General features: G+C 32.9%; 6 protein-coding genes and 1 long non-coding RNA gene across 9 annotated transcripts; 4 read left to right on the forward strand and 3 right to left on the reverse strand.

The window, feature by feature from the left end:
* Nucleotides 1-4,038: 4,038 nt before the first annotated feature.
* Nucleotides 4,039-19,534, forward strand: LOC134277649 (paired box protein Pax-8-like). Of its 2 annotated transcripts, none has more exons than XM_062759974.1 (5): nt 4,039-4,731; nt 5,032-5,070; nt 13,024-13,244; nt 13,458-13,845; nt 18,824-19,534. In XM_062759974.1, exons 2-5 carry the CDS (start codon nt 5,058-5,060, stop codon nt 19,363-19,365), a joined length of 1,164 nt encoding a protein of 387 aa, XP_062615958.1. In that variant the 5' UTR covers nt 4,039-4,731; nt 5,032-5,057; the 3' UTR covers nt 19,366-19,534. The 2 variants fall into 2 exon arrangements, with proteins under 2 accessions (XP_062615958.1, XP_062615959.1); XM_062759975.1 differs by having other exon boundaries at nt 4,039-4,700.
* Nucleotides 19,535-23,214: 3,680 nt separating this feature from the next.
* On the reverse strand, nt 23,215-53,579 carry LOC134277665 (tyramine beta-hydroxylase-like). Its single transcript, XM_062759987.1, has 9 exons — nt 53,421-53,579; nt 45,947-46,154; nt 39,043-39,175; nt 29,819-29,929; nt 29,120-29,299; nt 28,357-28,514; nt 27,746-27,989; nt 25,484-25,580; nt 23,215-25,274 (listed from the first exon to the last, which is right to left on the reverse strand). The coding sequence occupies exons 1-9, from the start codon at nt 53,432-53,434 to the stop codon at nt 24,689-24,691; spliced, it is 1,731 nt and encodes a 576-aa protein (XP_062615971.1). The 5' UTR covers nt 53,435-53,579; the 3' UTR covers nt 23,215-24,688.
* Nucleotides 53,580-54,695: 1,116 nt separating this feature from the next.
* LOC134277666 (3-hydroxyacyl-CoA dehydrogenase type-2-like) lies at nt 54,696-62,921 on the reverse strand. Its single transcript, XM_062759988.1, has 5 exons — nt 62,831-62,921; nt 62,140-62,301; nt 60,150-60,314; nt 59,537-59,774; nt 54,696-55,228 (listed from the first exon to the last, which is right to left on the reverse strand). The coding sequence occupies exons 1-5, from the start codon at nt 62,852-62,854 to the stop codon at nt 55,041-55,043; spliced, it is 777 nt and encodes a 258-aa protein (XP_062615972.1). The 5' UTR covers nt 62,855-62,921; the 3' UTR covers nt 54,696-55,040.
* A 3,718-nt stretch (nt 62,922-66,639) lies between these two features.
* On the forward strand, nt 66,640-70,373 carry LOC134277667 (E3 ubiquitin-protein ligase TRIM71-like). 2 transcript variants are annotated; one of them, XM_062759990.1, is made up of 2 exons: nt 66,640-66,727; nt 68,600-70,373. In XM_062759990.1, the coding sequence occupies exon 2, from the start codon at nt 68,605-68,607 to the stop codon at nt 70,273-70,275; it is 1,671 nt and encodes a 556-aa protein (XP_062615974.1). In that variant the 5' UTR covers nt 66,640-66,727; nt 68,600-68,604; the 3' UTR covers nt 70,276-70,373. The 2 variants fall into 2 exon arrangements, with proteins under 2 accessions (XP_062615974.1, XP_062615975.1); XM_062759991.1 differs by having other exon boundaries at nt 66,655-66,686.
* Nucleotides 70,374-75,384: 5,011 nt separating this feature from the next.
* On the forward strand, nt 75,385-77,076 carry LOC134277662 (uncharacterized). Its single transcript, XM_062759985.1, has one exon. The coding sequence runs from the start codon at nt 75,385-75,387 to the stop codon at nt 77,074-77,076; it is 1,692 nt and encodes a 563-aa protein (XP_062615969.1).
* A 1,239-nt stretch (nt 77,077-78,315) lies between these two features.
* Nucleotides 78,316-79,171, reverse strand: LOC134277650 (uncharacterized). Its single transcript, XR_009994305.1, has 2 exons — nt 78,814-79,171; nt 78,316-78,693 (listed from the first exon to the last, which is right to left on the reverse strand). It is a non-coding gene; the product is annotated as an uncharacterized LOC134277650 (long non-coding RNA).
* A 23,609-nt stretch (nt 79,172-102,780) lies between these two features.
* On the forward strand, nt 102,781-105,822 carry LOC134277651 (uncharacterized). Its single transcript, XM_062759976.1, has 2 exons — nt 102,781-103,852; nt 104,949-105,822. Exon 1 carries the CDS (start codon nt 103,027-103,029, stop codon nt 103,846-103,848), a length of 822 nt encoding a protein of 273 aa, XP_062615960.1. The 5' UTR covers nt 102,781-103,026; the 3' UTR covers nt 103,849-103,852; nt 104,949-105,822.
* Nucleotides 105,823-115,694: the final 9,872 nt, after the last annotated feature.

The following is a 115,694-nucleotide window of genomic DNA, read 5'->3' on the forward strand; positions in this document are numbered from 1 at the left end:
ATTCAAGATATATTTGACCTATTTGCTTAAAATCAGAAAAAGTTTAAGACTTTATAATAATTTCCTTGCTTATTAAATTTTCAATGCCAGAAAAAAAACTTTTTATTAGTGCAGAAAGGTCAAATACCGGTAATTAATTATGCGAAGCAATTTGAAACTTTTTCTTAGTCACAATTTTTAAGTGTCTTTTTTTAAAACAAACTTAGAGTTCATTTTGTTTCATGCTCTAAATGGATAAAAATATTGGAGTGAAAATGACAAAAATTTAATTTTTAATTAAGACACAAATTTCAGTGCAAAAAGGTCATATTAAATGTACTGTAGCGCCAAAAGAAGCGTATGGACCCACATTTTTTTTATTTGGATTTTGATTAAGCTATGTATGTAGAAACTAAAATTATACTTGGCAAAAAAAGTTTAAGACTTTAAATATCAGGATCGAACGTCGTTAACGACACTCGCACTCCTAAAACCTCGGTTTGATTTTTGTCCAGATCGAGAGGGCAATGTCGTTTCCTTTAAATCACATTCATTCAGACTTTCAGACAATGAACACTTTCCATGTGACAACACAGTAGAATATAAACATGATAAAATTATAATGAAAAAAAAATACTTTTTTTCATATTCTTTTATGAACTCAACATTGAAAAAAAAAATCTTTTTAATGAAGTAGATGTGAACTTCACAGGATTTAAATAAGTGTAATTTGTGTGTTAATATATCAAAAATTAAATGAAACATCTCATCATACCCATACCATATATATTTTCTAAGATACCTCCATTTTCTTTGCATATCTCTCTCAAATCATTATTACCTGGCACCTATACATATACATTTTTTAGTTTATGTATAGTTATGCATGTTTCATTTATATTTTGAGAGAAAAAACCAAAGTTTGAGTAACGATAAACAAGAGTAGTATAAACCGTCTAGATAGCCCGGAATTGACGTCATAACCGGAAGTGGTTTAACCGGAAGTGCCCTAGGTGGAAGTGGGCTAGCGGAAGCGGAAGTGGTCTAGCTGGACCCTAAGTGGTCTAGCGGAAGCGGAAGTGGGCCCTAGCTGAAGCGGAAGTGGCCTAGCCAGAAGTGTCCCAGCCTGAAGCAGGCGAGGTCAATATCTAGGACATTATGCAAATGAGGTCAAAAAATGGTGGATTTTGATTGGTTGGGAGGATAAGGGGGTCAAGGGAGTGCATCCCCTGGGGGATAGGGGGGTCAACTCAGTACAGTCCTTGGGGAATAGGTGGATCAGTACATAGATCCCCTAAATACGGGGTGTTTACACTGTGTTTACATTAAACTATACGCTGCTACTACGATTTTGGCAGCGACTCAAGAATGTCATTATGACGTCACGCATTCATTCACAGTCTAGACGGCCTAGCCTAACCAGTTCAAACTGGATTTTTTTTACTGAAAACAAGAACACTAACACACAATACTAGAACAAGAACACAGATTTTATTCAAGTAAAAAAATACAACAATTTACTTTTTCTTCTTCTGTCCCTTATCACTCATCAGGGGTAGTTTCCTCTTGCTTTCCCTCTCCTTTTTCTTGAGATTGTTCTTCTTCAGGCGATAGAGGGATGCGACAATGTACATACAGGAACTCTTCTCCCCACGATAAGGTCCACTCTTTTTTTCCATCCAGAATTTTTATAAACGCAACAGAAATTATTTAAAATGGCCACCGAATTTAAAGTACAAAAAATTTTGGTTGGAAAATAGAATTGGATCCTGAAGATTTTGAGACCAATTATGACACCAGAGAGGAAAAATACTGTCTGAAGGAGAGAAAAAATGGTTATTACGGTTATCAAAAATACCAATTGGAGATCAAGAGTGGACCTTATCGTGGGGAGAAGAGTTCCTGGAAAATTTCACTTGTGGATTGTTTTCATCAATTGGAAGAAAAGAGGATTAGCGAAGAAAAGAAGCTTATAGGAATTTTTACAGATAGGTCTATTTATAAAGTGTATGTACATTGTCGCATCCCTCTATCGTCTGAAGGAGAACAATCTCAAGAAAAAGGAGAGGGAAAGCAAGAGGAAACTACCCCTGATGAGTGATAAGGGACAGAAGAAAAAGAAAATGTAATTGGATGTATTTTTTCATTCTGAATAAAATCTGTGTTCTTGTTCTAGTATTGTGTGTTAGTGTTCTTGTTTTCAGTAAAAAAAATCCAGTTTGAACTGGTTATGACCCAGATGTGAACTTGAATGGATTTCATAATGACATTTTGTGTGCCAATATATTAAAAATTAAATGTAAACACAGTGTAAACACCCCATTAGGGGAGTATGTGCTGATCCACCTATTCCCCAAGGACTGTACTGAGTTGACCCCCCTATCCCCAAATCATTATTATCCTCCCAACCAATCAAAATACATTTTTTGACCTCATTTGCATAATGTCATTTATATCCGAGAGAAAAAAAATTAGACCCTTTATACTACTAACAAGCACTGAGAGATTTGTAAAGCCCATTATCAACAAGTCTAATATGATTTTCCTTAAAAGATATAAAAGCAGCAATTCCAATTTCAACCTCACCAAAAATCAACTCAATATCTGCAATCGTGTACGCAAAAGTGCGGGAAAACAAGTTGGAGAGCTAAAGACATATATTTACTGACATAAAGAAAAAGAAGGACCTACAAGTAGTCAGAGGGACTCACAGACAGACAGACAGACCAAGGGACTAACAGAACAAGGGGCGCACGTGCAGGCGGGCAGGTGATTAAAAAAATTTATTAGAGTCCCCTCCGGTTTCATCGGTATCGGACTAAGAAACAGTGATTCGGCAGAGAAACGGTAATCGAACTGAGAGATTTAGAACCATTTCAATACAATTTTCATTTGGATGAGTCACTCTTAAACAATCACCCTATATAACCCCTCAAAACACAACAGGGGGATCAACTGCTCAAAATAAAACCGTCACTGGTTCCACTTTGGTGTAATACTGCAGGACTTCTATATATTCCGACCACCAGGGGGCGACGACAGCCGGGTATCACTGATCACCCGAAATAACCCCAAAACACCAACGAAGAGTTGTAAAAATCCGAGAGGCGTTATAAAATATGTCCGTTTGCGGTCATTAAGGTATAAATGCTATTAAATGCCCGTTAAAATCAGTAATTGTGCGTCGTTTTCAAATACATACTTTTATCAAGATGTATAAAATTGCACAAATTGTAAACCACATTTTACAGAAATCGGCGCATGATACGGGGGTTATTATCAAGTGATAAATACACAGTATGTACAGTATTCTCCATTATAAAAGGTGTCTAAGTGCGCTTTATAAGTCCTCAAAGTTTTCTAAATTTTAAGGTGTTTGCCTGGAGTAAAAAAGAAAATAGAAAGTACATTACTTTATCAAGTCATTGAAAAATAAATTGATTTAAACAATATTTATTCAGAATACCGAATAGGTTGAGCAACAAGCAAACTACCAATAAATGCCCTCTCTATACAAAGTCAGAGGGTAACAAATACGATATTTACATTGATGTTAAGACTCTGCATGAATTTTTTTGATAAAACACCATATATATATTGCTCATACTGGACAGTCAAAAACTCAAACAGAATTCGTGTCCTTGAAAACTGAAGTCGAATGGTTAATTTGTTTTTATCGTGTCTTTGATAATTATCAGAACTTCCAATTCCCTCTGCATGACAATCTCCTTAAACTATCACTGCCAGGGGTCCGATGGTACTAGATTTGACCATTATAAGAGTTCCAAAGTATACAAAACTAGAACCCAAAGGAACTTCCGGAATGACTTTCTGTAACGAGATTTTGAAACAGAAATCTTTTACCGAGACAAGTTTCGCATCCGGGGATTTATAATCGTAAACATCTTTTTTCACTCTGTGCTACATAATTTCCAAACTGAGATTAACAGCGATTAAAGTTAAGCCCAAACTTACACACTTATAAAAGGACTGTATTTTAATGTCCCATAAAGTGTAGAAAAATATCAAAAGAAAAATTTTATTAAAGCAATTTGAAGATAAATGAATTGTACAGTGTGCGTTCAGTATGCGTGACGACTGCTCGGTACGTATTGATGGGCGATCAGTAGATTCGGGTAATTTAACACTGAGGCTGCTAAAATTGAGATATCATGTCCGCCTTTGATTAACGCCGCTAGTTACATCTTATTTCCGAAAAGGAAACGAATGGTTAGAAGAAAACGAGGTGAGCTGTCTCCTTCATGGGCTTGATCTCGGTGGAGTAGACGCTTATTTCACCCAGCACCGCAATAATAGCTGTACACTGTAGCCGGACTGAAGAAAAACATCTGCCCCTCCATGATAAATCATTAATTTAACTGTCTTGATTCGATTTTCCGACGAATTTCTGCAAAAGACGTCGTTAATTATTTATACAAAACGGTTTGGAGATATAAGTGTTTAATCTAAGTCGAGGATGTACCAATTAAGGCCGTAATGATTGCTGCGTTTTGATTGGTTGTGAGGCGCAAAGCAGGTGACGTGAACATGACGGCACGCGCGCTGTTACGGTAGCTTGGATTCCGGTATACCACGTGACCGAAGCATAAGATCGGCAAAGGTCTGATATACCGTGACCACAAACAGAAAACGGACCAAAAGGAACCGAAGCTCGCAGCAGTAGCTCCTCTCAGAGTTGGCGGAGATTGCACTTGGAAAAGGTGAACAAGAAAAATTGAAAAACCTTTACTGGTAACTTTTTATTAATTACATGAGATAAAAATAAGCATAAATAATACTTTACTTTTCTTAAGGTATTGAATACTTTATTTAAAAAAAAATATTGATATTTTTTTCCCCAAAATTGTACTTGTGTTAGCGGATTTTTTAGGAGTTAAATTTAAACTTCTTTTATGCACCTTTGAGAGCGCACAAGTTGTGACGGATATTTTATGAAATTTATGAATCTTGTATTTAACCGAAATATTTTGAAGACATTATTTTAAAAAACCATGATAACTTTAATCTAATGAAATTCTATTCTTTTTCCAGAAATTCGGGCTGCCGTCAAAGAAACCATGCCACATACTGGTGAGTGACTTTTTTTGTCTTAAAACATTAATTCAAATAATCAGCTGTTCATTACCAAAGAAATATTTTTGCATAAATTCTATATTATTTTGCTTGCATGGATCGCGAAATATTAACAAAAATGTATTTTATAAATTCATCAAAATTCCTATTTTATTGAATAACTTTAAAAATTATATATATTATTGGCCATTAAGGAAAAGTATTACAAATTTCTCCTACCAAATTGATTTATAGCTGAAAAAATTCAACTACCAATAAAATAAAATTGATTTATAACTTAAAGTTTTGACAAACTTGATTATATTTAATCAACAAAAAGAGCTATCAAATACAGTATCAATTGTAAATGGCCTTTTTAAAAAAAAAAATTAAAGCAATCAATTTTATTAATTGTATATGGTCTTTTCGACCGTTAAAGTTTCTTTTCTTAACCACTAGTTCTTATTATATATAAATCATTGATTATCATACTATTAGTCATTGAAAAAAGTGCTACAAAATGATTGTGTTGAAAGGGGATTTATAGCTAAAAAATCTACTAACTGAAACAAAATAAATATCTGTAAAACATAAGAATCGTAACAAAATAAATATATGATTATTAAATATTATCAAAGGTTGGACAAAAATAGTTTATTAAATACTCAATCAACTTACAAAGCTATTCGGTACACTATCAATTATGTATTGCCTTTTTGATGTTTAAAATCAATGTCCAATGAACATCTTTTTTATTGTTAATGCTCTTTTCCGTTGTTAAAGTTTTTTTTTTTCTTGTTCACCAATTCGTATAATGTATTAAAGTCAGAAATTGTTTTTTAATATAAAAAACAAATTTTATTTCTTATTAATTTCGTAATTTTAACATAAATAAATTCTGTTCGAAATTTTTTTTCAAATTACATGTACTTCTAAAGCAATTACCGGTATGTTTAATAAAATGACCAAAAAAAACACATAGTTTTAGACAACATTTGCTCATCATGATTATTCATGAATAAAAATACTAATTATATTTGATACAATGAAAGAAAACAAAAAGCTACGAAATGTACGTCAACGTTAACTAACATCTAAATGGCTTACAGTTTATAAAACGAACGACGGAATTTTTTCGCTAAATTTCAAAAGGGAGTTTAATTAATGCAATGGATAAATCGTTGGAACTTTTAACTTAAAAAAATCTATTGAAATGGAAATTTAATAAATTCATATTTCTTATTAATTTTTTTTAATATAAACACACTAAAACAATACATGTATATACATTTCCGATAATCAATAACTAAAGGATATATTAAATTAATACACCTTTTCAATTGTTCTTATTGTTACTGTTGGCTGCCTAGGGTAGCTCTGCTTGTATAGTCTCCGTTTCTTTCTCGATCTCTATATTTATTAAAGCTTAGATACAAAAAAGTATTAAATTTTAAAAGTATCAAATTCTCCCTCTTATACTTTTGGTCGATTAGAAAAATATATCAAATATATATATAAATACGCTTATCAAAAATATGTAAAGGAAAATTATAATTTTCAAAGCAGAAAAAATAAAGCATAGAACAATTAAAAATTATATTGTTTTGAAAAAGAAAATTATTTGAGACAATATAAATTCCGTTAGCCTTTTAAATTTCCATATGAAATGAAGAGTTGGAAATTAAAATTTACATTTGATAAAATTATCTTTTACACCCCTAACAGACGGGTTACCTTGGGCAGCTTGAACCTCAATAAATTAATTATTAAAAGGAAAACAGACATGCATTGCTGAATGTCTTGAAAAAAAAAAAGATACCGATAAAAAATAAAATGTAAGGAAAATGGTTGCTCTGATCGCGGTTTAGCAATGAATGAATAATAATTTTAAAATCGTACAGAGAGGACCCGACAGATATATATATATATATATATATATATATATATATATATATATATATATATATATATATATATATATATATATATATATATATATATATATATTTACATTATTATTTTCTAAACATTTCCTAAGATTCCTTGTAAAATTGTTCAACCGCTGATGAAGTAGCATGGATAAGCATGAAAATCTCTTATAGTACCTACTGTTTTGCTTTGAAAATGCTAGCTGAATGCCATAAATATACACTGTACATGTATATCATATCAATCGTTCACCTAAGAAATGCATTAAATATTTGAAAATTTACGAGGAACATGAACTTAACGCTTCCGTTTTTTATAATAAAAATACGTAAATTGTTATAGGTCATGAGATCTTGTCCTCATGAATTTTAAAAATAAGATTCATTTCTGAAGTAAACGACATAAATGATAATTAAAACATATTTGAGACTTGAATGAAGAGTGGATTATTTTGAATCTCATCAGATGGTTTTTTTGTAAATTCAATAATAAAATCATGAAAATATAAATTTCTGATTTCAAATCGAAAATGATTATTAAAGAAAATTTCTATCTACTCACTAAACGTAGACATTAAGTTACGCCCAGCAATAAAAAGTGAGAGTTAATCAATAAATCCGATGTTTATGCGGGGATAGTGATTATCAGTGATAATATATGGGGATTTATTTAATTAGCTAAATCAAGAAACACGGTTTTGTAGCAGTTTGACTAGAATGCAATCACTTTATGATACATTTCTTTAAAACATGAATCATATGTTTCTTATAATGAAGTAAAAATAATATATTTTTCACGACAAAAAGAGAAATAGGAATTAGTTAGATTTTAAGATTAATCTTACTTTTGTGACGTTTTGACAATAAAAAAATTAAAAAATCACGAAATAATTTACATTACGCAGAAAAACGCTTTTGATGAATATTCAGAATAATGTTTCACATCCACTTTTTATTAAGACAATAGATTATACCCCGGTATATGTTTCTGGTTACTCCTATCTCTGTCAGTTTAGCTTTATATCTCTCCGAGTTAAACAAATCCTCTCAGTAACGATATCACATGATATGATCTATTTATTTTTTGAATGAGAAGAATTTAAAAATAGAGAAAGATTACGGAAAACAAGTAGATCTGAACAATTTATAAAACGAGGTAAATTATTTACAGGCAAACTGCTGAAAAAATATCAGCAGTATCGTTTTAAGTCTTTATTTCGTAAGGTCTATGGTCAATACAATGACTGTTTTTGACAGCAAATACAATTATCATTAAGTCGAATTCTGACTGATGGTTTTAAACTAATTGTTAGTCCATTATTTACACACTAAATTGACGACGGATTTCTCCGTTATGTCCCGATCATGACAAGGAGCACACGGCGGGTGTGACCCGGCAACAGGGGATGCTCACTCCTCCAGGGCACCTAATAACACCTCATGACGATGTTTAGGAGGTCCGTCTTTGCTATGCTCCAATTTTGAATTGTTTAATGGATCTTTGAGCTTGAAAACAGTTCTTTAACTCAATATATTTCATTCAAAACTTTCACCATTTGCTTAAGTCATTTTTCTGCATATGAAATATAAGGAAACTTGTGTACAAATATTCGTCATCTTCTATTGTGATTTATAATTGAAATAAAACAAGTCTTTTATGATTTTTTATGATCTTGCTTATTGTGTTCTGGTAAGAATTAGAAGCCATTTAGACATAATTTAATGGAGCATAAAAATATATTGACTTTTCTTTATCCTTAAGCCATTTCTATTAATGGTTATTTATCAATTCATGCTTTCCCCATTTGATGATCATTTCTTAATTCTGGATCTTTAAGAATTCCCAAAGCTATTTATTATACGAAATCATAGTCGACCATTTGTCTCGGGCCATATATGGAACACTGATTTGAACTATATGTAATTGAAGAAGATCAAAGTTTTCTATGTAAATAAGTATATATATATAGGTTTATTTACATACGTGAACACTTTGACCGGCTGTTTATCATATATATATGTATACTTCATATAAGGTAATGATTTTACTTATACCCAAACATTAGGTTGTGGTGTTTAAAGCAACGATTGTAGAGAAAAAATATTTCTCGTCGTTTTAGGAAAATATTCTAGTTATTGGGATTGATGAAAGTTACATATCCACTCTAGCAGATAAAGTAACTCAGTAAATTTTTTCTCATATACGTAAACTTCATGGACTCGATTTTTTTGGCCATATGTCAACGTCAAAATTTCAATCTTCTCCAAATACATAAAATTTAAACTGACATTCACGTTTTGATAATGTACATTGAAATTTGAACCAATACGTATAGTTTAAAATTTCAATAAATGAATTGTGATAATAATGAACAGTGCTCATTCTCTTACAAAACTTTTTTTGTTTTACAAAGTTCACACACTTCAATAAGATAATTTTTGTGTTTAAAATTATATTTGAATTGTTTTTATTTTATTTGATCATTTTATTATTTTTTTTTTTTGCTACATGTCAATGTCAACATTACAATCTTCTCCAAATACATAAAATTTAAGAGAGAGACTTACATTTTCAAAAGATGTAACAGCTGTGAAATTTGATACCCAGTAAAAATATATATGGTGTGTTAGTTTAAAATTTCAATAAATGAATTACAAAATGGCAGAATAATGAACAAAACATGCTGCATTCTGCCTAAGACCTCGACCGGTCAAAATGTGCTATGTTTCACAAAGTTCTGTACTTCCCTGTCAAAAAGATAATTTTATGCAAATTATGCATTTAAAATTATATTACTGAATGTCAAATTTTTTTTCTGACAAGAATCAAATAGAACTTATAAAAGACTTTAAATTGCAAAAAATTTGTCAACAACTTTTTTAAAAATTGTGCATGCATGTGTTAATATCTAGTTATTTCTCAAAAAAAAAGAACAGAAATGAGATATAAAACTCTAGTATAATTTTCTATAAATAAAAAAAGATAAACCACGTGTAAAGGATCATATTATGTAAATTTTTTAATTAACAATTCTGTCTGTTTCATGCTTTTTAGATACGTTTTTAATAACAATGACAGTCATTATGGTGTGTTATGTTGGTCAAATGAATGTGAATAGTAGCATTAAAGTTTTGAAGAGTTGGTTTGAAACTTGAAAAGTTTTCCTTTGGGTTTTAATGTCTTTTCAGACTTAAACTAAGGCCAAATTAGGTGAGTCAGTGAGACGCTGGGTGCTTAGTTATTTTGTAATTGTCCGACTTCAAATAAGAAAAAAGGCAAAGTTGAAAGAGTTTCTTATCAACACAAGCCGAAAATAACACCTCTAGTTCACTTTGATCATAAACCAAGGAAAACGATTCATATACCAGGGCTATCAAAACAAAATATTAATGACAATAATAATATATATTTTTTTAATTTTTCAATTTAAGAGATATGGTAAAATCGAAGGTGACGCATGAGCCAATGAATTCAATTGAATACATTAAATGGAACTACTGGTTTCCGAATATCACATGGCAATTACATGTAGTTATTCAAAATATGCTTTAATAAAGGCATAAAAACGATTGTGATTCTGTGACGGTGTAATGACTGTAAAGGTATCGAGTACACCTCAAAAGAAACAAGATGGCTCTTAAGGGTGCGTTCGTGCGCCTGCCGCCAGTATAGGACGATTGATCACGGAGATTGCACTGTAACCATTGAGAGAAATGTCTCCATCTTGATAAAGAAGCGATAAAAACACGTGCTACGTAAATTTATAGAAATCTTTACCATTCATCGATTACAATAATGATCGAAAAATTGTATAAATTTTTCTTTGTTATTAGTTAATGGGTGACAAAATGAATTCCACTGTGTGATATATTTTAATGATAATGTTACAAACACATGCTATTTTAATTCAGTTATGTGGCGACTGGGGGTAACCACTAATTATTACTTTTCATTATCTCATCATCAAAAATGTGTCAAAAACTTTACAGAGTATATTAAGAAAACCTTTCCTTATCAAATAAAAATAAAATGAATAGCGAATTTATCTTGAAATATCAAATTAAGAAGAAAGAAAACTGATAATTTGAACTTTCAGACTACTGTGTTATTTATAGTAACCTAACAACACGTTATGATAAACATGATGTAACATATGGAGATAACGAACGGTATTCAAAAGTCCATAAAACAATACAAAATGGAAGCAGAGCAAACATGTGAGGTGGGATAAGGTGCCATGGACGAGTGAGCATCCCCGATTGCCAACTTTCCTGTCTCAACTAGGAATGTCAATAGCCATCAAGTTGATGAAACTAAAATAAAAATTTTAATTCTTATAAATATATTTTTATGTTTTATGGATGAAAAATTACAATGAAATTTGTTAGCAAATACAATCTATAGTGAAATGGGGGCACTGTCAAGATATGGACCATTTGTCGTGTTTTTATACACAATTACATACTAAAACGCTTCAATAAACAAAGAAATTTACAAATTAAAAAAAATACATGATGAAATTCTTTGTTTTTCACATATATCATGCAATTTTCATTCTTCTTATAAAAAGGAAAAGAAAATTGGAGGTAGCGTTTATTGCAGTGAAAAGGGGGCATGCCAAAACACAAATTTTGAATTTATTCTATCCAACTACGTATTTTATAGGTCGCAATGGGTTTACATAACACCAACAAACGACTGCAATACTTTATTCGTTTCTAAAAAAATAAATAATTCTTACATTATGAAATAATTTTCTCGCCATGCTTTATTTTTCTTTTAACAATGTTCTACATGGAAAAAGGGGTAGAGGGAGGAGGGGGGGGGGGGTTAAAGGCGACAAAATTGCGATTTTTACTAATATCATGTAATATATAGAAAAATAAAATATTTGGGGGTTGCATTTAAATGATTCAGAGACTTATTTTATTTTTTAAAACTGAAGATAATCCATGCATATTTAAGTCCACAATAAAAAGAGTGTGTATAAACACTTCAACATGTTCAAAGAGAAAGACTAAAGTCATTTACTTTTGGTTGCAGTGTTTCATTTGTTGACTCACAAATTGAAATAAAACAAGATAAACTTAATGAATCTGTACCAGAAAATTGATTCCTCAAAAGTAATTAGGTTCCAAAGTTGTTTATTAATTTAAATATTTAAAGAAAAAATAATAGAAATGCCAGCTTTCAATGCATAGTTTATAGAGCTACCAGGTAAGCAAGATCAGCGAAACATTTTAGCGCAATTTGACGTCAGTTTAATTGTGACGTTATTGTGTTCAATTGTGACGGCAGTCAAGGGTATTGTGACGTGCCTGAGTCGACGCTGCGTTAAAACGTATGCGCAGATCAAGTAGATTGGGCCTCGTTAAGTTTCAGCATACTCTTATCAGCTACATACGGGTTTGACCGATCAGGTGATTCATTACACATGCTCTATGAAAACTAGGCATGCTAATAGCCACCAAGTTGATGAAACAATAAAAATAGTCTTATAAAAATTAAAATAACAAGTTTTATGGACGTTACAATGATATTGTCAGCAGATACAATCTATAGCTATCGTTGAGTCAAATGCTGACTGACAATTCACATATTACAGGTAATTGTTAGGTCATAATTACATGTAACACCCTTAAGTTTCTACGGATTTTTTTTATCTGTAACCTTGTTATGACAAGAAGTATAAAGTGAATAAGACCGGTCGACAAGGGATGCTTACTCCTCAATGACATCTGGTCCCGCCTGTTGTATTTGTGATATCCATGTTTGCTTTGCTCTCGATTTGTATTGTTTGAATGAGAGTTGAGCTTAAACACTGTCTGTTTTTATATATTTTATTGAGATCCACATCTTGAATCAAATTATTTATAGACGCCTCGTGTAGTAGATGATTGTTTACCAATAAAGAGTCTGAAGTGTTCTATTTCCTAGGGTGATTCTGAACAGCTGTCGACAATGTTGTAGACAATGAAAAGAAATTATATTTGTCTCGAGGTTTTTTTTCTCAGTGTTTCATTTGTTGATGGATATTTGAAGGTCAAACTGGGGTCAATCAGCTTGGAGGGGTCTTTGTCAATGGACGGCCGCTTCCGGAGCATGTCAGACGCCGAATCGTGGAGCTTGCTCACATGGGAGTTAGACCATGTGACATTTCCCGCCAACTTTTAGTATCACATGGTTGCGTCAGCAAGATTCTCACGAGATATTACGAGACCGGATCCATTAAACCAGGGTCTATTGGCGGAAGCAAACCGAAGGTAAATCTGATATGAAAAGTAAAAGTGAACTGATATCACAGCTGTTTACATTTGCTGATCTGATTCATATCACATGTAGATATAACATTTTTGTATATTAAATTAACACAGAATAATTTTCTGTCTCCTCATTAATTTATACAAAAAAATGTGATAACCGATGGATTAGTCAGCCTCCTTAATAATTTTCTGACATATTGTTTTTAATTTTAGCAAGTTGCCACGCCTTACATTATCAAACGTATACTGGACTTCAAACGACAACATCCGGGCAGTTTTGCTTGGGAAATCCGAGATCAACTCCTGACTCTCGGAATCTGTGACGAGCAGACTATCCCGAGTGTCAGTTCTATAAATAGAATCCTCAGAAATTCTGGTACATTTTCCTTCGGATACAATGCAGAGGAACTCATGGGATATCAGTCTATCTATGGTCGCTATCAAGGAATTCCGGGCATGTTGGGGTCAGCCTGTCCAGAAACAAATGGCTTCTCATTGGGTGTTCCTGGCCTGTCGTACCCAAGACTCGTGGAACAGATTAATGATACCAAAGGGGATCCGAAGGAAGATGGGGATGGTGAAGAGACCATGGAACAAAAAGGTATCTTTGTTTTATTTTAATTATTTATTGCATACAAATGTTTAGACACTGTCAGTGGAATACATACCTCGGCTCCAGGGCCATAAATCCTAGACGAGTGAAGGATATGGAGATAACGAACAGTATTCAATATCAAAGTCCATAAAACATATGAAACAGGAGCAGAGCAAACACGGACCTCCAAAACATCAGAGGTGGGATCAGGTGCCATGGAGCTCACTTTTGATCTCAGTATCACTTTTCCACTAGTTATTCATTTGGTAAAAGTGGGGAAGAGATCAGAATGGAGCTTGTCTAAGTTTTATGTCCCCGGTTAGTCATATAGACCATGATTAGTCATATTTATATTAAACTTAATATCATGGCATGCCGTATTCACAAAAATGAGCTAAACATAGTTTCACAGTTGATAAACTAGGTTTATCGACTGTAAACTATAGTTCACAAACCATGCACTATAGTTTTCATCTGTTAAACTATATTTAACTATCAACTTTAGTTTACTAATGATAATCTAAGTTTATCTGTATGTAATAAAACGTTGACAAAAGATTTTGTTGATAAACATAGATTTTGGAGTAAACTATAATTTAAATATATATTTTTCTGACATGGTTAATTATAGTTTCACAAACCTAAAATCTTTTTAAATTTTATATTATTAAGTGTTGTAAATCATAGTTTACAAATTCGTGAAACTGTATTTATCAGATAATCTATGTTATTAAAGTGCAAATGATTGTTTTCAGTTTAATATAGTTTACGGTTTGAAACTATAATTAGTTTTTTTTTAACTATAGTTACATATGTAAAATATAGATTAAAGTTGTTACATTAAGTATATATCAGAAAACTTTAGTTTACAAGATATTAGTTTATCAACTGTGAAACTATCATAGCCATTTTTTGTTAATATATATATAAACATATAGCTTTCAGGCGCGGTCACACTTGCTCATTTGGTTTATCGCTCGCTCCCTGATCGAAAGTAAAGAATGGGTAGCAACTGTTCCTTTGCCAGGCGCTCGTTATTTTGAAATGAAAGTTGAAAATCTTTCTGGGTTGGTGGAGTTAAGGGTTTTTTTTGATAAAGCGTAAACTGTCCTAATCCAGTTGCACAGGATTCTGGGTAGTTAAGAGGTTCATTTACTTATTATTTTAGGCCTTATGATAATAATTTGTTGTGAGAAGGAAATTACAAACATACTCGTACAACTACAGTCAGTCTTGTAAACCCATTTACTGTTTTCTGTCTAATTTGCTACTTAATGAAACTTATAAGAAACATAAATTCTGAAGTTGATTTTTCTTTGAGAAATTACAAATAATAGTTGACCTTGGCCTTCAACAGGAAAAAATCCACATTTTGAGTTGTTACTTTATAAAGTTGATTTGGCCTTGAACATGAAAGGGGAACCATTACGAACACATTTATTTGCTCAATATTTCATTGATTTAAAATTCCTTTGCATCATTTAAAATCATTCATTTTGTAGGACACATCTGCTACAAAATCATAATTTTAAACTTTTTTCAAAAAGAAAAAGCAATTTTAAGAGAGAATACCGGCCGGCAGGCTTTCCTATAAATCCTCAAATTACTTTGTTTAATCGTGGTTATGTGTTTGTGCGCCCATAAATAGTGAAATATAGTCGGACATGTCAATCTCGCCAAAGGCGAATCATTAAGGTGCAAAAAATATCATAACTGCTCCTTTAAAGTTATAGAAAGAAACATCAAGAAAGAATCTTTTTTACTCAGATCGTTAGAAATTCGTCACGCTACGATTATTAAGCATATCGGAGAAATACGGGGCCGCTTAACTCCTGTCAAATCTATCAGAATCACCTTTGATGTATTCACATCACACGGTGCACATTGCGCCGTCATAAAATAAGCCCCCTTACATCACATCAAATAAGATTTGGGTCCGGGAGTCAAATCAAAGAACTTCGATGGCCAATTTTCCCGTTTTGCCCCATTAAACCCTCCAAGTCACGGTGATTAAATGTTTATCATACAGGGATGAGAAGATGCGTAATTACCCAGCAAGCTTTGTCAAATTATTACATCAATTACCCAGCATGCTTTGTCAAATTATTACATCAAAAGACGATTCAGTTTTTAACTTTAAATGTTTTGCATGATTATGATTTTTACTTCTTTTTTTTTTTTTTGCTTATTAAAATCGGTTTTTGGTGTTTTGAATACCAAAAGCGGACTTGTAGATCGACGGACAAATTAAACTGTTTACCGACAAAACATTCAGATAATTATATTTTTAAATACGCGATAAATAACTTGGTGTAGTTACTGGGTACATCATTCACAATCATACAACATAACGCCTCTCATGTACCGATTTACCCGACGCAGTTCAAATTAATTGAACATTGAATTGGGAACTTCATTTAAGGTATTTTGGTTTATTGGGTGAGAAATATTATCATTTTGAAATCAACTCAAATACAATTTAAAAAAAAACATCGAAAATATATGAAAAATCAGTATATTAGAAGTTGGCATGTGAATTTCGCCTAAAACACACTTGTTTGATAATGTTCATGCAGTTGATATTTTTCATATGTCGTTATATTTAGATAGATCATTTCAAACTAGTTAAAAATACAGTGATACGTACAGAACAATAAAGGTGACATGAAACAAATTCGCCTGACTGATAACATGTAAGACGCCGGTCAGTTTCACATTAATATTTTTTGAACAGTTATCTGCACTTGACCCCCCCCCCCCCCGAAAAAAAAATTCAATTTGTGATAACAGTTACTATCTGTAGTAAATAATGAATGTTATAACATAGCTTAACAAAGACAGAGTCTAAACATAAAGATTGGTATGAAATTTAAATTATTTTATTACACTATTATAATGATAACACATGCGCTGTCTATGGACTTCAATGTAAAATTCAAGATGCAGTTAAATTTTATATGTGTCTTTGATGGAGATTATTATTTGAAAACACCTCAAAATGCTGTCAGGATAAAAATATCGGACCATGCATTCATTTAATAGGTACAAAATATGGTCGTTATACACTGAATACCTAAAAAACGGCTACAGCGAAATATATATTTTTTCTCTCTTTAAGTTATACTCAGAGATTAAGAATACATGAAATTAAATTCAGAAAAAAGTGCTCATTTATCACTAACACCAAAATACACTGTACATTCAAATATCGATTTTTGAAGCGAAAACTTATAATAAAAAAATCTCCGCAGTCGTATTGTGATTACGGTACTATCGAATTTTGTTTGATTTATCACAGAAAAGAAAGCGTTTCATGATGGGAATGTATTCATTGACTGCTTGAGAGAATGAACTTGAAAAAAAAATGTTTGATTATAACTGTGACTTAAAAACTAGTTGAGAGGGAGTGTAATGTTTTGTTTTGTTTTTCATAACTTGTGCTCAATCCAGTTTACTTAAAAATTGTAATAAAATATAATCCAATCTAGCAATTATTGTACAATTGAATATATTGAGATAACGAACAGTATTCAGACTAAAAAGTCCATAGAACAAAACAAAATAGGTGCAGAACAAAAAAGGACCTCCAAAACAACAGAGATGGGATCAGGTTACAACCAAATTCTATGCTATGATAAACGTGATGATTTTAGCTTTTCTATCGTCAACGTCCCTTACTTATTTAGCAATATACAAATGTACCTTCATCACATACAAACGGAGTTTATCAGCTGATTCGATACGCAAGAGCATGCTCTACGTATTAAAAATATCTAAAACGAGGAAAATTATTGACAAGCACGTTGATGAAACAAGAATATTAGATGTCTCGTTTAAAGTCATCATTTCGTAATTAAGTTCTACGCTCGATACAATGACCTTGTCAGCAAATACAATTTATCATTCAGTCAAATGCTGACTGACTTTTTTCATACTTATTGTTAGTCCATTATTTATACACTGAACTGACGACGGATTTTTTCGTTATTTCTCGATCATGACAAGGAGTACACGGCGGGTGTGACCGGTCGGTAGGGGATGCTCACTCCTCCATGGCACCTGATCCCACCTCTAATGTTTTGGAGGTCCGTGTTTGCTCTGCTCCTATTTTGTATTGTTTTATGGACTCTGATATTGAATATTGTTTGTTATCACCATATCCTTCATATCCTTCATGGAGGAGTGTGCATCCCAAATAAAACCTTCAGAACCATTTGTTATCGAATAATCATATTTATAACGTCTTATACTGAGTTGTATAACAGTTCTGCACACATAACAAAAAGACTTGTTCCAAGAAAATAATTCATTACAAAACGTACCTCGTACAGCTATGTCGCACTGATGATTAGCTTGAATGAGGTGAAAAATGGTGGGCCATTAACATCTATGATGTTTCTTTTACATCCAACCTTTTGAAAATTATTTCTTCAACAAAAACAAAATATCTTAAGTAATAATAACATGATACAAAATGTTTTCTTATTATTATTTTTCCTCTGATTTCTTTCTACCTTAAAATGTGTTTGAAGGGTAAAAATGATATACTCATTAATCCATAAATGTTCATAGGTTTATTTAAAGTATTTAAATCTTGATCTTAAACAAATCAAGAACATCCTCCGAATCTCTGAGGTTAATACTAATTGTATGATGTTTATACGTATTGGACAGAGTAACCGACACTTTGCCTCCTTTTGTAGTCTAATAAATAGACTTGTTTATTAATAAATATTGGATAAAGTGAACAACAATGTTTCCCTTCGTAGCTACATGTAACTCCGTACAATTGATTACGTACTGGAATAAAATGATGCCTCCCTTTGCAGCCTACTGTCTACCTTCTTTTTTATGTATTAGGAAGAGTTACTGACATTGCTACCCTGTGTACCGTACACTTAACATTTTCAGCGGATTAGATAGAATGAATGAGATGATGTTTTCATTTGAAGTTTACTTTTTACGGTTGTCCCTTCTTTTACAGAATCATCAAAACAGACCTCAAAGCCAAAGGACAAGAATGATGATGACGAATTCAGAATTGAGGAAAGGTTTCCTAGCTTGGCTGGAAAAATTAGAAATACAAATACATCAAAGACAACAGAAAATACAGAGTGTTCCTCAAGAGCGTCCAATAAATATAATGCTCCCAAACCAGACAGTTATGAAACAGATAGCCCAGGAGAAATACCCGTCGAAGGCACCAAGTCTAGTGTGAATTTGATAGAAAATAGAAGCTGTTATGATACGTACTTCTCCAAATGTTTAACATCTATGAGTACAAAAGCCACAAGAGATATGTCACCAAGCGGACTGTACTCGCTCTATCACCCCTATTCTAGGTATAGCGCGTCGTCACGTGGTTCTGACGTCACACCTTACGTCATTCCTAGATTGTATATGTTTCCAGAGAACTTCTCATCGCCTACACATTCCTGTTTGTCACATAATGAGTCGGGAATGTCGTCCAGCGGCAGAGGTTACGATCAACATGTGTTTAAACGCAGCTCTCTAAATTTAAAATGAACATGTCCTTTTTTTTTTTAAATGTTCTGCATTGTAAATTATTTCTGTGATGAAAAAGTTTTAACAGGTTATCAAAGTAGTATACTTTTGTGTCTACTAGAATATGTTAGAATAAAACATTTTAAAAGAGGAGTATGAAGATTTATAATCTGCTAACTATCCAAATAAGTTTGGCTGTATGGCGTCATCTCTTTCGGCGCATGTAAATCTTTTACACTGTAATCATTATCTATGAACCAATAGACCTTTGCTGCTTAATATTATGGAGAAACACCAGGTCAGAAAGAAACATTCTCTTTATCTACAACTTGTTTAACATGAAATGTTGAAAGAATAGTTGTTGTGGCCAGAGTGTGGTTATGATTGGGATTTTTTTTTTTTCGAAAAACACAAAATTAAGTAGAATGCAAATAAAAAATTCCTATCGTGATAGTTGTTAGTGGTGGTATTAAGTGATAAAAGTATAATCAAACAAAAGAAAATCTGTTGGCAATGCATATGCTTATTTAGAGTTGAGGAAGTAAAAAATGCGGTTATTACATCTTTATAGCAAGTAAGTATATCTGGAAAATAAATCTAGAATGCAGATATTACATTCTTTTAACTTTACAGGTCTTGCGATGATATAATTTATCATATTTGCTCTCAATATTCAAAAGTCTCAATGTACATTGTCCTAAAGAATACACACCCAAACCAATCCTCAAAAGATAACAAACAATAATTACACTAAAAAAAAACCATGGAATGAAACAACCTGAGAGCAGAGAAAACATGGACGTACAAATCAATCAGAGGTGAGATTAGATTCATTAGAGGAGTGAGCATCCCCTGTCGACCGGTAACATCAGCCGTATTCTTCATGTCATAATCATGCAACCGGGAAAAATGAAAGTTCAAACTGACAAATATATGGGCTAAGAGTTTGTTCGAAAAACTGCCACTCCACATTCTATGTAATGATAGATGATACTGCTAAAATGGTTATTTATCGACAAGGGAATTTGCAAAAATGTTGACTTTAAACGGGACTGTTTATATTGTTTCCTCAGCTTGTCTTTCAATAGTTTATCATCAATTTGTTTGCCAATAATTTACCTCGTTTTAGAAATTGTTCATACGTAAAGCATGCTCTTTCGAGCATGAGATATATAAACTCGCTATACAGGTGATGAAGGTATATTGCTGCATAAGTAAGGAACGTAGACGATATAAAAGTTCAAGTCATCATGTTTACCACAGAGCTTGGTTGTTAGAATATCATTAACGTCTTTTTCTAATAAAATATCCAAATATGAAACAGATATGCCACTTTGTGTGGCATCTTATATATTTTAAGCTCACCGGAACACGTATATAGTATCTAAATTAGAATAAAAATAACCATTGTTATTTGACAAAACATCGTAGATAGTTCTAAATATCGAGTGGAAGGCATAGCATTTTTTTTGGACAAAATCTGCTTCATATGAATTCAAAAATACATGTAGATCTGCTAATAACGGGATGCAATTTGTACCATTGGTATTCCAATAGATTGTTAGAAGACCTTGTGTCCAGAAACATCATAGCTATTGTCAATCAGAAACTCAAGCAGCATTTTATAATAAGTATCAACATCAGAGTACTTGTGCGTACAATAAGGATATGGAAAGGTTGGCAAATTTACGAGTTAAATTTTTATTGAAAAAGCAGCTGTAAATGATACTTAAAAAACACTGGACTTTAATTAATCGTGGTGAATGGTTTCATTTAAAAAGAAAACCTCATACGTTTTTATTGAATTGTGTTATAATAAAGGAAAATGATAAGTCATTCCTTTTGTGATGTACGATTTGTATAGTACGTATTACTTTCCATACATGTTTATATTCATTAAATAATTCAAATACGAGACAGACGTGACAAACATTGCGTATCTCTTATTTATTTTCCTAACTTACTGTGATCTGTTGAGTATTACTTCCGCAGGAAAAAAAATTGTTTACTGATAAAATGTTTAAAATAAATTCAAATATTGAATTTAAAGCCAAAGCAATAGTCATTTTCTTTTCATTTAGTTCTTGAATCAAATATTTCATCAAAGGAATACGAAAAGGTCAGTCATTAAAAAAAATATTTGTACCCTAAAGAATTCCAATTAATTTATGCAAAAAATACTAGTAGTCTCAAAACACTACAAATAAAGCATATCGAGTGCTTGTGTGTTAAAATCAAAATATATTTTTATAAAGCGGATAATGAAGCGTAAACATACATGCATTACTTCTAGGCTCTCATCTTAGGGCCAGGGGTGACTTTTATTTTGTCGAGAGAAGAATCCTTTACGCCTAGGAATACTGTAGATCACTAATTTTTCGCGACACCTTATTTTTGCGAGATTATCATTTACTCTTATTTAGCGAGACATAATTTTCACGAATTGTTGTTACCTCTCAATAAAATCTTAAGGCATACTATTATACGCAAGAATGAAATTTTCGCGAGCTTATTGTCTGACCTTTTAATTGTGCGAAATATGCACAAAAAAGTTCTCATCGAATAAAAAGTGATTTACAGTATGTTTTATGACTTTATATTGTTTGACTATTATTTCTCTTGTGAGAAATCCTATATGTCCATATCTTATCTGACCTTAAATTTCTCGTGACGGGCAGTCATACGTACGCATATTCATATGTTGTAGGACCTTTAAATTTTCGTCAAGATTTTATACATCTCTATTATCTGACCTTTTATTTCTTGTGAATGAAATATTGCACAAAAACCTTGTTCTATATTTCCTGACCTTGAGATTTTATACATTTCCAGTGTATGTTATTTGACCTTCAATTTTTTGGAAGGAACATCCTATACATCTACATTTTGTGACTTAAGTCTATAGTGAAGTGAAACATGGAGATTACGAACAGTAATCAATCTAGAATGTCCATAAAACAATAAAAAAAAAAGTAGCAGAGCAAACACGGACCTCCAAAATATCAGATGTGGGATCAGGTGCCATGGAGTGAAGGAGATCATTTGATTAATTAATTGTGTGAATTAAGACACATGACGGAGATCGTATATACATCTATATTGTGTGATCTCAAATTTCGTGTTTTGTATATTTAGAAAAATCATTCTTTCATTTTGTTCAAGTTTTCTTCTTAAATTTTTGAGAATATGTATTTGATTAACATTACTTCCTAAGATCCTGACCACAATAGTTTAATTACTAATTTTTTATTAGACGGAAAGCAAAGGATGTTTATGAGGTTTGGAATCCATAGTAGGAGCGGTAACTCAAAATCCTTCTCTTACAACGTTTGTCTTTGATGTTCAAATATTTAAAAGTGAAACAAACTCTGGTCTCTTCACCAGTAATTCAGGAATAAGAATCAAAATATGCATCGTTCAGCTAAGTTAAAACCAAACAGTCACACAAAATTTTAATGATGTAACAACGTCATTTGATTGGGTAGAAGATTTAATCCATTTCGTGTAACATATTAAAGTTGCTGTCACAAAGAACTGCGCTAAAACGTATTAATCCGCTTGACGTTACTTTTAAAATATGCTAAATTTGAAGCCCTTTTTCTGGAGAAAAAATTCTCATTGTCAACACTGAACTTAAATGATAAGGAGTGAGGCTTATTTTAACTTATTTTATAAAATATAACATGACTTGGGAGAGTTTACGTTTTTTTTTTAAAAAAAACCGCATTTCAACCGTTTATGCAATAAGCAGTAGTGCTGCTACCACACATGAAGTTATATCGTATAACATAGGTTCAAATAAGCTTCATTTTGTAAATAATTTTTATCAACTGTTTCCTTACATGTATCTTACGAAGACCAAATCAGGTACAAACTTGTAAAATTTGTTTATTTTCTGAGTTTTGTTTTCATGCATAAAAATTATGCTTCATTAAATCCAGGTTTCCAGTCGATTAAGACCTCGGTGATTTGAAGAATAACAAATGAAAAATGTGTAAATAATGAACAATGATTGATCTGAAAAAAAAATCTACACAAATCTGTGAACATGGTATAAATCAATTTGAAAAATATAAATTTATACAAATTTATTTGATCTTTCATTTACTTCAACAAACATACATTTACATTGCATTCACATACACTGATAAATACTGAAGCAAAAAGTCATTTACACTTTTCAAATGAAAACAGGTAAATGAATAATGAATGCATGTAAAATTATTTACCCCTATTAAGTGCATGCTATTAAAATTAGCATTTGTGCACATATTGTTTCTATCACAAACTTCGTTACCTCTCGTTTGAATTTTATCGATATGTGATTTCCTCATCCCAAAATAAACATGACGTAATCTGGATATTGTACATATATATACTTTCTTGCTCAATTATCTGCGATGATTTTGACAATTTTTGTTCACCAAATGTAAAGGATACGGAATAAAAACATTATCATGAATACCATGAAAATAATTTTAAAAGGTAAAATTAACAATGAACGAAATGTCTGATGGCCATAGAGTATACTCAAAATATGAGTCAAAATCAAAAAGTCACACAAAATACAATTCAATTTCAATTTCGAGTGGGTATCAATTTTAGAGAATTTTAAAGAACGGTTAAAATCATTAGACAAAATACTTTTAAATATTTCAGGATTGGAATGATTAATACAATGTCTTTACAAAATTAATGAATTCACAAGCATTCGTCCACAATCAATACTATGTACAACTGTACATAAAATAGCTCTTATGTCATTCATACTGATGAATATTCTAGTATGGAGATTAAAAAAAATCCCAATTTTTAGAGAAAAAGTACTGCTAAAAGGGAATTTGAACACGGAATCAAATTTGTGTTTATAATAATGTTTTAGTTTTCCTTTATAAAGAGGTTAACGATGCTCAGAAAAGCATTAAATAAACAAACACTGTTCAAAGTAAAGTAACGTTTCAATTCAAATCTAAAGGAATAAACTCAGAAGGTGAATTTTCCTTGCAGTATATCAGATTACAGTTATAGGAATATACATGTCTGCCGGTGAAAACTTCCTTACCATGAATAAAAGTATTGAAAGGGTTAGTCCTTGGTTTAATACACTGGTAACAGTATATCTGATTGAGTGCTTGTATTTTGTTTACAATGGATTACATTACAAACAAGAGACTTCAGAACCATTCTTTTTGTTTTTACCCATTATATTTTCTTTTTATAATTACAGAATCTCCAATTTCCTTTTAAGATGAAAAATAAATAAGAGTCTCTTTACCTAATTTCTTTCAGTATTTAAGATTTTTCTCCTATATAGACATCTTGCTTAATCACGTGTTTATTCCCCCTATCTATGTACTATGGCATATACCAATAAATGTATCATCGACAATAGAACAATGCTTGTTTTGTGACGATCTCCACTATTATTACCAGATTTGTTCGCACCTGTGACTGAGGTTTTTGAGATCTTCTCCTTACACATTTCTGTATACTTCTGAAACTCGTCCTTCATAGACCAGTGCTCTATAATGTAACCTTGGATATCGCCTTGCATACACGGATGCCTAGCCATCGCCTCCACTGCATCTGCGCATGCTCTGGAACACGTGGTCTTATTATTACACTCGGATTTTAGTTGCTTTGTAATTTCTATTTCTGTTTTGTCCTGTCCATACCTGAAAGCTTTCCATGAACAGTTATCATAAACCCCTTTGAGACGTGGGAGATATCGCTTACAGAGGAGGACATTCTTAAATGATGTACAGAATTGTGTGTATGATTTCTGCTGCGGGTAATAGGTCAGAAAACCGAAACACATCTCGTCCGTCACACTGTCTCCATAAAAAGTAGTCCTGTTAACTCCTACACTGGAGTAGGTGCATGAGGTGCGGATCTCATCTCCAGGCCTAACTTCAACTGGTGGATCAAACCTTTTTGCATAAAAAAGGTACATCGTAAAAAAATCATTCAGAAATTTGCTTTACGATAGACATGATAGAGTTCTCTTTGAACAATGTTAGAAAGAACTTCTCTTGAGTGAGATTGTTTGTAATATTTAATTATATCAAACCATATTACAAGTTCAAATACATAAATGGATTTAAATTAATTTAATTAACACACCTATTTAGTAACCTACCTGTAAAATGTTGGCGAGTTATAGTCGTATTCCTTGTCATTGGTTAATTCTTTGATCATTTTTCCCTCTCTGTGAATACTGACTTTCTGTTTTATTCCTGTGTATAAGTTTAATTCAGTTTCAGTAGAGAAAAGGAATCGTAAATAGTGACTACCAATTTCAGATTGATATTACGTCATAATGAAAGTAGATTCGGAATGAGATAATTGAATTGGTATTAAAAAGCCACTTTAAAACAAGAGGCACTCTTGTCTGCTTTGTCTTTTTGAAACATTCTTTGCGGCGGAAAATTCTTTTGAAAAAAAGGGGCATAAAAATCAAATTAGCTGAAAAACTTCAGAAGCAAAAAACAAAAAAAAAAAAACCCACGGAATATATAAGGGGTGTTAAGAAAGTTCGTTCCGGGATGAAATATTTTCAAAAATTTCAAAAGTAGTGCTTTACTAAAGAGATGAATTTTCAAGTCTGACAAAATCACAAGAGTGTGCTTTAGATTTATAGCAATTCATTTCTAGCAGAAAATTATAGAATTTTTCTTCCATATGAAAAAATATATGATATCTTTAAAGCACCCGAATGATAGAAATGCTGGTCATTTTGAGTGAAAATAAAGGATAATTTACTTTTTTTTTCTTCATAGCTTATTTGTATCAGACAAGCTGATGAGCGTAGGTATAAGAACGAAATATCACTTTTCAAAAGAATAGGTTTGTCATTTTGAAATATTTCACAGATTTTACAATTTTTGAATAGTATTTGAAAGGATGTTTTGACCTGTATGCCTACCATATCTCAAAAATGTGCGTCATCCCTGATTTTTCTGAACAAACATCATCTGTTTTAATACCTGCCCTCCCTTTATTGATTCAACAAAAGATAGTTAAAACTTTATCAGTAGCAAGAATGGACTCTGTAAACATGAAATATCACAAATTGTAAATATCTTCTCATCGTATTTCTTTTTGAAAATTAAATAAAAATGTGGAACGAACTTTCTTAACACCCTTTACTTTAATGTTAAATACATTTACACTTAAACAATTTGTATATTCAGTAAATCTTTTGTATATGTTTTTATCATTAATTCAATAAAATTAAGCACTGCTCTCATTATATGTAAGATCAGGTTTGATCGAGTTTTTTCATTTTAATCCTTTTATTCTATGTATGTAAATCTCTTTTGCTCCTTTGAGGCCGAAATTAGACTACAATCATCATCTTAACCTTGTGGCCGAGGGAGCTCATACAAATTTGACATAAGGTAGGATTCTTCTCTGGTTTCTGACTAGATGGAATATTCAAAGTACATTTGTTGATATGTCATATATTCAGATGTAAGAGGTTTAAAAGACCATATTTTTCTTTCCTCATCAGAATTATACAACTTTAAATAGAAAAGGTAAACTGCGTTTGAAAAGTAGCAGGGACTATATTTTTGGCGAAATGGTGGTGTATGAAAATATCTTTTTTTCTGCCTCTCAAAATTATTAAAGAACATTGAATTTAGTTATAATTTTTACGCAATCAAAGACTAGAAGAAATTTTCAAATGTAAGTTGAATAAATAATAAGGGTCTAAAGTTTTAAAATAGGCTATATCAAATAAATAAGATTTTTTACACATACTAGAACTATGTTGGCTTTTAAATGCTTCAAATCTAAGTACAGATTTAAGCCAAAAATCCGTAAAAAGTGTTATTTCTCTCTTAGTAAACGATCAAAACTTTTAGTTTTTGTATCATTTTGTACCTTTATGTGACACCTTTACTATATGTGAAAATTGGAAAAAGTTAAATATAGGAAGCATATAAAAATTACTAAATAGGATATTCGGATTAGCAAATATCTATTTTATTTAAATTATCCATGTCAATTTGGTAATATCATCTTATAGGCCACATATGGTAGTATCTTTTTATGCAAAAAGAAAAACATTCAATATTTTGAACTAAAAGTAGGAATCGCATGATTGGAAACAGTATTTTTTTTATTCTTAATGTCTAGGGAAAAGGTAATGACCTTGACCTGACCTTGTCTCTAATATTAAACGGTCAAATTTAATCTCACTGTTACCATCACTTAGTGATATTGTCCTCTTGATTCTGTGAAAATTTCATTAATTTTTAAATACAAGAAATGTGAGAAGAATCCCACCTTAAGTTTTAGCTTTGGTATTTGTTACCAAAAAAAGATCCCTTTTGTTTCCCCTTGACCTTACCGGGAATCTTTTCTACATAAAGACACTATCAAGACGTTTATTTACCCAGTAGGTGCATGTGGTTGACGGCTCTGGTGATGAAGATCGGCGTCTGGAACATATTTTCTGTACAGAAGGCCGGGCAGGTAGAATTGAACTCTACACTGGGGGTGTTAGGTGGAATAGCCAGGTACTGCTGACCCACCGCCATAATGACGGAGTCAAACTGACGTTTGTTACTGGTGTAGAAAATCTGTAGTCCTGAACCGTCCACATGACCTGTTCTCTGACCAGGGTTATTCCAGTGGACCTATAGAAAATAATCTCACATTATTCCGGTATACACATGTGCCTGAATAAGTCATTAAATTAAGTGAAATTTAAATTAAACAAGTTGCTAAATTCACAGCTTCAGAGCATATGTCATAAATCAACATATATATGTAAGAAGAAAAAACGTGTAATTATGATAGTAGCAGATAATTCTTATATTGCCAAAATTGCATAATATATAACCAAAATCTTTGCCAGTCGCGAATTACTTCCATACAGCTCTTGATACTGAGTATGATTCTAAAAGCATAAAAATATCCTCAGTAAATATCAAATAACATATTGCCTACAAAGCCATGTAATTATACTCTATTATGACTTTTTTCTTAATACAATGCAGTTACCTGTACAGCGATATATTTGTAGCCATTTTTGCCCACTCGGAAACCCTCGTTCTTGTGCAGACATTCGCCCTTTGACCCCATGGTCCAGGTAAGAAGAATGTCTAGACATTGCTTGTCTGGAGTCATTTTACATTCAAAGGGACCCTCCCTCATCTCCACTGAAATGAAGGATTATTTCAATACACCTGTGAAATATGAAATCCCACTGATCGTTTAAAAGACAATGGCTACTTTTTAAGTAGATCAAACTCTAACGACAAAGCATACGTTAATATTTAAAAGACGACCAATGAAAGGTCTTGCCTTAAAGAAAGAAGTATGAAAGCCCTAGCACAATTAAAAGTTTACAAAAGTTATGGTCAGGGTTAAAATTTGATTTTTTTTTTGCAAAAGTGGGTCAAAACCTGAGGTTTAGCCGAGAGGTCAAACATATTATAATTGTGAAATATTAATGTCCGAATAATCAAAAGTTATGGGCAAGCTTTCAGTTTTTTACAAACAGACAGACAAAGATGAACAAAAACTATAAAAAGGTCACTCATAAATGGCACCTGATCCCACCTCTGATGTTTGGGAGGTCTGATTTGCTTTGCTCCTATTTTGTATTGCTTTATGGACTTTTAAGCTTGAATACTTATTATTGTCTCTATATTTTTCGTAGCCCTTAATCTTTTATAACGGGGTCATAATAAGTATAAAATATCTGGACTTTCTTTCAATGAATATGGTTAACCAACGTGTATAAAAGATTACAAATAAGTACCGTCTCCTGAGCAACCGAAGGCAACCACGTGATGAGCGACGTCACTGTTGTCAATGAGAGGCTTGCTTCCGATCACGTGGTAGTCCCCCTCTGACGGCCATTGTAGGATCTGACACATCCAGGTGCTACTCTTTGACGGGACACTCGTTCTCTTCAGCTTCAGATCCACAGTCTTCACATCTTAATCAGAGAGATAAGACATTAAATAAAATCACCTGCTTCTGGGAGATTCGCCAGCGACGCCTTATCTCGGATGCATCGCTCAATTACTTTTACTATCGTCATAACGATGTTTCATTTTCAGTGAAATCACAACAGTGATAAAAGTTTTATCAAATGTTAAAGAAAAGATGTTTACATAATGAGTCAAGGATGTTTATATCATCAGCAAACATTCACTTAAAGAATGCATAATCCTAACAATCAACAGGTAAATGATTGATGGATATCAGAGTAAAAGATAATTATCATATATATATCATACTAATCAGAAGTGATTTATTTTTTGAACATTCAGACTTTCTCTTTCTAACCACCGTTTAGTTTAAATAGTGTATCAGTAATTACAGTATTGTTAAAAACTTCGTTGAGTATTGAATAGAAGTAAGTTTCAATGGTTAAGATATCGTTAAAAGAAAGAGCCGATATTTTATGGGAGAGTTCTTTTGTCCGCCATAACAAATATTCATTAAGTCGTACCTGGTTGGGAGAATTCCGGACAGAAGGGATCTGTTTCTGGTTCTTCCTCTGGACAAGTCAACCACGAGTTCTTCTTCCTGCAATGTTCGCTATTCAGCGGCTCACAGATGCCTGTAAAATAAATATACTGTCAAACCTTTTTTATGACAAAAGGATATAATGTACTTTAACATAGCTTACATGCTGTGCGTGTACATAAATTGGCGTATTCAAAATCACTAAGAGTTGTTTGCGTATTCATAAATTAGCGCCATACACTTCCTAAAAGTACGAGGGGTGATCAAAAAGTTCGCGAACTATCTTTATATCTACAAAACCACAATTCAGGTTATAAAAAATTTGGTACACACATGGCCATACACAAGTTCTATAAATAGCATATGCTGAATAAAGTTTCGCTCCTTGATTGTGACGTCCCAATGTGAAAATGACGTCACAATGTAGGTCACTTGTGGCGAAAAATGGTTGCCTCAGTCGTACTCGTTCAACAAACGACTGCAAAATTTATGTTATATCTTAGAAATCCCTTTGCAATAGCGTATAATATTTTGTACAGTTTTTTTAAAGACAAATGACCTTCTTTAAATTCAATGATTGGATTGATCGTTTTAGTGAAGGAAGGCAGATGGTTAAAAATGATACTTGTTATGTTGCCCAGTGGAAGCAAGTTTGAAAAGAGATATGCTTTTAATTAAGCAATTTTCTATCAGAGACCTCCAATTAACACTTTGAAAATTAGTTGAATATTTCAACAATAACATAATCATTAAATACCTAAGATATCGTTTACTTTAGATTTTAAACATATTAGATATGATAAAAAGGAGGCATCCATTCTCTATCCACCGTGTATAAACGTCTCTCCCGAGACAGAAGATTTGGGTTTTGATGGTCACCAATCTTATTTTTGGAATGGATATTCTTATCCACTCATTTTGTTGCCAAGATTTGACCATTTCTGGCAAATAAACCGTTCTTGTTTTAAAAATTAACTTACATGGAGAAAAATCTTTCAGCTTTGTGACAGAACGACGATACGGAGGGGGTTACGTGACCACCTACATCACGTGATTCGCGCATGAGCAGAACAGTGGCAGATGAGCATTAAAATCGGAGAGGACTAATTTAAAATAAAATCAACACTGAAACCAAATATTGCTTTTTTTATGGAAGTTATTCAATTAGTTCGCGAACATTTTGATCACCCCTCGTATATTGTAATATTATATGATTTCTTAACAGTATTCATTAATTAGCGCATTCATGTCTGCGCAAAAGCCGCTAAAATATGAAATCCGTTTCTTAAGTACAAATACAGTATACCCCTCTACAACTGAGAGTATTATCTATTTCTGAAGGTAATAATATACAGTGTGTACTATTGTTTAGTTTAGTACAAATGGTTAAAGTAAATCCAACATTCAATTGAATCTGGTCTCAACCTCATTGCAGTTTTCTTGATTTCATAAAAATACACACATACTAAATTATCAAAGACGACATTGTGGTGTATTTATTTATACTTCATGTTCATTTAAGTTTCAGCTCTGACAGAAGTTTGAATCAGAAGATAAGCAGAAGTGGTGAGGCCGTAACTACTAGATAAGAACAACCTTCAGATCGCTTTCTATTTTAGTTTCTCTTCTTTTTTTATACTAGAGAATGACAAGTTTTAATCTTCGAAGTACAATCACAGTGTACATGTTTAGATCCTTTGATAAAACAAACTAGCATAAACATTTTTTGTAAATATCCTGATGCATGATTTTATCAATAAACGATTTACAGATTGAAAAGACTGTCTAACATTATTAATTTTGAAAATAATCCCCGTTTTATAATGTACAAATTAGAAATACTGATTCTAATTCTCCTACTACATGTATCTAATCCTACTGTTTTGGGACATAACCTACAAAATCAAAGTTATTTTCCGTGAAATAGTTAATACTCAACTGTGATATTAAATTCCCAGAATTTAAGTCGTGCAACATGAAGAAATGATTCATCTGAATAAATAACACAAATATTATTAAAAAGATTATTAAATTCTATTGTCTTTTCATTCACCAAATGTATAATTTGTACCAACATTACGTAAAACAAAATTAATAATGTTAAGTTAAGAAGAATTTCATAAAAATAACAAATATCTATAGTAAAACAAAACATCTACAAATGAAAATAACTATTTGTCAAAACAGAGTGCAAAATTTCATTACTTCTTTTACTTTGTAAAACCAACTTCTAATTCGAATTACACTCATAATGGATTCCAAAGCGTCAGGTACAAACACAAACATATAAATACTCAATACTAAGTACATTCATTCCCTGTGATATAAAGGCTTTCTAGTTTTCAACAAAAAGGGTACATGTTAATAAATATAATATGTCATTAACTTTGCGCAAAATTTTGCTAAAAACAATCTGATTCTTTACAAAATTAAGTTAATTCAAAAGATGCCTTAATACTGTTAAAGATAAAGAAAAGTTATGTAACATTTGGAAAAAATGTTTTTGAACATTCTGCTGAAAAACTGAAGGATACTTGTAATATCCCATTATAGACTACTCTTTTTGATATCTTTTGAAGAAGAATTTATTCACAAATGTTTTCATAGAATGAATAAGTGACAATTTTAGATACACTTTACATGTATATCGACGAAGTTTAATCAATCAACAAAAGGTATACTTTTCACTCCTTCGGTGATATGATTAATTCTACTAACTGAAAAAAATAGACATCAGAGGGCCTGAATCATCCGTTTCCTATTTGTAGGTTTTAATAGAAAATAAACATCAATGGTAAGTTAACAAAGTTAACAACTAAACTTGATGATTGTATCTTCATCTTTATTAAATCATTTAGCAAGGTATCATCATATCATTTTATTTACACTGTAAATTGTTGACAGATTTTCCGTTCTTTATCGAACATGACAAAGGGGCAGACGTGTGATCGATCGGTAGGGAATGCTCACTGGTCCATCGCACCTGATCTAACCTCTGTTTTTAGAGGTCTGTATTTCCATCGCTATAAATTGCCTCGTTTAACTGGACTTTTGAGCTTGAATATCTTTTTGCCGATGACAAAATTCTTGTCCAGGATAACCCACTGTCTTAGACTGGTTATGTGTTCCAATAATGAGAGAGGACTACTATACGTCTGTTAAAAGTCGAGAATGATTCCAAACAAGAAGGTTATTGAGCCCTTCTGGGAAAATAAAAGCATGACTATTCGTCAAGAAACCACCTTGCTTATCTTTCAAATGTGCAGCTACATCTGATTTTGAAGTGCCTGAATGTACAGCTACATCTGATTTTGAAGTGCCTGAATGAAATTCCAGGAGTTGCAGTGTTCTTGAGAGCAAATACATGCTCTACGAGATTTCAAAACTTCCAATCAAGTTTTTAAGAGTAAAACAATCTTATATTTCAGATAGAGGTAAAATACATCATTAATTAATTTTTTTAATTTTATATTGAAAAGTTTCTTGTAAGAGTTTTATTAAGATTGAAAAAATTAACGATGCAAGGCAAAAACTCGGATTTGTTGCAGTTTTAGTTAACAAGAATTAATGTTACGTTTAATGTTTCACCTTAAATGTTTTTATGATGATTTTGATATATATTTTCTCTGATACTCAATTCCAAGACTTAAGATTTCTGATAACTTCATGGCTGTCCTTAGAGAAATTTATCTTTATATCAAACTTCACTGACGCAGTAAAATGGTTAAATATAAACTGAATCTTGCTGAATTACATCATGTGAATATTTTTTTTCAATGAGCTCCAAAACACTTTTAAATATTTTTGTCTATAATAAAAATATAATATTTTGGGAGCAATATACGTTTCTAAAACGGAGAGAACATGATGGGTGTCGATTAATCTGAGGTTCGTCATTGGTTATAATGAGTAAAATTTCTAAAAGATTCTGGTAAAGAATACCAATGTTTTGCTGATTGATATCTAAAAGACTTCAATCCAAATCATGTTGATCCTGTTTCGGGTAAAAAAAAAGCTGCCTTGTGTATCTAACAGAATAAGAAGGCCCGCTGAAATTATTTGAAAGTTAGGCAACCCAAGATGAAAAAGCTTCACAATTGTTTTCCCATCAAACTGTTGTTCTATGCAAATTAAGAAATATATTTAACGAGTACTTAGTATTAAATATTTCCTAGATGAATAAAATTTTGACATAAATCTAGACTGTTACATGATCCTGGGACATGGTTGGGTATATATAGAAATTGTACATATCTTTCGCTGATACATTATTTATTCTGTCCAATTTTCATGTTATATATATTATTTAACATTTAATTGATACTTAATCTATCAAAGAGAGCTCCTTTCGATTGTAAGTACATGTGCAATTAATTACAAGCAACCATTTCGTAATCGCAGCAAATAAAGGAGCGCGAAACATTCAGTGAACAGTTTGGCCTTCATAAATTGATTAAAAGTTAAAGCATTAAATGCGTGAATAAATTCCAATGTGGGTTTTTCTAACGCTAACAATACTCACTTGTATTCGGCCGAAACTTTATATTTATAACTTCATCTCATTTTAGTTTGGGTGAGATCAAAACAGATGATTAATTCTGGAGAGGAATTTAATCAAATCAATGTTGTACTTTCTCTATCTTTTAGTCAGTGAAATTCCGTAAAAATTCAAGTAAACTACAGAGAATTTGTCTCATTACTGATAATGTGTAAGATAATATAAGTAAGCGTAATTTTTTAGACCCTTGAGTTTTCGGAAGGGAAGTCCATATCTGATGTGCTAACAATGAAAAATGTATTCTTGCAAAGATGTTACATGTATATTATAGCTTATCAATTGAACTTTGGTCAACATGTAAGCTATGACAATTTTTTTTTGTCCTAAAGCTTCACCATATGCTTTGAACATTTAAACACAGAAGTGAACAAGATCCTCTTCTCTCCAGCTGTTTTATCTATATCCCCCCGGGTCTTCTTATTTTAAGATATAAGTTGATAATTGTCAGCAATCTCTATTGCTATTTACCACCTGGTAAAGAAAACACCATGGAAACCCTTTCTTTTTATCTTAACGAGTGTTTTGTTTGGCGCAAAGTCATGGTATCTTTTTAAGAGAGATTCGGTTGATTTCCTAGTTTTCTTTAATTAAGATATTTTTCTAATACGTAACCAATACTGCAATATACAAATAGCAGAGTTTTAAAGAGACTTCATATGAATAAATGAAGAATTTATTTTTCTTTACTATCTTGTTAATTTTAAAGGTTTTTTATACAAAAATTCATAAAATTTAGGCGCGTAGCTGCCTAAAGCATGTACGCAAGTGCGACATTACACATCATTTTCAAAAAAAAAGAAGTATTAAAAGAAAAAAATTATTTAATTTAATGCCTTTTCCTTCAAACTTATGAGTTTAAGGAGATGCAAAAAATGGCATGTTGCGTGTCTGCATTAAATTGCCAAAGTTTACGTCTAATTTTCCTATTCAAATTTTGCATACCAGACATCTTGGTATGAAACGATTCATGTACGACTTACTGATGGATGTAGAGCGTCATCATCCATGAATGAGTATCAGGATGCCTCGACCTTGTTCTCTTGGAATATAAATGTGGATATGACATACTGGGGTTTTCCTTTATAAATTCTTTATCAAGCTTCACTGACACAGACAAATAGCATGAGTGATTGAGAATATGAACTTATTCATTCTCTGTTGAACAATTCTTTTTCTCATTAGTACATGTAGTAATCTCATATTCAATTTATTACTGAATTCTTAAGAATGCAACTTGAAATAAGTCAAAAATGTGATAAAGGAATATGCACGGAAAATTTCTCTATCATCTACATGTATACATAATATAGTTTAAAACCTTGTGAATTTAGAATTTTTTATTTCATTTAGTAAAAATCAAATCCTGCTTTTCATGAACGCACGAGATACACGTTTATTGCCGAGTTTATATTTTTTGAGGGTCGTGTTTGCTCCAATTTTGAGTTGTTTAATGGAATTTTGAGCTGAAATACTATTCGTTATCTACATATTTTTCATTAATAAGTAGTAGTATATCTACCCTAGCTGAAAGTTTCCTACAATGGCATGTGGAATCTTCTGACTGACACAGACAGGAAACCTGCTGGTCTTTTGGCGGCCAATGTTTACTCTTATTTCTTGATTTGTGTTTGAATGAACTTCCGGGTACTGTTCGCGCACTGCGCCATATATCTCATTGCTACATCCATATGCATATGGTAAAATGACGGTAGAAAAATTGAAGTCAAGGCCGTAACTACCATTGAGGCAAGTGAGGCAAATGCCTCACTAAATTTTTAGAGTTTTTTGAAAAGTGAAAAAGTTTTACATTGTACTTATGTGTGTCTTCGTGCTAAATTTATATTTTCAACTTTTACATTGTTTTATTTCCATTTCTGTACATCATTCATCTCACCAGATGCCTCAATTTCATTTAGAGCGCATGTAAAAGAACGAGGGCGCTTTTGATTGGCATTCGGCAGAAATCTGGGCGTAAATGAAAAGTGAAAATTTTGTCGTCATGTCACATAAAATTTTAACATTTTTTTATTTATCGGGTTCCTGTGCAACAGGAAAGGAAAATATTTTCCCGAAATTGAGCTTTGATTTGCTAAAAAATAACTTGAAAATTGGCCAGATCAGACATTTGGTACAAAACGGTACATTTTTAAATACGTTTTTATAAAATTTTCTATCTCTGGGTCTTCTCTCCATGATTTTGAAACGTTATTTGTGTGTATTTTAATTCAAAAAAACGAATACACATTTTTGAAAAATGGAGAGAAGACCCAGAGACTATGAAAAATGAACTTTTCCCCAAAAAATCCAAATGTGTGAATGTGTTGCATCTTTGTCCTTTTTAAATCCTCTGTATAGGTATAGCGGTGATAGCTCAGTAAGTAGGGCTACCTATTCAGTGCGCTCGCAGCGAGAATTTTTTGGTTCGAGCCTGACATGGGGCATTAATTTTTTTTTTCATGCAAACAGCCATTTATTTTGTCAGTTTCGTTTTTTTTTTTTTCTGATGTGTTAAAATTTTAAATTAGATAAATTTTGGTTCAGTTTGGTTCTCGAGCGAAATCTATTCCAATCTTTTATTCTATAGTGTACATGTTCACGTATCATGCATCTATGCATTAAATATTTTAGGTGTTTATTTTTTGTGAAACATTACTATGTTATAGTACCCCCTAGGAAAAACGGACCTAAATGTTACAATCTCACAAGGACTTTCAAACTAAATGAAAAAACCTATGGACGTGTTTGTAAAATCTGACCAGCTATGTTCAGCCAACCAAATCATGGACATTTAAACCATAAATGTTTCGTACAAATGATTCCTGCAGATCACACGCTAAATGCGCCCATCTTCTTTAATTCAAAATGTTTATTATGTAAATCGTTCGATTATTTAACACTCCCTTCTAAGAATTTCACACATATATAGAAACACTTGCCGAATTTGGAATTTTTTATTTCAGTTTTAAATCTGTACTGGGCTTTCATGGATCACTGAAGATGATTGAACGTTGAGGGGTCTTTTTTGTGCCATCACTTACTGTGACATAGGTTCGGATTTTACGGTCTCATCTTTGAAGTTGTCTCTACATCCCGCAGTGGGATTCGAACCCGTGATGTAAGGATCAATTCCTTAGTCTGCGACTTTAGAGCATACGCTCTAACCACTGCGCCATGCGGGCGACAATTCAAAACGTAAAAACTTTTTAAGATTAAATATTTTATTTTCTAATGCCCCGGTTTCAGGACCTCCCTCCCCTTGGAAACCTCAATCACTGGTCATGAGGTACTACCCTTGCCCCGTCTGAGACTAGGAATGCCCAGCACCTTTGCCTCACTAAAAAATTAAGCCTAGTTACGGCCTTGGAAGTAATAATTTTCCTCACCTCAATTGTTAAAAGTTGCCATTAATGTCTTTTTCAAGTAAAGCATCCAAATATAAAACAGATGTGTCAAACTCTGTGGTGTCGTTTACTTCGAGTTCAATGGGATTTTTTTGAAATCAAAATAGGAACGAAAATGAACAGTGTTAATTAATAAAAAGTTGCAGATAACGTTCACCTAAAGCACTGCGGTGTTTACATGTAGTTATCGCATTTTTTGGCTGTAAACGATCAATTTCTGTCAGGACAATGTTCGATATTCAGTCTTATTCAAATGTACATGTACAGGTGTCTATACTGTGCGTTTCCTTTTACAACAACTTTGTGCTGGCTGTTGTATTGGATCATATAGAACTATGAGTTTACCTTATGTTCGCAATTAAACTGTATCATATAGAACTATGAGTTTACTTTGTGTTGGCAATTAAACTGTATCACATATAACTTTGAGTTTTTGAACTACGCACCTGTGTTTTAAAGATACAATAAATACGATCGTGACAAGGAACATACGGCGGGTGTGACAGGCCGGCAGGGGATGCTTACTATTCCATGGCACCTGATCCCATCTCTGATGTTTTAAAGGTCCGTGTTTGCTCTGCTCCTATTTTGTATTGGTTATGGACTTTTGAGGTTGAAAGTTATTCGCTACCTCCATATATTTCATACACTGGGCAGATGATGCCAACGGAAGACACCAGGCCTGGGGGCCATAAAACTTAGACGATCTCACTTTTCATCTCAGTTTCTCTTTCCGCTATTAATTCCTTTGGAAAAAGTGAGACTGAGCTCAAAAGTGAGATCGTCTACGTTTTATGGCCCCCAGGTCACTGGTGTGTGAGACACCAGGTGTGTAAACATATTTGGGAATTTGATCATCAACAGGCATCCATTTTCCTGTGAACCTAACATGCTAGCTGTGGGAAATTAACAGTAACTTCTAGTATGATCCTCTATACTGTTAACACTTATTATTCGCGAGAACTTTATTTTCGCATAATTGTGCACGAAAATGTTCTCTCGAAAATATTAGCTCCTGTATATGAGTATTCATTAGATTATGTGGAATAGTAACCACGATTCGTGAAAATTTTGTCTCGCTAAAAGAGAAATTGTGTCTGTCTCGCGAAAATTTAGTGATCTACAGTATTTTAACAATACCTGGGTGTATTATATTAGGTGTCATCTCGGCGTCTGACCTACCGGTAGTTTAACCAAAGCTGGGTACGTCATGTTAGGCGTCTGGATTACATGTATTTATAACCATACCTGGGTGTGTTATATTGTATGTACGGCTCGGCGTCTGGCCTTTGCTCCACTCACAGTCGGGATCTCCCAGCTCGGCCCCGTTAGTGATTCCATCCCCATCAGAATCCGAGTCACAGACAATCCCGGTCCATGCCTGAAAAAAAAAAATAAAACAAAAATAAGGTCAATTGTGAAGGTAAAGATCTAGGATTCAGAAATTATAGCGTGTTAATTCCGTAATACCTTGTCACAGGTAATGCACAGGTCAAATATGAAAGCATTATCTCTTTTTAATCAAATGTTATAAAGACTGTAGCTCTACGGGTTTGTACTTATAATAAGGGAAGAGAAAAGTAGCAATTGGGACATAAAACTTTACAAAAGCAATATCTCGAATGATGGTCATTGATTAAGTCTATTTTGAGGTTCATCAAAATCAAAAAAAAAAAAATACTGATCATTATGTATCTCAATATAGTCTACTTGCATGCCAAATTATCTCATAATCAGACTAAAACTGTATAAAATGGAGAGACATTTTGAAAGTATTTCACAGCAATTTCTAATTTTAGTGACCATGGCAACACCGTTTAACGAAATTAAAAACTGATAAACAGGATTATGTGTCTTGGTGAAGTCTACTTGTGTGCCAAGTTACATTGAAATCAAACCAAAACTGTAGGTGGAGTAGGATTTAAAAAGTATTTCACAGAAATTTCTGTTTTTAGTAACCATGTACGGCAACTCTGGTCATCGAAATCAAAATCCAATACACAATTTTTTTGTATTTTAGTGTAGTCTATTTGTGTGCCAACATTGAAATCAAATCAAAACTGTAGGAGGAGAAGCATTTTGAAAAGTTATTCACGGACAGATAGACAGACGGACAGACAACGGACGCATTACTATCGCATAATCTCTTCTGGTCTCTGTCCAATAGAGCTAAAAACAACATTTTTTGAAAAGTAGATCACATTTCAAGGTCAACGTCACAAGATGAAAAAAACATATTGTATTTAGAAAGTTCTTATCACAAGCAATACATAGATTTATTATGAATGTACTATGTCTTCTCATTCAAAATTCAGAATTAAGGTTAAAAAATTTGAAAAGCAGGTCAAACTTCAAGGTCAAGATCATGGGGTCAAAATCATTAAGTTTATGATAAGGTCTTGTCATAGACATTACATTGTTAAATATGAAAGCCCTACATGGATCTTTACTCATTCAAAAGTCATGACCAAGACCATGAAAAGTACGTCAAACTTTAAGGTCACGGGGTCAAAAATCAGGGTATATTTAGCAAAGTCATGTCACAGATAAAATACAGCTTTATATGAAGGCCCTATCTCTTCCCATTCAAAAGGATTGGCAAATTTAAAGCATTATTTACTTATTTTAAAAGTATGTCAAAGTTCGAGGTCACACAGTCAAAAATCTCGAATATATTGTTGCTCAGAACTCGAAGTTTCTCCTTCATTGCTGTTAATATCCTAGTGAGAAGTAAAGTAAGATGCTTGGCTGAAGGAGGACAGTATTCAATATCAAAGTCCATAAAACAATACAAAATAGGAGCAGAGCAAACATGGACCTCCAAAACATCAGAGGTGGAATCAGGTGCCATGGAGGAATGAGCATCCCCTGCCGACCGGTCACAACCGCCGTGTGCTCATTGTGCTCATTGTGGAAATAACGGAAAAATCAGTTGTTAATTCAGTGTAAAAATATTGACTAACATTTAGTATGAAAAATGTCAGTCAGCATTTGACTCAATGATAAATTGTATTTCTTGACAAGATCATTGTATAGACCAAAGAACTTATGAAATGATGACTTTAAACGAAAACCGCCCCATCAACCCGTTTGTCAATAATTTACCTCGTTTTAGAAATTGTTCATACGTAGAGCATGCTCTTGCGTATCGAATCTACTGAGATATATACACTCCATTTGCAGGTAATGAAGGTATATTGAAGTAAGGGAAAATGACGATAGAAAAGTTAAAGTCATCACGTTTATCATATAGCTTGGTTGTTAGATTACCATTAACGACTTTTTCAGGTAAAATAGCCACGTATGAAACAGGTGTGTCAGACTCTTTGGTATCTTTCATTTCAAGTTCACCGGGATATATCTTATCGACATAAGAATGGAAATGACCATTGTTAATTGACAATACGTCGCCGATATATCTAAATGTCGAGTTGTAGGCCACAGTAAGTGATTTCTTCTTTTCACACACAAGATTTTGCACACATTTTGCTTGATATAAAAATAAAAATAGGCCTGCTAATTACGTAGCGCAACTGGTACCCATGGGAATTCCAATAGACTGGTGGAATACCTGGTCTCCAAAACAACATAAATATTGTCAATCAGAAACTCAAGCATCTCTTTGATGTCAACCTCAGATTACTTGTTTGTGCAATCAGAATGTGTTTTAACAAAATAATTTTGCAAATGACCAATAACCAGGTAATTAAATGTGCAAATTTCGTTTTTATTGAAAAAGCAGCTGTCAATGATATCAAAAAGTCAGGACTTTAATTTACCGTGGGGAATGGTTGTGTATAAAGTTGAAAAGCAGTAGGATTTAACGCTTTTGATTTTGGTAAAATCTTGTGATTTCATATTGTCCAAAAGTTCTTTGGAATATTGAGTATCCAATTCTGATTCACACCACTTCTTGAATATATATTGTTGCACAGTACTCTTGAAGCTTTTCCTTCACTACTGTCAATATCTTAGTGAGGAGTAACGAAAGTGACTTGGTTGAACATTTGCTGGAACCCGCAATGTATCTTTGTTTGTAAGGATTTTTATGAAGTTTCGGAATCCAATATATATAGGACCGTTCATTTACTGGGACTATTCATCTTTGTTAGTAAGGATTCTTATAACGTTTTGGAATCCAATAAAGATAAAGTATGGTGATTTAATTTCATTTTTTGGTTGTTTGGGATACGTCAACCAAATGCATTACGCATCAACCCAAGTTTTTCTTTACAAAAGTCCATTCCATTTTAACAGAGAGCAACAAATGCTTATAAGAGAATGATATATGAATTTTTAATAGGTTTTTAGGCCTGTGTCTTGTGCGTTAGTCAGTAACCTGCTTCGGCTTAATAAATAGTTCCTAGAATATAAAAGGTGAACGTGACGAACATGTAGTGGTCACTAAATAGGTGGATATAATGAACAGCTAGAATTCAAGCTCAAAAGTACATTAAACAAGACAGAGCAAACAAGGACCTCCAAAAATCAGAGGTGGGATCAGGTGCCGTGGAATAGTGAGCATCTTCTGCCAACCGTCCATAAATCAAACCAGAAGTCCCTGTCGAGACTGTGGCTCTACTGGTTTATACTTAAAAAAAAGGGAAGAGAAAAGTAGCAGTTTGGACTTTAAATTTTAAAACAGCAATAAATAGAGAAATGATTCTTGCCACTTATCAAAATAAAGACCCATGCACAAAATTATGTATCTTAGTATAGTCTACTTGTGTGCCAAGTTATATTGAAATCGGACCAAAACTGTAGGAGGAGTAGCATTTTGAAAGAATTGCATCCATTGTTGTCATCACACCAAGAAATGTCTATTTTTAGTAACCATGGCAACACCATTCATCGAAAGCAAAACCCGATGCAGAGAGTTATGTATTTTAGAGTATTCTACTTGTGTGCCAAGTTATATTGAAATCGGACCAAAACTGTAGGAGGATTAGCATTTTGAAAGAATTTCACAGGAATTTCTATTTTTAGTACATGTAACCACGGCAACACCGTTCATCGAAATCAAAAACTGTTGCACAGAATAATGCATCTTAGTGTAGTCTACTTATGTGCCAAGTCATATTGAAATCGGACCAAAACTTTAGGAGGAGTAGCATTTTGAAAGAATTTCACAGAAATTTCTATTTTTAGTAGCCATGGCAACACCGTTCATCGAAAGCAAAAACCCATGCACAGAATTATGTATCTTAGTGTAGTCTACTTGTGTGCCAAGTTATATTGAAATCGGACCAAAACTGTAGGAGGAATAGCATTTTGAAAGAATATCACAGAAATGTCTATTTTTAGTAACCATTATTCAACACCGTTCATCGAATCAAAGTCCGATGCACAGAATTATGTATCTTAGTGTAGTCTACTTGTGTGCCAAGTTATATTGAAATCGGACCAAAACTGCAGGAGAAGTAGCATTTTGAAAAATTTTTACAGACATCTAGACAGACAGACGGACAAACAGACGGACGGACGACGGACGCATTACTATTGCATAAGCTGTTCTGGTCTCTGACCAGTAGAGCTAACAAAAACGAGTTGTGGTTGGGGCAGAAATCAAATGCTCAGGAAAAGTAGGCATCCCCTTGTCGGCCGATAATTTCCCGATCATGACAATGAGCACAAGGCGGTTGTGATCGGTCAGCAGGGGATGCTCACTCCTCCATGGCACCTGATCCCACCTTTGATGTTTTGGAGGTCTGAGTTTGTTCTGCTCCTATTTTGTATTGTTTTCTGGACTTTGATATTGAATACTGCTGGCTGTCTCCACATACTTCTCATAAGTTAGTCAATATATGACCCAACATAAGGTGATTTTCTCAAACAGGTTTAGTACCAACACCGCAGATTTACGAAAATTTGACAAAAAGAGTTTGTCATATCTTCTAATCCGGGAAAATTAATCTTTAACAATCTTTCAAAAGTATGTCTTTTGGAATCTTTTTTTTCTGAAATGTAGTCTAACGAAGAAGACAGTGAATTTAAAAATGTGTTGCATTTCTTTTAAACGTTATTTTTTTCTCGTGAGAACTCAGATCTTAGATCAAGGATTTCTTCTTAATAATTTGCCGTATGTAAACAATCTTTTTACGATCACTCTTGCGGCCCTTACGGAATGTCCTGATACCAGTCATATTGCATATATAAACATGACCCCGGACAACCTTTATATAAATCTGCACTTGATGAGGCGCGTGATATTATCTGAAGTAACTGCAATCTGACGAAGATGTGAGCATAGAGTAACACAGTGTTACGTCAGTTGGATAATCCGACTTAATCACATAATACTGTATGATATGAGATTCAACACAAACGTAGAAAAAATTAACGACAATATCAAATTCCCAAGCACCATTTAACGTTGGGATTTCTTTCAGAGTGTTTGATTGTTTTCTAACTATTGCTTGCTTGAGTTTTAGATGCCGGGAAAGAGCTTCTTAACCTTCGGTCGAAAGTTTTTTTTTCTGTATTTCCCTGTATCATGGGGAGGGGCAATAAAATAGCACAGATGGAGAAACCTGCAGTATGTTCTCAATTTTTAGCATATTTTACCAACACTTGTTCTTTGTTTTCATACTGGCAAGCTGTTGTTAAGACATTTTTATTCGTATAAATTTTATCGTCTTTATCTTATTCAGAATGCAATATAATGTTTTGCCTTTAGTAACTGAGGCAATAAAATTCTGGGAGATCTTTCACCACATGGGCTGTGAAACAATTGATTGTATTCCTATGTGAAGGAAATGCAATAAAATGCTCAAATATTATTCTAAATTCCTTCAGAATCAGATGTCAGTGAATGGTATTCGAATTCCACTCCTTGTTTTCAACAAACCAAATTTTGAAATCAAAACACTTAATACTTAAAATTAATATTTGACTCATGCATATGATTAGGAAAAAATATTGAAAAAAAAGAAATAATGAACAAATATTGAGATTCAATAAGTAGAAATGCCACATGTACATAGGTCACTTTTAAGATAAGATTTAAAGTTTAAATTAATTGCATCCCGAAGCTGAGCATGGGGAAGAGTGCACATGTCATTACTTAAAATGGAGGTCATATATCAACACATGAAAGCTTGGATATAATATTCTTAATAAAGACTACTTTCGTGTATTCCTTCGACTCAAACTGATTCCATCAAATTATCAGACCATCGACCAAAAATGTTTTATCAGTTTTCTGTCCTTTTTGAAACATCCTACTGGTCTATACTTTAAGATTACAATTTTAAGTAATATAACATAACACTTGATCCCTGCACCTTTGATGTTTTGAAGGTCCATGTTTGCTCTGTACCTATTTAGTATTGTTTTATGGACTTTTGAGCTTGAATACTGTACGTTATCTCTTTCAAGAAAACATCTACTAATATAGAAATGTGATATAATGCCTTTATGATAAATAATCCATAGAACAAGAACAATACAAAATAGGAGCAGAGCAAACACGGACCACCAAAACAACAGAAGTGGGATCAGGATCCATGGAGGAGTGAGCATCCCCTGCCCAACGATCACACCTGCCGTGTGCTCCTTGTCAAGATCGGGAAATAACGGAAAATTAAATTCAGTAAAAATATGGACTAACAAATAATCATTAGTATGAAAAACGTCAGTCAGCATTTGACTCAATGATACATTGTATTTGCTGACAAGGTCATTGTATCGACCCTAGAACTTACAAAATGACAACTTTAAAGGAGACTGCTGAAATTCTTGTTTCATCAACTTGTTTGTCGATAATTTAACTCGTTGTAGAAATTGTTCATTCATAGAGAATGCTCTTGCGTATCAAATCAACTGAAATATATATGATCCGTATGCAGGTGATGAAGGTATATTGCTGCATAAGTAAAGGAAGTTGACGATTGAAAAGTTAAAGTCATCAAACTTTATCATAGAGCTTGGTTGTAAAATTACCATTACCATGAAAGATTTCTCCAAGAATCATAAATTTGATATTTGAATGAGACCTTTAAAAATGTCTTACAATAAAAGAAACATTTATTTCTGATTTATTGTCTTATTTTGATTTCATTTGATAATAAAGCAATGACTAATAATATTTACCTTTAAATTAACTCATTCTCTTAATTAAGATTTTAAACACAAATTCTAAAACAATTCTCACTTTTCCATTCTCAGCAAACATTTTGCCGAATGGGTTCCTCTGCCCTCCGCCCTCGGTCTTAATGTGCCCCACTCCTCGCCATAACTTGTCTTTACTACAGGGGTCCGGAACTTTGTCACCGTTTGGAATTTCTATCACGTACTCAGAGAAACCATGGACTCGGGCTATGACTAGTGTTAACGCGGTAACTAGGGTGAGGGCGGCAAAGCTGAAAAAACACGTGACACTTAAAACGTGATATATCTATCTATAAAGAGCTTGTTGAACTTTTATCACAAATTATCATATTAATACAAAAGGAAAAATTGAAGAAAAAAAAATCGTTAAATGCAGAAAATAATATTTCTTTTTACAGAAAAACATTCCTAATCCAGACCATCTGGTTCTAAAGAAATTGGCCTGGTTAAATAACATTGCGAATAAGACAACATTTTAAACAAGTGAATTTACTGTCAAAGACTAAAAAAACTTTTATATTTCCTAATAGACAAGATTTCGGATTATAAAACATCAGGATTAGACAGGCTTCATTGTATAGAATCATGTATTTTGCTCTGGATTGAGGAGAGGTGTCCTGTCAACTTCGTCTTTAGATTTATTATGAATACATACCCTTGTTTATTTTTTCAAAATTCACCAGGAAAAGAACACATGCAAAAACACACAGTAGCACATTGAAAGACAATGAAAAAGTGAATTAAAGGCAATGGATTCTTAGATTAATTCTTACGACTAAAAAATAATTTGTACAACTCTCTTTAAAAAGTATTTTGTTACATATGTCCTGGCCTATATAAATGATTGTAAAACATGTGTGAGGAGTTCCCAAATAATACATAAATAACAAAATGTCGGAAACCGAGGAAGAACCCAGGCATACACCATACGTTCCGGGGCCAATAATCGAATATTACCGGTCATATTTCACAGGCGATAAAAATGTCGGAAGATGTAAATTTCTGCTTAATCAAGATTATTCTTGGAAATAGTCATCTGGCTATATTAAACTTTGTACATAAATTAATTTAATAAGTTATTTCCTTGGAATTCAAACCAATGTGACCAGTAAAATGGATCATTCAATTATATTCTTAAATCGTGATTATATCTACTTTTTACGCCTTTAGACTTGGTAATGAAACATATGGAGATAACGAACAAAATTCAAGATAAAAAAAATCATAAAACAACACAAAATAGAAGCAGAGCAAACACGGACCTCCAAAACTTCAGAGGTGGGATCAGGTGCCATGTAGGAGTGAGCATTCCCTGTCGAACGGTCACATCCGCCGTGTGTTCCTTGTCATGATCGGGAAATAACTGAGAAATCCGTCGTCGATTCATTTTGTACATAATGGACTATAAATTAGTGTGAAAAATGTCAGTCAGCATTTGACTCAATGATAAAAATTGTATTTGCTGTCAAGGTCAGTGTATCGACCATAGAACTTACGAAATGATGACTTTTAACGAAACTGCTGAAATTCTTGTTTCATCAACTTGTTTGTCAATAATTTAACTCGTTGTACAAATTATTCATACCTGCTCATATGCTCTTGCGTATCTAATTAACTGAGATATGTAAACTCCGTATGCAGGTGATGAGGGTATATTGCTTTGTAAGTAAGAGAAGTTGACGAGAGAAAAGTTCAAGTCATTACATTTATCATAGAGCTTAGTTGTTAGATTACTATTGACGTCTTTTTCAAGTAAAATATCTAAATAGAAACAGATGTGTCAGACTCTGTGGCATCTTTTATCCTTTTATCTCAAGCTCACCAGGATATATCGTATCGTCATAAGAATGGAAATTTCCATTGTTAATTGACAGTACATCGTCGATATATCTAAATGTCGAGTTGAAGGCCACAGCAAGTGTTTTAATTTTTTCACGCAAAATATTTTGCACAAATTCTGCTTCATATGAATACAAAAATAGGTCTACTAATAACAGGGCACAATTTGTACTCGTGGGAATTTTAATACTTTGTTGGACGAACTGGTCTCCAAAAACAACATAGATATTGTTAATCTGAAACTCAATCATATTTTTAATGGCAATTTCAGAGTACTTGTGTGTACATTAAGAATGCTTTTTAACAAAATAATTTAGCAAATGATCAATGACAAGGTAAGTTTATACAAAAAGAAGCAGCTGTAAAAAAAAAATGGATTTGATGCGTAATCTGTCTCGGGGAATGGTTGTGTATAAAGTTGAAAAATCGTAAGTTTTTAAACTGTTGATTTTGGTTACATCACGTAATTTTAAATTGTCTAAACGCTCCTTGGAATTAAGTATCCACATCTGATTTACACCACTTTTTGGATATTTTGTTGCACAGTACTCTTGAAGTTCCTCCTTCACTACTGTCAATATCTTAGTGAAGAGTAAAGGAAAAGGCTTGGTTGAACATTTACTGGAACCCGCAATGTATCTTTGTTTGTAAGGATTCTTATGAGGTTACAAATATCACTCTATAAATTGACATTAGGCAACATATTTTATTTTTCCTTATTTTTTTTTTAATTCAAAATTACAATTTATCATTTGTATTTTTTTATGCAGTTAGGTATGTGAGAGGAGTGTAAGATGTGAAATTAAGTATTAACCAATGACAAGATACAGAAGGTTTTACCGTTAAAGGTGTTTAACTCTTAACAGTTTTCATTTTAATTTTACATTTGCCTTTTACTGAAAATTTGCACCATAATTTAGAAATCCATATTGATCTATCTTAAATAGTAAAACAAACAAATATATCATTGTTTTAATCAAATTCACATCTCTCTCTGTGTGTCTCTCTCTGTCCCTCTTTCTCTCTCTCTCTTTCTCTCTCCATAGGCAATAGGCATTGAAATTTGGTCTTACCTTGTTTTGTTGGTTTAGCCCCCTCCACTTTAAATTAGCCCCCCCCCCCCACCCACCCAACACTTTCAATTTGCTTCCGACGACTATGCCATCTCTCTCTCTCTCTCTCAATTGTTCGCTATTTTACATATTATAGGAAAGATAAATTGATGAGAAGGAAAACTCTTTTTAAAATGTTCTAGGCGATGTTGCAGTTAACCTCGTTGAATTTTTTTTAAATAATGTCAGATCCTATGACAATGGAATGAGTAGAGTAATGATGGAAATCGGGCATGGCGCCAGGTGGTTTCAGAAGTACTTGGACGAACAAGAAAATTAACAGCCCAGTAAATGTATGACAGTTTATATGGCTTGTATCAGATGCCTGGAGGAAAATGCACCTAAATCATACAATATTCCGGAAAAAAATGATGGGCAAATTTAAAGATTAACCACACACATATTGCAATGACTGTGCTTTTAAAAACATTTTGACGTCATGCACTTTAAAATGAAGATGAACTTTGGAGACCCGGGGTTTGGTTAATTACGTAGAGATATCACGCACGTGCAAAATGATGCAGCTCTCCTTCTGTCAGTGTTTTAAGTGCACATTTTTTATATTCATTTATTGATTCCATTTTGTTCACGAATCTTTCAATCGAGGCACTTGTTATTAAAACATCAAGAAGTTGGAAAAAGTTTTAAATATTGAATTTAAAGTCGACAACTTTTAAAGTTGTCATGGAGCATAACAAAGAAAACACAACAAAGAAAAGTGTTTTTGGAAGAATTAAAGACAGGGAGCACACGGCGGGTGTGACTGGTCGGCAGGGGATGCTCACTTCTCCATGACACCTGATCCCACCTCTGATGTTTTTGGAGAACCGTGTTTGCTCTGCTCCTGATTCACTCTAAAAAAGTTTTACTTGTTGTTTTTAAAATAAGATATTGGATTAAGAAAAACTAGTAATTATTAGTAATCCATTTAGTCAGAATAGCAAGTAAATGACTATCATAGTTAGTAATTGTAAACAGGATTAGTAATAAGGATGAAGTCATTTACTTATAAAATGATTTACTAAGTATCAATAGAATTACTTAAATTATAGGAATTGTATTACTTTAAGTTAGTATATGAACTACTCATTTTTGTTAAATTATTATTACTTAATTTAGAGAACACATGCTTTCTATTTACTATTTTTTTTTTTGAATTATTACTAAGTAAATGTAATTCTGATTTTATTACTCAAAAAAATACTAAGTAAATGAAATACTTATCACATTTACTATAATCGACATTATTTACTAGAAACACTGCAAGGTACCGAACCTCTGACATGTGAGTACTACTCACAGATTTCTTTATCAGAGTTCCCTGTTTGGGCCCTCTGAATAGTTTAATAGAAGAAATCTACTTGTGATGGAAATAATTATACTTTCTATTTCTTTTGCCAATTTCTTTGTAATTGTTTTATTATATATAACAATAAAACATATGATTCCAACTTCGAAAGCTTTAAAAATTGAATAAATTGTATCTTTTTAAGGACCATTTTAAAAATGGTTAAACATTTCAAGTACTTAATATCGCATTTTTATTAGTATGACCTTTTTTTCACATGAAGGTATATTTAGAAGAAAGAGAACTCCTCCTCACAGACAATTAGTGATTAGACTACCATATTTAAGTAATTACTGATCTGAATTCTCCTTGATTTAGTAAATAAATTTTTGTTTTAAGTAAATCAATTTAATACAATTCAAACAAGATGTGTTTGTGAATCTTTGTTTGTAAGGACCTATGCCCCTGTATGGCAACATAGCAAAGGTTAAACTTTTCTTATATGCAAATTTAAATTATTGGGATTTCTTGATATCTCCAAGGTCAAAATGTCAAGGTTTTTGGTATCTAATGAAAGGTCTTGCCACAAAAAATACATATGTGAAATATGGAAACATTTGCCTCAACCCTTCAGAAGTTATGGTCAAGGTTACCAATTTTGAAATGTAGGTCAAACTCCAAGGTCAAGGACAAAGGGACAGATTTGGTGGTACCCAAAAAAAGGTCTTGTCACAAGGATGAAATGTGTAAAGGATGATGCACTAACCCTAATCCTTTTAAAGTTAGTCAAGGTTTGCTTTTTAAAGTGGGTCAAACTCCAAGGTCAAGGTCAAAGGGTCAAAGTTCTTGGTATCCTATGAATGGTCTTCTCAAAATGATTACATATATGTAAGTATGAAAGCACTATTCCTTACCGTTCAAAAGTTATGGCCAAGGTTAAAGTTTTTTTTCCACAAAGATGGAAATCTCCAGGGTAAAGGTCAAAATTTCTTAGTTGTTGGTATTCAATGAAAGTTCTTTCAAGAAAAAATATATATGTGAAGTATAAATGTCCTGGTATTTACTGTTCAAAAGATTTGGATAAAGAATAAGTTTGGATTTTTTGTGTATAAGTGAGTCAAACTTCAAGGTCAAGGTCAAATTTGGTGATACTCAGAGAAAGGTCTTGTCACAAGGAATACACGTGTGAAAGATAAAAGTCATAGCTCCACTAAATCAAAAGTTATGGGCAAGGTTAAAGTTTCTGCAGATAAACAGAGAGACAGCTAGACAGACAGGCGGACACGACAAAAACTATATACCCCCCGAAACTTCGTTTACGGGGGCATTAAAATATTAATTATATAGTAAATAGTGGTAAAATGTAAGTAAAGACCAAGTAATGTTATTACTTATATACACAAATTTAAGTAAATATAAATTACTAAGTAAAACTTTTTAGTGTGTAAGTAAAACAATTCTTTAAAATACAAAAATCAAGTAAAACATTTGAATCCAGTAATTGACATATATTTCAGTAATTGATTTTAAATTTTAAGTAAATGCTTAGTAATTATCTATTACTTATCTTTGTTATTTCAAGTAAAAAATGACTACTAAGTAAAACTTTTTTAAGAGTGTTTGTGTTGTCTGATTGTACTATAAACACTATTCGTTATCGCCATAAGTTTGTTTTTACATTCCTAGAGACGGGAAAGGGAATTTTTTATCTTAAGATCTTGGATTCAAGAAAATGTAAAAGAGTACGTTTTCGAAACGCCTTTGTTAATCCTAAATCTCGTACAATCCTCGTACAATTTACCATTGTGTGTCTCGCCACGGTATGACAGACGGACGGTACACAATACTCGCTGTGTAAACACACACATGGAGTTTGTAAACTTAGAAAAATCATATCAAAGATAAGGATTCTCTAACTGTGTTACATCACCAATAGTTCTCGTTTAACTTTATCGCTGAATTATGTCTAAAAATAATAACTCAAGAATCGGAGTCTGTCAGTTAAAATGAAAGTGTAAGATAAAGACGGCAACTGTGTAACATCTCCACAAAATAAAACAGTGAAGCCCAAGAGAAACTAAAGCATTGCTCCGATTCAGAGCTTGTAGTCGACTCTCCTCCGAGAATTTTATCATTAATTAATGCTTATTAACGCTAATGGCATTCAATCTTAAGTATGTAATTGTTATTAAAGTGAGTACACTCTCCCCACAAGTATGTGCACTTCAAGTGACTACTTTAATATGTCAGTTATTTATGTACTGTGAATGAACATCATTATAACAATGCGCGTGGGAGAAAAATAATGTGAAATAAACTGGAATTCTTGAATTTTTTTTTTCGTTTTTTACCCCCACCAACCCCCTTCTCTTGACCAATTTTTCTTTACTAAATGTCTATCTCTGCCCAGACTTTTTCACTTTCTTTTGACCTTCAAAATCACAAAACATCCGTGATTTTAACATAAACCTGACATCTGCCTAAACTCAATACCCAGAAAATAAAATTGAGCATAAAAACACGTTCAAAAAAATCTGTTTTTCCTGACATTTTTGAATCGTCTCATTTACAATCGTTGCATAACGTTGGGCTGCATTTAGAGAATTTAGTTCGATTTATCAATGTACGATACGCTAAGAATGCACATTCGTATAGAAGATCCCGTAAACCACTGCACTAGAGTTCGTTCAGACTGCTTGCAGAGTAGGTATTCTGAAAAGTGTGTATTTTAATTTTAAGCGGATTATTTTTCCGTTTTAAGAAATATAAATTTCCGTGACCTTGACAAGGTGCAGTGATAATAGAGATTAGAAGTTACAGCTGTCAGCTTCAGATGTTAACGGAGGTGTATACATATATATATAATCAATTTGTTTTATGGTTTTCTTCATATAAATTAAACTGACGAAATACAGAAACCATGTATATGCTCTGATTTTTTTCTCACGTTTATAGATGTCAGAGTGGGATAAAAACGAATTATATCCAATTTTACTATCATTCACCTACCCCCCCCCCCCCCTTTAAACCTTCCCCCTCTAACGTTAACCCCCCCCCCCCCCCCCCCCCGGCCGTTATTAATCTGATATGGCGAGCCTCTCTCAGTATTCTTATCCAGAACTCTGATTGCCAAGTGATAATTTTTTTTTCAAAACATTTTGTATAAAACATTGAATTATTTTGTTTCAAAGAAATATAAAGGAAGAAAACATTTCACAAATAAAAACAAATTAAGTATATAGTTATTATAAAATAAAACACAAGTACTGAGTACTCACTTAAATATTTCCATTTCTGAGGCTCGGGTGAGAGGTATATTCCACACTCCCCTGTCAACAGACACCTCAGTATCACAGTATCAAACACCGGCACTGGGCTCTCATCAGTAACCGTCAAACCGCGCAGCAGAGAGCGTGAGAGACACCGCGCTGTAAGCCTGCAGGGGGCGGGACCGAGCAGTGAGGGGGCGGGATTACTTACTATCTCCATCAGAAGTGTTGTGCTTGGTTAATAGTTTTATCTATACTATAAAGAGCCACAGTACTAAATCTATGCATTTAAATATTCTATTCATATTTGAAATAATGGACTGTCGCACCATGTATCTTTTGGAGTAAAAATTAAGACTTCCATTAAATTATATATACAAATAATTTTTTTCTGGAAAGTCCCGTAATTCCGTCTCATCCCAGCATCATAATACTCAACCCAAGGGCCATCATATTCACAATTTGGAAGAGGTACCCTTGATGATCATAACTTTGCACATAGTTTGTTTGTCTGTTCAGTACCCAGGAGTAAATATTTTCAAAGCGATAAAATACTTTCACCGTCTGGTCTACAGAGCCCCATCCAAACTCTACAATACCTTACTCCGGGAGGAGGTTCGTGAGTTCGAATCTCGGCAGTGACTGGCCTAAGTTGATAAAAAAAATAAGTAGCAACATTGTCTGTTCCTTTGCCATGCACATGACAGCTTGAAATGAAAGTTTCCGTCCTTCCATGAGACTTTAATAAAATAAAAGCCCTGTGTCACATTAGACCATGGCATGAAAAGATCCTTTACCGCTCAGTTGCCGAAAAATGTCGAGTAAAAAAATAAGATTTTTTAAAAAATTTGATGCTTTTCAGCTTCCCCTCAGGTCCCTGGGAGGTGGAAAAACATGAAATTCTACACTTTTGTTTCCATTTACTCATAAAATATGTTGATTTTTTTTTAGAATTGGTGACTGGGTTTCTGAGGAGATCTTGTACAAATTTTACATGTAAGACATGATGGACAACATACAAAACAGAGGTTATACTTCATGTAGGAAGTCACGAATATGAGATGAAATGGGTTGGTGGGTGGGAGCTATATGACTGAGAAAAAGAGTTACTTCTCAAGTCAGCAGCATTTAGGGGCATTTGTCCAACACAGACCTTTTGGTAAAGTCATACACTGTTTAAAATCATTGATACACTGAGAAAAGTTTTAAGAACTGGATCACACTTCATGAGGTTTACACTGATTTTACATAAGCTAAGTAGCGAGGTGTTAAGAAATACTACAGTTACTGTAATACATATTATTTACATGTAAACATTCACAAAATCTACTTATCACACAAAAATCATTTACTATAGGTAAACAACTCATCCTACTAAAATTTATTATTTTTTTTATTTCATATCTCATAATTTAATTCTTCCAGAGAATGAACATTGTGAGAATCCCTCATATGTATCATTATTTTGTTGCATATTCCAATAATTAGTGTTCAATGATACCAATATAATGAAAACATCAACATGATCAATAGCACAGTTTTTAAAAAAACACACGTCTTTGTTCATCCAATCACAGCTTTGCATAATCATCACAATCAAAACTCTCCTCCAGTCAGAACTGAGTACTATCATATCATTCTTAGAGCTCCATCCAATCGGATTGTTTCTCCATTAAGATAAGGATTTTCTACAATTGTCTGACACATCTGTGCGAATTCATCTGGATTTCCGAGTCTTTTAGGAAACACAACTGTTGATGTCAGGGCATCTATGGCCTTCTGAGGTAAGGCTGCTAATAATGGGGTATCAAACACACCTAATGGAGAATAAAACAAGAGGCCCATTAGTCACATAGCTCACCCGATCATATTGGATATCAAAAGAAAAAGCAGAAATCAGTTCACTATTGAAAAGATCAAATATAGAAGTTCTGATCACAGATAATCCTTTCCCCAACTAAGGGAAGGGGGCATGATTTAGTCACACTTGATTCCACTAACTAAAAATGCTTCCATATTTCTTTGACTAATCTTGGCTTTAGATTTTTTTTTTATGTGTTTGATTTTCTATTGTTGCCCTGCCTTATCCTGGGGGAACATGATTTGAACAAACTTGAATGTACATTACTTGAGGATGCTTCTGAATTAATATAACAAATCATGGATTTGCTGTTCTTGAAAAGAATATTTTTAAAGATATGTTCTTTATATTCTAATGTAAAACTTTGAATCACCCATTGAGGGCCCACCCTATCTCCAGGGGGTCATGATTTGAACAAACTTTAATCTACACTTCCTAAGAATGCTTCCAAATAAAATATTACCAATCCTGGCTTTGTTGTTTTTGGGAAGATTTTTAATGATTTGTATGTATTCCTAGATAAAAATCTGAACGCCAATTGTGGTTAATCTACACTTCCTAAGAATGCTTCCAAATAAAATATTACCAATCCTGGCTTTGTTGTTTTTGGGAAGATTTTTAATGATTTGTATGTATTCCTAGATAAAAATCTGAACGCCAATTGTGGCCCCACCCTACAATAAGGGTAAAGATTTGAATAAATTTGAAGCTACACATGACAGAAAGCTTTCTTATAAGTTTTAACTTTTCTGATACAGTGCTTCCTGAAAAGAAGATTAATTTTTTTATGATCCCAATCTATTTTCACTTTTTCTTGATTATCTCCCCTTGGAGGAGGGCGTGGTCCTTCATTTGAACAAACTTGAATCCCCTTTACCCAAGATACTCTATGTCAAGTTTGATTAAAATTGGCCCGGTGGTTCTGGGGAAGATGAAATGTGAATAGTTTACCACAACACAGACAACAAACACATTGCTTTCTGAGCCTTTGACTCAGGTGAGTTAAATATCACAAAGTTCATGGGGTGTCAAAGACATCTAATGGAGAACAATAAATTTAACACAGAATTAATGGAGTGACTACTAATTAAAATCGTCTAAATTATTTTTTTATCAAAGAATGTTACAGCATCATGTTTGTTGGCAAAAACATACAGGATAAAATGAGAGTTGAATATCATTTAAATAAAATTGTTCTTGTCTCTCTGCCCCATCCCAGTAGGACCTATCTCTGGTAGAAAATGCAGTAATGTGTTTTATTCAGTGTATATATACAGTGTAACAAATTTTAAATCTAAAAGAATTAGTAATACAAATCAGCCTTTCTATCATATTTTGAATATGGTAACAAGCAACTGAATGTTCTTTAATCCTTTACATATAATTAAAAATTACAATGAAATATGTTAAAACCAAACCACAGTACAACAGTGTACATACAGAATTCTGATAATTTGCTTTTAAGGAAGTCCTAGGAATGTGAGTTTTAAATTCCTTATAACAGTCTTTAGATCAAAGTGCCTTTTGTGATAAAAGGGATGGGGAAAAGACATAACTTCCTTAAAATCAAGATTTCCTTATATGCCGGGCCCTGGCAATTGAGTTCTAAGTAGTCAACATGTGATTGTACAATGAAAGTAAAAAGGAATCAAACAGAAAACACAAGTAAGATTTCTGTTTTGTGTTAAGACAAGTGAAGATATGTAAATTCCAAATATCTCTAATTTTCTTCTTTTCTGTATGTGAATTCTTGTATTATATATTGTACCACAGAACTTAACAGAGTTTAATGGATTTAGCAGAGCATTCTCATTGGCTACCCATTTAAAAACTGACCAGTTAATGGCTACCCAGTTATAAACTGACCACTCGGTTCACGTTCAGGTTCATTCAATGCACTCACACAAACAACCTGTGGTACATGATGAGGTATTGTATGTCATTAAGACGTCATAGTTCAATGTGAAAGTGAAAGAAAAGTTAGATATATGATAAAATAACATAAATGAGAGACATATATATACATGTACAAAATATAGCAACAGACACACATTGAAAACAGATTTGCTATTTGACATGTTGTATTTAATGTACATGTATACCTTTCATCCATCGGAATATTTGACCATCTATTAATCACCTTAAAAGTTCTAAAGTTAAGGTTATCCAGTATTTTTTAAGTTTACTTAGTAAAATGCTCAAAACATGTCCAAAATCATTCTTACATTTTTTGTAAATTTGACCTGATGATGAGTTATATTTTTTTTATCACTGTGCTATTATGGGATAAATTGATTCCTTGATCACAACAGGAAGGATCCAATCCTTGCCACTGGAATTAATAACTGTTCAGAAATCCACGGACAAGTTGAAATAAAAGTGATTGCAAGTAATTAATTTAGTTTACAGTATGTACATAAATTATATGACATGTACTTTGCAGTTTAATGTGAAATGTCCCTCTGCTCAAAAATTCACCAATTTTTAAAAAAAAAATTCCAAACATTGATTTTCATCAACAACAATAACATTTAGATTCAAATGGAAAATAGTTTGAAGTATTAAGCATTGCTTATTTTTTCATAATGAATATTTTGTCTAATCATAAGGTTAAGAAAATTTTATATGGTAAATAGAAAGATCAATAATTTTTTATCTCACTTTAAAATTAAAAATATGAGGTATATATGAAAAAAAATTGCAATCATACCTATCCAATTTCTAATTAGAAAACATTAAGAAGCATTGCATTTTAAAGCAGAATATCAAATTGTTTTCTGTGCTTTTAAAATAATATGCATCCATCAAGAAGAGTTATCTTTCTTTTATTGCCCTTGAAAATATTTTTAGCGAAACAAAACATTAATGATTATAATCAATTCTGCATCTGAAATTTCTGTAACAATTAAAAGACATAAACGTTAATATACACAGTTTAAGTGAACTGAGTATAAATGTTTTAGGTAAACTATTTTTAACAATTAAGGAAAATACGGGAAATAGAAACTAGAAATCAACATCTGTACGATAAAAGAGGTTCGAGTGAGTTGACTATTAAATGGTCCTCATTAATTAACTCTTTCTATCTGACAAGACAATTCATTAAATTTCATGAAAAAATGTCCTCAGAAAGTTATCTCTCTTATCAGAGGGATATTACACCTTAACTGTCCAGACCTAGTTACACAGTATAACTTGGGTAAGGCTTAAAAAAAATATATGTTTGTTTCCTGTAACATTCCCAAAAAATTAAGGGTCGGTAGGTCGGGAATTCTTTTTTTTTTTTGCCTTGTGAATGGTCAAACATCCCCGGACTGAATATACCAGGTGTCATATTTACAGTGGACACCCAACATGGCATCCAAAATGGCTGCCAAGCGGCAGAAAACGAACTTCAGAAAGTTGTAGGGGGAAATTGTTGTCATAATAATGATTACTCTTTATAACTAAGGTAAATGTAAATTAGGTTGACATATTTTATGTCTCAAGTTAAGCTACAATCTAATTTTCTTTTTTTAATAAATGGAATCAGCTGATTGATCAAACGAAGTTTTGCCATTTGACAGAAAAAAAGAATCTACCCGGGGGTAATTTAAATGGGTCGGTCGGGTTACAGGAAACAAACATATTTTTTTTTTAGGCCTAACTATTAAATTCATTCCAATATAATAACTTACAATACACTGTATATCATAGAATTAAGCTGATAAATCTGTAAATAAACTGCAAAACCATCATTTAATTCAGCTATAAACAGTTTTACGGCTTATAATTGCCCTCTTTCACTTGTTTGTGTTCAAATTATTTTTTATTTATGTGGTGTTTTTTTTTAACCATGATACAAAGGATGTAAAGTCCTACTGATCCATTGTAACTTCGGTGATGTATACAACTGTCAGTTGTTCCCAGGAAGATCCATATTGTAATGAAATGGAATGGAATTGTTTTCTATTATGTTTACATCTATGAAATTTAGTTACAAAGACTGTGTACCATTTAAAAACACTTGACAAAATAATCGTTCACCTTCAGTAAGTTACAAACAGAAGTAAGCAGGACAAAAGTCACCTACATCTAGTGACCTTGACATAAGAGAAAGAACACATATATAGTAAGACAACATCTTTATCTCAGGTGAGATTTCATTTGGCTTTTCCCGATGTTTGGACCAATGTCTTCATTGAGCCAAATTTCAGCCAAGATTAGACTATGTCTATCAAATTCTAAGTTTAGAGGCTTCCTGTGAATAACACAGAAAACTTACCTGGACAAATTGTACAGACTCGGATTCCGTACTCTCCAAGATCGCGAGCTAGAGGTAGCGTCATCCCAGCAATGGCCGCCTTACTGGCGGAGTAAGCCACCTGTCCCATCTGTCCGTCGAACGCGGCGACGCTGGACGTATTAACGATCACGCCTCTCGCCTGGTCCTCGTTTGGTTCATTCTGTGCCATGAGAACTACAGCCTGTCGGATCACGTTAAACGTTCCCAAGGTGTTCACCTACAATAATGTCACAGATTATAAAGCCAGAGAACTACACCCTGTTATATGTTACAAAAGAACATCTTTCTCCTTTCACTTAGCAGTTGATGGTTAACTTCCAAAAACATTGCTGCCACCATTAGCATGATAAGTATGAATGTCGTCATCTAAAGGAATTAGTAATAAACTACAGTTGAATTTGGTATCTCGAACTCTGATATCTCGAATACCATGGATATGTCATAATAAAGTGGAAATCCCAACCAAATATTCTTAAAGTATTTTACCCTCGATATCCCGCATCTTCAGACATCTAAAAGTTTGATCTTGACCCCATCAGATTGGAGATAACAAAGTTTGACTGCATTTTATAAAAATAAATTTCATACCTACCTTGAGCACTCTCTCAAACTCCTCCAGTGGATGAGGTTTGTTTTTGTGGATGTTGTATGTTTTTCTGGCGACCCCAATCCCTGCACAGTTGACAAGGACATCTAGTTTTTTGTAATCCGTCATTGTGGATCTTAACACTTCCTTCACTTCTCCTTCTGAGGTTATCTAAAATTAAAGAATCCGTGAAGATAAATTTTTGTGAACAAGTAAATTACAATTTTTTTTTATTTCCTCAAATTTCTTTCGAATCAATATACATGTATTATAAAATATTTTGTTACATCAGTCCCTAAATTAATTAAAATGCTACAGTGAATACTGCTAACACATAATTTATGGTTTAATTTCTGCATTTAGTTGTGTTACTGTACTGATATAGACTTTGAAACAAGTCTTCACGCAAATATCTTAAATCTAAAAGGGTTACCCATGGACAATAACAGAAATAATAGCCATACAACATACATGTACGAAATGCAAACAAACATGTACTATATGACATTTAAGAAATAAGGTATCATTTTTTGAGTTTTATTGGGATGTAAAACGGGTTGGTCACATGTCCAAATCTCATAAAGCCCGAAGGGCTTTATGGAAGATTTGATCATGTGCCAACCCGTTTTACATCCCAATAAAACTCAGAAAATGATACCTTATTTCTTATATTTAGTAATTATACCCCCCGCTTGAAAAGCGGGAGGGTATATAGTAATCGTTAATTCCGTCCGTCCGTCCGTCTGTACGTCCGTCCGTCCGTCTGTCTGTCCGTCCGTCCGTCCGTTACGCTTTGGGGTACCCATCTCTTATCCGCAACTCCTCTCATACCACTGAATGAAATTTGATGAAACTTTCACAGAATCTTTATTACATATTGCCATTGTGCACCTCCTATTTTACTTTTTGATCCGACACATATTTTGGGTTTCCCGGCCACAGGAAAACATGGACTTTTTCACCAGTTATAACCATATGGGAGGCGGGGGGTATCATTTAGTGAGCTCATCGCTCACAGTACCTCTAGTTATTCTAGATATGGAATTTTATAGTGAAAACAATTACCGGTGTGACGCAACCTGATTGGCTATGTTAAGATTTTCATTTTAATGTTAAAATATCACTGATAGAAATATATATATGGTGGAATATATCAAGTTTATTATACCCCCCGCTTGAAAAGCGGGAGGGTATATAGTGATCGGGATTTCCGTCCGTCCGTCTGTCCGTCCGTCCGTCTGTACGTCCGTCCGTCCGTCCGTCCGTCCTTCTGTTACGCTTTTTCTCTTATCCACAACTCCTCTTATACTACTGAGTGAAATTTAATGAAACTTTCACAGAATCTTTATTACATATTGCCATTGTGCACCTCCTATTTTACTTTTTTATTCGACACGTATTTTAGGTTTCCCAGAGCAAAACATGGACATTGCCATTTTTTGTTTACCTTTGACGTCACATAATAGAAGCTTCTGGATAACATTTGATAGGACGAGTTATTCCTCTTTACACATTACCGTAAAACAATATAAAGCAACACATCGACATTATGGGAGGCGGGGGGTATCATTTAGTGAGCTCATTGCTCACAGTACCTCTAGTTTACATCTGTGACTATTTATCACAAATAGTAACGTACTTAACTAAAGTTTGAGACCCATAACGTTATTTTTTCAAAACTAAACGGAATGTGTTTATAATGTCGATAACTTATGACGTCACTATCAAACTACGTAGATCGATTATGACTAAACAATCAATCTATGGTCACATGACCAATTTGTTTTACGGAGATGTAAAAACGCCTTGTTCAAATAGTGTAATATAAGGGAAAACATTTGCAAATGTAAATATTGAAAATTATCATGCAATCTGGATCACAGAATAAAATATCCTTGAGAGGAGGATACTTGGGGATCTCATGGATATTTATCCCACATTACAGTATGTGTGGTAGTGACATGTAGTGTTATCACAGTACGCATTCCAGACTTACATCAGCTGGGAGGAAGGTGCAGTTTTCCAGGGATTTAGCGACCTGTTGGCCATCAGAGGAGGGAAGGTCACAGAGAATCACATGGGCTCCCTGTCTGGTGAACCTCTCCACCGTGGCACGACCCAGGCCTGACGCCCCGCCTGTCACAAGACTCACCAGTCCCTAAAACAACAGGAATACAATAGATAATGTATACATAATGTAAACAAAGACAACACGACCCAGGCCTGACGCCCCGCCCGTCACCAGACTCACCAATCCCTAAAACAACAGTAATACATAGATAATGTATAAATAATGTAAACAGAGACAACATGACCAGTCCCTACTATAAACAACAGAAATATACTAAATGTAAACAAAGAGATTTAGATTATCAAACAAACGCTACAACTGCCAAATTTACAATAAAAAGTCCTCATTTTATTTTCTCTATAACGTTCCATTCAACACATGATAAGATTATAATTATAGAATTAAAATTGAATTAAATTAACGTACTGCTTACACGAGACGGCATTCATAAAAAATGTATCCGAGAAATTTCGGGCTAGTTATCTCCGATCTACTTATCCCAAAATGTTGAGTTTTTCGTTGAGTGTTAATGCTTTAATTACAAAGCAATATGCACTTTAATAACGTAAATTCGATTTGACAATAACATATATGGTAAAAACTATAGAAAACTAACCTTCAACGATGTGAACTTTGACATGCCTCCTTTCCGAAATTTGTTAAGTCGTACTAGAGATACCTTTCTTGTGCTACTAGCTCTTTAGTCTTTATGGAAAAAAAGAAAGCGTTCAAAGGAACGCGTTTGTCACCTGCTTTCAACTTCATTAAAGATATATCTGAATTTAAAAGTAGTCAGCTATTTATTTAAATTGCTATTATTAGCAAAAAAGAAGAAAGACAAAAACAGAGAAAAAGAAAAAAAAAAGAAAAGAAAAAGTCCTTCTTCTTCTTCCGGTAAAGTGAAGGGCCGCTGCTGCGGCATATTCTCACTATGTTTAAAAGCGTGTATGTGAGGGGGAGTCCACGCATCTATTTACAATATTAAAAACTGATAAAAACATGTCCTGCATGATTTATGGTGTTTTATATCCCTGAATCCTGGTCTTAAAGGACTCCAGGGACGTAGCCGTGATGGTGTCTTCTGGCAGCTGGTTCCATATCCTGATGGTAGTAGGAAAGAACGATTCCTTGTAGACGTTGGTACGGCAGGATGGGATCCTGTACCGGTATTGGTGTCCCCTGGTGGCTGCTCCTGTTTGGCAGAATTGGGGAGGCAGGTCTATGGCAACAAGGGAATGGACAACACGGTACATCATTATAGCCTTTGCTTTAATTCTGCGTTGTTGTAGACTTTCCCATTCTAGCCTGTCGATCATCGTTGTGACACTACTGGTGGTGTTGTAGTTATTGGTCACGAACCTAGCTGCCCTTCTTTGCACAGCTTCTAGTTTGTCGATGTTTTTCTTTGTCTGAGGGTCCCAGACAGTGGATGCATATTCTACCTGGGGTCTGACCCTTGCAAATAGGCCTAGATCTTGAAAGTGAATGAAAGATTTTTTTTTTAAATAATGAATTGAGAGATGTTAAAGTATTAAAATGTGGGGATTAAAACGGAATAATCAAATGCATGACTGATTATAATTATAAAAACATGCCAAGAAATCTCGTCCGGTTTACGCACTGATGAAGTCAATAAAAGTGTAATTGATGCAAATCACCCATATTCCCCAAACGCTAGCAAGACAATTTACGACAGCAGATTTCGATTTTAGGGGGGGGGGGGGGGGGATCGTAAGTTTTCAGCTTTCTTAGTTAAAGAAAAACTAGAGGTACTGTGAGCAATGAGCTCACTAAATGATACCCCCCGCCTCCCATAATGTCGATGTGTTGCTTTATATTGTTTTACGGTAATTTGTAAAGAGGAATACCTTGTCCTATGAAATGTTTACATATCCAGAAGCTTCGATTATGTGACTTCATAGTAGGTAAAAAAAAAAAGGCAATGTCCATGCTTTTCTCTGGAAATTAAACCTAAAATACGTGTCGAATAAGAAAGTAAAATAGGAGGTGCACAATGGCAATATGTAATAAAGATTCTGTGAAAGTTTCATTAAATTTCACTCAGTAGTATAAGAGGAGTTGTGGATAAGAGAAAAAGCGTAACAGAAGGACGGACGGACGGACGTACAGACGGACGGACGGACAGACGGACGGACGGAAATCCCGATCACTATATACCCTCCCGCTTTTCAAGCGGGGGGTATAATAAACTTGATATATTCCACCATATATATATTTCTATCAGTGATATTTTAACATTAAAATGAAAATCTTAACATAGCCAATCAGGTTGCGTCACACCGGTAATTGTTTTCACTATAAAATTCCATATCTAGAATAACTAGAGGTACTGTGAGCGATGAGCTCACTAAATGATACCCCCCGCCTCCCATATGGTTATAACTGGTGAAAAAGTCCATGTTTTCCTGTGGCCGGGAAACCCAAAATATGTGTCGGATCAAAAAGTAAAATAGGAGGTGCACAATGGCAATATGTAATAAAGATTCTGTGAAAGTTTCATCAAATTTCATTCAGTGGTATGAGAGGAGTTGCGGATAAGAGATGGGTACCCCAAAGCGTAACAGACGGACGGACGGACGGACGGACAGACAGACGGACGGACGGACGTACAGACGGACGGACGGACGGACGGAATTAACGATTACTATATACCCTCCCGCTTTTCAAGCGGGGGGTATAACTAGAATAAAAAGTCGTAAAAAAAAATCTGGTATTTGTTTACTTGAAAAAATATCTAGCAAGAGGTGTTTTAAACATTACCTGTCACACTAGCTGACACACTCTCACACACAAAACGGTACCTACACGGCATTTTCTGACTTTTTCCATCTGAAAACAGGGCTACCCTCAAATCCACGTGTTTTCAATGTGTTTATAAACATTCCGAGTGTACCGCACGAAGTAGCCTCCTACTCCCGGGGAAAAAAAAAGTTCCTGTCAAAAACCTTTATTTGTTCAAAAAGTACATAAAATTTACTAGGCACAGGTAACAAAGTTGTAAAAATGGCTTGGAAGAGAATAGAAAAACGTCTCAAAAGAAAGGAAAATCAATTTTATATGTATGGACCTATATTTGACTAAGTCCATTTTGATTGGTCAATTACCGGTGTGATACCTCTACCCATTTAGTACTCCTCTCCCCTCTTGTTTAACCAGGAAATGATGTCAACTTCCGGGAATCTGGTACCCTTTTTCCAATAATTCGACGCGCGGTACTTCCACAACTACCAAGTTCATCGTGCCCGACGTTAATTTATGCTCAGAAAAAAAAAAACATACGTTAAAAATTGAAAGACAGCTTATTTCTACTGACGAATTAGTTTACTATAATTAAAAATTTTTAACTTTCTTTTTCTTTAACTTACTTTTTTTTTTTTACAGTATTTGATAAATATGACCCCCCCCCCCCCCCCCCCCCAAAAAAAAAAAAAGAAGGGGTGCAAAGGCTTCTAAATAATTTGTTTTGTACCTATGTTTTAAACCCAGTAAAACTTAAGATCCCTCCCTCAAAACTGCTGACATTAATTGCATGTCTCGCCAACATCTCTCGGGGGAGTTTCACAGATTAACGTTAATTCGGCTTAAATAGAGTTCGCTCTCCGGACAGACTGCTATGGTTTTCTTGGCATGAAAAATATTAACCAAAAATGAATATTTTTAAAGAAAATGAAGAGGCCCAAGGCCGGGCCACATAGCTCAACTGAGCAATTAACTGGCTAGGTAAAAGCAAAAACCAAACATGGCGTTGCTGTTCTTCAGAAGAAGAATTTTAAAGATTTTCCCCATGTATTCCTATGTTAAACTTTGACATCCCATTGTGGCCCCACCCTATCCCGGGGTCATGATTTGAAGAAACTTGAATCTTCGCTACCTAAGAATGGTTCCACATGGCTTTCATCATTCCTGGTCCAGTGGTTCTGGAGAAGAAGATCTTTAAAAAAAATTCCTATATATTCCTATGTAAAACTTTGATCAGCCATTGTGGCCCCACCCTACCCAGCCCGGGGGTCATGATTTGAACAAACTTGAATCTACACTACTTGAGGATGCTTTCACATGAGTTTCATCTTTTCAGGCCCAGTGGTTCTGGAGAAGAAGATTTTTAAAGATCAGCCATATTGTGGCCCCGACCCACCCCCGGGAGTCATGATTTGAACAAACTTGTATGTACACTACCTGAAGATTATTCCACATGAGTTTCATCTTTCCTGGCCCAGTGGTTCAAGAGAAGAAGATTTTTAAAAGATGCTGAATTTTATTTACATCACCACCACTAACTAAAGCCCCCCCCCCCCCCCACACACACACACAACAACAACAACAACAACATAATATTTCATTTTTACTACTGTAGGATAATTAAGTTATAAATAACAACCAATGAAAATATAAATTCCTGTTGAGTCTGTCTTTTCCTCACAGCTTTTGATTGTGTTCAGGTATAGCTGCATGTATATATGTATCATCCTAATGAAGTGGCATTTTAGCAAATGTAAGCCGATTTTATCTTTTTCTTTCTCTTATTATAAATTCCTGTCTTCCTATTCACATGATTAATCAAGCATGGTAATTTATATCAATTACTGGTAAATTACTTAAAGCTAAACACGATTCCTAAAGAATTTGTCCGCCATAATTAGTTAACGTTACTCTGCATTTTCTGTACAGGGTCCCTTTATAAGTCGCTCACTTGGTCTTGATTCAATATAATTATATAGTTTTCGCCGTATGGGCATACGTATCCTACATACTGTAGCTATTGTAAAACTCACGATAGTGATTATGTGCTTCTTTCAGGACAGAAGAGAAAACTTACATCAGTAGCAAAAAGTCAATTCAGTACTCACGAATACCATTTATACACGTAGTCTGCAATATTATGTAATGTAAACAAAGGTAATTTTAGATAACTTCTTATTCCTAGCTCCTCCATCAAAGCTTATTCTTCAGTTGACCGAGTATTGTCGAGCTTCTATACATACGGCGACAAGGGACTGAACAATTAAAAGAGTCTGTATTTACAATAAATTCATTTGAAACCGAGTTCGTCTTTACTTCACTAAACCAATCTTTAAAATCTGAAACGGATTGATCGAAGTTAAACTAGAACAAGTTTTCCTGCATAAACTTTTTTTTTTGACAAAGTATATATGCAAAAAAAAAAAAAAAAAAAAAATGGGTGAACAAAGTGGGCGAAATGCCAATAGTGCAACAATCAAGAAATGAAATATGTTTTCTCATTTATATCAAGTTTCTTCGAAATTTTATATGACATCTATACATGTATATACTTTATGTAATATTTCTACAATTTACAAATATCCCCAAAAACTGAAATTATTTTCTTGTGAAATAACATACACACACTAAAGAGGACAAAAAGGATCATTTTTTCAAACTTTAACAATTTTTGTCAATATGAGTAAGGCTGACGCTCCATTTGGAATGTAAACCCTAAAACATGTAAAAGATTTACAAACAAGAGGCCCATGGGCCTTATAGGTTACCTGAGTATTCACAAGGAAAAAATGAACTCCTTTCGGAACAGATGTAGGTCAATGAAGTCCAACCTAATTTTCATTGGCATGACACAGGTATTAGGCAAAGCGCGTGCATTTGTGCAGCCACCATATGCCAATATTCACCAATATATACAATCAAACGCATTGAAGTAGTAACAATTTCCGTTTGGGTGAAACGTTCTGATTCATGTTTTGAACGTCAATTATAAGCATAATGACACACCCGTTTCTTTCGAAACGAAAAAGAAATACTGGGTATTCGTCGTTATGTTTAAGGATACCCCACTCTTCGTGACAAGCAACACGAGAAACACCGAAATGGAGACTTTTATGATTATAAGAGAGAGAGAAAAAGAGAGAAAGAGAGAGAGTTAGAGAGTTCCTGCTTCTGTAAAACACGTATTTAAACGATTTTGTACATATTAATATGAATTTATCAAGTTTATTGGAGTTACCATATCACATGTATTGGTCGAACACGTGCTTACTTGGTGTTTATGTAGACCGTCAATTGATTGACAATTATATTTATGGAATACCTGTTCAATAAGTTTTCTAAAGAACCATTTGTCCTATTTTTCCCTCTCAAAAGAAATGGTTGTGTCATCATATGCCAATAAACTTTTAAAGATAGCTCGAAACGTTTCATCCAAATTGAAAATTTTACTACTTTAATGCTCTTCATTATAAGTTAAATAGTCCTATCATACACCACAAAACACCAAAAGTGTTTGGTTAAATTAATCTATTACATACAAATACATGTTGCTAATTATTAATCAGGCCGGATTGTTCCGAACCTGGTATATTGATCAAATTTTTTTTTATATCTTTTTTTTCAGGATACATGACATGTACAATGGCCCAATCACAAGCCCAGGACGTCATTCGATGTCAATACTGCGAGGACGAGCCCGCTATCTTCCACTGTGTTCCGTGTGGAGATGAACTCTGTCCTCGATGTAAAGACTTCCATCTTAAAAGTAAAGTTCCTTCCGGACACAACATCGTCCGTCTGTCTGAGAGACTTCACCCAACAAATCAGATCAAAATGTGTGAAGTCCACTCATATAAAGCGTACGAAGCTTGTTGTGAAGATTGCCAAGTCCCTGTCTGTATTACGTGCATTCAGGAGGTACACGGAAAGCACACCATCGGGAAATTACAAGATTTATACGAGAAGCAAAAGGCTGAAACCGAAAACGAATTGTCTAGAATGAAGGGACAATATAAGTCTGAGATTATTCAGAGAATTAAAGATTTTAAAGAGGGAGAAAGAGAAATAACGACCAGTTATGAGAGCGAACGAGAGAAAATGAAGGTACAAGCCCAGAATATGATAGATCATATCAGTACCATTTTTAAAGAAGCCTTGCAGCTATCCGAGGAAGACGAGAGAAGAAATCGTAACGAAATATCTCAACGTATAGCAGAAGCTGAGGGATTTGAGCAAAACTTGGATCAACTGATAGAGAAATTTGAAACTTTCACAGAGTCAACTCATCCCGCCGACCTTATTTTGTTTCGAAAGCAAAATCCTGACATATTTAAGCAATTGAAACTTCCAGACAAACTTAAAATTGTTATGCCTTCCTTTACAGTTGGTCAGATCAAAAAATCTCAAAATGAGCATCAATTTGGCATGCTTTTGATTGGTAACGTTAAGTCATGCAATGAAAGTTTACAACCTATTGAGCGAAATTGGTCTGTAAGCAAAAATACTGGGCGTTCAGTAAAAATTAGCGAAACAAAAACTAAAAAGGAAAAGTTATTTCACGTGAGCTGCCTTAGTGACAGATCAGCGTACATCAGTGGTGATGGGCCTGGAATACAGCTGCTAGACAGGTCAGGGACAGAGCTGGATAACATCAGTACAGATGGACAACCATCTGGTCTGGCTGTGATGCAGGACGGAAGTCTGATTTACTCTGACTACGACAATAAATTGATCTATAAAGTGTCACTCAACAAAGAGAAAACAAAACTTATTAGTACTAAGTCTGGTCCTAAAGGACTGTGTTGTACCAGGTCAGGTGATATCCTGGTCTGTATGGGTTTGTTTAATACAGCGAGAGTTGTCAAGTACAACAGTAGTGGGAGGAAGTCGCAGGAGTTCGAGACAGATCAGAACGGGGAGAGTCTTTTTATTGATCCATGGTTTATTTGTGAGAATGTCAACGAAGACATTTGTGTTTCTGATTGGAGGAAGAGTAAAGTGGTCGTATTGAACAAGTCTGGAAATCTTCGGTTTACGTATGACTGGGTCGTCCTAGCTGGGATATTAAAAGACAGATTTGAACCGCGTGGAGTGGCTGCTGACATTCTTGGTCACATCCTCATCGCAGACGCCAACAATGCTGTACACTTGATCAGCCAGGACGGCGAATTCCTGTCTTTAATTCTGACAGAGGATGATGGGATATCACGACCACGAGGACTCTCTGTAGACAGATCTGACAATCTATGGCTGGTAGAAGAAGACAACGTTTGTGTCAAAATGTATCAGTATTTGTTTTAACTTTTTACCTTTGTTTTTTTTTCTATAAATATTGTTATGTTGTCCATATTTATGCAAATATCATAACAATGTCTCATGATTAAAACAGTTAGTTTTTAGCAATATTGTATTTATTCTTAGGTCACATGAATTTACTCAGACGACCTTTGCTATCTTTATTTGTTCGTCGTTGTGCGTTTAAAAACCTTTGAACATTTTCATTTCCTCCTCTGAGACTGCTCAACCAATTTTGGCATTTAGCATCTAACGGTAAAGTGGAACAAATATTGTGAATTTCATGGACCCTACCCCTGGGGCCTGAGGGATGAGAGCAAAACCACTAAATATAGTGCAATCTTTAGATATCTTTTCTTTTATTCATGTACATCAAGTTATCAAACTGTTGGCATGATTTTGATAAGCATTGTGCCCTCTACAAAAATTGTGAAATTCTTGGCCCCTCGGTCAGGGGTTCTAGCGCTAGTACAGGGCTTTAATGATTATTCAGTGAAAATGCCTTAATTCTTTAAAAATCTTCTCCTCTGCTCCCAAGTATTTTGCTGATGAACTAAGTACATAGTTATGATAAACAAGAGTGCCTCTTCCACAATTATGAATTTCATAACCCAAGGGTCAGGGGTTCTGGTGTTAGGGTCTAGGCTGTAATGAATATATAGTGAAAATGTATTAAGTATCTGAAATCTTCTCTGTTCCTGGGTATAAAGACGATTAAGTACATACATGTAGTTATGATGCAAAAGGATGCCTCTATCAAAACTGAGAATGTCATATAGCCCCTGGGTCAGGAGTTCTTGCACTTGGGTGGGCTCTATCAAATAATTAGCAGAACTGTATATATGCTTTAAAAATTTCTTCTGCCCATGATTTCTAAGCAGACTAATTAAGGACAATAATTTTAATGTGAATGTATTAGATATAATTATGTAAAGTAAGTAAATGTGCCTTTTCTTTGCTTCTAGGTACCGGTATATAAGAGGCCAAGAGAGTACAAAATTGTGATAAGTGACCAAATGAGAGTTACCCTCCTTTGCTAAATGTTGTTAATCAAGAATTGAATAAAATACAAGAAAGAATGTTATACATGTAGAAACAAACCTAAATGTTTGATTTAAATGAGCAAAGAATGCTTAAAGCTAGATTCTTGCCTAAAAAGCATTAAAAAGATAAACATAAATAAAAGATTCCATAGTAATTATATAAATAATAATTTTGTCACAAAAGGTCAGATTATATTTATGAACAAGAGGTCCAAGGGCCTTAACAGTCACCTGAGTATTATACAACACTGTAAAGGATCCATAGAAGTACATAAAAAAAATAACTGATAGACGAAGTAATGCTACCCAAGAATTAAAAAAAATTGGTAAAAATACCATTGCCTATTGTAATGAGCCAGACTCAAGTGATCTCCTTGGGATCAAACTTGGTTTGCGAAATCTTTTTAATACCCCAAAGAACATGAAGAACCAAAATAATTTTGAACTACCGTGTCTATATATGATTCCAAAACTTATTATGAATCGTTACAAACAAAGATACAAAGCGGGTTCCAGTAAATGTTCAACCAAGTCTCTTTCTTTACTTCTCACTAAGATATTAACACAAGATTTTACAAAAATAAACATTTTAAAAACTTATGACTTTTCAACTTTATACTCAGCCATTCCCCATTAATTAATGTCCATGCTTTTCGATATCAGTGACATCTGGTAAATACTTACCTTGTCATTGGCAAAGTAATTTGCAAAATTATTTTGTTAAAAACATTCTGATTGTGAAAATAAGCTCTCTGAAGATGACATCAAAAATATGCTTGGGTTTCTAATTTACAATATCTATGTTGTTTTTGGAGACCAGGTCTTCTAACAATCTATCGGAATTTCCATGGGTACCAATTGCGCTCCTATATTACTAGACCTATTTTTGCATTCAAATGAAACAGAATTTGTTCAAATTCTTATGTGTGAAAAGAAGAAAACACTTCATATGGCCTTCAACTCGACATTTAGTTTAGATATAGCGACGACGTATTGTCACTTAACAATGGCAATTTCCATTCTTATGTCGATACGATACTAGTATATTCTGGTGAGCATGAGAAAAAAGATACCACAGAGTCTGACATATCTTTTTCATATTTGGATATTTTACTTGAAAAGGACGTTAATGGTAATCTAACAACCAAACTCTTTGATAAACGTTATGGTTTTAACTTTTCTGTCGTCAACTTCCCTTACCTATGCAGCAATATACCTTCATCACCTGCATATGGAGTTTATGTATCTCAGTCGATTCGATACGCAAGAGTATGCTCTACGAATAAAAAATTTCTAAAACGGGGTAAATCATTGACAAACAAGTTGATGAAACAAGAATATCAGCAGTCTCGTTTAAAGTCATCATTTTGTAAGTTCTATGATCGATACAATAACCTTGTCAGCAAATACAATTTATCATTCAGTCAAATACTGACTGACGTTTTTCATACTTATTGTTAGTCCATTATTTATACACTATACTGATGACGGGTTTTCCCGTTATTTCCCGAGCATGACAAGGAGCACACGGCAGGTGTGACCAGTCGGCAGGGGATGCTCAATCCTCAATGGCACCTGATCCAATCTCCGATGTTTTGGAGGTTTGTGTTTGCTCATCTCCTGTTTTATATAATGTTTTAAGGACTTTTGATCTTGAATACTGTTCGTTATCTCCATATCCTTCAAACATCGGTTCGGTTAAGATAATACAGAAACTAACGATCTTTTTTTTTAATCTTTTTTATTACAATAAATCGGATTTGAAAATTAATTTAAAAAGTAATCAGCACAATATCATCTAACTACAGACATTATCCATTATGAGGCACAATTTCACCTAACTACAGACATTATCCATTATGAGGCACAATTTCATCTAACTACAGACATTATCCATTATGAGGCACAATTTCATCTAACTACAGACATTATCCATTATGAGGCACAATTTCATCTAACTACAGACATTATCCATTATGAGGCAAAATTTCATCTAACTATAGACCTTACCTACTATGAGGCACAATTATCTTTGCAGCTTACCTATATGAGGGAGTGAGGTATATGATTTGTGTTGATTGATAACCAATTAAGGTTAGCGATGAGTTGACCTATAATCTCACATGTAAAAACTTAACATGACTAAGTAACTGAATAAATATATCATAAATAAATTTCTCTGATTAGGAAATTTACGACTATAGATCAAAATAGTGTGTCATTCAGAATCAGCACAACTTGATTATTCATATAATTTCGATATTACATAGAATTAGCAGGATTATTTTTCTTTACACATTTTCATCACAATTCAATCAACGTATAAGATGACAGACTTCTAAATTGCAAACTCTTCTTTTTCATAGAATATTTTACGGGATCATTCAAGGCAAATGAGCTACAGATGGACTGTATTTTCACCCAGCTTTGGTTATAATCACACAATCACACCCACCAGAAAACTAATTAATTATCATCAAGTGTGTACAATGAGCAGGTGTACGTTCAGATTTTTTTGGATGAAGTTGAATTAACAAGGCTAAGATAACGAGATTAATTATATTCAAGTTCGAAGATGTTCAGAATCGGAAGTTGCTGTCATGAAATTTTAATTTATTGTGAAAATTTTAGGCAATATAAAATTTTTTTTTGTTCATTTATTCCATATAAAGTTAAATTGCTGCATTAATATTGCTTTTAGTTATTAGTCTGAACTATTAAACGTGTCTGATGTTTAACAATAATATATCTTTTTAAAATAAGTATGTGTTGCATTGTGTTTATAAAATTCGTGAAAGTGACATAGATCTTGGCAATTTAAAAGATACATAATATCATTGAACCTCAATAAGAAAAGGTTAAAAATAACCACCAATGACAAGATAATTTACTAGAGAGCCTTACGTTTTCATACAGCTTTTGTTTGTGTTCAGGTATGGATATATAGAATATAGCAGTTTTTATGCATTTGTTGTTGCTGTAGTTGTTGCTTGTCTTCTCCTTTGTTATGAAGAACTTAAGTCACCTTATATAATACAGAATGATAATTTATAATATCTATTGAATAGATCGAAATGTAAACCGAAAGTAGAACAGGTATTCCTTGTCACCATATCAACCTTGTTTTCCTGTGGGTCATTAGACATTTGTTTGGCAAACTATATATATATATCTGTCGTCACAAAATGTAAATGTACTTACCCCTTCCCTTTTTTGTTAGTGTACTATCAAGACTGAAAAATTCCAGTACTTAAAAATATATAGAAAAGATTAATATAGAGAAATAGATAAAGATTCAACCCTCTTACACTAAATTGTACTTTCGAGTACGAACAGTTTATAACTTTAATTTTTATTTATTTATGCACCTTTGTTTGCTTCAACTTTTATTAGGTTAACCAATATCACTCTGAAACACTGGAAACTATCCTGACTTACATACACTATGTGTATATTATTCATGTTACTGTTTATACCAGTATCTTATCAAATATCTGGTCTTTTCGTACAGAAATTAACATCCAGTTTTTATACAGTGTCTGAAAAACTTTTTTTTATATATATTTAAGAAGTGTATAATAGAGGCATTTCCCTCAATTGTTCCTTTTTGGCTCAACTGAATCTACAGTTCAACTGAGCTGTTCTGATAACATTTGTCCGGTGCCTGATAGTCAACATTTACATTTTCGACTTTGAAAGACAATACTTTATCAATTATTTCAAACAAACGTGCATTATGTAAGTTTGTTTAAATGAAGCACCATGTCTTCTCAAGAATTACAAATAAGTTGACATCTTTTAAAAAACCCAAAACGTTCTTGATCAGGTAAGATGAAACTCATACGGAAGCATCCTTGGGTAGTATAAACTAGGTTGGTCAAATGTTGACCCCCAGAGGCAGGGTCGGTAATAAAAGTTTTACACAGGAATGCATAGAAAAAATCTTTTAAAAAGTCATCTTATTCAAAAGCATCTTCTGTAGATTCAAAATTGTTCAAGCCTTAAACCCTAATTGGGTGTGACTATAATTGGTTGAAAATCAAAACTCGTCTATTATTTCAAGATACGTATAATGGCCAGATCTCAAATCCAGGACGTCATTCGATGTCAATACTGTGAGAACGAGCCCGCTGTCTTCCACTGTGTTCCGTGTGGAGATGAACTCTGTCCTCGATGTAAAGTCTTCCATCTTAAAAGTAAAGTTCCCTCCGGACACAACATCGTCCGTCTGTCTGAGAGACTTCATCCAGCCAATCAGATCAAAATGTGTGAGGTCCACTCATCTAAAGCGTACGAGATTTGTTGTAAAGTTTGCCAAGTCCCCGTGTGCATTATGTGTATTCAGGAAGTTCATAGCGAACACGCTATCGGGAAGATACAAGATCTTTACGAGAAACTAAAAGCCGAAACTATTGAGGAATTGACTACAATAAAGACACAGTTGAAGTCAGAGATCAGTCAGAGAATAAAAGATTACATCATGGGAGAAAAGGGAATAAAGACCAGTCATGAGGATATACGTGAGAAAATGAAAAAACAAGCTCAGATATTTATAAATGATATCAGCGCCATTTTGGCAGAAGCATTGCAAGAGTCTGAGAAAGATGAGAGAAAATATATAGTGGAAATAGCCCGACATACTGCGGAGGCTGAGAATTTTGAACAAACTTTGGATCAAATGATAGAGAAATGGGAAACACTTACAGATTCAACTCATCCTGTCGAACTTATTTTGTATCGAAAGCAAAATCCTGACATATTTAAGCTATTGAAACTTCCAAACAAACTAAGTATTGTTATGCCTTCGTTTTCAGTTGGTCAGATTAACAAATCTCAAAATAAGCATCAATTTGGCAAGCTAATAACAAGTAAGGTTAACTTGATAAAATCACCCGTTGAAAGCTCAAAACATATACAGCCAACTATGTCTGCAAAAGGAAATAAATCCAAGAAAAGAGTACTGGAGCGTTCAGTAAAAACAAGCCAAATAAAAGCTGAAAAGAGAAAGTTATGTTACATGGCTTGCCGTGATGATAGATCAGCGTACATCAGTGGTGATGGTCCTGGAATACAACTGATAGACAGGTCAGGGACAGAGCTGGATAACATCAGTACTGACGGAGAACCAATTGGCCTGGCTGTGATGCTGGACAGAAGTCTGATTTATTCTGAATACGACAATAAAGTTATTTATAAAGTGGCGCTGAATAAACAGAAAACAGAGATTATAAGTACTGAGCATAATCCTGGAGGACTCTGTTGTACCAAGTCAGGTGATATCCTGGTCTGTATGGGTTACAGAGGTACAGCAAGAGTGGTCAGGTACAACAGCACTGGGAGGAAAATCCAGGAAATTCAGACAGATCAAAACGGAGAGAGACATTTTAGTGATCCTTTCTTTATCTGTGAAAATGTCAACAAAGACATCTGTGTTTCTGAATGGAACTTTCTTAAAAGTAAACTTGTTGTATTGAATAAGTCCGGAAATCTTCATTTTACCTATGACGGGCACGTCATAGCCAGTATTTTAAAAGACAGATTCCAACCCAGTGGTGTGGCTACCGACAGTCTTGGTCACATCCTTATCGCAGACAGAGCCAATAACGCCGTGCACCTGATCAGCCAGGACGGGGACTTCCTGTCTTACATCCTGACAGAGAACGATGGGATATCACGGCCATACGGAATCTCTGTGGACAGGCACGACAACCTGTGGTTGGTAGAACAAGAAAAAGCCTGTGTCAAAGTGTATCGGTATCTCTAGCTTTGAATGTTTGTTTCCGATCTTGTTGAGTTGTCCATGCTTATAAATAAACTACGCAAAGTGTCTCTTGACAAAAGCAGCAAGTACTTTTCAGTAGTATTTTGTGATGTTAAAAACATAACGTCTGTCTATGTTTACAGGAAATATAGTAGAATGTACTTGTACTAGTATTTTTACTGGGAATGTATAAGCAATATTAATTTTGTATTAGCATATTAGAAAAAGAGACTGTATCTTAAATAAAATCAATACACTGTAAATTAAGTTTCTTGTTGAGAGAAGTTTACATGAACTGATAACTACTATACATGTAGTGGATTTAAAGAGAGTACCTCGCATTTTCTTTACCTCCTTTTTCAAAACTTGCAGTATTAAAGATTCTTTGATTTATGCATATCCTCACCGTCTATAATATTGTATAAATGTATGAACAATTGATGAATCTTATATGTTGTGCCTTAGCCAATTATTGTAATTGACATCTTTATGATAATGAATATTTGTATTTGCATGTACATGTTCATAATATTTAAAAAAAAATCATTCAAACCATGGTAATACAAATTATCTCATAATGTGAGATATAACCTCAGTAGAGAATCAACATGTAAATATAAGAAGAGATTTTATAAATGTCTTCAAGTTAATATCACTGCAATGAAAAGAGTTTAACTTATGTAGGCAAATTTGAGAGTCAACAGAATACAAACATATTTTACATGAGGTATCGTGAGTTATCGTGTATATAAATGCAACAAGTTTCTTTGCAGAATAAAAAAGTAAAAGTAAAATGAAATAAAGCTGTTTTGGTCCTATACTCTCCATCCTCCTCCCAGACAAAGTAATTTAACTCTACCTGTAGAGGAAAGCCCTTGGAACTATGGAGTTAATGAAAAATATTCAAGCTCATAGTAATATTAAACAATGCAGAGTGGAAACACATGAGTCCCCCCCCCCCCCCCCCCCAAAAAAAAAAAAAACATCAAAGGCGGAATCAGGTGCCATGGAGGAGTAAGCATCCCCTGTCAACGCCAAGAAATCTCGTCCGGTTTACGCACTGTGGAAGTCAATAAAAGTGTAATTGATGCAAATCACCCATATTCCCCAAACGCTAGCAAGACAATTTACGGCAGCAGATTTCGATTTTGATGCAAATCACCCATATTCCCCAAACGCTAGCAAGGGGGGGGGGGGGGATCATAGGTTTTCAGCTTTCTTAGTTAAAGAAAATAAACTTGATATATTCCACCATTTATTTCTATCAGTGATATTTTTACATTAAAATGAAAATATTAACATAGCCAATCAGGTTGCGTCACACGGGTAATTGTTTTGACTGTAAATTTCCATATAGAATAAAAAGTCTTTAAAAAAAATTGGTAGTTGTTTACTTGAAAAAATATCTAGCAGGAGGTGTTAAACATTACCTGTCACACTAGCTGACACACTCTCACACACAAAACGGTACCTACACGGCATTTCCTGACTTTTTCTATCTGTAAACAGGGCTACCCTCAAATCCACGTGTTTTCAATGTGTCTATAAACATTCCGAGTGTACCGCAGGAAGTAGCCTCCTATTCCCGGGAAAAAAATAGTTCCTGTCGAAAACCTTTATCTGTTCAAAAAGTACATAAAATTTAATAGGCACAGGTACCAAAGTTGTAAAAATGGCTTGGAAGAGAATAGAAAAACGTCTCAAAAGAAAGGAAAATCAGTTTTAAATGTATGGACCTACATTTGACTAAGTTCATTTTGATTGGTTAATTACCGGTGTGATACCTCTACCCATTTAGTACTCCTCTCCCCTCTGGTTTAACCAGGAAATGATGTCAACTTCCGGGAATCTGGTACCCCTTTTTCCCATAATTCGACGCGCGCTACTTCCAAAACTACCATGTTCATCGTACCCGACGTTAATTTATGCTCAGGAAAAAAAAACTATATGGAATTACGTAAAAAATTGAAAGACAGCTTATTTCTACTGACAAATTAGTTTACTATAATTAATAATTTTGTTTTTCTTTAACTTACTTTTTTTCTTACAGTATTTGATAAATATGACCCCCCCCCCCAAAAAAAAAAAAATAAAAAAAGAAAAGAAAAAAAAGAAGGGGTACAAAGGCTTCCAAATAATTAGTTTTGTACCAAAGGCTTCCAAATAATTAGTTTTGTACCTATGTTTTAAACCCAGTAAAACTTAAGATCCCTCCCTCAAAACTGCTGACATTAATTGCCTCGCCAACATCTACAGATTAACGTTAATTCGGCTTTTATTGAGTTCGCTCTCCGGACAGACTGCTAAGGTTTTCTTGGCATGGTAAAAGATCTCAACCCCCCTTTTCTGTTAGTTTGAATTCCATTTCTAATGCATCAAATTCTTTTGATATAATATATTTAGGCATAAAATGACTTATACCGGTAATAATTTTGATTTAATGGACCGGGCGAAATGACTGAAATCTGCAGAACACCATAATATACAGATAAAAGTAACACTCTCAAATATTTTTTAGGCAAAAATAATTAAATTTAAATATTTGAAAAAAATCCTTAAACGAGCAAAATTCAAATCACGACAAGGTCAAAAATATTATATGTATCTCACACAACTTTTCTGGCTGATTTTCTGACTCGGTAAAAGATCTCAACCCCCCTTTTCTGTTAGTTTGAATTCCATTTCTAATGCATCAAATTCTTTTGATATAATATATTTAGGCATAAAATGACTTATACCGGTAATAATTTTGATTTAATGGACCGGGCGAAATGACTGAAATCTGCAGAACACCATAATATACAGATAAAAGTAACACTCTCAAATATTTTTTAGGCAAAAATAATTAAATTTAAATATTTGAAAAAAATCCTTAAACGAGCAAAATTCAAATCACGACAAGGTCAAAAATATTATATGTATCTCACACAACTTTTCTGGCTGATTTTCTGACTCGGTAAAAGATCTCAACCCCCCTTTTCTGTTAGTTTGAATTCCATTTCTAATGCATCAAATTCTTTTGATATAATATATTTAGGCATAAAATGACTTATACCGGTAATAATTTTGATTTAATGGACCGGGCGAAATGACTGAAATCTGCAGAACACCATAATATACAGATAAAAGTAACACTCTCAAATATTTTTTAGGCAAAAATAATTAAATTTAAATATTTGAAAAAAATCCTTAAACGAGCAAAATTCAAATCACGACAAGGTCAAAAATATTATATGTATCTCACACAACTTTTCTGGCTGATTTTCTGACTCGGTAAAAGATCTCAACCCCCCTTTTCTGTTAGTTTGAATTCCATTTCTAATGCATCAAATTCTTTTGATATAATATATTTAGGCATAAAATGACTTATACCGGTAATAATTTTGATTTAATGGACCGGGCGAAATGACTGAAATCTGCAGAACACCATAATATACAGATAAAAGTAACACTCTCAAATATTTTTTAGGCAAAAATAATTAAATTTAAATATTTGAAAAAAATCCTTAAACGAGCAAAATTCAAATCACGACAAGGTCAAAAATATTATATGTATCTCACACAACTTTTCTGGCTGATTTTCTGACTCGGTAAAAGATCTCAACCCCCCTTTTCTGTTAGTTTGAATTCCATTTCTAATGCATCAAATTCTTTTGATATAATATATTTAGGCATAAAATGACTTATACCGGTAATAATTTTGATTTAATGGACCGGGCGAAATGACTGAAATCTGCAGAACACCATAATATACAGATAAAAGTAACACTCTCAAATATTTTTTAGGCAAAAATAATTAAATTTAAATATTTGAAAAAAATCCTTAAACGAGCAAAATTCAAATCACGACAAGGTCAAAAATATTATATGTATCTCACACAACTTTTCTGGCTGATTTTCTGACTCGGTAAAAGATCTCAACCCCCCTTTTCTGTTAGTTTGAATTCCATTTCTAATGCATCAAATTCTTTTGATATAATATATTTAGGCATAAAATGACTTATACCGGTAATAATTTTGATTTAATGGACCGGGCGAAATGACTGAAATCTGCAGAACACCATAATATACAGATAAAAGTAACACTCTCAAATATTTTTTAGGCAAAAATAATTAAATTTAAATATTTGAAAAAAATCCTTAAACGAGCAAAATTCAAATCACGACAAGGTCAAAAATATTATATGTATCTCACACAACTTTTCTGGCTGATTTTCTGATAGGTAAAAAGATCTCAACCCCCCTTTTCTGTTAAAAAAAATTCCATTTCTAAATCTCACACAACTTTTCTGCAGAACACCATAATATACAGATAAATTTAGGCAAAAATAATTAAATTTAAATATTTGAAAAAAATCCTTAAACGAGCAAAATTCAAATCACGACAAGGTCAAAAATATTATATGTATCTCACACAACTTTTCTGGCTGATTTTCTGACTCGGTAAAAGATCTCAACCCCCCTTTTCTGTTAGTTTGAATTCCATTTCTAATGCATCAAATTCTTTTGATATAATATATTTAGGCATAAAATGACTTATACCGGTAATAATTTTGATTTAATGGACCGGGCGAAATGACTGAAATCTGCAGAACACCATAATATACAGATAAAAGTAACACTCTCAAATATTTTTTAGGCAAAAATAATTAAATTTAAATATTTGAAAAAAATCCTTAAACGAGCAAAATTCAAATCACGACAAGGTCAAAAATATTATATGTATCTCACACAACTTTTCTGGCTGATTTTCTGACTCGGTGTTCGCTCTCCGGAGACTGGTAATAATTTTGAGGTTTGGACGCGGGCGAAATGACTGAAATCTGCAGAACACCATAATATACAGACTCTGACGTTAATCAAAATTCAAAACTATATGGAATTAAGATCTCAACCCCCCTTTTCTGTTAGTTTGAATTCCATTTCTAATGCATCAAATTCTTTTGATATAATATATTTAGGCATAAAATGACTTATACCGGTAATAATTTTGATTTAATGGACCGGGCGAAATGACTGAAATCTGCAGAACACCATAATATACAGATAAAAGTAACACTCTCAAATATTTTTTAGGCAAAAATAATTAAATTTAAATATTTGAAAAAAATCCTTAAACGAGCAAAATTCAAATCACGACAAGGTCAAAAATATTATATGTATCTCACACAACTTTTCTGGCTGATTTTCTGACTCGGTAAAAGATCTCAACCCCCCTTTTCTGTTAGTTTGAATTCCATTTCTAATGCATCAAATTCTTTTGATATAATATATTTAGGCATAAAATGACTTATACCGGTAATAATTTTGATTTAATGGACCGGGCGAAATGACTGAAATCTGCAGAACACCATAATATACAGATAAAAGTAACACTCTCAAATATTTTTTAGGCAAAAATAATTAAATTTAAATATTTGAAAAAAATCCTTAAACGAGCAAAATTCAAATCACGACAAGGTCAAAAATATTATATGTATCTCACACAACTTTTCTGGCTGATTTTCTGACTCGGTAAAAGATCTCAACCCCCCTTTTCTGTTAGTTTGAATTCCATTTCTAATGCATCAAATTCTTTTGATATAATATATTTAGGCATAAAATGACTTATACCGGTAATAATTTTGATTTAATGGACCGGGCGAAATGACTGAAATCTGCAGAACACCATAATATACAGATAAAAGTAACACTCTCAAATATTTTTTAGGCAAAAATAATTAAATTTAAATATTTGAAAAAAATCCTTAAACGAGCAAAATTCAAATCACGACAAGGTCAAAAATATTATATGTATCTCACACAACTTTTCTGGCTGATTTTCTGACTCGGTAAAAGATCTCAACCCCCCTTTTCTGTTAGTTTGAATTCCATTTCTAATGCATCAAATTCTTTTGATATAATATATTTAGGCATAAAATGACTTATACCGGTAATAATTTTGATTTAATGGACCGGGCGAAATGACTGAAATCTGCAGAACACCATAATATACAGATAAAAGTAACACTCTCAAATATTTTTTAGGCAAAAATAATTAAATTTAAATATTTGAAAAAAATCCTTAAACGAGCAAAATTCAAATCACGACAAGGTCAAAAATATTATATGTATCTCACACAACTTTTCTGGCTGATTTTCTGACTCGGTAAAAGATCTCAACCCCCCTTTTCTGTTAGTTTGAATTCCATTTCTAATGCATCAAATTCTTTTGATATAATATATTTAGGCATAAAATGACTTATACCGGTAATAATTTTGATTTAATGGACCGGGCGAAATGACTGAAATCTGCAGAACACCATAATATACAGATAAAAGTAACACTCTCAAATATTTTTTAGGCAAAAATAATTAAATTTAAATATTTGAAAAAAATCCTTAAACGAGCAAAATTCAAATCACGACAAGGTCAAAAATATTATATGTATCTCACACAACTTTTCTTGCTGATTTTCTGACGGTAAAAGATCTCAACCCCCCTTTTCTGTTAGTTTGAATTCCATTTCTAATGCATCAAATTCTTTTGATATAATATATTTAGGCATAAAATGACTTATACCGGTAATAATTTTGATTTTAGTTTGAAATTCCATAATATCAGATAAAATGCATCAATATTTTTAGGCAAAAATAATTAAATTTATATTTAGCAAAATTCAAATCACACAAGGTAAATATTATATGTACTCACACAACTTTTCCTGATTTTCTGACTCGGTAAAAATAACCCCCCTTTTCTTTAGTTTGAAAAAATTTCTAATGCATCAAATTCTTTTGATATAAATATTCTTTTGATATAATATATTGCAGAACACCATAATATGACTTATACTCGGTAATAAATATTTGATTTAATTCACTGTTAGTTTGAATTCCACATAAACTTCCAAAAAATTCTTTTGATATAATATATTTAGTAAAAAATATGACTTAGTTTACCGGTAATAATAATTTTGTATCAGTATTTGATAAATATGACCCCCCCCCCCCCCAAAAAAAAAAATAAAAAAAGAAAAGAAAAAAAAGAAGGGGTACGGGCGAAATGAAATCTGCAGAACTAATGCATCAAATTCTTTTGATATAATATATTTACCATAATATACAGATAAAAGTAACACTCTCAAATATTTTTTAGGCAAAAATAATTAAATTTAAATATTTGAAAAAAATCCTTAAACGAGCAAAATTCAAATCACGACAAGGTCAAAAATATTATATGTATCTCACACAACTTTTCTGGCTGATTTTCTGACTCGGTAAAAGATCTCAACCCCCCTTTTCTGTTAGTTTGAATTCCATTTCTAATGCATCAAATTCTTTTGATATAATATATTTAGGCATAAAATGACTTATACCGGTAATAATTTTGATTTAATGGACCGGGCGAAATGACTGAAATCTGCAGAACACCATAATATACAGATAAAAGTAACACTCTCAAATATTTTTTAGGCAAAAATAATTAAATTTAAATATTTGAAAAAAATCCTTAAACGAGCAAAATTCAAATCACGACAAGGTCAAAAATATTATATGTATCTCACACAACTTTTCTGGCTGATTTTCTGACTCGGTAAAAGATCTCAACCCCCCTTTTCTGTTAGTTTGAATTCCATTTCTAATGCATCAAATTCTTTTGATATAATATATTTAGGCATAAAATGACTTATACCGGTAATAATTTTGATTTAATGGACCGGGCGAAATGACTGAAATCTGCAGAACACCATAATATACAGATAAAAGTAACACTCTCAAATATTTTTTAGGCAAAAATAATTAAATTTAAATATTTGAAAAAAATCCTTAAACGAGCAAAATTCAAATCACGACAAGGTCAAAAATATTATATGTATCTCACACAACTTTTCTGGCTGATTTTCTGACTCGGTAAAAGATCTCAACCCCCCTTTTCTGTTAGTTTGAATTCCATTTCTAATGCATCAAATTCTTTTGATATAATATATTTAGGCATAAAATGACTTATACCGGTAATAATTTTGATTTAATGGACCGGGCGAAATGACTGAAATCTGCAGAACACCATAATATACAGATAAAAGTAACACTCTCAAATATTTTTTAGGCAAAAATAATTAAATTTAAATATTTGAAAAAAATCCTTAAACGAGCAAAATTCAAATCACGACAAGGTCAAAAATATTATATGTATCTCACACAACTTTTCTGGCTGATTTTCTGACTCGGTAAAAGATCTCAACCCCCCTTTTCTGTTAGTTTGAATTCCATTTCTAATGCATCAAATTCTTTTGATATAATATATTTAGGCATAAAATGACTTATACCGGTAATAATTTTGATTTAATGGACCGGGCGAAATGACTGAAATCTGCAGAACACCATAATATACAGATAAAAGTAACACTCTCAAATATTTTTTAGGCAAAAATAATTAAATTTAAATATTTGAAAAAAATCCTTAAACGAGCAAAATTCAAATCACGACAAGGTCAAAAATATTATATGTATCTCACACAACTTTTCTGGCTGATTTTCTGACTCGGTAAAAGATCTCAACCCCCCTTTTCTGTTAGTTTGAATTCCATTTCTAATGCATCAAATTCTTTTGATATGATATATTTAGACATAAAATGACTTATACCGGTAATAATTTTGATTTAATGGACCAGGCGAAATGATTGAAAACTGCAGAATACCATAATATACAGATAAAAGTAACACTCTCAAATATTTTTTATGCAAAAATAATTAAATTTAAATATTTGAAAAAAATCCTTAAACGAGCAAAATTCAAATCACGACAAGGTCAAAAATATTATATGTATCTCACACAACTTTTCTGGCTGATTTTCTGACTCGGTAAAAGATCTCAACCCCCCTTTTCTGTTAGTTTGAATTCCATTTCTAATGCATCAAATTCTTTTGATATAATATATTTAGACATAAAATGACTTATACCGGTAATAATTTTGATTTAATGGACCGGGCGAAATGACTGAAATCTGCAGAACACCATAATATACAGATAAAAGTAACACTCTCAAATATTTTTTATGCAAAAATAATTAAATTTAAATATTTGAAAAAAATCCTTAAACGAGCAAAATTCAAATCACGACAAGGTCAAAAATATTATATGTATCTCACACAACTTTTCTGGCTGATTTTCTGACGGTAAAATATCTCAACCCCCCTTTTCTGTTAGTTTGAATTCCATTTCTAATGCATCAAATTCTTTTGATATAATATATGCATAAAATCACCGGTAATAATTTTGATTTAATCCCCAAATATACTAGCAAGACAATTTACGGCAAATAATTAAATTTAAATTTTGGGGGCAAAATTCAAATCATAGGTTTTCAGCTTTCTTAGTTAAAGAAAAAAACTTGATATATTCCACACAATTTTATCAGTGATATTTTTACATTAAAATGAAAATATTAACATAGCCAATCAGGTTGCGTCACACGGGTAATTGTTTTGACTGTAAATTTCCATATTGTTTTGACTGTAAATTTCCAATAAAAAGTCTTTAAAAAAAATTGGTAGTTGTTTACTTGAAAAAATATCTAGCAGGAGGTGTTAAACATTACCTGTCACACTAGCTGACACACTCTCACACACAAAACGGTACCTACACGGCATTTCCTGACTTTTTCTATCTGTAAATAATACCCTCAAATCCACGTGTTTTCAATGTGTCTATAAACATTCCGAGTGTACCGCAGGAAGTAGCCTCCTATTCCCGGGAAAAAAATAGTTCCTGTCGAAAACCTTTATCTGTTCAAAAAGTACATAAAATTTAATAGGCACAGGTACCAAAGTTGTAAAAATGGCTTGGAAGAGAATAGAAAAACGTCTCAAAAGAAAGGAAAATCAGTTTTAAATGTATGGACCTACATTTGACTAAGTTCATTTTGATTGGTTAATTACCGGTGTGATACCTCTACCCATTTAGTACTCCTCTCCCCTCTGGTTTAACCAGGAAATGATGTCAACTTCCGGGAATCTGGTACTTTCCCATAATTCGACGCGCGCTACTTCCAAAACTACCATGTTCATCGTACCCGACGTTAATTTATGCTCAGGAAAAAAAAAACTATATGGAATTACGTAAAAAATTGAAAGACAGCTTATTTCTACTGACAAATTAGTTTACTATAATTAATAATTTTGTTTTTCTTTAACTTACTTTTTTTCTTACAGTATTTGATAAATATGACCCCCCCCCAAAAAAAAAAATAAAAAAAGAAAAGAAAAAAAAGAAGGGGTACAAAGGCTTCCAAATAATTAGTTTTGTACCAAAGGCTTCCAAATAATTAGTTTTGTAATGTTTTAAACCCAGTTTAAGATCCCTCCCTCAAAACTGCTGACATTAATTGCCTCGCCAACATCTCTCTGGGGAGTTTCACAGATTAACGTTAATTCGGCTTTTATTGTGTTCGCTCTCCGGACAGACTGCTAAGGTTTTCTTGGCATGGTAAAAGATCTCAACCCCCCTTTTCTGTTAGTTTGAATTCCATTTCTAATGCATCAAATTCTTTTGATATAATATATTTAGACATAAAATGACTTAGACCGGTAATAATTTTGATTTAATGGACCGGGCGAAATGACTGAAATCTGCAGAACACCATAATATACAGATAAAAGTAACACTCTCAAATATTTTTTATGCAAAAATAATTAAATTTAAATATTTGAAAAAAATCCTTAAACGAGCAAAATTCAAATCACGACAAGGTCAAAAATATTATATGTATCTCACACAACTTTTCTGGCTGATTTTCTGACGGTAAAAGATCTCAACCCCCCTTTTCTGTTAGTTTGAATTCCATTTCTAATGCATCAAATTCTTTTGATATAATATATTTAGGCATAAAATGACTTATACCGGTAATAATTTTGATTTAATGGACCGGGCGAAATGACTGAAATCTGCAGAACACCATAATATACAGATAAAAGTAACACTCTCAAATATTTTTTAGGCAAAAATAATTAAATTTAAATATTTGAAAAAAATCCTTAAACGAGCAAAATTCAAATCACGACAAGGTCAAAAATATTATATGTATCTCACACAACTTTTCTGGCTGATTTTCTGACTCGGTAAAAGATCTCAACCCCCCTTTTCTGTTAGTTTGAATTCCATTTCTAATGCATCAAATTCTTTTGATATAATATATTTAGGCATAAAATGACTTATACCGGTAATAATTTTGATTTAATGGACCGGGCGAAATGACTGAAATCTGCAGAACACCATAATATACAGATAAAAGTAACACTCTCAAATATTTTTTAGGCAAAAATAATTAAATTTAAATATTTGAAAAAAATCCTTAAACGAGCAAAATTCAAATCACGACAAGGTCAAAATATTATATGTATCTCACACAACTTTTCTGGCTGATTTTCTGACTCGGTAAAAGATCTCAACCCCCCTTTTCTGTTAGTTTGAATTCCATTTCTAATGCATCAAATTCTTTTGATATAATATATTTAGGCATAAAATGACTTATACCGGTAATAATTTTGATTTAATGGACCGGGCGAAATGACTGAAATCTGCAGAACACCATAATATACAGATAAAAGTAACACTCTCAAATATTTTTTATGCAAAAATAATTAAATTTAAATATTTGAAAAAAATCCTTAAACGAGCAAAATTCAAATCACGACAAGGTCAAAAATATTATATGTATCTCACACAACTTTTCTGGCTGATTTTCTGACTCGGTAAAAGATCTCAACCCCCCTTTTCTGTTAGTTTGAATTCCATTTCTAATGCATCAAATTCTTTTGATATAATATATTTAGACATAAAATGACTTATACCGGTAATAATTTTGATTTAATGGACCGGGCGAAATGACCGAAATCTGCAGAACACCATAATATACAGATAAAAGTAACACTCTCAAATATTTTTTATGCAAAAATAATTAAATTTAAATATTTGAAAAAAATCCTTAAACGAGCAAAATTCAAATCACGACAAGGTCAAAAATATTATATGTATCTCACACAACTTTTCTGGCTGATTTTCTGACTCGGTAAAAGATCTCAACCCCCCTTTTCTGTTAGTTTGAATTCCATTTCTAATGCATCAAATTCTTTTGATATAATATATTTAGGCATAAAATGACTTATACCGGTAATAATTTTGATTTAATGGACCGGGCGAAATGACTGAAATCTGCAGAACACCATAATATACAGATAAAAGTAACACTCTCAAATATTTTTTAGGCAAAAATAATTAAATTTAAATATTTGAAAAAAATCCTTAAACGAGCAAAATTCAAATCACGACAAGGTCAAAAATATTATATGTATCTCACACAACTTTTCTGGCTGATTTTCTGACTAAGATCTCAACCCCCCTTTTCTGTTAGTTTGAATTCCATTTCTAATGCATCAAATTCTTTTGATATAATATATTTAGACATAAAATGACTTATACCGGTAATAATTTTGATTTAATGGACCGGGCGAAATGACTGAAATCTGCAGAACACCATAATATACAGATAAAAGTAACACTCTCAAATATTTTTTATGCAAAAATAATTAAATTTAAATATTTGAAAAAAATCCTTAAACGAGCAAAATTCAAATCACGACAAGGTCAAAAATATTATATGTATCTCACACAACTTTTCTGGCTGATTTTCTGACGGTAAAAGATCTCAACCCCCCTTTTCTGTTAGTTTGAATTCCATTTCTAATGCATCAAATTCTTTTGATATAATATATTTAGACATAAAATGACTTAGACCGGTAATAATTTTGATTTAATGGACCGGGCGAAATGACTGAAATCTGCAGAACACCATAATATACAGATAAAAGTAACACTCTCAAATATTTTTTATGCAAAAATAATTAAATTTAAATATTTGAAAAAAATCCTTAAACGAGCAAAATTCAAATCACGACAAGGTCAAAAATATTATATGTATCTCACACAACTTTTCTGGCTGATTTTCTGACATGCCAAGAAATCTCGTCCGGTTTACGCACTGTGGAAGTCAATAAAAGTGTAATTGATGCAAATCACCCATATTCCCCAAACGCTAGCAAGACAATTTACGGCAGCAGATTTCGATTTTGGGGGGGGGGGGGATCATAGGTTTTCAGCTTTCTTAGTTAAAGAAAATAAACTTGATATATTCCACCATTTATTTCTATCAGTGATATTTTTACATTAAAATGAAAATATTAACATAGCCAATCAGGTTGCGTCACACGGGTAATTGTTTTGACTGTAAATTTCCATATAGAATAAAAAGTCTTTAAAAAAAATTGGTAGTTGTTTACTTGAAAAAATATCTAGCAGGATGTTAAACATTACCTGTCACACTAGCTGACACACTCTCACACACAAAACGGTACCTACACGGCATTTCCTGACTTTTTCTATCTGTAAACAGGGCTATCAAATCCACGTGTTTTCAATGTGTCTATAAACATTCCGAGTGTACCGCAGGAAGTAGCCTCCTATTCCCGGGAAAAAAATAGTTCCTGTCGAAAACCTTTATCTGTTCAAAAAGTACATAAAATTTAATAGGCACAGGTACCAAAGTGTAAAAATGGCTTGGAAGAGAATAGAAAAACGTCTCAAAAGAAAGGAAAATCAATTTTAAATGTATGGACTCTCAAACATTTGACAAAAATAATTAAAGTTCATTTTGATTGGTTAATTACCGGTGTGATACCTCTACCCATAGTACTCCTCTCCCCTCTGGTTTAACCAGGAAATGATGTCAAAATCTGGTACCCCTTTTTCCCATAATTCGACGCGCGCTACTTCCAAAACTACCATGTTCATCGTACCCGACGTTAATTTATGCTCAGGAAAAAAAAACTATATGGAATTACGTAAAAAATTGAAAGACAGCTTATTTCTACTGACAAATTAGTTTACTATAATTAATAATTTTGTTTTTCTTTAAAACTTTTTTTCTTACAGTATTTGATAAATATGATCTCCCCCCCCTGTTAGTTTGAAAAAAAAAATAAAAAATCAAAAGAAAATAAAAGAAGGGGTACAAAGGCTTCCAAATAATTAGTTTTGTACCAAAGGCTTCCAAATCAAAAATAAACCCAGTACCTCCCTCAAAATGACATTAATTGCCTTTAAACACAACTTCGGCTTTTATTCAAATTCGCTCTATTACAGACTCTACAGGTTTTCTTGGCATGGTAAAAGATCTCAACCCCCCTTTTCTGTTAGTTTGAATTCCATTTCTAATGCATCAAATTCTTTTGATATAATATATTTAGACATAAAATGACTTAGACCGGTAATAATTTTGATTTAATGGACCGGGCGAAATGACTGAAATCTGCAGAACACCATAATATACAGATAAAAGTAACACTCTCAAATATTTTTTATGCAAAAATAATTAAATTTAAATATTTGAAAAAAATCCTTAAACGAGCAAAATTCAAATCACGACAAGGTCAAAAATATTATATGTATCTCACACAACTTTTCTGGCTGATTTTCTGACTCGGTAAAAGATCTCAACCCCCCTTTTCTGTTAGTTTGAATTCCATTTCTAATGCATCAAATTCTTTTGATATAATATATTTAGGCATAAAATGACTTATACCGGTAATAATTTTGATTTAATGGACCGGGCGAAATGACTGAAATCTGCAGAACACCATAATATACAGATAAAAGTAACACTCTCAAATATTTTTTATGCAAAAATAATTAAATTTAAATATTTGAAAAAAATCCTTAAACGAGCAAAATTCAAATCACGACAAGGTCAAAAATATTATATGTATCTCACACAACTTTTCTGGCTGATTTTCTGACTCGGTAAAAGATCTCAACCCCCCTTTTCTGTTAGTTTGAATTCCATTTCTAATGCATCAAATTCTTTTGATATAATATATTTAGGCATAAAATGACTTATACCGGTAATAATTTTGATTTAATGGACCGGGCGAAATGACTGAAATCTGCAGAACACCATAATATACAGATAAAAGTAACACTCTCAAATATTTTTTAGGCAAAAATAATTAAATTTAAATATTTGAAAAAAATCCTTAAACGAGCAAAATTCAAATCACGACAAGGTCAAAAATATTATATGTATCTCACACAACTTTTCTGGCTGATTTTCTGACTCGGTAAAAGATCTCAACCCCCCTTTTCTGTTAGTTTGAATTCCATTTCTAATGCATCAAATTCTTTTGATATAATATATTTAGGCATAAAATGACTTATACCGGTAATAATTTTGATTTAATGGACCGGGCGAAATGACTGAAATCTGCAGAACACCATAATATACAGATAAAAGTAACACTCTCAAATATTTTTTAGGCAAAAATAATTAAATTTAAATATTTGAAAAAAATCCTTAAACGAGCAAAATTCAAATCACGACAAGGTCAAAAATATTATATGTATCTCACACAACTTTTCTGGCTGATTTTCTGACTCGGTAAAAGATCTCAACCCCCCTTTTCTGTTAGTTTGAATTCCATTTCTAATGCATCAAATTCTTTTGATATAATATATTTAGGCATAAAATGACTTATACCGGTAATAATTTTGATTTAATGGACCGGGCGAAATGACTGAAATCTGCAGAACACCATAATATACAGATAAAAGTAACACTCTCAAATATTTTTTAGGCAAAAATAATTAAATTTAAATATTTGAAAAAAATCCTTAAACGAGCAAAATTCAAATCACGACAAGGTCAAAAATATTATATGTATCTCACACAACTTTTCTGGCTGATTTTCTGACTCGGTAAAAGATCTCAACCCCCCTTTTCTGTTAGTTTGAATTCCATTTCTAATGCATCAAATTCTTTTGATATAATATATTTAGGCATAAAATGACTTATACCGGTAATAATTTTGATTTAATGGACCGGGCGAAATGACTGAAATCTGCAGAACACCATAATATACAGATAAAAGTAACACTCTCAAATATTTTTTAGGCAAAAATAATTAAATTTAAATATTTGAAAAAAATCCTTAAACGAGCAAAATTCAAATCACGACAAGGTCAAAAATATTATATGTATCTCACACAACTTTTCTGGCTGATTTTCTGACTCGGTAAAAGATCTCAACCCCCCTTTTCTGTTAGTTTGAATTCCATTTCTAATGCATCAAATTCTTTTGATATAATATATTTAGGCATAAAATGACTTATACCGGTAATAATTTTGATTTAATGGACCGGGCGAAATGACTGAAATCTGCAGAACACCATAATATACAGATAAAAGTAACACTCTAATAGTTAGATCATATTAAGTAAAATTCTAGTGGTTAAGAAGGGGCGGAGGGAGCGAAGCGACCGAGCCCCCTTCTTAACCACTAAAAATTTTACTTAATATGATCTAACTTACTTAGAACCTAATCGTGCTTTTTCATTGGCTAATTAGTCAGCCCGCGGAGTTACTGCATAAACATAAAATCTTAACAATTAAGTGATCAACTTAATAGAAAATTTAGCAGCTGCTGATTGGAGGAAAAAGCGGGTTAGGTTCTAAGCATAATTATTCACTGTTTCAAAATATGCATTGTATACATAAAACATATTAAAGTTTACTGTTTGTTAAATAATTGCGTTATTTTTCTTTTGTTCTGTAGCAGTCCGATTTTGTAAGATATCAGTACTGAGACAGTCTGATATTACGGTTAATATCAGACTGCTCACTAATATCGGACTTTTTTTTTTTATAAAATATTTATTGCACATATACATAATACAAATTATGTAAATTTATAACAAATAGATATGAAATTAACAATGTTACTTTGTGACAAAGTATAATATAAGGTTAAAAATCTGATAAAAACAAACGTGACACTTACTGACCTCTACAATCTACAACACAGAAAAACATGAATGAAACAAAAACCGTTTTGACAACATAGAGTATGGAGTACGACACAGACAATACAAGGAATTTACACACTGATCTTAAGATTAAGATCGCCGTTATCAATGGAGCAAAACAGGTGCGTGGAAGCCCAGTATTTATGAAATTTGTTTACATTAAATCGGTAAAAATCAGCTTGTATTCTTTGAATTAATTTATTGATGTACATTAAAATCATTCTGTTAGAGTTAATATCTTTCTTTTCAAACTTAATAACACATCGTACTTGCCAAATAATAGAGCACATTAATGAAATTAAATATAGACACAAGGAATCAGTTTCCGTACTTAAAAACGTTATTGGAAAATCATGAAAGCGAATATGTGACAAGTTAAATCTTGCAAACTTATTGTTTGTTATAATATTTAACCAGTTTTTAACAATGGAAATCAAAGGCTTCACAAAAGTACATTCATAAAAAAGATGACTTATAGTTTCGACATGAATTTTACAAAGTGCACATTTATTATTTTTGTAAAAACCAATATTATGCATATAATAGGATACAGGTATAATTTCGTGCATAATCCTGAACATTATGTCTCTAACATTTTTATCTATAAAATCATCATTCAATCTTTGAAAAACTAATTCAAAATTGACACTAGGAAATATATTGATAACACGTGGAGTTGTAACAATATTTTCTAATAAGATTGTATAATAAAATTTCGTTGTCATGTTACCAAAGGAATACAAATAATTATCATTTTCAATCTGTAAAAAATTCCTTAAGTCTTTTAAACATTCCTGATAAAATTCTGGTATAACCTCTGAATGAGGCCTATTGTTACTAGCAAAACTTGGTTGGTTTGAACATATTTTATTGTTTTGATGTTTAAACAAAAGGATTGGACACAAGTTCTTAAAAACTTAGAACGTCCTCTCCTTTAAAACAATTTGTAACACAAAGTACATTGTTCAAAATTAATTTACACAGGAACCAAAGGTCAATAAGATTATCTAACATAGACAATGCATATACAGAATTGAATTAATGTAGTATGGACATACTAATCTAAAAGCATTACTCAAAAACGACCAGATCTCTTAATATACAATTGCACATTTAAAAATAAACTTTCATTTTCAGAAATACTGATCGAATTATCTCCCCATAATAGAACATGAGTGTCTACAATACGTAAATTTATCATTCTAAAAATAGCATTGAACAAATCGTTTCTTGGGGCAGTGTAGTTCACACAAGAAAAAAAGAAATGATATGCATCTTCTATTTTTCCGCAAGTACACAGTGGACTGTCAATAATATTACACCTAAATAAGTCTTTATTTAGGACACAATTGTGTCTTAATCTAGTATGAATTACACTCCAGTAACGATCACCAAAAGTAAAAAATGACGGGGTGGGTGTTTTCTGAGAGTTTATACATTTTTTGAAGGAACCAATTGTAGTGGATTGTCTTGTTTCAAGAGATAAAGAATTCCATTCCCTTATTGCCATTGGAACAAACGATGATTTATAAATATTTAATCTACACCTAGGGATACAGTTCAACTTGGTTGAAATTTTCGTAAATTTAAACCAACCCAATAAACAGTAAAGAAAGTATATTTTGAAACGTCATTTTCTAGAATATTTTGCAAATGCTTTAACCTTAAAGACTGTAATTTTAAACCAATATTAACAATTTCCAAACCGCCGTTTTTTCTATAATTATAACATACAGTTCTTTTTAAAGGTTCCGCCGTACTGGGCCATAAAAATCTAAAAATAGCTTTTTCGAATTGTTTTAAGTAATAATCAGGTAAAAGACAGACAGATCCTACATACCAAATTTTAGAACAGGCTAAAACTTTTACGACAATTGACTTTTCTACAAAAGACAAAAACCTCTGTTTCCATAAATTTAAAGTTTTAATAAATTTCGTAAGAATCGGTTGCCAAATATCATCTGAAGTAAGATTATTGCCAAATTTAACCCCTAAAAGTTTACAATTTTCAACCCATGATATGCCGAAAGGATGGTCTGACCTATTTTTCCATTTCCCTAACCAAATACCTTTTGTCTTTTGTAGATTGAGCCTTGCACCCGAGGCGCGTCCATACAGCGAGCACCAATACAGTACTCGCTCTATGGACGCGTCACAGGTACAAATAGCCAAACTATCATCTGCGTATAAAGATAATTTACTAGTTTTAGAAGAACCTGGTAGTTTAATGCCTGAAATTTGTTCGTCTTCCCTAATTTTAATGGCGAACGGTTCTAAAACTAAAACATATAATAATGGGCTCAGGCTGCACCCCTGGCGCACCCCTCTATGTAACAAAATAGGTTCCGAAATATGATTATTAACTATAACAGAGGAACATACATCAGTATATAAAGTTTTAATCCATCGAATGAGAGAAGGCCCAAAATTATAAGCCGAAAGTGCTTGAAATAAAAAGTCATAATTGACGCGATCAAAAGCCTTCTCTTGATCTAAAGAAATAAAAGCCACCGGGGCCTGTTTTTGTTCACAGTAATCAATAATGTTCCTCATTAAATGTAAATTATCAAAAATGGTGCGCCCTGGCACGGCGCAGGTCTGATCAGGATGAATAATGTGTTCTAAAACTTTTTTGACTCTATTTGTAATTACTTTAGATATCAATTTATAGTCGTAATTCAACAATGAAATAGGTCTGTAATTTTTAACATTTTCAGAATGCTCTTGATCTTTACAAAGTAAAGTAATATAAGATAATTTCTGACTATCTGATAAATGCCCTTCTTGAAAAGTACAATTCATAACTTCTAATAATGGGTCAATAAGTATATTTATAAACGTAGAGTAAAATTCTTTAGTAAGACCGTCTGCACCGGGAGACTTATTGTTGTCCATATCGCGGAGCGCTATTAATACTTCTTCTTTTGTTATTTGACCTTCACAGGTGGCCGAAATATCGTCAGGTAATTTTGGCACGCCTTGTAAAAAATCATCAGCTAAATCCTGATCAATACCCTCGTCCGTGTATAATTTAGAATAGAAATTTTTAAAAACACCCAAAATATCGCCGGAATTTGTATAAGTATTGGAAGACTCTGTAATTTTTGTAATAGTTTTCTGTTTGGCTCTTTTAATTTCCTGTTGAAAAAAGAATTTAGACGGTTTTTCTTCATTATCTAAACTTTCAGCTTTTGACCTAATTTTCGAGCCGGTATAATTTTGTAGCTGAAACTCTTTAATTTGACTTTTAATTTCCTTTAATCTATCTATAAACTGACCAGGATTTTTATTTTCAAAATATTGCATTTGATAATAAGACTTTTCTAATTGTCGTAAAACGTTACGCTTAACATTAGATTTTTTCTTACAATAGTGAATAGTAAAATTTTTAATTTGTTCTTTTAAATGGTCCCAAAGCTCTAAATACATATCAAATCCCTCTATTAATTCAGTCCAATATTTAGTAAATTGTTTAATGAAAGTTTTATCTTGTAATAAAGAATTGTTAAATTTCCAGTAGCCCTGCCCAAAATTAATTGTATCAGAATTTGAAACATTGATTTTTAATAATACAATGTCATGGTCACTATGACCAAAAGGAATATTTTGAATACTTGTAATATTTTTACATAAAACCTTAGATACATAGAATCTGTCTAACCTACACGCAACATTTGAAGAAGCCCAAGTAGTTTTAATTACATTAGGATATAAAAATCTAAAACAATCACTAAGTTGGAAATCGTTAATAATATTTTTTAAATTGTCGCTACCGACGCTACCGTATATGGGGTTTCCCCCCGATCTTATCTAATTTTGTATTTAAAACACAATTAAAATCTCCCCCCATTATTAAATGCTTATTACATAATAATAAAGGATATAAATCTTCAAAAAACATAATTCTGTCTTTCTCATTATTAGGAGCATAAATGTTAATAATTCTATAATTCATATCATTATAAATAACATCTACATACACTAACCTACCATCCATATCTAAATGAAATTTACTAACTACAATATCAGGATTTAAAATAATTATTCCGACTCCTCTACTTCTGTTAGATCCAAAGCTAAAATAACATTTATCTGTATTAAATATAGACTTTATAGCTAAAACGTTATTTATATTATTAAAATGGGTTTCCTGGAGTAATACAATAGAGATCTTTTCCTTTAAACATTGAGTAAATAATTCGGACTGCCACAGGTAAATTTTTAGACTGCAAGAACAAAGGAATGATGTCACAGCAATGTTTTAATATATAGTATACAAGCTTGTTATCCATTAGCTTTGACTAAACATTTGCATAATCTAAAGCAGAGAGCAAGGAGCGTTTTGTCTACGTTGTTCAAAGGGCCGTAATTTGAATTATCGAACTTTGTAACAAACTTCCATTATGCAAATTTTACAACATACATTAAATCGCACATGAAAAATTGTATAAATAAGGTGTCCCTGGAAGGGTGGATGGTAGGGGATTAAAATAACTGTGCTTGTCCAAATATAAGTAGAATTGAATCTAATTGAATCTACTTCCACTGACAGCTACACTCTGCTGCAAAATAATAATGCATTACATTGTAATCCGGGCAAATCATCCAATCAAAGTAAACTTTGTCTTTTTTTTTTTAATCAATTGAATTAAAAATAGGATTGACAATTCACACTATTTTATTTATTGTTCTGAAAGAGAGTTTCAAAAACCAGACTGGATGTGATTGTTCATTCACAATTCTTTAATATATGTTCTCATTATTTGTACACTTTGAAAGGAATCAAAAATTAACAATCAGAAATTACATTGAAGGACATCACAAATAATATCGAAGGACTTTTCGACAACCTAAATATTGCTAATTTTTATTCATCGAATGACCAGTTTGGGTATGCGAAAACATTCGGAATCTTTAAATGAACACCCATCTTTGACTGGTGAGTGGATTTTTTTTTCTTTTGCGAGGAATTCATATAGCTTGCCTAAAAAAAATAATTTAACTGCACTCTATATACTGTATATTTTGATAATTTTTTTTCACTGAACGACTATAGTTGGGGTATGCGGAAACATTCAGAAATTTAAATGAACACTCATCTTTGACTATACTGAGTGGATATTTTTTTCTTTTGCAAGGAATTGATACAGCTTGCCTTAAGAAGAATTTAAAACTACTCTCCAGAAACCACAATGTAATGTCAGTTAAAAAATGAAGTCCAAATTAATTTTACATCATTTTATTGAAAATAATAAGGTTGAATCCAACATTTCTTTTTTTTACGATTCAGCGTTCTTTTTCAAAACAAAAATTGAAGAAAAGATTGGATGGAATAATTTAATATACATTTTAGGGTATGGCAGATCTCCGTATGAATCTAGATAAACATGTCAGCAATTATGTCGAGAGATTACTATGAAGTGCCGTATTGCTCTTCAGGGCTTAAAGAGCTGAGTTCTCGTCAAACAACAGTTACTTTTGCGGTATTTTATATCGAAACTGATTTCAGCATTATGCAGCTCTGCAGAACTGTAGCCATTTGAATTAAATGAATTTATATACTAGTCTTTGACCATAACTGTAGCGTTATGGTTTTATATATTAGTCTGTGACCATCATATGGTCAAAGACTAAGATATAAAACCATAAAGCTACAGTTCTGCAGCTAAGCATTATGCAAAACATCCATGCACTTCAATACCAGGATACTGCATGCATTGTACTGCTTGACGTACAGTCTGTTTAAAACATACATGTACATGGTCAATATTTAATGCAACTACAATTTGTGAGAATCATGTTAAAAATGTAAACTATTTCCAATTTTGCCTAGTCTTCTTCCATAAAATAGACGTGGTGGAATAGATTTCTTAATAATTACTCCATAAACTTTGATAAGATTGTTCTCTTACTATATACATTTAGAATTTAGAAATGATCATATCGATACTTTATAATAAAGTTACATTTTGTTTCTTTGTTGCACTTGCCCGGGTAGTCAAAATAGTGTAAATTCAAACGTTTGACTTATGAGTTCACATTTAGAGTCTCAATCAAGCAAAGCACCAATATGCTTTGTATAACAATCAAACGCAATATTCAATCCTGCCTGCTTAGCATTTCTTGTGTAGTGAGATAAACTCACCAACCAAATGAAAAGCTCTTGACATGGCAAAACTAGTTTACTGAGGAGTGACTCTCTAAAGTCTTATATAGTATACAAGCTTGTTATCCATGAGTTTTGCCTAAACATTTGCATAATCTAAAGCAGAGAGCATAGATCGGTTTGTCTACGTTGATTAAAGGGCCGTAATTTGAAATATCGAATTTTGTAACAAACTTCCATTATGCAAATTTTACAACATACATTAAATCGCACAAGAAAAAATGTATAAATAAGGTCTTTGTAACAAACTTCCATTATGCAAATTTTACAACATACATTAAATCGCACAAGGCAAAATGTATAAATAGGGTGTCCTTGGAAGGGTGGATGGTGGGGGAGTAAAATAACTGTGCTTGTCCAAATACAAGTAGAATTGAATCTAATTGAATCTACTTCCACTCACAGCTACACTCTGCTGCAAAATAATGCATTACATTGTAATGCCGGGCAAATCATTCAATGAAAGTAAAGTTGGTCAATTTTTTTTTAATCAATTGAATTAAAGATAGGATTGACAATTCACACTATTTTATATTCTAAATGTATATAGTAAGAGAACAATCTTATCAAAGTTGATCGAGTTATTACTAACAAACCTATTCCACCATGTCTGTTTTAAGGAAGAAGACTAGGCTAAATTGGAAATAGTTCACGTTTTAAACACAATTTTCACAAACCGTATTTGAATACAATATTGACCATGTGTGTTTTAAATAGACTGTACCTCAAGCAGTGCAATGCAACGCATTGGAGTGCAAATATATCTTTATTAAAAGCAGACTTAATGCATAATGCTTAGTTGCAGAACTGTAGCTTTATGGTTTTATATATTAGTCTTTGACCATATCATGGTCACTGACTAATATATAAAACCATAACGCTACAGTTAAGGTCAAAGACTAGTACATAAATTCATAACGCTACAGTTCTGCAGAGCTACATAATGCTCCAATCAGTTTTCGATGTTAAATTCCGCAAAAGTAACTGTTGTTCGACGAGAACTCAGCTCTTTAAGCTCTGAACAACAATACGGGACTTCAAAGTAATCTCTCGACATAATTACTGACATGTTTATCTTGATTTATACAGAGAACGGCCATACCCCAAAATTTAAATAAAGATATTCCATCCAATTTTTCTTCATATTTTGTTTTGATAAAAAACGCCGAATCATAAAAAGAAATATTAGATTCAACCTTATTATCAATACACATGTAAAATTATGTAAAACTAATTTGGACTTCATTTTTAAAATGACATTACATTGTCACAATGATTGTGGTTTCTGGAGAGTAGTTAAATTCTTCTTAAGGCAAGCTGTATTAATTCCTTGCAAAAGAAACTAGAGGTACTGTGAGCGATGAGCTCACTAAATGATACCCCCCGCCTCCCATATGGTTATAACTGGTGAAAAGTCCACGTTTTCCTGTGGCCGGGAAACCCAAAATATGTGTAGGATCAAAAAGTAAAATAGGAGGTGCACAATGGCAATATGTAATAAAGATTCTGTGAAAGTTTCATCAAATTTCATTCAGTGGTATGAGAGGAGTTGCGGATAAGAGATGGGTACCCCAAAGCGTAACAGACGGACGGACGGACGGACGGACGTACAGACGGATGGACGGAATTAACGATTACTATATACCCTCCCGCTTTTCAAGCGGGGGGTATAAAAAAAATCCACTCAGTATAGTCAAAGGTGAGTGTTCATTTAAATTTCTGAATGTTTCCGCATACACCAACTATAGTCGTTCAGTGAAAAAAAATATCAAAATATACAGTACATAGAGTGCAGTTAAATTATTTTTTTTAGGCAAGCTATATGAATTCCTCGCAAAAGAAACAAAAATCCACTCATCAGTCAAAGATGGGTGTTCGTTTAAAGATTCTGAATGTTTTCGCATTCTGATTGTTAATTTTTGATTCCCTTAAAATTGTACAAATAATGAGAACAAATATTAAAGAACTGTGAATGAACAATCACATCCAGTCTGGTTTTTGAAACTCTATTTCAGAACAAAAATTAGAATCGATCATATCGATACTTTATAATAAAGTTAAGTTGTGTTTCTTTGTTGCACTTGTCCGGGTAGTAAAAACAGTGTAAAATCAAACGATTAACTTATGAGTTAAAGTTTAGAGACTCAATCAAACAATGCACCGATATGCTTTGCATAACAATCAAACTCGCTTTTCAGTCCTGCATGCTTAGCATTTCTTGTGTTGTGAGATAAACTCTGCAACCAAAAGCAAGCGCTTGACATGGCTAACCTTGATTACTGATGAGTGCCTCCATAAAGTCTTATATAGTATACAAGCCTGTTATCCGTTAGCTTTGCCTAAATATTTGCATATTCTAAAGCAGAGAGCAAAGAGCGTTTTGTTTACGTTGTTCAAAGGGCCATAATTTGAATTACCGAACTTTGTAACAAACTTCCATTATGCAAATTTTACAACATACATTAAATCGCACAAGAAAAATTGTATAAATAGGGTGTCCCTGGAAGGGTGGATGGTGGGGGAGTAAAATAACTGTGCTTGTCCAAATACATGTAGAATTGAATTCAGCTGCAACTTACATAAATTTCTTTTCGGTTACATTATTAATTAATGACTATTAAAAAAAAAAAAAAAAAAAAATGATTGGTGTTCCTGGGAGTTGAACCTGGTTCCTTTGGCGTGCAGGGCAGCGGGTATAATGATTCGGCTATCAAGTCAGTATGTATTACTTTGGTAATTTCTATTTATCTTACGTATGTGCTTTAATAATTTAAATATCTTTTGGGGTCTATTTTGCGGCACGCGGTGAACCGGTCCAAGGGTATTTAAACTCGTGTTTTGTGTTCTTTTGTCATTCGACAAGTTAGCCACGACGTATCAGTTAGAAACACAGATGAATCTGTCCGATTCAGATAGTGAGCCATCTCCACGTGGTAGCCCGGGGAAAAGTGTTCCTCATGAGCCAAAAAGACGTCCGTCTAACAACAATGAGGCTAGCCGCAACCGTTCGCAAACTTTGAATGAAGACCTTACTAACGCAGAGGCATTCCAATTGTTTTCCCGCAAGTTAGACGTAGCTTTAGCAGAGAACAAAAAGCTGCTTTTGAAGGAGTTAGAAGCAAAAAATTCAACTTGTGTATCCAGAGAAAGTTCGGTTGATTTTAAGTTGGATCATCACAAAGAAAGGTACAACTTCTTAACAGATTTACAAAGTGACTTTGAAAGTATTGATAAATTTATTGACTTTGGTGATAGTTTGAATGCTAAAGAGATAATCAAAAAAGCTGTTCTTCGTATTAACGACCAGAAAAAAGTTATAAGAATTGCAGATAAGTACGGCTGGGATGTGGCTAAAGAGTACAAAGATGACCCAATCACGGAGAGTACAGAGGAAAGTCAACGACTCCGGCAAGCAGAAGCCAGGGCTAAAAGGAAAAGGTTTGACAAAAGAAATTATAATAATCCTTTTCGTACAGATAGCAGCAAATTTTTCCAGCAAAGATTTACTCCTTACACCAGGCAGTTTAGTTCATACGGGAACTTCGGAGGATCACAACCAAGCCCATACAGAATACAACCAGACCAATGCCTGTATTGCAATGGGTTCGGGCACTGGAGTGTCAACTGTCCCCTCAAGAAAAAGAGCCAACCTTTCGCGATCGGCAAGCCAACTTCAACACAAACCGGACCCTCCACAGATAACCAAAGAACCTAAACTGGTAAAAGATATTTTGTCTTGTGAAAAAGAAAATGTTAATTTACAAACGGTTAAAGGGAGATTAGTAAAAAACATTTCTTTTTGGAAAGAACAATTGCATGCTGAACAATACATAGTTGACACTATTCAGTATGGTTATAGTATTCCTTTTGATTGTTTTCCAGAGACTATTATTTTGCATAACAATAAGTCTTCTCTTGATCATGAGGAATTTGTAGACAACGAAATAAGAAGTTTGTTAGCCAATAAAGTCATTGTAAGGTGTAGTACTGTTCCTTCTATAGTTAATCCTTTGTCAGTTTCTATAAATTCTCATGGCAAGAAAAGACTTATTTTGGATCTTAGACATGTTAACAAATGCGTACGAAAAAATAAATTTAAGTTAGAGGGTGTTAGCAGCGCTATCAAACTTTGCAAGAAAAATGACTTTATGTTCAAGTTTGATCTTAAGAGCGGTTATCATCATTTGGACATAAATCCATTGCATTTTCAATTTTTGAGTTTTTGTTGGAAAAGTACCTATTATTCTTTCACGGTACTTCCTTTTGGTTTGAGCTCTGCTCCTTTTATTTTTACACAGCTGCTCAAGCCTTTGTTGAAATATTGGAGAGCAAAAGGTCATAAAATTGTTGTTTATTTAGATGATGGATTTGGGTTAGCAAACGATCTAGAATCATGTAAAGTTATGTCTTCAGCTATTAAAGCAGACTTAATTTCAGCAGGTTTTTTGGTTAACGAGGATAAGAGTATTTGGACTCCCTGTCAATCAATGGAATGGTTGGGGTTTTCTTGGGATACTGTACATGGTATGCTTTTCATACCTCAATCTAAAATTGATAAATTATTTGGCAAAATCAGGGAAGTTATTTCATCCGAGAAAATTACTCCACGTGTTCTAGCTAGCATAGCTGGAAACATAATTTCTTTCCAGCAATCCTTAGGAAATGTATGTTCTATTATGACGAGAGTTATGCATATGGTTATTGCCAATTCAGTTTCTTGGGATCATTGTATTGTTCTTTCAGATGAAATTGTGACTGAACTTAATTTCTGGTTGCGCAATTTACAATGTTTGCCATCTAAATGTTTTCTTAAAGGCAGTTTCATTCCTCAAAGGATCGTTTTTACGGATGCAAGCAAGTATGCAGCGGCTGGTTACATTGTGGAACTCGCAGATAGTGTAGTGCATAAAATGTGGACTTCTGTGGAAGCTCTAAAGAGTTCTACCTGGAGGGAGATGAAAGCAGTAGAGACAACTTTAATATCTTCTACAGATAAGATTAGCAACAGAACTGTAAAACTTTATACTGACAATCAAAATGTAGTTAAGATAGTTAATTCTGGTAGCATGAAAAAAGAGCTCCATGATATTGCACTTAATATTTATGCTTTTTGTATTCAGAATCAAGTAACATTAGAAGTTGAGTGGATTCCTAGAGAGGAAAATAGTGTAGCAGATTGTTATAGCAAAGTTTATGATTTTGATGACTGGTCTGTTTCTGATATTATATTTCAATTTTTCAGTAAAAAATGGGGGCCCTATGATGTAGATCTTTTTGCAGATTGTAACAATTTCAAGGTAAAAAAGTTTTTTAGTAAATTCTGGACGCCAGGGAGTTCTGGGGTCGATGCATTTGGTTTCAATTGGAAAAAATTTAACTCTTGGATCGTTCCTCCAGTTTCTCTTATTCCAGATGTTATTAATCATTTAGGTTTGTGTAAAGCGCATGGTACACTTGTTGTGCCAAAATGGACATCCTCACTTTTTTGGTCCATGTTGGTAAATTCAGATGGAAAATTCAAAAATTTTGTGATTGACTATATTGAATATGACAAACCAAGAAATTTTTTCATTGCAGGGTCTTACAAAGAAAGTGTTTTCGCTGGAGTAAAATTTTTCTCCAATGTAATAGTACTCCTTGTTAATTTTGATATTTAGACTTTTTCAGGTGCATTTGTGTTATGACATTTAGATGGAATTCTGACAGGGAGTCAGAACTGAGACTTTGTATTGTAAGGCTGAGTATTTGATTTGTGTTATGACAGGCTGAGAGCCTGATATTTGTAATGAATGGCTGAGAGCCCATGTGTATGATTGGCTGAGAGCCTTTGTGTATGATTGGCTGAGAGCCGGATATTTGTATTTGATTGGCTGAGAGCCTTATTTGTGTATTACTGGCTGAGAGTCAGAATTAGTTGTTTAGCAGGCTGAGAGCCTGATGAATGATTTCAATGGCTTGAGAACCAAAATTAAATTTAACTAGTTAAGGCTTAGTTAAGCCAGGATTTAAAAGTGTCTGCAATTGCTTACTATTTAAATTCAACTGTTTCTTAAAATATTAAATCTTTATATGTTAACGTTTTGTTTGTTTATGATTTCAGTTCTTCAACCATTCACATTGGGCAGAATTGAGAACTCATGAAGAGGGGGACATTGCTAAGCTGGCTGGGAATATACCGGACTTAATTGAGGCTTCAAAATCAGAGTCCACTTTACGTAAATACAAGACATATTTTTCTAAATTTGATCATTGGTGTTCATTTCACAAATTATCTTCTTTACCAGCATCACCTGCAACAGTGTCTCTCTTCATTTCTCATCTTGTTCAGAGTAAATCAACATCTTCAGTGTTAACCTCTCATTTTTACGCTGTGCAATGGTATCATGAGAAAAATTTGTTTCCAAATCCGTGTTCTGACAAACTTGTGAAAATGACTTTTGAGGGAGCGTTGCGCACTCTTACAAAATCTTCAGTGAACAAGAAACAACCGATTACATCTAATATTATTTCCAAAGTCTTTAATTTAAGAAGTAACTTGTCAGATTTATCTGATTTGCGTACTAGATTACTCTTTGTTCTTGGATATGCAGGATTTTTCAGGGCCAGAGAGCTGTGCAACATCAAGAGATCGGATATTACTTTTTGTGATACTCACGTGGAAATTGAACTTAGAAGCTCTAAGACAGACATATACAGAAGGGGTAACATTGTGCACATTGCAAAACTCGACTCTGATTTGTGTCCCGTTCAATGTCTTATTGATTATCTTAAATTAGCTGGTGTTCAAAACGATTCTAATGAATTTATATTTAGGTCATTAAGATATTTCAAAAAATGTAATTCTTATAGGCTTGCAAAAAGTAACAAAGCTATATCTTATACTTGTGTCAGAGAACTTATTTTGAAGGCATTGAAAGATGTTGGAGAGGACGCTTCAAAGTTTGGTGTGCACTCACTTAGATCCGGAGGTGCTTCAGCCGCAGCCAATCTAGATATTCCCGATAGACTCTTTAAGGCTCATGGACGGTGGAAAAGTGAAACGGCAAAGGACGGTTATATTAAGGATAGTACAGAAAAGGTTCTATTTGTGTCAAAAAATTTGGGATTGTAATTAAATAATTTTTTCTTTTCATTTTCCCTCAGACGTTTTTTATTCGAATTTTGGCTAACATTGTCGCCTCCTCTATATTTGTGTTTGAGTTTTTGTTTATGTAAAGAGAATATGAAATACTTTATGTTCGTCTGAGCGAAGCGAAAGAGAACATAAATAAATTTCTTTTCGGTTACATTATTAATTAATGACTATTAAAAAAAAAAAAAAAAAATGATTGGTGTTCCTGGGAGTTGAACCTGGTTCCTTTGGCGTGCAGGGCAGCGGGTATAATGATTCGGCTATCAAGTCAGTATGTATTACTTTGGTAATTTCTATTTATCTTACGTATGTGCTTTAATAATTTAAATATCTTTTGGGGTCTATTTTGCGGCACGCGGTGAACCGGTCCAAGGGTATTTAAACTCGTGTTTTGTGTTCTTTTGTCATTCGACAAGTTAGCCACGACGTATCAGTTTTCCAAACTCTTTTACTTTTATTTAATGAAATAGAATTCTTTTGCAGATTGATGCTTAGTTTCTTTGAAGTAGATTCCATTCCTTGTGTGGAGATGCATGTTGCAGTTTGCCTGGACCAATCCTGTGTTACCTTGGTGTTTTATCCTCCTTCCCGGGCTGTATGGACGCACTTAAGGACGCGTTTACATTTGTACAAATCAGTTTATTAAATTTTGGCTAACATTGTCGCCTCCTCTATATTTGTGTTTGAGTTTTTGTTTATGTAAAGAGAATATGAAATACTTTATGTTCGTCTGAGCGAAGCGAAAGAGAACATAATTCCACCGACAGCTACACTCTGCTGCAATACAATGCATTGCATTGTAATGCCGGGCAAATCATCCAATCAAAGTAAACTTTGTCAATTTTTTTTTAAATTGATTGAATTTAAAATAGTTTCAAACTCAGACTGGATGTGATTGTTCATTCACAATTCTTTAACATTTGTTCTCATTATTTGTACTCTTTGATAGGAATCAAAAATTAACAATCAGAAATTACATTGAAGGACATCAGAAATAATATCGAAGGACTTTTCGACAACCTAAATACAGTGTATTGCTAATTCATAACCTTTAAATGAACACTCATCTTTGTCTAATAAGTGGATTTTTTTTTCTTTTGCGAGGAATTAATATAGCTTGTCTAAAAAAAAAAAAGAATCCAACTGCGCTCTATATACTGCATATATTGATAATTTTTATTCACTGAACGACTATAGTTGGGGTATGCGGAAATATTCATAACCTTTAAATGAACACTCATCTTTGTCTAATAAGTGGATTTTTTTTTTTGCAAAAAATTAATGCAAAGAATTTATATAGCTTTCCTTGCAAAGAATTTAACTACTATTCAGAAACCACAATGTAATGTCATTTTAAAAATTAAGTCCATTAGTTTTACATAATTTTATTGAAAATAAGGTTGAATCTAATATTTCTTTTTATGATTCGGCGTTTTTTATCAAAACAAAAATTGAAGAAAAGATTGGATGGATTTTTTTATTTACATTTTGGGGTATGGCCGTCCTCTGTCTAAATCTAGATAAACATGTCAGTAATTATGTCGAGAGATTACTTTGAAGTACCGTATTGCTGTTCAGAGCTTAAAGAGCTGAATTTTCGTCAAACAACAGTTACTTTTGCGGAATTTAACATCGAAAACTGATTGGGGCATTATGTAGCTCTGCAGAACTGTAGCGTTATGAACTTATATACTAGTCTTTGACCTTAACAGTAGCGTTATGGTTTTATATATTAGTCTGTGACCATGATATGGTCAAAGACTAATATGTAAAACCATAAAGCTACAGTTCTGCAACTAAGCATTATGCATTAAGTCTGCTTACAATAAAGATTTATTTGCACTGCAATGCATTGCATTGCATTGCACTGCTTGATGCTTGATGTACAGTCTATTTAAAACACACATGGTCAATATTGAATTCAACTACGGTTTGTGAAAATTGTGTTTAAAATGTGAACTATTTCCAATTTAGCCTAGTCTTCTTCCTTAAAACAGACGTGGTGGAATAGGTTTGTTAGTAATTATAACAACTCGATCAACTTTGATAAGATTGTTCTCTTACTATATACATTTAGAATTTAAAATCGATCATATCGATACTCTATAATAAAGTTACATTGTGTTTCTTTGTTGCACTTGTCCGGGTAATAAAAACAGTGTAAAATCAAACGATTATCTTATGAGTTAAGGTTTAGAGACTCAATCAAACAAAGCACCGATATGCTTTGTATTACAATCATACACGCTTTTCAGTCCTGCATGCTAAGCAATTTTTGTGTTATGAGTTAAAGTCTCCAACTGAAAGCAAGCGCTTGACATGGCTAAACTTGATTACTGATGAGTGCCTCTCTAAAGTCTTATATAGTATACAAGCCTGTTATCCCTTAGCTTTGCCTAAAAATTTGCATAATCTAAAGCAGAGAGCAAAGAGCGTTTTGTTTACGTTGTTCAAAGGGCCATAATTTGAATTATCGAAGTTTGTAACAAACTTCCATTATGCAAATTTTACAACATACATTAAATCACACAAGAAAAATTGTATAAATAGGGTTTCCTTGGGAGGGTGGATGGTGGGGGAGTAAAATAAATGTGTTTCTCCAAATACAAGTAGAATTGAATCCAGCTGCACCTTACTTCCACTGAAAGCTACACTCTGCTGCAGTACAATTCATTGCATTGCAATGCCGGGCAAATCATCCAATCAAAGTTAACTTAGTCATTTTTTTTCAATTAATTGAATTAAAAATAGCGTTAAAATTCACACTATTTTATTTATTGTTATGATTTAGAGTTTCAAACTCAGACTGCATGTGATTTTTCATTCACAATTCTTTAATATTTGTTCTCATTATTTGTACCCTCTTTGATAGGAATCAAAAATTAACAATCAGAAATTACATCGAAAGACATCAGAAATCATATCGAAGGACTTTTCGACAACTTATATACCCAACAAAAAAAGAAACGCATATTGTTTTACTCATCAAAGAAATTTTGAAAAAGTATTTGGAACAACTATTTTTTTTATCATTGGATACCTGTGGCCTATTTGAAATACAACATGGGCTTTTTAAACCCCAGTTGTTGAATTATTTCCCTTGATTAATCATGTTTATGAAAATAGTGTTTTACATGATTTCTTGTAAATCGAGAGTATTTTCAATGAAATTTTGGATTTTGAGAAACAATAAACACTCCTATTGAACCCATATTTATGCTTTGATTGCAATGTTGATGCTGCAATGCTACGCCTAAACAAAGATGAAAGCAACAAAGCTCTACACCCATTCTCAATATAAGGGCACAAATGCCTCTCTGATTTTTTAAAAAAATGAAGTTCAAGATAACAATTTTTCTATCAATTACCTTTGAAAGAAAGTATCTGAAGATTTTGTTTCCAGATTTTTTTTCATCAAGTTTTAATACATGGAATAATGACAAGACGGTAAAGTAGAGGGTGATTTTATTCAGAAATGTAGCTTGAAATGTACGTTACTCTTTCTTCAATGTCCAAAAAGATATGTCAAAAAAATGTAGTCATTAAAATCACAATTGGAATATCTCATCTTAACACCAGCACATCCTACCAACTCTGTCAGCATCATTTTCTCGGCATACGAACGTGCGTTTGATTTTTCCTTTCAAAAAACAAAGGTTACTTTTTGATCCAGATGTATAAAAAAAATTTTTAAATATATGCTTTAAATTCTTCTCTCTGTTTTGTTTAGAGCGATCAGTTTGGAATCTTGTCATTTTCTATAGATACTGGAACTTAACATGTACATGTAGTAAAATTCTATTTTGTAGTTACTGTCTTTTTTAACATATATCCATGCCGATTTAGAAATGTACGTAAATATAACGTACATTTCAAGATATATTTCTGTTTAATAAAAAGCTTAAAATTCATCTAAAAATTCGACGTTTTGTTTCAGTTTATTCCAAAAAAGATCCTTTATGTAATCACATTGTGTTATATGTCACAATCACTACTATAAAGACACGATTGCCCCAGAATATGAGTAGGTAACGTACATTTCAAGCTTGTAATAATATGTAAATTAGTAATAAGAAAATATTGAAAAAAAGCAATTATTGACATAAAAATCATTTCAATGATGCGTTTTAACGCAGTAATATAAGAAATCATAATGTAACAAACGAGGTTATTTGTCATCAACTACATGAATGTCACGTCACTTCGGTAACGTTCATTTCACATATTATTGGGGAGTCCCCTCCACCTCAGTTTAACCATTCTTTTGTGCTGTTTCGCTGAAATTGACACCGGTCGTAGCCTAGTTACTTCTACCTGTGTGCAAGGGTACAGACAAAAAAATAAGAGTCAGACGTATTTTGCTATGATCTAACAAATGCTCGTGTTTGGCCATTGAAATTTATAAATCTATTCCGAATATATCCATCGACAGTCTTGTTAACAATTTCATTTAGTATGTTTCAACATCGTTTGTCAAAACACAAACATACGTGCTTTTCAGCAGATCTGGAAAAATATAACCCAAACTGCAATGATTCAAACAAAACTGAGTAGTGTGTGCCTTCAGTATTTGAAATGTACGTGACCGTCTTGTGTTCTGGGTTTATTTGTTTTGTTTCTTTTTCTTTTTTTTTTTTTTTTGTTTTGTTTTGGATTTTTTACCAATTATAAGCCTATGCATACCTTGTTTTAAATTATCAACAACAATTAAATTAATATTGACGAAAAATCGCATATTAAAAGTAAACAAACTGCAAAAAGGTTGCCAAAGATGAATTTAAGACACTAAGAAATAAATTTTCTAGCATGTGGTAACAGTCTACCACATTTACGAGGATTGGGGGTGCATTTAGATGGATTTATGTGGTCAGTTGTCAAATGGATTGTAACGATAACTTTGTTTCGCTCGTGTAAACGCAATTCATTGACTAAATGAAAAAAAATGTTAGTTAGAAATGTATGTTATGGCAAGCCCTTTTACTATTTATTCGTGAAATAAAAATTTTCTTTCAATAAGAGAGATATCTCTCTAACATAGAGAGATATCTCTTTAGCTTATAGAGATATCTCTTTGACTAAAAGATATATCTTTATGCCTTAGAGAGATATCTCTTTAAACAAAAGAGATATCTCTTTTTGTAAGAGAGATATCTCTTTTACTTAGAGAGATATCTTTATAAGCTAGAGAGATATCTCTTTAAGCGAGAGAGATATCTTTTCAAGTTAGAGAGATATCTCTTTAACAAGGTAAAAAGAGATATCTTTCTTAGTTAGAGAGATATCTCTTTAGATTTTTAAAAAGAGATATCTTTATGAGCTTACGAGATATCTCTTTTAATGAAAGAGATATCTCTTTTCCAGTGATGCTTAAAATAGAATAATTAATTCTCCACCTTAAAACGAAAGCGAAACAGGAAGTAAAGTCTCTGGAATAGTTTCTATGTTATAAGAAAAAAACGACTGAGCAAGGAATTACCCTGAATAATACATGTACTGTGTAGATAAAAATGCTATAAATCCCTTACTTGAAATAACAAATAATAATGGCAACTTCGTTGATAAAAATGTGTAAAGTTTAATATTCACGAAAACGAAAGTAAGCATATGCAATGGACCGAATTTTCTCAGCTTGTGAAATAATAAACTATACTTTCGTCAATGAAAAGTTTACTTCCGGTAAAGGGAGAAGTAATTTGAAATGGAATTTAAATAAAAAATAGGTATAGAGATATCTCTGTGCGACAAAGAGATATCTCTTAAAGTGAAAGAGATATCTCTTTTAGACACTTTTGAAAGATATCTCTTTCACTTTAAGAGATATCTCTTAAGATAAACTAAGAGAGATATCTCTTTTACTTTAAGAGATATCTCTTTTACTTTAAGAGATATCTCTTTATCCTTGAGAGATATCTCCAAAAGTAAAAGAGATATCTCTCTAGGTAAAAGAGATATCTCTTTAACGTTTATAGATATCTCTTTTCGCGAAAGAGATATCTCTCAAGGAGAAAAAGATATCTTTTCAAGTGGAAGAGATATCTCTCTAATAAAAAGAGATATCTCCCTAAGTATTAGAGATATCTCTCTAAGTTTAAGAGATATCTCTTTCTCATAGAGATATCTCTTCAAAATGAGAGATATCTCTGTCATTTTAAGTTAAATTTTATTTTCCGAATAAATAGCAAAAGGGCTTGCCATAGTATGTTACCATACGTAACGTACATTTCAAATATAAAAATCAATTCTCTTCCAAAAGCGTACGTTAGACACGCAATATATTGATACTATTTGAACTTGCATATCATAAGAAATGCATCATACACAGGCACGTAGCATCGTTTTTGAAAGTGGGGGGGCCAACCTGAGATAATTCTTTTTACTTCATCTAAAAAAAAGTTAACAAGCAAAAAAAAAAAAAAAAAAAAAAAAAAAAAAAAAAAAAAAAATTTACCCAAACTCGAAAATCCTATTTCGTGGGGGGGGGGAGGGGGGGGGGGTAGTGGCCAAATTTTTTCAAGGCAAACTTCCTTTCACTTCCAATTTTTTTCCTATATTTTCTTGCTATGTGTATACTGTGGTAAAAAGTGGGGGGCCAACCATCTTTTCAATAGACATTTTCTATAGTAAAGGTAATGTTGGGGAAAAAAGTGGGGGGCCAGGCCCCCCTGCCCCCCCCCCCCCGGATACTACGTGCCTGATACAGGTTTCGTATTCAGAAATATATACCAGGTATCAAAATTATATCACATATAATTGACCTTAATATATTTTTTTCCTCAGCAGAAACGTTTCTTTTCATTAATTTTGGGATTTAGCCGACCTCCAACCTTTGAAACTTTCCTTTGTGTACACATTCGAGTGTGTGAAAGTATGAGAATACATGAAATTCGTGCGAGATTCACTTAATTCGAATTTCATGGTAACGTACATTTCAGTCACGTACATTTCAAATGATCACTTTTCATGTAAAAAAGAATTTTTAATTGTGTTAAGCAAAACGTCTTTGCCAGTTTACAGGATACAAGGGGTTGCTTATTCAGAGTCATCTCATATTTTCTACTTAATATATATTCTTAATGGAAGAATATAGGTAACGTACATTTCTTTCTTATCTCTACGATTGAAAATGTCTTTCATTTCGTAAACATATTTATAAAAGTTGCTCAAATTGTTCAATTTCATGTTACATTATCTAAGTAGGAGTAATTAATCCTTTGAAATTTCAAATTTAGCCCATCAATAAATAAAGCAGAACAAAACTATCAGGTGTATAATCTTTGTGTTTGCTTGTAATGTGGTTGAAATAGAATTAAGCGACAGGGACATTGCACAATATTATTATCACAAAGAAAATGTATTTATTGTTATGAAAAGAAATATATATGATACAAGGTTTAACTTATCAGAAATTTTTTACTTGAGAATCAAAACTATATATTACACAGAGGGGATTCAGCATAATATTTGCCTCGGCGACAGTAACGTACATTTCAAATAGGCTACTATATTTGAATTTGGAACTCCTTAAATACCCTTTCAGATAGATAATTATATGAATTCTTATTCATTGTTATATGACTATTTATAATGTTGATTTAAAAATTACATCACTGGTATTTCTTCTAAATGAAAATGAGGCGACATTATTTGAGCCCTTATATTGAGAATGGGTGTCTAACGATGAAACTAACCGGAGCTATACGCAACAGGAAGTTTCAACTGCATTTGGTGTAATTCAATCGGCTTTGCAGTATGTCTCTACCAGCTAGGAACACGGATGACATACCAAGAACTGGCCGTCAGCGGGTTACCACAGTGACAACCAGACACGACCGTCAGATCCTCCTTCAGCACCTGCGCAATTGACTCAGAACTGTACAAACTGCTGAAGTCAGCATAAAATGCTCAAATGTTCGCAAGAGACTGAGAGGAGCTGGTATTCGTGCACGACGCCCGTACACAGGAAATCCACTTGCGCTGAGAGGTCGCAAAGGACATATGGATTGGTTAAGACGTATGCCTCTAGAATTTGGAGGCGAGTCGACGTCAATGACGTTAACTTAACTTGTCAATTTGGAACATACATGTAGGACATATGTTTAATTTTTATCACTATACACTAAAATCATTTAGAAAATTAAGGTTTAAAAAAAATGAAAACTTAGATTATCATGTTTAATATGAATATGCGTTTCTTTTTTTGTTGAGTGTATATTGCAAATTTTTATTTAATACCAAATAACCAGTCTGGATACTCAGTATCCGAAAATATTCAGAATCTTTAACTTTAAATGAACACTTCTCTTTTACTGATGAGTGGATTTTTTTCTTTTGCAAGAAATTGAAAGTGTGTGTGTGTGTGTGTGTGTGTGTGTGTGTGTGTGTGTGTATGTGTTTGGGGGGGGGGGGGTAAGTGTATTTTTTTATACCTT

Source organism: Saccostrea cucullata, unplaced genomic scaffold (assembly GCF_032062105.1).
Source record: "Saccostrea cucullata isolate Sc308-1 unplaced genomic scaffold, CSIRO_AGI_Scuc_v1 ctg1289, whole genome shotgun sequence".
NCBI lineage: Eukaryota > Metazoa > Mollusca > Bivalvia > Ostreida > Ostreidae > Saccostrea > Saccostrea cuccullata.

Bases quoted from the DNA above. Each gene is read 5' to 3' on its own strand.
- LOC134277666 (XM_062759988.1), bottom strand. From the start codon at position 62,854: ATGTCAAAGTTCACATCGTTGAAG. The intron at 59,775-60,149 runs GTAGGTATGAAA...ACATTATTGTAG, and splicing joins AGTTTGAGAGAGTGCTCAAG to GTGAACACCTTGGGAACGTT. The intron at 55,229-59,536 runs GTAAGTTTTCTG...ATTCTCCATTAG, and splicing joins AGTCTGTACAATTTGTCCAG to GTGTGTTTGATACCCCATTA.
- LOC134277667 (XM_062759990.1), top strand. From the start codon at position 68,605: ATGACATGTACAATGGCCCAATCACAAGCCCAGGACGTCATTCGATGT.
- LOC134277662 (XM_062759985.1), top strand. From the start codon at position 75,385: ATGGCCAGATCTCAAATCCAGGACGTCATTCGATGTCAATACTGTGAG.
- LOC134277651 (XM_062759976.1), top strand. From the start codon at position 103,027: ATGAATCTGTCCGATTCAGATAGTGAGCCATCTCCACGTGGTAGCCCG.
- LOC134277665 (XM_062759987.1), bottom strand. The intron at 39,176-45,946 runs GTGAGAATTGTT...TTTTTTTTTCAG, and splicing joins TGTTTGCTGAGAATGGAAAA to GCATGGACCGGGATTGTCTG. The intron at 29,930-39,042 runs GTATGGTTATAA...TTTATTTTACAG, and splicing joins ATACAATATAACACACCCAG to GCATCTGTGAGCCGCTGAAT.
- LOC134277649 (XM_062759974.1), top strand. The intron at 13,245-13,457 runs GTAAATCTGATA...TTTTAATTTTAG, and splicing joins TTGGCGGAAGCAAACCGAAG to CAAGTTGCCACGCCTTACAT. The intron at 13,846-18,823 runs GTATCTTTGTTT...CTTCTTTTACAG, and splicing joins AGAGACCATGGAACAAAAAG to AATCATCAAAACAGACCTCA.